General features: G+C 42.0%; 2 protein-coding genes and 2 long non-coding RNA genes across 5 annotated transcripts; 1 reads left to right on the forward strand and 3 right to left on the reverse strand.

Moving 5' to 3' along the window:
• Positions 1-27,701: 27,701 nt before the first annotated feature.
• LOC109890783 (serine/threonine-protein kinase 4) lies at positions 27,702-86,385 on the reverse strand. Of its 2 annotated transcripts, XM_031824695.1 has the most exons (12): positions 85,735-86,088; positions 73,856-73,936; positions 71,189-71,323; positions 61,086-61,214; positions 60,778-60,892; positions 60,276-60,440; positions 59,175-59,342; positions 58,830-58,967; positions 58,000-58,128; positions 51,728-51,920; positions 36,179-36,330; positions 27,702-29,434 (listed from the first exon to the last, which is right to left on the reverse strand). In XM_031824695.1, the coding sequence occupies exons 3-12, from the start codon at positions 71,191-71,193 to the stop codon at positions 29,276-29,278; spliced, it is 1,353 nt and encodes a 450-aa protein (XP_031680555.1). In that variant the 5' UTR covers positions 71,194-71,323; positions 73,856-73,936; positions 85,735-86,088; the 3' UTR covers positions 27,702-29,275. The 2 variants fall into 2 exon arrangements, with proteins under 2 accessions (XP_031680555.1, XP_020338401.1); XM_020482812.2 differs by lacking the exon at positions 71,189-71,323 and having other exon boundaries at positions 85,735-86,385.
• Positions 86,126-91,557, forward strand: LOC116374187 (uncharacterized). The gene is made up of 2 exons (XR_004209982.1): positions 86,126-86,421; positions 90,618-91,557. It is a non-coding gene; the product is annotated as an uncharacterized LOC116374187 (long non-coding RNA).
• Positions 90,996-95,170, reverse strand: LOC116374186 (uncharacterized). Its single transcript, XR_004209981.1, has 2 exons — positions 93,834-95,170; positions 90,996-92,212 (listed from the first exon to the last, which is right to left on the reverse strand). It is a non-coding gene; the product is annotated as an uncharacterized LOC116374186 (long non-coding RNA).
• Positions 95,171-122,538: 27,368 nt separating this feature from the next.
• cox6c (cytochrome c oxidase subunit 6C) lies at positions 122,539-125,829 on the reverse strand. The gene is made up of 4 exons (XM_020482813.2): positions 125,499-125,829; positions 123,330-123,444; positions 123,027-123,158; positions 122,539-122,641 (listed from the first exon to the last, which is right to left on the reverse strand). The coding sequence occupies exons 2-3, from the start codon at positions 123,432-123,434 to the stop codon at positions 123,033-123,035; spliced, it is 231 nt and encodes a 76-aa protein (XP_020338402.1). The 5' UTR covers positions 123,435-123,444; positions 125,499-125,829; the 3' UTR covers positions 122,539-122,641; positions 123,027-123,032.
• Positions 125,830-144,179: the final 18,350 nt, after the last annotated feature.

Raw genomic sequence — 144,179 nt, forward strand, 5'->3', positions numbered from 1 at the left:
CTAAATTATTACCGCCCTGTAGCACTCAAGTCGGTAGGCATGAAGTGCTTTGAAAGGCTGGTCATGGCTCACATCCACACCATCATCCTGGAAGCCCTAGGACCCACTCCAATTCATATACCGCCCCAACAGATCTGCAAGTGACGCAATCTCAATCGTAACACACACTGCCCTTTCCCATCTGGACAAAAGGAACACCTATGTGAGAATGCCATTCATTGTCTCTGTATTTAGTGTGGTATACAGCTTATCATGAGATACTCTACCTCAGGCAAGCAAAACCTCGAGAATTCCTTAGATATTGTGCACCAGCTGTTGTTTACAAATAAACATAGTCCACCACTTACCAGACTCTGCTGTTCTATCCTGCCGATACAGCGTATAACCAGCCAGCTGTATGTTGATAATGTCGTCGTTCAGTCACGACTCCGTGAAGCATAAGATATTACAGTTTTTAATGTCCCGTTGGTAGTTTAATCTTACCTCGTAGGTCGTCGATTTTTTTTGTTGCAATGATTGCATGTTAGCTAGTAGAACGGAAAGCAGTGGGGGTTTATTCGATCCCCTATGAATTCTCAGAAGGCTTCTCTTACGCAAATGACAGGGATTTGGGCCTGTTCCCGGAAAGCAGTATGGCCTTCATGTCAGGCTCGTCGGACTCGTTAAAACCTCTCTGGGATAGGCGGGACGCTTGGCCAAAAGCCAAGGAAAATGCAGAGCGCCAAATTCAAATAAATTACTATAAAAATCAAACTTTCATTAAATAACACATCCAAGACAGCAAATTAAAGCTACACTTGTTGTGAATCCAGCCAACATGTCAGATTTCAAAAAGGCTTTTCGGCAAAAGCATAAGATGCTATTATCTGATGATAGTACAACAGTAAACAATGAGAGAGTAGCATATTTCAACCCTGCAGGCGCGACACAAAACGCAGAAATAAACATAGAATTCATGCCTTACCTTTGACGAACTTCTTTTGTTGGCACTCTAATATGTCCCATAAACATCACAAATGGTCCTTTTGTTCAATTAATTCCGTCGATATATATCCAAAATGTCCATTTATTTGGCGTGTTTGATCCAAAAAACACCGCCTCCAAATTGCGCAACGTCACTACAAAATATCTCAAAAGTTACCTGAAACTTTGCCAAAACATTTCAAACTACTTTTTTAATACAACTTTAGGTATTTTTAAATGTTAATAATCGATCAAATTGAAGACGGGATGATCTGTGTTCAGTACAGGAGGAATACAAACTGACGCTACTTTTCTGGTCACGCGCCTCTATCAAAAAGTACACATGAAGTGACTCTCGTTCTGAGCTGTGCTACTTCTTCATTACACAAAGGAAAAACCTCAACCAATTTTGTACAGACTGGTGACATCCAGTGGAAGCGGTAGGAACTGCAGGAAAGTCGATTAGAAATCAGGATTCCCCATGAAAACCCATTGAAAAGAGAGTGACCTCAATAAATCTCAATAAATCTGAATGGTTTGTCATCGGGATTTCGCCTGCTAAATAAGTTTTGTTATACTCACAGACATGATTCAAACATTTTTCGAAACTTCAGAGTGTTTTCTATCCAAATCTATTAATAATATGCATATCTTCTATTCTGGGGATGAGTAGCAGGCAGTTGAATTTGGGCACACTATTCATCCAAAAATGAAAATGCTGTCCATTATCCCGAAGAAGTTAAAGGAAAAAAAAGCTTATTTCAGTTCATGGTGAGTAATCGCTGTTCTGATGTCCAGAAGTTAGTATTCGGTCATAAAAGACAGTAGCAACAACATTATGTACAGAATAAGTTAAAAAAAAATAAGTTACAAACAACGCAAATAAATAAACAAAAAAAGGAGCATGTAAAACGTCAGCCATCTTCTACGGCGCCATGATATGCCATGATGGTTCCTTCTATTATTAAGGCAAGTCGTCCAGGTCATGGGGCAGCAAAGCATCCCCAAACCATCGCACTACCACCACCATGCTTGACCATTGGTATATGAGGTTGTTTCTGTGAAATGCAGTGTTTGGTTTTTGCCAGACATAACGGGACCCTTGTCTTCCAAAAAGTTCCACGTTTGACTCATCTGTCCATAGAACATTCTTCCAAGAGCCTTGACGATCATCCAGGTGCTTCCAGGTGCTTTTTTGCAAACTTGAGTCTACTTTTTGGACGGCATGGATCTTGTTATGTCTGGTATGGCATGGGTCCCACAATGTGATAAATCTCAAATAAACATAAACAGATAAATAGAGCAGGGTTAGGTTGGGTCATATATTAAAGGTTTGAGGACTTATACATATACAGTAATTCAATCATTTGAATTAATTAAAAAACAATTGACATAGATCATTATTCCAATTATAATAATAATCTATGTAATAATACGTTTGGGCTCCCAAGTGGCGCAGCAATCTAAGGCACTGCTTCTCAGTGCAAGAGGCGTCAGTACAGTCCCTGGTCCAAATCCAGGCTGTATCACATCCGGCTGTGATTGGGAGTCCCATAGGGTGGCGCACAATTAGTTGGGGTTTGGCTGAGGTAGGCCGTCATTGTAAATATGAATTTGTTCTTAACTGACTTGTCTAGTTAAATAAAGGTCACATTTTTTGTTTAAGTTGGCAGGATAAGGCAATATTTGCTTTTTGTTGGAACAAGTAATATTTTCAGAGAACTCAATTGTGCTTTTTGGTCATCAAACTGGGTTATTTCGATGAATTTCTTAATTAATGTCCTTATATGGCGGACCATTCTTGATACACATGGGAAACTGTTGGGCATTGTCGTGTCTGGACTATCGTTAAATGTGAAGACTGTATGTTATATTATATTATATACTCTCTAGATTGAATTATTACGTGATTAAACTAATCATGTAAACATTAATTAACTAGGAAGTCGGGGCACCACGGGAAAATGCTTAGAGTTACAGTTATAATTTCTTAAATATAACTCTTCAGAAATGTTCATATCTGATCGTTTAGTCTTATATTAATGAAGTATTATTATTACCTCATCAGTTCTGATTACTGAATGTCGCAAACCCTTGCATAGCTGCACGAACCCTAGTTTACATAATGAATCAGCACTATGCAAATTGGCTTAATTATTTATTTACTAACTAACTAATCACAGAAATACATAACAAACAAACAGTAGATATTGGTTACTAACAATGAAAGAAAAGTCCCTAGTGGGCTAAGCTGATATGACGGTGGTATTTTCGTTCTAGATTTACGTAATTTCGAAATGCAGACTAGTAATTATATGTCTAAGATTTGCTCTTATTCTGTTGTGATTGATAGTCTCAGAGTTGAACTTCTCTAGGGTAGGGGGCAGCATTCGGGAATTTTGGATGAAAAGCATGCCCTATTTAAACGGCCTGCTTCTCGGGCCCAGAAGATATGATATGCATATAACTGGTAGATTTGGATAGAAAACACGCTAAAGTTTCCAAAGCTGTTAAAATAGTGTCTGAGTATAACAGAACTGATTTGGCAGGCAAAAACCTGAGAAAAATCCATTCATGAAGTATTTTGTTTTTGTAGTTTTCTATTCAATGCCATTACCGTATCCATTGACTTTGGACTCAATTTGCAGTTCCTATGCCTTCCACTAGAAGTCAACAGTCTTTAGAAATTGTTTCAGGCTTGTATTCTTATAAATGAGAGTGTTTTCTATCTAAATCTACAAATCAGGTTAGTTTACTTTGGGCACGCTTTTCATCCAGAGGTGAAATAGTGCCCCCTACCCTAGTGAGGTTAACCATTTCCAGCCGTGCAGCCAAAACTACAGCTGTATGGCCTCCGATGGCCTATAGAATTGTAACCATTCCAACGTGGAGTGAAAAAAACAGCAGCTTTGCCTGTGGCCCAGTATGTGCACACGAGTGTGTGTCTACACTGTGTGTGTATGTCACACTATATTTTTGAGAAGGGAAAGCTATTTGTCCAAAAAGACTTTGTCGCTAATCAGGCGTATCATTCTCCATCACACACACGCATGCACCCAGCAGCGTTGCAATTCTTGACACAAACCGGCGTGCCTGGCACCTACTACCAAACCCCGTTCAAAGGCACTTAAATATTTTGTCTTGCCCATTCACTCTCTGAATGGCACACATACACAATTCATGTCTCAATTGTCTCAAGGCTTAAAAATCTTTATTTAACCTGTTTCCTCACCTTCATCTACACTGATTGAAGTGGATTTAACAGGTGACATCAATAAGGGATCATAGCTTTCACTTGGGTTCCCATGGTCAGTCTATGTCATGGAAGAAGCAGGTGTTCCTAATGTTTTGTGCACTAAGTGTATATTGACCTACTGAAAGGTGAATTTGTCTACCAGTATCTGTTGGAAAGCAGAGTGAAACAGATTTTCTCTAAGACATTGCCTGTGCTTAGCTCTATTTAGTTTATTTTTTATCCCCCCCAAAAAGTCCTAGCCGATGACAAGCATACCCATAACATGAAGATAACATGAACATGCAGCCACCACCATTCTCTATGATGTGTTGTGTTGGATTTGTCCCAATCATAACGCTTTGTATTCAGGTCACAAAATGTATTTCTTTGCCACATTTTTTTGCAGTTTTACTTTAGTGCCTTATTGCAAACAGGATGCATGTACTTTAGTATTTTTACTCTGTAGAGGCTTCCTTCTTTTCACTCTGTCATTTATGTTAGTATTGTGGAGTAACTCAAATGTTGTTGATCCATTCCCATTTGTCTCCTATCACAGCCATTAAACTCTGTAACTGTTTTAAAGTCACCATTGGCATGGTGAAATCCCTGAGTGGTTTCGTTCCTCTGTATCTTTGTAATCACTGGGTGTATTGATACACCATCCAGAGTGTAATTAAGAACTTCACCATGCTCAAAGGCATATTAAATGTCTGCTTCTTTCAATTTTACCCATCTACCAATAGGTGACCTTCTTTGCGAGGCATTGGAAAACCTCCTTGGTCTCTGTGCTTGAATTTGTGCTTGAAATTCACTGGTCGACTGAGGGACCTTACAGATGATTGTATATGTGGGGTACAGATATGAGGTACCACAATGTGATAAATCTCAAATAAACATAAACAGATAAATAGAGCAGGGTTAGGTTGGGTCATATATTAAAGGTTTGAGGACTTATACATATACAGTAATTCAATCATTTGAATTAATTAAAAAACAATTGACATAGATCATTATTCCAATTATAATAATAATCTATGTAATAATACGTTTGGGCTCCCAAGTGGCGCAGCAATCTAAGGCACTGCTTCTCAGTGCAAGAGGCGTCAGTACAGTCCCTGGTCCAAATCCAGGCTGTATCACATCCGGCTGTGATTGGGAGTCCCATAGGGTGGCGCACAATTAGTTGGGGTTTGGCTGAGGTAGGCCGTCATTGTAAATATGAATTTGTTCTTAACTGACTTGTCTAGTTAAATAAAGGTCACATTTTTTGTTTAAGTTGGCAGGATAAGGCAATATTTGCTTTTTGTTGGAACAAGTAATATTTTCAGAGAACTCAATTGTGCTTTTTGGTCATCAAACTGGGTTATTTCGATGAATTTCTTAATTAATGTCCTTATATGGCGGACCATTCTTGATACACATGGGAAACTGTTGGGCATTGTCGTGTCTGGACTATCGTTAAATGTGAAGACTGTATGTTATATTATATTATATACTCTCTAGATTGAATTATTACGTGATTAAACTAATCATGTAAACATTAATTAACTAGGAAGTCGGGGCACCACGGGAAAATGCTTAGAGTTACAGTTATAATTTCTTAAATATAACTCTTCAGAAATGTTCATATCTGATCGTTTAGTCTTATATTAATGAAGTATTATTATTACCTCATCAGTTCTGATTACTGAATGTCGCAAACCCTTGCATAGCTGCACGAACCCTAGTTTACATAATGAATCAGCACTATGCAAATTGGCTTAATTATTTATTTACTAACTAACTAATCACAGAAATACATAACAAACAAACAGTAGATATTGGTTACTAACAATGAAAGAAAAGTCCCTAGTGGGCTAAGCTGATATGACGGTGGTATTTTCGTTCTAGATTTACGTAATTTCGAAATGCAGACTAGTAATTATATGTCTAAGATTTGCTCTTATTCTGTTGTGATTGATAGTCTCAGAGTTGAACTTCTCTAGGGTAGGGGGCAGCATTCGGGAATTTTGGATGAAAAGCATGCCCTATTTAAACGGCCTGCTTCTCGGGCCCAGAAGATATGATATGCATATAACTGGTAGATTTGGATAGAAAACACGCTAAAGTTTCCAAAGCTGTTAAAATAGTGTCTGAGTATAACAGAACTGATTTGGCAGGCAAAAACCTGAGAAAAATCCATTCATGAAGTATTTTGTTTTTGTAGTTTTCTATTCAATGCCATTACCGTATCCATTGACTTTGGACTCAATTTGCAGTTCCTATGCCTTCCACTAGAAGTCAACAGTCTTTAGAAATTGTTTCAGGCTTGTATTCTTATAAATGAGAGTGTTTTCTATCTAAATCTACAAATCAGGTTAGTTTACTTTGGGCACGCTTTTCATCCAGAGGTGAAATAGTGCCCCCTACCCTAGTGAGGTTAACCATTTCCAGCCGTGCAGCCAAAACTACAGCTGTATGGCCTCCGATGGCCTATAGAATTGTAACCATTCCAACGTGGAGTGAAAAAAACAGCAGCTTTGCCTGTGGCCCAGTATGTGCACACGAGTGTGTGTCTACACTGTGTGTGTATGTCACACTATATTTTTGAGAAGGGAAAGCTATTTGTCCAAAAAGACTTTGTCGCTAATCAGGCGTATCATTCTCCATCACACACACGCATGCACCCAGCAGCGTTGCAATTCTTGACACAAACCGGCGTGCCTGGCACCTACTACCAAACCCCGTTCAAAGGCACTTAAATATTTTGTCTTGCCCATTCACTCTCTGAATGGCACACATACACAATTCATGTCTCAATTGTCTCAAGGCTTAAAAATCTTTCTTTAACCTGTTTCCTCACCTTCATCTACACTGATTGAAGTGGATTTAACAGGTGACATCAATAAGGGATCATAGCTTTCACTTGGGTTCCCATGGTCAGTCTATGTCATGGAAGAAGCAGGTGTTCCTAATGTTTTGTGCACTAAGTGTATATTGACCTACTGAAAGGTGAATTTGTCTACCAGTATCTGTTGGAAAGCAGAGTGAAACAGATTTTCTCTAAGACATTGCCTGTGCTTAGCTCTATTTAGTTTATTTTTTATCCCCCCCAAAAAGTCCTAGCCGATGACAAGCATACCCATAACATGAAGATAACATGAACATGCAGCCACCACCATTCTCTATGATGTGTTGTGTTGGATTTGTCCCAATCATAACGCTTTGTATTCAGGTCACAAAATGTATTTCTTTGCCACATTTTTTTGCAGTTTTACTTTAGTGCCTTATTGCAAACAGGATGCATGTACTTTAGTATTTTTACTCTGTAGAGGCTTCCTTCTTTTCACTCTGTCATTTATGTTAGTATTGTGGAGTAACTCAAATGTTGTTGATCCATTCCCATTTGTCTCCTATCACAGCCATTAAACTCTGTAACTGTTTTAAAGTCACCATTGGCATGGTGAAATCCCTGAGTGGTTTCGTTCCTCTGTATCTTTGTAATCACTGGGTGTATTGATACACCATCCAGAGTGTAATTAAGAACTTCACCATGCTCAAAGGCATATTAAATGTCTGCTTCTTTCAATTTTACCCATCTACCAATAGGTGACCTTCTTTGCGAGGCATTGGAAAACCTCCTTGGTCTCTGTGCTTGAATTTGTGCTTGAAATTCACTGGTCGACTGAGGGACCTTACAGATGATTGTATATGTGGGGTACAGATATGAGGTACCACAATGTGATAAATCTCAAATAAACATAAACAGATAAATAGAGCAGGGTTAGGTTGGGTCATATATTAAAGGTTTGAGGACTTATACATATACAGTAATTCAATCATTTGAATTAATTAAAAAACAATTGACATAGATCATTATTCCAATTATAATAATAATCTATGTAATAATACGTTTGGGCTCCCAAGTGGCGCAGCAATCTAAGGCACTGCTTCTCAGTGCAAGAGGCGTCAGTACAGTCCCTGGTCCAAATCCAGGCTGTATCACATCCGGCTGTGATTGGGAGTCCCATAGGGTGGCGCACAATTAGTTGGGGTTTGGCTGAGGTAGGCCGTCATTGTAAATATGAATTTGTTCTTAACTGACTTGTCTAGTTAAATAAAGGTCACATTTTTTGTTTAAGTTGGCAGGATAAGGCAATATTTGCTTTTTGTTGGAACAAGTAATATTTTCAGAGAACTCAATTGTGCTTTTTGGTCATCAAACTGGGTTATTTCGATGAATTTCTTAATTAATGTCCTTATATGGCGGACCATTCTTGATACACATGGGAAACTGTTGGGCATTGTCGTGTCTGGACTATCGTTAAATGTGAAGACTGTATGTTATATTATATTATATACTCTCTAGATTGAATTATTACGTGATTAAACTAATCATGTAAACATTAATTAACTAGGAAGTCGGGGCACCACGGGAAAATGCTTAGAGTTACAGTTATAATTTCTTAAATATAACTCTTCAGAAATGTTCATATCTGATCGTTTAGTCTTATATTAATGAAGTATTATTATTACCTCATCAGTTCTGATTACTGAATGTCGCAAACCCTTGCATAGCTGCACGAACCCTAGTTTACATAATGAATCAGCACTATGCAAATTGGCTTAATTATTTATTTACTAACTAACTAATCACAGAAATACATAACAAACAAACAGTAGATATTGGTTACTAACAATGAAAGAAAAGTCCCTAGTGGGCTAAGCTGATATGACGGTGGTATTTTCGTTCTAGATTTACGTAATTTCGAAATGCAGACTAGTAATTATATGTCTAAGATTTGCTCTTATTCTGTTGTGATTGATAGTCTCAGAGTTGAACTTCTCTAGGGTAGGGGGCAGCATTCGGGAATTTTGGATGAAAAGCATGCCCTATTTAAACGGCCTGCTTCTCGGGCCCAGAAGATATGATATGCATATAACTGGTAGATTTGGATAGAAAACACGCTAAAGTTTCCAAAGCTGTTAAAATAGTGTCTGAGTATAACAGAACTGATTTGGCAGGCAAAAACCTGAGAAAAATCCATTCATGAAGTATTTTGTTTTTGTAGTTTTCTATTCAATGCCATTACCGTATCCATTGACTTTGGACTCAATTTGCAGTTCCTATGCCTTCCACTAGAAGTCAACAGTCTTTAGAAATTGTTTCAGGCTTGTATTCTTATAAATGAGAGTGTTTTCTATCTAAATCTACAAATCAGGTTAGTTTACTTTGGGCACGCTTTTCATCCAGAGGTGAAATAGTGCCCCCTACCCTAGTGAGGTTAACCATTTCCAGCCGTGCAGCCAAAACTACAGCTGTATGGCCTCCGATGGCCTATAGAATTGTAACCATTCCAACGTGGAGTGAAAAAAACAGCAGCTTTGCCTGTGGCCCAGTATGTGCACACGAGTGTGTGTCTACACTGTGTGTGTATGTCACACTATATTTTTGAGAAGGGAAAGCTATTTGTCCAAAAAGACTTTGTCGCTAATCAGGCGTATCATTCTCCATCACACACACGCATGCACCCAGCAGCGTTGCAATTCTTGACACAAACCGGCGTGCCTGGCACCTACTACCAAACCCCGTTCAAAGGCACTTAAATATTTTGTCTTGCCCATTCACTCTCTGAATGGCACACATACACAATTCATGTCTCAATTGTCTCAAGGCTTAAAAATCTTTCTTTAACCTGTTTCCTCACCTTCATCTACACTGATTGAAGTGGATTTAACAGGTGACATCAATAAGGGATCATAGCTTTCACTTGGGTTCCCATGGTCAGTCTATGTCATGGAAGAAGCAGGTGTTCCTAATGTTTTGTGCACTAAGTGTATATTGACCTACTGAAAGGTGAATTTGTCTACCAGTATCTGTTGGAAAGCAGAGTGAAACAGATTTTCTCTAAGACATTGCCTGTGCTTAGCTCTATTTAGTTTATTTTTTATCCCCCCCAAAAAGTCCTAGCCGATGACAAGCATACCCATAACATGAAGATAACATGAACATGCAGCCACCACCATTCTCTATGATGTGTTGTGTTGGATTTGTCCCAATCATAACGCTTTGTATTCAGGTCACAAAATGTATTTCTTTGCCACATTTTTTTGCAGTTTTACTTTAGTGCCTTATTGCAAACAGGATGCATGTACTTTAGTATTTTTACTCTGTAGAGGCTTCCTTCTTTTCACTCTGTCATTTATGTTAGTATTGTGGAGTAACTCAAATGTTGTTGATCCATTCCCATTTGTCTCCTATCACAGCCATTAAACTCTGTAACTGTTTTAAAGTCACCATTGGCATGGTGAAATCCCTGAGTGGTTTCGTTCCTCTGTATCTTTGTAATCACTGGGTGTATTGATACACCATCCAGAGTGTAATTAAGAACTTCACCATGCTCAAAGGCATATTAAATGTCTGCTTCTTTCAATTTTACCCATCTACCAATAGGTGACCTTCTTTGCGAGGCATTGGAAAACCTCCTTGGTCTCTGTGCTTGAATTTGTGCTTGAAATTCACTGGTCGACTGAGGGACCTTACAGATGATTGTATATGTGGGGTACAGATATGAGGTAGTCATTAAAAAATAGTGTTAAACACTATTAATCAAATCAAATTTTATTTGTCACATACACATGGTTAGCAGATGTTAATGCGAGTGTAGCGAAATGCTTGTCCTTCTAGTTCCGACAATGCAGTAATAACCAACAAGTAATCTAACTAACAATTCCAAAACTACTGTCTTATACACAGTGTAAGGGGATAAAGAATATGTACATAAGGATATATGAATGAGTGATGGTACAGAGCAGCATAGGCAAGATACAGTAGATGGTATCGAGTACAGTATATACATATGAGATGAGTATGTAAACAAAGTGGCATAGTTAAAGTGGCTAGTGATACATGTATTACATAAGGATGCAGTCGATGATATAGAGTACAGTATATACGTATGCATATGAGATGAATGATGTAGGGTAAGTAACATTATATAAGGTAGCATTGTTTAAAGTGGCTAGTGATATATTTACATCATTTCCCATCAATTCCCATTATTAAAGTGGCTGGAGTTGAGTCAGTGTCAGTGGCCTTGAGATAGAAGCTGTTTTTCAGTCTCTCGGTCCCAGCTTTGATGCACCTGTACTGACCTCGCCTTCTGGATGATAGCGGGGTGAACAGGCAGTGGCTCGGGTGGTTGATGTCCTTGATGATCTTTATGGCCTTCCTGTAACATCGGGTGGTGTAGGTGTCCTGGAGGGCAGGTAGTTTGCCCCCGGTGATGCGTTGTGCAGACCTCACTACCCTCTGGAGAGCCTTACGGTTGTGGGCGGAGCAGTTGCCGTACCAGGCGGTGATACAGCCTGCCAGGATGCTCTCGATTGTGCATCTGTAGAAGTTTGTGAGTGCTTTTGGTGACAAGCCAAATTTCTTCAGCCTCCTGAGGTTGAAGAGGCGCTGCTGCGCCTTCTTCACAATGCTGTCTGTGTGAGTGGACCAATTCAGTTTGTCTGTGATGTGTATCCCGAGGAACTTAAAACTTGCTACCCTCTCCACTACTGTTCCATCGATGTGGATAGGGGGGTGTTCCCTCTGCTGTTTCCTGAAGTCCACAATCATCTCCTTAGTTTTGTTGATGTTGAGTGTGAGGTTATTTTCCTGACACCACACTCCGAGGGCCCTCACCTCCTCCCTGTAGGCCGTCTCGTCGTTGTTGGTAATCAAGCCTACCACTGTTGTGTCGTCCGCAAACTTGATGATTTAGTTGGAGGCGTGCGTGGCCACGCAGTCGTGGGTGAACAGGGAGTACAGGAGAGGGCTCAGAACGCACCCTTGTGGGGCCCCAGTGTTGAGGATCAGTGGGGTGGAAATGTTGTTGCCTACCCTCACCACCTGGGGGCGGCCCGTCAGGAAGTCCAGTACCCAGTTGCACAGGGCGGGGTCGAGACCCAGGGTCTCGAGCTTGATGACGAGCTTGGAGGGTACTATGGTGTTGAATGCCGAGCTGTAGTCGATGAACAGCATTCTCACATAGGTATTCCTCTTGTCCAGATGGGTTAGGGCAGTGTGCACACAGTGAGTCCATGCAACTTATTATGTGACTTGTTAAGCACAATTTTACTCCTGAACTTATTTAGACTTGCCTTCGCAAAGAGGTTGAATAGTTATTGACTCAAGACATTTCAGCTATACATTTTTTATAATGTGTAAACGTTAAAAAAATAACATAATTCCACTTTGACATTATGGGATATTGTGTGTAAAACAGTGACACAAAAATCTACATTTTTATGCATTTTCAATTTAGGGTGTAATACAACAAAATGTTGAAAAAGTCAAGGGTTGTGAATACTTATAAAGGCAATGTATAACAAATAACTGTCACTTATGTATACCAAAAATGTGAATGAATGTAACAAAAATAAGTACAAGCTGCTCTATGGATGTTGACGATGAGTTAGGAACAAAAATAGAGAAGTAACTGTACAGTGAATAACAACAAACAAAGTGCACCGTAGTTTCCCTTACATTTTTCAAACATATTTTAACCGATTATGCATTGTACCATTTTGTCCATTTTCTAATATAATAATTCAGGACCAAATCCCAGATATGTGCATGCAATTTGACGTTTTGTTGAAATCAGCTAATCATGTATCTGAAGTTAGAATTTGGCACAAAAGTACATTTAACGAAGACTGAGGTACTATTTCTTTAATGACATTTTAATGAAATTAAGGTTCTACTGGGTCATATAAAATTATACAGTGTATGGTATAAAAGTGATCTCCAATTTCCAATGCCACACAGTTGTTTTAGGAGTACCAACAGTGGAAGATAATAAAATTGTACCACATGAGTGAAAAAATAGGTAGCGCTGGCAGATCTCCTTGATCTCCTGCTCCATCTGGGGGTCCAGGGAGGCCAGCTCCTCCACGCTCCATGTTCGCATAAAAGGGGTCCCCTTTATTACTGCATGCTATTTACCCTGACATTTGACACTGGTTCAAGCATAGCATGGAATGTTCACGCAAAGTCATCAATTACATTAAGTTTGTACTTGAGCTGAAAGATGTTTATGAATCCCAGGTTCAAGCCATGCACAAACACCACCAATACAATTACAAAAAAAACATTTAGATCCTTACAAAATCCTCAAATACAGGCTCTCGTTAACAATTGATAAGAGATTGACAAGATGGGTGAGCATTAAGGCTCACACACATTGCACCGAATGTGGATGTAGCGTCCGTCTGCCATCTGACTGACAATATTTTCACGATTCCACATGTAAAATCAGTGCGCACTCGCATCGCAAATTAAAGCCAGCACTCAAATCAAATCAAATGGTATTTGTCACTTACTTCGGAAAAACAACAGGTGTGGACTAACATTGAAATGCTTACTTACAGGCCCTTCCCAACAATGCAGAGAGAAAGAAAATTGAGAAAGTGGCGCTAAGTGCTCTCGGCCAGCAAATGCTATTGGTGTGTGTGAGCCTTTATAGTGGTTAGGCTATATGACAGATTAGGATCTCATGTCTGGCTATGTTTCCCCTTGGGATTCCCCCTGAGCTTTTACGAGCAATCTAAAGCTAATTATATCCCCCACCACCACCTCCACCAATCAATAGAGTAAAAATAACAGTGGTGTCTTCATCATAGGCAGAGAGCCTTGAGAAGCCGACAGACTCATTGTAGAGCACAGTGGGTAAGATAGATCAAATGGCCAGGTTATTAATTGAGATATGGACACACCTTTGGCTCATCCATACAGGCATGGACGACTGTGTGTTCAATGTGAGATACACCCAACAAAGAATGGTAAAGAACCATGGGACAATAACCCAATGGCTATGTGTAACTGATGAGGTTCATTTTTGGATTTGAGACGCCTAGAGTTTTATAAATGGGGTGGCCAGGGGGTGGCCAGGGGGCGGCCAAAACAACTTCAGGGGAGAGAGAGGAGAGAGAAAGAGAGGAGAGAGCAGCATGACAGAAAATTTGTGTGTAACCCTAACCTGGCATCTAAGGAGCATGAATGAATCCAATGATTGCTGATTAGAGGTAGAAGTGATAATTCACTTCACCCAGAGTTCTTCAATGTGGCATTGAAGAGTGTGGTCCAAAAGGGTTACTTCACTAGAATTCTTTAACATGCTATGAATAGTCAGTGTCTCTATCTCGGAACCGCAGCTCAATTTCTTTCTCTCTCTCACACACACACACACACACACACACACACACACACACACACACACACACACACTGTACTGTACTTACATACATGGAGAGTCTTGGGTCACTCTGTTTTCATGAATATATAATCTGGTCTATAAGTGTTGAACATCCAAAATATTTTCAGAAAATAAAGTACATATACATAAATTGCATTGTTTATTTACAAAAAAGTACATTTTCCAAAAAACACTGCAATTTGGCATACCAGGTATCAAGCAGAAATGGACTTGAAAAATACAAATAATTTTGGTGCCCATCAATATTACAAATTTACAGTATCATAACCTCAGCAAAAAAAGAAACATCCCCTTTTCAGGACCCTGTCTTTCAAAGATAATTCGTAAAAATCCCAAATCCATTGTAAAGGGTTTAAACACTGTTTCCCATGCTTGTTCAATGAACCATAAACAATTCATGAACATGCACCTGTGGAACGGTCATTAAGACAATAACAGCTTGCAGACGGTAGGCAATTAAGGTCACAATTATGAAAATTTAGGACACTAAAGAGGCCTTTCTGCTGACTCATCTGTGTGAACGTGCCTTAGGCATGATGCAAGGAGGCATGAGGACTGCAGATGTGGCCAGGTCAATAAATGGCAATGTCTGTACTGTGAGACGCCTAAGATAGCGCTACAGGGAGACAGGACGGACAGCTGATTGTCCTCACAGTGGCAGACCACGTGTAACAACACCTGCACAGGATCGGTACATCCGGACATCACACCTGCAGGACAGGTGCAGGATGGCAACAACAACTGCCCAAGTTACACCAGGAACGCACAATCCCTCCATCAGTGCTCAGACTGTCCGCAATAGGCTGAGAGAGAATGTACTGAGGGCTTGTAGGCCTGTTGTATCGCTGGTCCTCACCAGACATTTCCTGCAAGACCGGAATGTCAGTGTTCTGCCATGGCCAGCAAAGAAACCCGGATCTCAATCCCATTGAGCACATCTGGGACCTGTTGGATTGGAGGGTGCGGGATAGGGCCATTCCCCCCAGAAATGTCCGGGAACTTGCAGGTGCCTTGGTGGAAGATTGGGGTAACAAGAACTGGCAAATCTGGTGCAGTCCATGAGGAGGAGATGCACTGCAGTACTTAATGCAGCTGGTGGCCACACCAGATACTGACTGTTACTTTTAATTTGGACCCCCCCCCTTTGTTCAAGGACACATTATTTAATTTCTGTTAGTCACATGTCTGTGGAACTTGTTCATTTTATGTCTCAGTTGTTGAATCTTGTTTTTTAAAATTTGATTTACAATGGTTGCATCAAGATACAGTAGCTAGCTAATAGCAAGTTAGCTAGCTGATTAGATTTACTTCACTTAGCTAAACAGTGTGTAAAGTTAGCTCAGTTTATGCCTCAGTTGTTGAATCTTGTTATATTCATACAAATATTTACACATGTTAGGTTTGCTGAAAATAAATGCTGTTGACAGTGAGAGAACTTTCTTTTTTGCTGAGTTTATTTATGCTCATATATATTATGTTAACTAATAGCAAAGACGTTTTGGAATTGGCCTAATCAAGACCTAATTAAATCTGTGACATGATACCCTTTGGATTTATCATTTTAGAATGTCAGTGTACTAGCTAGTACACAGTGCAGGTTTTAATCATGATCAGAGGGACCGCCTAAGTGCCAAATTATCCTAGGTAGATTTAAAACAGCATAATTCTGCAGTTCTGGTGAGAGCTGGCAAAATGTTTCACAAACTCATCCATGTTGAGGGAGCGTGCCCTCCTTGACTCAACACTGAGAATTCCAGGGTGACTTAACCTGTCATCAACTATTGTTGTCCTAAAGGTTTTAATGCTGAGAAGCTTCTCTTCTGTAACAACAGAAATCTTACAAAGTCGAAATAGCTCATGGATGACCTCTTTATAAGGTTCTAGAAACACAACAAAGTCAAAGAGAGTGGACGGTCTGTCACTTCCACTTCCCTCTCTCCTATCAAGAAGCCACTTGGTTTAATGAACCTCATATTTGAGGTCTAAATCTGACTCAAAGTCTGAGTAAAGGCAAACAGAGGCTCCTCATTCAAAGAACTCTTTGGGTTGAGAGACTAGATCCTTTGCATTATCTCGTAATTCTTCTTTGAAAAACGTATCTGCAGTTCAGCTGTGAGATTGTCAAGCAGCTGATAAAAGACAGCTCTTTGGGAGCTCTCACCAACACTTTGGTTCCATTTTTCTGTCCTACGGTGCTCATCATAAATGAGTCGTGAAATCTTAATGTTTTAGGCTGTCTTTTACACGCTGTTTGTACACTTATTTTGCGGTGCTCTGCAATCTCTTCAACCTCTTTCCATAGTTACCCTCACTTCTGTAGTCCTGTAATGTGTCTGTAAGGGCACCTACTAAATCCACAGCCTTTGCTAGGTCAAGAGAGCTTGATTGGAGCATGTCAGAAAGACATTTGGCATCACCAAGCACGTTACAAAGGGTAACCAGAAGCCATATGAAATGTAAATCTATATGAGAAAGAAGGCCCTTTGCCTCCACTGATCTATCACCACTAATTTCAAGTGTGATATCCTGTAGCACTCTTAGAACTTAGCCCATCCCTCAGATTACGGCATGCCATGTATCTGCATGCCCACCTTACATCCGTAAGTCTTTGTAGTTCCCTGGATTGCTGCTGTGGATACAGCTCTTTCTGAACTGCAAGCCACTTGAGATGAACGTACGAGCCAGATACAAAGATATAAAGCTACTGCAGGAGAGCAAAAAAGTGAACTGCCTCAGGCACTGATTTTACAGCATCGACAAGAACCAAATTCCAAAAATGTGCATTTCAGTGCACACAAAATGCAAATCTGTTTTTAATCCGTGCAGACACACCAGAATGTTTTCCGCTATACACCGTCATAGCCTTGCCCCACAAGAGTATTTCTGTAGTCCAGACCATGTTTTGCAAGGCGATCAATTATAATTTTTGTGAGACCTGCTGCATCTAAGACTGAAAGTGTAAAAAGCTTTTGTGGATGGCCCCGTTGTAATAGTACCTCACAACTAAAGACATTTGTTCTATTTTCTTTAAATCTTTAGTTTCATCTGCAATTATACTAAAAACTTCACTTTCTTATTATTACTTCACTTTCTCTTATTATTTCACTTTGTACCATCTCAGCTAAGCCCTTTTGTACTTAGCATTGCCAAATGCATTCATCCTTTTCTCTCATGCTTTGCTATTTCTTCTAAGATTGTCAAAAAATGACCCTTGTTGTGAGAGTCATCAGACTCTTGATGAGAGTATATTATGAGTGGCAGTTAATTAATAGGAGCACATCTGCAATTGTTTTAATGTAAGTACAGTTTTCCTCCACTTTTTTTTATTCTGGTCCTCAATGAGTTGCTGTCAATAGCCCTCTTATGCTGATTCCAAGCATACATAACATTCATATGATGCTCTGCCATCGAATGAAGCTTAAACACAGAATCTTTAAATAGCGCCGTTTTCCAGCCTGACAGGCAGATTCAGGTGTATTGGGCAGAGAAAACTGCCTACAGGCGAAACAATAAGTCGAATCTTGATTTACAGAATATTCAAACCATGAATTGTCCTTATACCAGGAGCTGTTGAAAGCCACTTTCCTAGTACCATGCTGAGTTCTGGGAAATGTTTTCAAACACAGCTGTACAGGACCCTCTTCTCTGGATCTTGAAATGTCTGAAATACACATTAAATAATGTGTCATACCTCTATGGAAATGTATAATTAAGGGATCCACAAGATTAGACACTAACAGCTGCTAACTAAAATGTGTAGTTTAATGTATAGGCCTGGCCTACCATTGGGTCCTTTTGGAACAGAAGTCTGATTTCTCTCCCTTTTTTTTGACCCTATTGACCCTATGCACAAATAAGACAGTCTATGGTTACATATAAGCATCCAATTACCCACATTTTAGTTCAATCTCAATCTTAATTACAAATCCCCATTATCATAACTGTACCTTAAAATCAACTACCAGCCTAAATGACTAGTTAGATCATGGCTGGCCATACTCTGCAGTAAGTAACTTAGCTAGCTACAATTTTTTACACCTTTACGACAACAAACAGGGTATCTGAGGATTGCGCTAATCTTTTGCGTAACGTTAACAGATTGATAATAACAATTGTTCGTTTTGAGTACAAAAATCTAACTGAGTTAATGGATTTGAAATAGCTGAATGTTAACTTGCTGAACACCGACAGCTGTTGCCTTCTAGTTACCCCACATTAGCTAAACATTTGTATACTGTAATTTACGACACAGCACTGTATATGCGTGTATTACTAGCACAACTTACTTGACGTGAGCTTCAAGTTCCTTGATGTCCACATCACCAACAAACTAGAATGGTCCATGTGTCCTCAGATCCTCAAAAGGTTCTACAGCTGCAACATCGAGAGCATTGACTGATGTCAATTAGCATCAATTAGTACGGCAACTTCTCAGCCTCCAACCGCAAGGCACTACAGAGGGTAGTGCATACCGCTCAGTACATCACTGGGGCTAAGCTGCCTGACATCTAGGACCTCTACACCACGTGGTGTCAGAGGAAGGCCCTAAAAATGGTCAAAGACTCCACCCAGTCATAGACTGTTCTCTATACTATCGCATGGCAAGAAGCACCAGAGTGCCAAGTCTAGGACCAAAAGGCTTCTCAACAGCTTTTACCCCCAAGCCATAAGACTCCTGAATAGGTAATCAAATGGCTACCCGGAATATTTGCACTGCCCCCCCCCCCCCCCCCTTAACTATACATTCGTGTACATACTACCTCAATTAGCCCGACTAACCATTGCCTGTATATAGCTTCGCTACTGTTACTATTCACTGTCTTTTTACTGTTTTTTATTTTCTTACTTATTGTTCACCTAATACCTATTTTTTCTTAAAGATTGCACTGTTGGTTAGGGCCTGTAAGTAAGCATTTCACTGTAAGGTATCACACCTGTTGTATCCGGCGCACGTGACATACTCTGATTTGAGATGTAAACACAATGTTAGGCTAAATTGGGAACCGATCTCTCTTATCTGATTAACTGGCTGCTAATGGAGCCAAAGGTCTAACACAGCGACTCAATGTCATAAAAGTTGTTCCGGAAACCTAAACCGATGCTAAACCTTAAAATTTACTTCAAATATGATACTTTCGCCAGTCGCAAAAGGAGCTCATGGAGCTGTGGAAATATTCTTCTTATTCTTATACTTCTGTATCTCACAACCAACGTTAATATTCTCTCTTCCTCATCCTCGATTTGAAAAATGCGCCGCCGAACGTCAAAATAAATGCATCTTTCAACAAGGAATTAGATGTCAATTAGCATCAAACTGCCAGTAGAGAATTAAATGTCCAGTGCCACCCTGGACACCCCTCTGGCGCCGCCCCTGCTAGAACGTCCTTTAAGAGTTTGCTCCGACCCCAAAACAGACCTTCTAGTGAGTTCCAAAGTCAGGGGAAAGACATGGAGAGTGGAAGATGATGGGAACTAGCCTAACAAATGGGACGAATAGAGGCTATTCTCTATGCTATGTAGTGATAGTATATGCTATTATTTCTAAACCTAATGGCTGGGTGTGCAGCAAATCACCACTGAAAAATGCCTTCTTCCCCTGTCAATGTTAGACAGACGCTCTATATGAGAAGTTAACTACTTCTAGGTGACCAAGCAGATGTATATAATTAGACACATTCCTGCATTGTAATTTCAAATGGAATAAACATTGGCTTTCACTTTATAGTCATGCAAGTTTAAATTTGAAAAGAAAACACATTTACAGTCATCTAAAATTCACTGTTTTAAGAAACTAATAAATAAGCAAAGTAAGGTACTCGGGAAAGATTGGGAGAGGTCTTGTTCACAGATTCTCTGAGCCTAAAAGGCAATTCACACCAAGGACGATAACCATAAGGATAACTATAATGATAAAATATATGTGAGCGGACCAAGTAATTGGGCGTCACTCTAAAGCGGAAAGGTGGAATAAACGAGTCAGGAGTAGGTTTTCTTGATTGAAAACCTACTCTGGAGAGATTTTCATTGAATATGTTGGAGTGTTTGTGTTGACCAAATGCCCTCAATAGAGAACTATTGAGGGCATTTGGTCAACACAAACACTCCAACATATTCAATGAAAATCTCCCAAGGTAAAACATACATCTTCTCCAGATGAAACAGGAACACAATACGATTATCTTTAAACTACAACAAAAGTCACGAGATTGTCACCGTCTTAGTGGTTCTTCATGGATAGCTCCTCTGTCTCGGTGGCCATCTTCGAGAGATAGTTCCCCCCCCCCCCCTCTCTGCTGGTTCCATACTCTCTCTTATAGGGAAGGAGAATATGTCATTAGTAAAGTCAGCTGTGCTTAATTGCCTCTGGTTACCTTGTCTCCCATGCCTTGTTGGGCTACTATCCGTGAGCCCAGCCTGCCCTCTGGTGGTCCTTCCACAATACATAACTATAAACATTGGTGAGTATCCACACCAGCGGACCGTTTATCATTCTGTAGTACACTTGTCAATCAATGCAATGTCAATCTGATCAATGCATCCTACTGTACACTGTGTGACATACACTCTGAATTACCTAAAATGACCAATCCCTCTTTCAGAGTCTGGCCAACCCAAGCTGTCCTGTGCAAGTAGGCTAATAGTAGGCCTACCATTAAAACAGAGCGGCAGGTAGCCTAGCGGTTAGAGCATTGGTCCAATAACTGAAAGGTTGCTGGTTTGCGCCAACAAAGCGCCAACAAAGTGAAAAAGAATCTGCCAAAGTGCACTTGAGCAAACCGCTTAACCCTAATTGCTCCTATAAGTCGCTCTGGATAAGCGTGTCTGCTAAATGACTAAAACTAATAAATGTAAAAAGTTTCAGATTTTTCTAACAATTTTCAAGTTTTCACTCTCAAAGTCACACTTTAACAGAAAAACAACACAATTGTATGTTCTAAGTCCACAACAATGCTTACACCACACCAGGAGACCACTTTTGAGGTCTGGGAAAAATCTAAGAAATGTAGTGTAATTACTACCCTTTAATACAAGTGGGCAGGCACCTAGCAGTGTTGTTTAGTTAGCAGTGTTTCTGTAGCACATGAGTTTGGAAAATAAATGGCTAGGCTACTGGATTGATGCAAATAATCATGATATCGTTCTGACAGGTAGGCAATTGTCGCAAGGTCGCAATTGTAAATGAGAACTTGTTCTCAACTTGCCTACCTGGTTAAATAAAGGTAAAATAAAATAAATAAATAAATAGGCTACTTTGTAGCTAGTGTAGTTAACATTTAATAAAGAAGGTTTTTGGGGAAGCATTTACATATACCAGAAGATGGTTAGGCCTCTCATTAGCATTGCTATAGTTTTTACATTCCTTAATTGTTTGAAACCTGGACGTTTTACTTCACAACATGAGACATATCTTACCTTACTTGAAAGTAGCCTATAGCGAAATCCCAGCATAGAAACGTGGAGGCAATAAAACGTGGCGACTTACTCATATGCGTTCACCTGTTCTATTGACCTTCTTACAATTTTCTTTCAGTGCCTACCAGCCAAAGGCATTATCCTAGTCATATTAGCAAACCATGATAGTTGTTGCATATTTAAATCCCCCCTCTTTCTACATTTCTAACGGATATTTCCATCTAACGGATATGTCCATGAAAACGCTCGCATGTGAAGTGTGCATTGTTTTCCCTCATCAATCTACACACAATACCCCATAATGACAAAGCAAACACAGTTTTTTAGAAATCTTTGCAAATGTATTACATATAAAAAACCAAAATACTTATTTATATAAGTATTCAGACCCTTTGCTATGAGATTCGAAATTGAGCTCAGGTGCATCCTGCTTCCATTGATAATTTACCTGTGGTAAATTCAATTGATTGGACATGTTTTGGAAAGGCACACACCTATCTATATAAGGACCCACAGTTGACAGTGCATGTCAGAGCAAAAACCAAACCATGTGGTTGAAGGAATTGTCCGTAGAGCTCCGAGACAGGATTGTGTTGAAAAATGTCTGCATCATTGAAGGTCCCCAAGAACAGAGGAGCCTCCATCATTCTTAAATGGAAGAAGTTTGGAACCCCAAACACTCTTCCTAGAGCTGGCCACCCGACCAAACTGAGCAGTCGGGAGAGAAGGGAGGAGACCAAGAACCCGATGGTCACTCTGACAGAGCTCCAGAGTTCCTCAGTGGAGATGGGAGAACTTTTCAGAAGGACAACCATCTCTGCAGCACTCCACCAATAAGGACTTTATGGTAGAGTGAACAGACGGAAGCCACTCTTCAGTAAACAGCCCGCTTGGAGTTTGCCAAAAGGCACCTAAAGACTCTCAGACCATGAGAAACAAGATTCTCTGGTCTGATTAAACCATGATTGAACTCTTTGGCCTGAATGCCAAGCAACAATTCTGAAGGAAACATGGCACCATCCCTACGGTGTAGCTTGGTGGTGGCAGGATGATGTTGTGGGGATGTTTTCCAGCATCAGTGACTGGATGACTAGTCAAGATTAAGACAAAGATGAACGGAGTAAAGTACAGAGAGATCCTTGATGAAAACCTGCTCCAGAGCGCTCAGGACCTCAGACTGGGGAAAATGTTCACCTTCCAACAGGACAACTCTAAGCACCCAGCCAAGACAGCGCAGGAGTGGCTTCGGGACATGTCTCAATGTCCTTGAGTGGCCCAGCCAGAGCCTTGACTTGAACCCAATCGAACATCTCTGAAGAGAACTGAAAATATCTGTGCTTCAACGCTCCCCATTCAACCTGACAGAGCTGGAGAGGATCTGTGGACACGCCCCCCTCAGAGAGAGAGAGACAGATAAAGAATGCAAAAATCTAAGAAAGAAATTGAGAATCTGTCCAACCGAAAACATAGAGACCTGGAAAATCTGAGTCTTCGCCTTCACTGTGGTGAATCACTAAAACAATATAGAAATACACTACGGAAAAAGAAGGAACAGCACGTCAGAAATCAGCTCAATGTAATTGAAGAATCCATGTACTCTAACCACTTCTGGGAAAATTGGAAAAACACGAAACAGACAACAACACAAAGACTTATCTATCCAAAATGGAGATGTATGGGTAACCACTTCTCCCATATTTATGGCTCTATAACAAAGAACAAAGAGCAAAAACATATACATGATCAAATACAAATCTTAGAATCGACTATTAAAGACTACCAGAACCCACTGGATTCTCCAATTGCCTTGAATGAGCTACAGGACAAAATAAAAACCCTCCTACCCAAAAAAATCCTGTGGTGTTGATGGTATTCTCAATGAAATTATCAAATATACACACAACAAATTCCAATTGGCTATACTAAAACTCTTTAATATCATCCTTAGCTCTGGCATCTTCCCCAATATTTGGAACCAAGGACTGATCACCCCAATCAGAGACAAATTTGGAGACAAATTTGAACCCAATAACTACCGTGGGATATGCGTCAACAGCAACTTTGGGAAAACCCCTTGCATTATCATTAACAGCAAAAACAATGTACTGAGCAAATGTCAAAATGGCTTTTTACCAAATTACCGTACAACGATCTGAGAGACAAGGCAAGAAGGGCATTCTATGCCATCAAATGGAACATAAAATTCAACATACCAATTAGGATCTGGCTAAAAATACTTGAATCAGTTATAGAACCCATTGCCCTTTATGGTTGTGAGGTCTGGGTTCCGCTCACCAACCAAGAATTCACAAAATGGGACAAACACCAAATTGAGATTGTATGCAGAATTCTGCAAAAAATATTCTCTGTGTACAACGTAGAACACCAAATAATGCATGCAGAGCAGAATTAGGCCGATACCCGCTAATTATCAAAATCCAGAAAAGAGACGTTAAATTCTACAACCACCTAAAAGGAAGCGATTCCCAAACCTTCCATAACAAAGCCATCACCTACAGAGAGATGAACCTGGAAAAGAGTCCCCTACGCAAGCTGGTCCTGGGGCTGTGTTCACAAACACACCCCACAGAGCCCCAGGACAGCAACACAATTAGACCCAACCAAATCTTGAGAAAACAAAACCATAATTACTTGACACATTGGAAGGAATGAACAAAAAAACAGAGCAAACTAGAATGCTATCTGGCCCTAAACAGAGAGTACACAGTGGCAGAATACCTGACCACTGTGACTGACCCAAACTTAAGGAAAGCTTTGACTATGTACAGACTCAGTGAGCATAGCCTTTCTATTGAGAAAGGCCGCCGTAGGCAGACATGGCTCTCAAGAGAAGACAGGCTATGTGCACACTGCCCACAAAATGAGGTGGAAACTGAGCTGCACTTCCTAACCTCCTGCCCAATGTATGACCATATTAGAGACACATATTTCCCTCAGATTACACAGATCCAAAGAATTCGAAAACAAACCCGATTTTGATAAACTCCCATATCTACTGGGTGAAATACCAGTGTGCCATCACCGCAGCAAGATGTGTGACCTGTTGCCACAAGAAAAGGTCAACCAGTGATAAACAAACACCATTGTAAATACAACCCATATTTATGCTTATTTATTTTCCCTTTTGTACATGAACCATTTGAACATCGTTAAAACGTATATATACATAATGACATTTGTAATGTCTTAATTATATAGAAACTTCTATGTGTAATGCTTACTGTTAATTTTTATTGTTTATTTCACTTTTTTATATTATCTACCTCACTTGCTTTGGCAATGTTAACATATGTTTCCCATGACAATAAAGCCCCTTGAAATGACTTGACAGTGCTTAATGTAAGCTCTCACATCTTTCAACATGTTTTTTTTTTTTTACAAAAGGATAGATTTGGAGATAGATAAACGTGGATTTTTCGGCAGGTACATATACAGGTTGCTACTCTCCACAGCACGGCGTTCGCTCCAGATCAAAACTCCAAACCTACAATCTAATTTTGACCAACGTTAACTGGAGAGATTACTGCTTCCAATGTTTTATTTTTCCAAGCTATATAGAAGGTGCTCTAGCAAACAAACAGCAGAGACCTGAGGACACCATCCAACCTGGAACTGAGCTGCCAGGCCTGAAAGGACAGACCAGATACAAATTCAATTAGCACTAAGGTGTGAAGTAAAAGGGCTTTTGGCCCAACAAGTGTCAGGACTATTTGAAGTGTCCTCTGAAGCTCCCTCCTGCTGTTCAAAGACCATTCACTGGCATTTTCTACAAGTAATCTGCCTACAGAAATAAAAGCTTCGTCCAAGTGGCTATGACACTCACCTACTTCCATTGCATCCTACACTACTGCTTGGATTCCACCTGGCGATCTGCTCACCGTCTGCCCTGGCCTGTCTTCACCTGTCTGGTACAGGTACCTACACCACACACACCCCTCTCTCTCTCGCCTCCAGCACACACGCACTGTTGGGGCGAGTGACTCTGAACTTACAAAGGCTAGCCCCAAGTCGTTATATATATATTTTTTTCTTGTGCATTTTGCCTCAAGACTCTGTTGCCTCAATGATATTGTTGCCACCTGATGCACATTCAGATGTCAAATCAGCACTGCAGAGCTCTCCCTGTACTATGCCGTGCCTGGCCAATCTACTGTTGCTAGCCCCAATTCTGACTTGTGCTCTGATAACTGCTTCACTGATTTCTGCTATCGTAAAAGTCTGGGTTTTCTGTATGTTAACACTAGAAGCTTATTACATAAAATTGATCAATTGAAAAGTGTGGGTTCACAGCTCCAATCCAGATGTGTTGGTCATTACTGAGACGTGGTTAACCTTAACCTGGTTATAATTTTTCAGCAAGACAGATCTTCCAAAGGTGGGGGAGTGGCAATCTTCACCAAGGTTCACCTTCGGTGTTCGATTGCCTCCACCAAGTCTGTCCCCAAACAATTTGATTTGCTGGTAATTAAGCATTAAACTTTCCAATAGCTCTTTGTTGACTGTTGCTGGGTGCTATCGTCCTCCATCAGCACCGGCCTGTGCCCTACTTGCACTAAGCTCTCTCCTTGCCCCTTACACTAAGTCTATATTTTTCCTGCTAGGTGACCTAAACTGAGACATGCTTAAACCACCTGACAAAGTCCTAAAGCAATGGGACTCCCTAAATCTTTCTCAGATTATCACCAATCCTACAAGGTATGACTCCAAACACCCAGAAAAGGCTACTCTCCTCAATGTTACCCTGACAAATTATCCTGATAGGTATCAGTCTGGTGTCTTCTGTAATGGCCTTAGTGATCAGTTTTACAGCCTGTGTTCTGATTTGTCAGATGCTTGCTAAAAAAACTTTAATGAGCAAACCTTCCTTCATGAACTGGCCTACACCAAGTGAAATATATAGTACCAGTCAAGTTTGGACACCTACTCATTCAAGGGTTTTTCTATATGTTTACCATTTTCTACAGTGTAGAGTAATAGAGAAGACTTCATAACTATGAAATAACACATATAGAAAGTGTTAAACAAATCAAAATGTGTTATATTTGAGATTCTTCAAAGTAGCCACCCTTGGCTTTGATGACAGCTTTGCACAATCTTGGCATTCTCAATTTCACAGCGATAGACTTTGGTCCATATCTCCAAAAATCAGCAACTACCCAGCATAGATAATCTACAGCCAAGCAAGTACCCCAAAATAGTGTCCAGTGGGGAATGGGGTGCAGTGTGAAAACCCCTGACGTTGGTAATTGGCCACAGCCCTTACCTTCCTTTACTTGGTGTGTTCAGAGTAGAGGAGCTTTTGGAAACAAAAACGTGGTAATTCATAATCTCTCTCATGCATAATGCAGATAAATGCTATCCCCCAGCTGTTCTAGCACACATTCATCCAGAGTTGCAATTTAAGGTAGCAGAATGGCCACCTGTTCTACAACCATAATTTCATAAGGCAGAAAGTACTTCCATAAAGCATTCTGCCCACAGACTGTCTGTAGTGACATTTAGGTCAGTGTTTCCCAACTATTTCCTTGAAGTCCACCAACCATCAGATATTTGTTGTAGCCCTGGGCTAGCACATCAGATTCAACTAGGTAATGGCTTGATTTTCTTTTGTGTTAATAGTTGAACGAGGTGTGCTTTATCTGGGTTGCAACAAATATGTTAAAAAGCTGGTGGTTTCCGAGGAGAGGTTTGGGAAACGCTGATCTAGGCCTAGACATGTTACCTTGCCTGAAATGTCATTGCAAAGCCAAAATACTCAATGGTTCCAAAACACTTATTCCAACATCAGTAACTTCAAATGGGGAGAGAAAACATATGGTACAAATAAACACATTCCTTAAACTGGTTTTAATAGGCACGCAACAAATACACAAATCAAACACTGATATTAAACACATGCATGACTTTCATTGCATAATTTAAGGGATCAACATTTGAAAACCATTTTCTTGTAATGAATACTAAATTTAAGGACAAGTGGAGACTTGAGTACACACCAGTTCTTCATTCATATTACAGGGCTGAAATGCTTTCCAGTGATTTCTACTTCAATGAATGCCTTTCAATATAACATAAAAACATAGACCGCCTTACTCAGAAACAATGGTTGTAAGTAACAATGTGAAATCTCAAATAAATAATCAGATCAACAGAGGTTTAGATTGAGTGATATGTCAAAGGTTTGAGGAGTTATAAACCTACAGTAATTAAATAACTAATTATTTTCTTTAAAAACTAGTAAATTGACAGGTGATTATTACAATTATAAAGCAGAAAAACAAATAAGTAGGCAGTATAAGGCAATTAAATACATTCCCTTTTTTGCTTGTAACAAGTCATATTTTCAGATAACTAAATTGTGCTTATTGGTCATCAAACTGGGTTATTTAGTTTAATTTCTAAATTAATGTCCTTGTATACGAACCTGAGAATATCTGACCTGAGAGGCTAGTTTGCACACTGATGCAAATTTCTGTAGCACAACAAATACAAAATGTATCTTCCTCGTAAGGATATAACTGCCTAAACTATATATACAAAATGATTGCCCTTACGTATACCAAAAGTTTGAATGTTAAAAAAATAAGTACAAGCTGCTCTATGGAATGTTGACGATGAGTTATGAACAAAAATAGAGAAGTAACTGTACAGTGAATAACAATGAACGAAGTGCACCATGGTTCAACACAAAAAACAAGGTTCCACTTACATTTATCAAACATCTTTTAACCAAACCTCATTGTAAGATCTCTAAAATTACATAATTCAGAAACAAATTCTAAATATGTGCATGAAACTTGACGTTTTCTTGAAATCAAGCAATAACATCAGCTATGCACGTATCTGAAGTTTGAATTTGTTTTTTTATTGTGGCACATGCATTCAACTCTGGCTGAGGTACTATCTATTGAATTTAAATTCAGGTTCTCCTGGGTCATATACCCATGAAGTAAATTGAACTTCCCTTTGGCAGGATATTGTACTGTGCTGAAAAATGAATAGTATGGAGAACCTAAATACAAATTAAGGAATAAGTACCAAATTACATAAGTGGTAAAACACACAAAATGATTCAGTGTATGGTATAAAAGTATTTTCCAATTACCAACGCAACAGTTGTTTCAAGAGTACCAACACTGAAAGATACTACAATTGTACCACATGAGTGAAAAAAAAGAATACTTGAGGTTTCAAGTGCCCTAAACAAAAAAATAAAAATAACTTAAGACAAAAAAAACATGCATGCTTGACGGCATTAAGTGATTTTCCTATAAAGAAAAAGACAAGAACAGCAATGAAGGAGTCCAAAGCAATGAACAGAAGTAATCTGTCCGTGTCATTGTCCAGTGTGAATGACCAAGAGTCCACTTAAGACGTTTGAGTATGGGCATGTCAAAGTGCCTCAGAGGTTCTGCTGGCGTCGCTTCTTGGCCTCGATGGCGTCCAGGATGGGCTGGCGCTTGGCCAGGTAGCGCTGGCGGATCTCCCTGATTTCCTGCTCCATCTGGGGGTCCAGGGAGGCCAGCCGTGACCTCAGCTCCTCCACACTCCATGTTCGCATCTAAAAAGCATACATGTTCACACAAAGTCATCAATTACACCAATATACAGTGGGGCAAAAAAGTATTTAGTCAGCCACCAATTGTGCAAGTTCTCCCACTTAAAAAGATGAGGCCTGTAATTTTCATCATAGGTACACTTCAACAATGACAGACAAAATGAGGAAAAAAAATCTAGGAAATCATTGTAGGATTTTTTATGAATTTATTTGCAAATTTATGGTGGAAAATAAGTATTTGGATGTTGCATCCAAAGAACACCATACCTACTGTGAAGCATGGGGGTGGAAACATCATGATTTGGTGATGTTTTTCTGAAAAGGGACCAGGAAGACTGATCCGTGTAAAGGAAAGAATGAATGGGGCCATGTATCGTGAAATTTTGAGTGAAAAACTCCTTCCATCAGCAAGGGCATTGAAGATGAAACGTGGCTGGGTCTTTCAACATGACAATGATCCCAAACACACCGCCCAGGTAAAGAAGGATTGGCTTCGTAAGAAGCATTTCAAGGTCCTGTAGTGGCCTAGCCAGTCTCCAGATCTCAACCCCATAGAAAATCTTTGGAGGGAGTTGAAAGTCCGTGTTGCCCAGCAACAGCCCCAAAACATCACTGCTCTAGAGGAGATCTGCATGGAGGAATGGGCCAAAATACCAGCAACAGTGTGTGAAAACCTTGTGAAGACTTACAGAAAACATTTGACCTCTGTTATATACCCTTTTGTTGGCAATGACAAAGTATTGAGATAAACTTTTGTTATTGACCAAATACTTATTTTCCACCATAATTTGCAAATAAATTCATTAAAAATCCTACAATGTGATTTTCTAGATTTCTTTTTCTCATTTTGTCTGTCATAGTTGAAGTGTATCTATGATGAAAATGACAGGCCTCATCTTTTTAAGTGGGAGAACTTGCACAATTGGTGGCTGACTAAATACATTTTTGCCCCACTGTAATTACAAGAAACCTGGTCTAAACATTGCATATTAAACCATGGTGTCCTCAGAAGTACTTAGTGCTTTCAGATTGCATAATGTTGAAGTTCATCCTAAGAACTCTTTTCCAATGAATGTTAAGATCCTTACAAAATCCCAAAATACAGGCTCTCGATAATGATAGATAAGGCACATGAGCATGAACGCTTTCGCACATTGCACCGAATGTTGATCTATTGTTCTACTGCTGACATTTTCAAACGAATCTACATGTAAAATCGGTGCGCACTCAGTTCGCAAATTACGGCCGGCACTCTATTCAGAGGTGCTAAGTATTCTCGGCCAGCAAACGCTATTGGTGTGTCTGAGCCTTTGTACTGGTTAGGCTATATGCCAGATTAGGATATCATGCCTGGTTTGGGTGGCAGGTAGATTAGCAGTTAAGAGCATTGGACCAGTAACCAAAATGTTGCTGGTTTGAATCCCCGAGCTGATTTGGGGTAAGTAGGAAATTACCCCAAATAAAATACCAATGTAACCCTTTAAATATATGAATCTGGGACCGATGCCTATCGGTGAATCGTTACATCCCTAATAGCCACGTAGGCTAATGGATTCATCTCTCAGTAAATTTAGGCTAATTGTCCTACAACAGCCTACTTCGGTTGCAAAGTGATGCCATGAGCTCAATATTAAGAGGTGAAAAATCTATGATATAGAAAGTATTCAGACTTATTAATTTTCCCCACATTTTGTTATGCTACAGCCTTATTCTACAATGGATTAAATACATGTTTTCCCTCATAAATACACACACACATCGTTATTTCGGATTTTTGTGTAGCACCTGTCTGGTTGAAATCTGATTTTCATGTGTTGGTATGCTGGGCGCTGTCCTCAGATAATCGCATGGTCTGCGTTCGCCGTAAAGCCTTTTTGAAATCTGACACTGTGGCTGGATTAACAAGAAGTTCATATTTAAACTGATGTATAACACTTCTATGTTTTATGAAATCTTATGAGTATTTCTGGTTTTGAATTTGGCGCGCTGCAATTTCACTGGGTGTTGTCAAATCGCTCCCACGAAAGGGATTGGCACGCGTAGGGATCCATAAGAAGGCCTCAGCAAGCTTCAGTTCGGCTGGCGCCTAGCCGAACTCGGCTAGCTGAACGAGTGTGCTCTCATACTCCCTTAAAAGACGTTCACTTGAAAAAAAGCTGCAATTGTAGTGTTTGTCCATTTTGAGATGCCGTACCCAGTATATACACCTCGTTAAAATAGTTAGAATTTATCTAAGCTCAAGAAATCTGTCATTAATCTTGCCAAAGAGATCTTAGTCGCGCAAATTTACATTAAGAGGTTTGGTGCAATATCTTTCAATTAAAAAATTTGTATTAAAACAAGTTGCCTCTCGTTGAATGACAACAAAGACTATTGAAGAATCACTGCTGTTGACCAATCACCGACAAAGGGGCTTAAAGGCTACGTCAGCTTGCCTCCAGAAGAAATGTGTGGCCGAACAGCTGAAAAAACCCTCACCGAAGTCCAAAACTACACAAAATGTCATAATATATGCACAAACTCTACCGAACTGTTTCGGCTAGGAAGCAGGCAAAAACCTTTACACTTGTTTTGTCATGGGATGTTAATGCAATCCTTGGCCTATCCAGATAGATGGTCCATCCAAGATACTTTGGGCAACATGTTTTGTCATATTGAGATGGTAATGTAATTATTGGCCTGTCCAGACAGATCTATTCGAACAAAAGGACAGGTAGACTAATTTCCCCTCCAGGATAGTTTGGTTGACTTGGGGAAAGTGAGGGGTTTCTTTGGGGGATAGTGCTCCCTTTCATGTGTGCTCAGAGGCACCCGTTTCTAGTGTGGGGCCCGACTATATCCACTAAATCAGGGATGGGCAAAAGTGTGACACGAATCAGGACCCCGAGGACTGCAGTTGCCCATCCTTGCACTACAATAATATTATCAACTGCATCCAACCTATGTGCAATATAGCATACCAAGAAGTGTCCAATATTACATTTTTATATGCATGTCAACATCCTTTTGCTTTTCTTCTCTTTCCCCACAGACACGCCAAGATTAAACATTGTCTACCCAAAACAATCAAAACAGTGGATTGCACGGCCAATATATCAGCCCACCACTGATATAGTGGTTCATTCAGGAATGACCTAATGGAGCACAAACAAACACTGGGAGCCCAAATCCTGTTGAAAAGGCCATCCCAAAACCCATCAAGGAGGTCATTGCAGGCCATATAAGATTCAAGGACACTTGGGGGCTATTCTGACACCACCAATTCACCCAGTATTCATGGACATGGTCCTCATTGCACTACAACCTAATACAAACACACTGACAATTTGTTAGCCTTTGTTAGTCATTATCACTCTGCATCTTTAGTGTAGAAAAAAACCATTCACTGTAGGCTACTACTGTACAGTCGTGGCCAATGACACAATGTGGCAACCAAATGGAGGTTTTTGGATATAAAAAATATTCTTTATCGAACAAAAGGAATATTTATTGTGTAACTGGGAGTCTCGTGAGTGCAAACATCTGAAGATCATCAAAGGTAAGCGATTCATTTCATTGCTTTCCTGACTTTCGTGACCAATCTACTTTGCTGCTAGCAGTTTGTAATGTTTTGTCTGCTGAGAGAGATGTCCTAACAAACACTTGGCTTAGTGATAGCTTTTGCTGTAAAGCTTTTTTGAAATTGACACACCAGGTGGATTAACAACAAGCTAAACTGTGTTTTGCTATATTGCACTTGTGATTTCATGAAAATCAAATAATTTAATTTGAATTTAGCGCTCTGAAATTCAGTGGATGTTGACGAAAATGATCCCGCTAACGGGATGGGTGCGCCAAGAAATTAAACAGCTTGAAAAATTCCAGAAAATGATGCCATTGCTTTAAAAGCTTCTGAAAGGCTAAATGACATACTTTGAGTTAATTCGAGGTGTACCTGTGGATGCATTTCAAGGCCTACCTTCAAACTCAGTGCCTCTTTACTTGACATGATGGGGAAAACAAAAGAAAATCAGCCAAGACCTCAGAAAAAAGTCTGGATCAATCCCTGAACAACAGCAAAGGACCTTGTGCAGATGCTGGAGGAAACAGGTACAAAAGTATCTATATCCACAGTAAAACGAGTCCTACATCGACATAACCTGAAAGGCCGCTCAGCAAGGAAGAAGTCACTGCTCCAAAACTGCCATAAAAAAGTCAGACTACGGTTTGCAACTGCACATGTGGACAAAGATCGTACTTTTTGGAGAAATGTCCTCTGGTCTGATGAAACAAAAATAGAACTGTTGGCCATAATGACCATCGATATGTTTCGAGGGAAAAGGGGGATGCTGGCAAGCCGAAGAACATCATCCCAACCATGAAGCACGGGGGTGGCAGCATCATGTTGTGGAGGTGCTTTGCTGCAGGAGGGACTGGTGCACTTAACAAAATAGATGGCATCATGAGGTAGGAAAATTATGTGGATATATTGAAGCAACATCTCAAAACATCAAGTTAAAGCTTGGTTGCAAATGTCTTCCAAATGGACAATGACCCCAAGCATACTTCCAAAGTTGTGGCAAAATGGCTTAAGGACAACAAAGTCAAGGTTTTGGAGTCGCCATCACAAAGCTCTAACCTCAATCCTATAGAACATTTGTGGGCATAACTGAAAATGCATGTGCAAGCAAGGAGACCTACAAACCTGACTCAGTTACACCAGCTCTGTCAAGAGGAATGGGCCAGAATTCACCCAATTTATTGTGGGAAGAATGTGGAAGGCTACCCAAAACATTTGACCCAAGTTAAACAATTTAAAGGCAATGCTACCAAATACTAATTGAGTGTATGTAAACTTCTGACCCACTGGGAATGTGATGAAATAAATAAAAGCTGAAATAAATCAATCACTCTCTACCATGATTCTGACATTTCACATTCTTAAAATAAAAGTGGTGATCCTAACTGAACCAAGACAGGTACTTTTTACTAGGATTAAATATCACCACAAGTACCTGTCAAAACCTACTCATTCTGGGGATTTTCTTTATTTTTACTATATTCTACATTGTAAAATAATAGTGAAGACATCACAACTATGAAATAAAACATTTGGAATCATGCAGTAAACCAAAAATAGTGTTGAACAAATGAAAATATATTTCATATTTGAGATGCTTCAAATAGCCACCCTTTGCCTTGACAGCTTTGCACATTCTTGGCATTCTGGTTATTAGAGAATGCCAAGAATGTGCAAAGCTGTCAAGGCAAAGGGTGGCTATTTGAACCAGTTTCACCTGGAATGCAGCTAAATGTTATCCCTCAGCTGTTCTAGCACACATTCATCCATTGGTGCAACTTCAGCTAACAGCATGGCCACTCTCTGTACCAGTTCTGCTTCCTAGTGAGTTAACCACCATAATTTCATAAAGCAGACTGCCCACAGACTAAGTCTGTAGTGACATCATGGCCAGTGTTTCCCAACCATCTCCTCGAGGACAACCAGCCATCAGGTATTTGTTGTAGCCCTGATCTTCCACATCAGATTCAACTAGTTAATGGCTTGATGTCTTTGGTGGACTAGTTGAATAAAGTATATCAGGGCTGCAACAAACATTTTAAAAGGCCGGTGGTCTTGGAAGAGAAGGTTGATATAGGCCTACACATGTTACCTGCCTGAATTTTTATTGCAAAAGCCCTCTCTTGAACCACATGGTCCCTTAAAAGTAGTCTAGATATTCTGTCTCCCTCATGCAGTGTGGAAAACACCAAAGTCCACTGTGACGTCTTAACCGTCAGACATTAACGTATTGAAGCCACGCAAACAAAATCAAGGCAATACAGGCAAAAATAGTTTGTATGACAGGTCTGTATTTAGATCCAGTGCAAATTAGGCTAGCTTCATCTAGCCTATAGTAAATACCCCAGTCATCATGACACTTCAAAGAACGACCAAGCTGAACTCATCAAACCAAAATGCTGCATATCGCATCCTCATCTCCAAGTCTAATTTGCAGCTACTGACCTAATTCTGTTGAGTTTTGAAACAAATGCGATGTTTGTATTGTCCAATTGAAGATATTGCCGCTGCTCATGCTGCCAGTGTATGTGACTTCTGGAGCCACTAGACAGTTGTCTGTCAGTCTGTTTTAACATAACAAAACGAGAACAAGAAATACGTCTAGCGTGACACGGCAAGAGAGCAAAACTGCTGACTCAAGGATGCCACAACAGTCTCATCTTTTCACTGCTGAGATGTTCCATACCCCTCATCTGTGTGGCCAGCGCACTTAAACTAAAGGGATGAAGTTGTAAAAAATAAGATTTACCCTGCACTACATCCTTGGTGTAGGCTTAATCCAACTGTTGATGCTAAACATTGTACCTTATGTTTTTGTTTCAAGTCATGGGATTCAATAAGTGAACTCATTGGGCAGTTTCCCAGAATGATTAAGCCTAGTACTGGAATAAAAAGCATTTAAGGAAATTCTCAGCTGAACATGTTTTCAGTCCAGGAATAGGCTTAATCTGTGTCTGAGAAACCAGCCAATAGGGTTTATTCTAATTCTAGCTCATCAGGGGATTTAGTTCATTGGAAGAAATGTCAATAACACTTAGTTGACCGTTAAGCACGCCATGACTTGCATGACTCCATCACGTTGTAGTTAATTTTGAGGTACTGAGCCGCGTAGGTTAAAACAATTATAGTTCTATAGGAAGTAGAAGAATGGCTTACTAGAGGCATCGGCATCATGTCACTTAACTTACCACCTCTAGGTCCCCCTCCGCAGGCAGTTTGCGGTTGTCAGCGTTGTGTCCTGGGTCTTCTCCACTGTCGTCATGACAGTTGGCCTCCTTCTCTTTCTGCTCAAAGTACTCCAGGAAGGACGGCTTGGCGGGCTGCATGGTCTCATCTCTCCCTAGACATGCACCGAAACAATAAGGGTGTTGAAGAAGACCGTGCACGTTCATATTTCATACAGTTTCATAAAGGGAGAATTCTATAGATATAAAGGGCTGTTTTCATGCAACCAAACATAATATTTGCATTGAAATGGTTTGAATCCCCATGGACCTGTATTGATGAAAGGGAAGATATTGGTGATCAAAGAGACATTTTGAAGAGAGGAAAGTATTGAGTAAGATGTTGTTACTCACTCCTATAGGAATCATTGTAGTGACCATTAAAACCCCCAGGACTACAATCACACGAACCAGCGTACAGAAGAAAAATACCTTTAACTAAATGCTATGCCTAGTGTTAAGAAATGGTCTTTATCTATATGGCCATATGATGCCTGTACCCCGCTTCCACTGGCGTATCATTCATTCAGCCATTTCCCTGGTCTCTTACAATAGCAGATTTGGTCCATTTGTACAGGAAGAAGAGACAAGCTCCCCACCGTAGCGAAACGTTTTGCAACAAAAAGCTAAAACAAAGCATTTCTTATTGGACAGGTTTAAGCTGGCCAAAATAGGAAGGGACTGTTTTCTTCACACTGCGTTTTCTGCCTTTTCTTGCCTACTGAACATAACCCAGCACACTACATCCAGTTTGAATAAACTACCATTGGTAGGGTATGGATTATTTTATGACCAAACTGTGTCCCTGTGGCTCGTTTGACAGGGTTGTACTGTATACTACATTACAATTACATCCACCCCAAAATCTTTGCTATACTCTCCATGCAGGATCCCTCTCAAACCTCAGTAAAAGCTTTACGTACTCGTGTTCAGTAGGCACAAAACAGAATAACATTTGGTTTAAAAAAAATGGAGCGGAACTAGGCTACCTGGCCTAGAGCAATAAAAATGCTCATACCCTAATCATGAATACCACCCTGACGCAGCTTACTCTGGTGCTCCCTTTCCTTACAGTAACATGAAAGATGTGCCTTCCCCAACTGACACTTAAGCACATTTGAACTTTACGGAAATAACATGAAGGACACACCCGACTGTGAACCATTTTAAGACAATATGCGTAAATTTGACCCAAAAATACTATTTTCTACATTGTAAAATAATAGTGAAGACATCAAAACTATGATATTAAACATTTGGAATCATGCAGTAATCAAAAAAACAAATCAAAATATACTTTGTATTTGAGATTCTTCAAATAGCCACTCTTTGTCTTGATGACAGCTTTGCACATTCTTGGCATTCTCTCAACCAGCTTCATGATGTAGTCACCTGGAATGCATTTCAATTAACAGGTGTGCCTTGTTAAAAGTCAATTTGTGGAATCTCTTTCCTTCTTAATGCATTTGAGCCAATCAGTTGTGTTGTGACAAGGTAGGGGTGGTATACAGAAGATAGTCCTATTTGGTAAAAGACCAAGTCCATATTATGGCAAGAACAGCTCAAATAAGCAAAGAGAAATGACAGTCCATCAGTCCATCCATTACCTGAAGACATAAAGGTCAGTCAAAATGGAAAATTTCAAGAACTTCGAAAATGCAGTCGCAAAAAACATCAAGAGCTATATTGAAACTGGCTCTCATTAAGACCGCCACAGGAATGGAAGACCCCGAGTTACCTCTGCTGCAGAGGATAGGTTCAGTAACTTCTTTGAGATAGGTGGCAGCATTGTCACTTTTGGATGATTAGCGTGCCCACTAGATGTCAACCATCTTTAGAACGTTGTTTCAGGATTCTACTGTGATGTGGGATTGGATGGGAGCTCTTTGAGTCAGTGGTCTTCCTTACAGCCTCGTTTCTCAATCACACGCTTTCACTTGAGAGGTAGCTGTCGTTCCATTGCTTTTCTACAGACAATGGAATTCTCCGGTTGAAACATTATTGAACTTTTATGATAAAAACATCCTAAAGATTGATTCTATACTTAGTTTGACAAGTTTCTTCGACCTGTAATATAACTTTTTGAACGTTTCGTCCGAATGGACCAGATCGCGCATTTGGATTTGTTTACCAAACGCCCAAACAAAAGAAGCTATTGGACATAAATGTACATTATCGAACAAAACAAGCATTTATTGTGGAACTGCGATTCCTGGGAGTGCATTCTGATGAAGATCATCAAAGGTAATTGAATATTTACAATGCTATTTATGAATAATGTTGATTACCAAACATGGCAGATATTTCTCTGGCTGGTTTGGGCTCTAAGTGCCGTTCTCAGATTATGTTTTTTATTTTTATTTTTTTAAATCTGACACAGCAGTTGCATTAAGGAGAAGTATATCTAAATTTCCATGCATAACACTTGAATTTTCATCAACATTTATAATGAGTATTTCTGTGAATTCATGTGGCACTCTGCAATATCACTGCATGTTTTGGAACTACTGAACGTTACACGCAAATGTAAAATAAGATCTTTGGATATAAATATTAACTTTACCGAACAAAACATACATGTATTGTGTAACATGAAGTCCTATGAGTGTCATCTGATGAAGATCATCAAAGGGTTAGTGATTGATTTATTTGATCTCCATTTGTGCTTTTTGTGACTCCTCTCTTTGGCTGGAAAAATGTCTGGGTTTTTCTGTGAGTTGGTGGTGACCTAACATAATTGTTTGTGGAGCTTTCGCTGTAAAACATTTTTGAAATCAGACACTGTGGCAGGATTAACGAGAATTTTATCTTTAACCTGTTGAGTGTAGGGGACAGTATTTTGATGTTTGGATGAAAAACGTACCCAAATGACACTGCCCATTTCTCAGGCCCAGAATCTAAAAATATGCATTTGATTATCAGATTAGGATAGAAAACACTCCAAAGTTTCCAAAACTGTCAAAATATTGTCTGAGCATAACAGAACTGATATTGCAGGCAAAAACCTGAGGAAAATCCAACCCGGAAGCACTTTTTTTCCTGAAAGCTCTCTGTTCCATAGCCTGCCTTCGCTCCATTTAAAGGGATATCAACCAGATTCCTATGGCTTCCCCATGGTGTGAAGAGTCTTTAGACATAGTTTCAGGCTTTTATTTTGAAAAATGAGCGAGAAAGATCACATCGCGTCATTGGATGGCTGGGTGCCAGCAGTGTTGCATGCGTAACAGCTTGGAGCAGACATTTTCTCTCTCTCTCCTATTGAAGAAGTCCCGGTTTAAATATTATTGATTATATATTGTAAAAACAACCGGAGGATTGATTATAAAAAAAACATTTGACATGTTTCTACTAACTTTACGGATACTATTTGGAATTTGTCTGCCCAGTCTTGACCGCTCGAGCCTGTGGATTTCTGAACATAACGCGCCAACCAAATGGAGGTATTTTGGATTTAAAAAATAATCTTTATGGAAAAACAGGAACATTTATTGTGTAACTGGGAGTCTCGTGAGTGTAAACATCCTAAGATAAGCAATAAACTGAGTCGCTCACCATTGATTTTCTGACTTTTGTGACCAATCTACTTGGCTGTTTGTAATATTTTATCTACTGAGAGAGATGTCCTTACATAAACGCTTGGTATGCTTTCGCCGAAAAGCTTTTTTGAAATCTGACACGCCAGGTGGATTAACAAGAAGCTACGCTGTTTTGCTATATTGCACTTGTAATTTCATGAAAATTTTATATTTTTTGTAATTTAATTTGAATTTGGCACTCTGCAATTCAGCGGATGTTGACGAAAATGATTCCGGTAACGGGATGAGTGCATCAAGAAGTTAAAATGGTGCCTAATACTTGTATGTTTGAGAAATTTGATATGAGATTTCTGTTGATTTGTATTTGGCGCCCTGCAATTTCATTGGCTGTTGGTGAGGGGTTCCACCAGTCCTAGACAGGTTAAAGTTACTAGTCTCAGAAATTGCAGTCCAAATAAATGCTTCAGAGTTTAAGTAAGAGACACATCTCAACATCAACTGTTCAGAGGAGATTGTGAAATCAGGCCTTCATGGTCAAATTGCAGGAAAGAAACCACTACTAAAAGGTCACCAATAAGAAGAGACCTGCTTGGGCCAAGAAACATGAGCAATGGACATTAGACCAGTGGAAATTTCTCCTTTGGTCTGGAGTCCAAATTGAAGATTTTTGGTTTTAACCGGCATGTCTTTGTGAGACGCGGTGTGGGTGAACGGATGTTCTCTGCATGTGTATTTCCCACTGTAAAGCATGGAGGAGGTGGTGTTATGGCGTGGGAGTGCTTTGCTGGTGACACTGTCAGTGATTTATTTAGAATTCAGGCACACTTAACCAGCCTGGCTACCACTGCAGCAACACGCCATAACATCTGATTTGGGCTTATTGGGACTATCATTTGTTTTTCAACAGGACAATGACCCAACACACCTCCAGGCTGTGTAAGGGCTATTTTACCAAGAAGGAGAATGATGGAGTGTTGCATCAGATGACCTGGCCTCCATAGGCAGTCATTGAAAATAAGAATTGGTTCTTAACTGACTTGCCTAGTTAAATAAAGGTAAAATACATAAATAAATAAAGGCAAAGGTTGGCTAATTGAAGAATCTCAAATATAAAATATATTGTTATTTGTTTAACACTTTTTTGGTTACTACAAATTCTATACGTGTTATTTCATAGTTTGATGTCTTCACTATTAATTCAAAAATGTAGATAATAAGTAGGTGTTCTAAAACCTTTGACCGGAGTGTTGATACCAGGCACCACTAAAGTCCAGCAGTGGGACATCTTCACTGGGGATAATATAAATGATTTAACCCATCTTAAGATAAAACAGAGAGAACTCATCCCTGGGATTTGATTCCTGGCACACAGCATCAGAGGGTCTTCTGCTGAGCATCGTGGGGGAGAGAGGGAGAGCAGATGAGTGGTGAAAATGACAGACTGTTCAGATTCCAGCCTCTAAGCCAACATTGCTTATTGTTCCCCATGCACAGAAATTATATCCTACATGCGCACACATATCACTACTTGAGAAGAAACATACTGGAAGTGTCATTTTGGATTCATCAGTAATCATAGCCAATCTATTAAAAATGTGTGTCACTGAATAACTTTTTTTTAAAGTATTGGAAAGTTCTGAGATGAAGCAATTCGAAAGTAATTGATTTAACTCACCAAAATGTTTAAATGTAATTAATGAGTGGGAGAAAGTAGTTACTCAAACAATTACTCATATTTGACGAGTGATTTTGAATTTTGTTTGCGGCTTAATTTATAGCTTGTGAGTCTATCGCAGGACCATGACGGTGTAAAAGGAATAGCCTTCTCATTCCTACAGCCCCATTACGGAAAATCAATAGTCCTAACTTATTCTGGGCAGCTGACTCCAAGACCAAAGACTTACATGGGGTAAGAGATCCGGATTGGAGAGGGACTTCCATTTTGGTGGATAAAGGTCATTCTTACACATTCATTTGTTAATGTCGCTTTAAAAGCTCTGAGGAGAAATCTATACAAACTGGATTATTTTCCATTAGGGAAGAGAAGGAGAATGTGAGCAGGCCCAGGATTAGTGGATTGATCGCTTAGCTGAAACCAGAGATAGCAGGCTGGTACTCTAAAGGCCATCTGCACAGGGCATTAGGTCCTGATCTGTTTTTGGGGGTACGTTACAGATTCTTTGGGGGGGGGGGGGGGGGACAACACTTACCGACATTCAGTACCAGTCCAAATTTTGTACACACCTACTAATTCAAGGGTTTTTCTTTATTTTTTTTCTATTTTCTACATTGTAGAATAATAGTGAAGACATCACAACTATGAAAATCATGTAGTAACTCAAAAAAAGTGAAAATCTAAATCTAAATCTATTTTATATTTGAAATTCTTCAAAGTAGCCACCCTTTGACTTGATGACAGCTTTGCACACTCTTGGCAATCTCTTTACCAGCATCATGAGTAATGCTTTTCCAACAGTCTTGATGGAGTTCCCACATATGCTGAGCACTTGTTGACTGCTTTTCCTGCACTCTGCGGTCCAACTCATCCCTAACCATCTCAATTGTGTTGAGGTCTGGTGATTGTGGAGGCCAGGTCATCTGATGCAGCACTCCATCACTCTCCTTGGTCAAATAGCCTTACACAGGCTGGAGATGTGTTTTGGGTCATTGTCCTGTTGAAAAACAAATGATAGTGGGACTAGGCGCAAACCAGAGGGGATGGTGTATCGCTGCAGAATGCTGAGGTAGCCATCCTGGTTAAGTGTGCCTTGAATTCTAAATAAAATCACTAACAGTGCCACCAGCACAGCACCCACACACCATCACACCTCTTCCTCCATGCTTCACAGTTGGAACCACATATGCGGAGATCATCCATTCACCTACTCTGCAAAGACACGGCGGAAGGAACCAAAAATCTCAAATTTGGACTCATCAGACCAAAGGACAGATTTCCATGGTCTAATGTCCATTGCTTGTGCTTCTTGGACCAAGCATTCTTCTTATTGATGTACGGCTGGCTTATTGATGTACAGCTGGCTTTGTTTTGTTGCAGCAACTCAACCATGAAGGCCTGATTCACGCAGTCTCCTCTGAACAGTTGTTGAGATGTGTCTGTGGCTGCAACTCCCGTACGGACCCGGGAGAGTCGAAGGTCGAGAGCAATGCGTCCTCCGAAACATAACCCTGCCAAGCCGCACTGCTTCTTGACACACTGCTCGTTTAACCCGGAAGCCAGCCGCACCAATATGTCGGAGGAAACACCGTACAACTGGCGACTGTGTCAGCGTGCATGAACCCAGCACACCACAGGAGTCGCTAGAGCGCAATGGGACAAGGACATCCCGGCCAGCCAAACACTCCCCTAACCCGGACGATCTAGGCCAATTGTGCGCCGCCTCATGGATCTCCTGGTCACGGCCGGATGCGACACAGCCTGGTATCGAACCCGGGTCTGTAGTGACACCTCAAGCACTGAGATGCAGTGCCATAACCCTTGTGCCACTCGGGAGGCCCCACGATATTACTTTTTGTCCTTATGGCCCAGCTCTAGCACCTCCCCCAAAAAGTATTAATTGTAATTTAAATGCAGATTTATTGTTATCGCATTGAAATTCAATTTATCGTAATAGTGATTTTTGTCCATATCGCCCAGCCTCAGCAATTACCCAGCGTAGATATTTCAAGGCCAAGCAAAATAGGCCAACCCCAAAATAGTGTCCAGTGGAGAATAGGGAAGAGTGTGAAAACCTTTGTCATGGATTATTAGCCACGGCCCATACCTTCCTTTACTTGGTGTGTTCAGAGTAGGAGTGTTTGGAGACAAACCCGTTATCATTCGTAATCTCGTTCTCATGCATAATGCAGCTAAATGTTATCACTCAGCTGTTCTAGCACACATTCATCCATTGGTGCAACTTAAGCTAACAGCATGGCCACTCTCTGTACCTGTTCTGCTTCCTAGTGAGTTAACCACCATAATTTCATAAAGCAGACTTCCCACAGACTAAGTCTGTATCGACATCATGGCCAGTGTTTCCCAACTATCTCCTCGAGGACCACCAGCAGTCATATATTTGTTGTAGCCCTGATCTTGCACATTAGATTCAACTAGTTAATGGCTTGATTTCTTTGGTGGACTAGATGAATGAAGTATATCAGGGCTAGAGGTCGACCGATTATGATTTTTCAAAGCCGATACCGATTATTGGAGGACCAAAAACAGCCGATACCGATTAAATCGGCCGATTTTTTAAAATATTTTTTATTTGTAATATTGACAATTACAACAATACTGAATGAACACTTATTTTAACTTCATATAATACATCAATAAAATCAATTTAGCCTCAAGTAAATAATGAAACATGTTCAATTTGGTTTAAATAATGCAAAAACAAAGTGTTGGAGAAGAAAGTAAAACTGCAATATGTGCTATGTAAGAAAGCTAACGTTCTGAGCAAGGAACTGAAACATGAGAACATATGAAAGCTGGTGGTTCCTTTTAACATGAGTCTTCAATATTCCCAGGTAAGAAGTTGTAGGTTGTAGTTATTATAGGAATTATAGGACTATTTCCCTCTATACCATTTGTATTTCATTAACCTTCGACTATTAGGTGTTCTTATAGGCACTTTAGTATTGCCAGTGTAACAGTATAGCTTCCGTCCCTCTCCTCGCTCCTCCCTGGGCTCGAACCAGCAACACAACGACAACAGCCACCATCGAAGCAGCGTTACCCATGCAGAGCAAGGGGAATAACTACTAGGAGGCTCAGAGCGAGTGACGTTTGAAACGCTATTAGCACGCGCTAACTAGCTAGCCATTTCACTTCGGTTGCACTAGCCTCATCTCGGGAGTTGATAGGCTTGAAGTCAAACAGCGCCATGCTTGACGCACAACGAAGAGCTGCTGGCAAAACGCACAAAAGTGCTGTGAATGAATGTTTATGCACCTGCTTCTGCCTACCACCACTCAGTCAGATACTTGTATGCTTGTATGCTCAGTCAGATTATATGCAACACAGGACACGCTAGATGATATCTAGTAATATCATCAACCATGTGTAGTTAACTAGTGATTATGATTGATTCTTTTTTATAAGATAAGTTTAATGCCAGCAAGCAACTTACCTTGGCTTACTGCATTCGCCTAACAGGCAGTCTCCTTGTGGAGTGCAACGAGAGAGGGGCAGGTCGGTATTGCGTAGGACTAGTTAACTGTAAGGTTGCAAGATTGGATCCCCCGAGCTGACAAGGTGAAAATCTGTCGTTCTGCCCCTGAACGAGGCAGTCATTGAAAAGAAGAATTTGTTTTTAACTGACTTGCCTTGTTAAATAAAAGGTATATATATATTTTTATTTATTTATTTATTATTATTTTTTATTTTTTTATCGGCACCCAAAAATACAGATTTCCGATTGTTATGAAAACTTGAAATCGGCCCCAATTAAAATCGGCCATTCCCATTAATCGGTCGACCTCTCATCTGGGCTGCAACAAACATTTTAAAAGGCCGGTGGTCTTGGAAGAGAAGGTTGATATAGGCCTACACATGTTACCTTGCCTGAATGTTTATTGCAAAAGCCCTCTCTTGAACCACATGGTCCCTTAAAAGTAGTCTAGATATTCTGTCTCCCTCATGCAATGTGGAAAACACCAAAGTCCACTGTGACGTCTTAACCATCAGACATTAACGTATTGAAGCCACGCAAACAAAATCAAGGCAATACAGGCAAAAAATAGTTTGTATGACAGGTCTGTATTTAGATCCAGTGCAAATTAGGCTAGCTTCATCTAGCCTATAGTAAATACCCCAGTCATTATGACACTTCAAAGAACGACCAAGCTGAACTCATCAAACCAAAATGCTGCATATCGCATCCTCATCTCCAAGTCTAATTTGCAGCTACTGACCTAATTCTGTTGAGTTTTGAAACAAATGCGATGTTTGTATTGTCCAATTGAAGATATTGCCGCTGCTCATGCTGCCAGTGTATGTGACTTCTGGAGCCACTAGACAGTTGTCTGTCAGTCTGTTTTAACATAACAAAACGAGAACAAGAAATACGTCTAGCGTGACACGGCAAGAGAGCAAAACTGCTGACTCAAGGATGCCACAACAGGTCTCATCTTTTCACTGCTGAGATGTTCCATACCCCTCATCTGTGTGGCCAGCGGACTTAAACTAAACTAAACAGAATATGTAGGCAAGGGATGCAGCCAACAAGTGGTCAGCATTGATGGGAACTCCTTCAAGACTGTTGGAAAAGCCTTCCAGGTGAAGATGGTTGAGAGAATGCCAAGAGTCTGCAAAACTGTCATCAAGGCGGCAGGTAGGCTAGTGGTTAGAGTGTTAGACTAGTAAATCGAAAGGTTGCAAGATCGAATTTCCAAGCTGACAAGGTAAAAATCTGACGTTCTGCCCCTGAACAAGGCAGTTAACCCATTGTTCCTAGGCCATCATTGAAAATAAGAATTTGTTTTTAACTGACTTGCCTAGTTAAATAAAGGTAAAATACACAAGGGTGGCTATTTGAAGAATCTCAAATATAAAATATATTGTTATTTGTTTAACACTTTTTTGGTTACTACACATTCCATATGTGTTATTTCATAGTTTTGAAGTCTTCACTATTAATTCAACAATGTAGAAAATAGTAAAAACAAACAAAAAAAACACTGTTTTCTAAAACTTTTGACCGGTAGTGTTGATACCAGGCACCACTAAAGTCCAGCAGTGGGACATCTTCACTGGGGTTAAATAATTAATATTATCCCATCTTAAGATAAAACAGGGAGATGTGTCTGTTTATTTATTATATATATATTTTTCTAACCATTATTTAACCAGGTAGGCTAGTTAAAGAACATGTTCTCATTTGCAACTGCGACCTGTCCAAAATAAAGCAAAGCAGTTCGACACACACAACACAGAGTTACACATGGAATAAACAAACATACAATAAATAATACAGTAGAAAAATCTATAAACAGCATGCACAAATGAGGTAGGATAAGAGCGGTAAAGGCAATAAATAGGCCATGGTGGCGAAGTAATTACAATATAGCAATTAAACACTGGAATGGTAGGGTGTGCAAAAGATGAATGTGAAAGTCGAGATACTGGGGTGCAAAGGAGCAAGATAAATAAATAAATAAATACAGTATGGTGATGACGTAGATTGGATGGGCTATTTACAGATGAGCTATGTACAGGTGCAGTGATCTGTGAGCTGCTCTGACAGCTAGTGAGGGAGGTAAGAGTCTCCAGCTTCAGAGATTTTTGCAGTTCGTTCCAGTCATTGGCAGCAGAGAATTGGAAGGAGAGGCGGTCAAAGGAAGAATTGGCTTGGGGGTGACCAGTGAGATATCCCTGCTGGAGCGCGTGCTATGGGTGGGTGCTGCTATGGTGACCAGTGAGCTGAGATAAGGCGGGGCTTTAACTAGCAGGGACTTGTAGATGACCTGTAGCCAGTGGGTTTGGCGACGAGTATGAAGCGAGGGCCACCAACAAGATTATACAGGTCGCAGTTACTTGAACTCTGTGAAGCATTTATGAGGTGCAGTCTAATGAAATAATCCTCTGCAGCAGAGGTAACTGGGTCTTCCTTCCCTGTGGTGGTCCTCATGAGAGCCAGTTTCATCATAGCGCTTGATGTTTTTTTTAGACTGCACTTGAAGAAACTTCCAAAGTTTTTGAAATTTTCCAGATTGACTGACATTCATGTGTTAAAGTAATTATGGACTGTCGTTTGTCTTTGATAATTTGAGCTGTTCTTGCCATAATATGGACTTGGTCTTTTACCAAATAGGGCCATCTTCTGTATACCACCCCTACCTTGTCACAACACAACTGATTGGCTCAAACGCATTAAGAAGGAAATAAATTAGACAAGTTCATGAAGCTTAGACAACCTCATGAAGCTAGTTGAGAGAATGCCAAGACTGTGCAAAGCTGTCATCAAAGCAAAGGGTGGCTACTTTGAAGAATCTCAAATATAAGATATACATTTCTATTTATTTAACACTTTTTTTGGTTACTATATGATTCCATATGTATTATTTCATAGTTTTGATGTCTTCACTATTATTCTACTCTGTAGAAAATAGTAAAAATAAAGAAAAATCCTTAAATTAGTAGGTGTGTCCAAACTTTTGGCTGGTACTGTATCTGCCAATATACAGTTTTACAGCAGGGACAAAATGTACGTTTTCCACACTGAAATCTCTTGCCATCCAAAACAGGACCCAACCGTGATCTGCCCAACGATGACACTACCAGACGAACTCAATCCATTTTATGCACACTTTGAGAACATTGTGATGAGAGGATTGGGTGATCTCGCTCTCAGAACGGTAATTTTCAACGTCTCCTTGTCCCAGTCTGTAATCCCCACATGTTTTAAGATGACCACCATCATTTCTGTCCAAGTGAGTGCTACCCCCTGTAGCACTCACTTCTGCAATCGTGAAGTGCTTTGAGAGGCTGGTTATGGCACACATTAACTCCACCATCCCAGAGCCACTCCAATTTGCATACCCCCCCAACAGATCCATAGATGGTACTCTCTCACCCACCTAGACAAGATGAACACCTATGTGAGAATGCTGTTCATTGACTACAGCTCAGCGTTCAACACCATTGTCCCCTCCAAGCTAGTCACTAAGCTTAGGACTCTGGGTCTGAACACCTCCCTCTGCAATTGCATCCTGACGGGCCGACAACATCACCTCCGCCACACTGACCCTCAACACAGGGGCACCCACAGGGGTATATGCTTAGTTCCCTCCTGTACTTCCTGTTCACCCACGAATGCGTGGCCACGCACAACTCCAATACCAAGTATGCTGACGACACGATGGTGTCACCGGTGATGATGAGTCAACCTACAGGGAGGTGGTCCCTCAACGTCTGTAAGACCCAGGAGCTGATCGTGGACTACATGAAACGGGGGGGCAAGCAGTTCAACATCTTCAAGTTCCTCAGTGTACAAATCATTAGACTTAAAGTGCACTATACACACGCACACAGTCATGAAGGTGGTGCGACATCCCCTCTACCCCCCTCATGAGGTTGAAAAAGTTTGGCATAGGCCCTCAAATGCTCAAGATGTTCTACATCTGTATGGTATGGCAATAGCACCGTCATCGATCTCATGGCGCAACCGAGGGTCGTGCGGACAGCCCAGTAAATCACTGGGGTCGACCTCCCTGCCATTCAGGACATCTATATCAGGCGGTGTGGTTGGAACGCCCTGAAAATTGTTAAAGACGCCAACCACCTAAGCTATAGACAATTCCCTCTGATTCCGCACGGCAAGTGCATCAAGTCTGGCACAGACAGGCTCTTAAACAAATCTCCTATCACCAAGTAATAAGACTGACAAATAGCTTACAAAATAGCTACACAGCCTCTCTTTATTGACCTTTTATTTACCCCTATACATATCTATCTCCGTCACTCCAGTATCACTGCACATTGTAAATAGGGTATTGGAACTGACCCTGTATATAGTATGCCTACTTATTGTGATCTTCATATTCCTTGTGGATTTTTTTTCTAGTATTATATTGTTATTGATTATTGAATTGTTAGGTTTTGAGTTTGCAAGAAAGGCATTTCACTGTACTTATGCATGTGACATTAAAACTAGAAACTATAGAAAGTTACTGAGTACCACCATAATACATTGACATTTGGAAGACATAGACAAACAAATAGGCAACACCCAAAGGCAAATAGTCCCTTCCTCTCCAATACCTTTTTCTGCCTGAGCCCCATAGAAAAAGCCGGGGATTTTGGCCCCTGGTGACGGGAGCTGAGCCCCGTCTCTGCCACTTTCTTGTCTGTGCCCCTCTACTTGTGACTACTTCCCTCTCCACCTTCCCACTGCTCTTTCAATAAAAATAAAATACTTTAGTTAGAATACAACTCTGATCTCTTACACCATTAATCTGAAACATAATATAATTAACTTGTTACATGTCTGTGCATAACTACTGTGTGCAATAGAATGGAATGGCACAGTAGTGATTTAGTTATTTAAGTCCCCACACACTTCAACCAGTCTTTTTACCCAAGGGGAAAGCTGACAGGAAGGTTAAAAGATAGTCGTCTGTTAAACACATCCAAAGAGTCACATACATTATGTGTCTTTGATTGGCATCAAGAGTAGGATTGAAAAATAACAAATCACTCAGAGAACTCACCATTGTCCAATCACCAGACATCGATTTTGGACAAAAACATATTTTACATATTATAACCCATGAGATGTTTTCTTTGGGAACTCTACATTCCCATTCATTCACCCCCAACTCCACCCGCTTGGCATTCTCCAGATGAGGGTAATATGGGTCATATCTGGGTAATATGGTCATATCTCAAATTTTGTTTTTTCCTCTCTAAATAAGAGTTGTACAGTTAAAAGGTCACAAGCATTTCGCTACACTCGCAATAACATCTGCTAACAAATCAAATTGGATTTGATTTAATGAACAGTCCACAATAATTGTATTAATTCAGTGCTTACAAAATTATACGTAGGCTAAATAACCTTTCCACAACCATAACAACCACAAAAAAATGACATTTGATGAAAATAGGTTAAACTATTTTACAATAATCACTGATCTGACTTGAGTCTACAAAAATACCCCCTTTGTTACAAATATAACAAGAACCATGCACAACTGCACACCCACTAATAATTACTTCTTGTAGCAGGTGAATGCATTATAGCAAAAAAGGCTAGCTAGCGAGCAAGGTAGAACAGTTAAACTGTTATGAACACACCCTCCTGTGTCTCCACCTGTTTTAAGAGCATGTAGCCTTATTTCTCAGAATGAGAACGAGTTGCCAATTCCTTATGAATTAGTATTTGTAAATGTATTAAAAAAACAGACTAGCCACAGCTTGATATGTGCTAGCTGTCTAAAATGCTGCTAACGGTACATGGTACGGCAATGCCATGCACTGAAACTGAGGATTTGCCCAGGATTAACATTCATTGATACTACCGTTTTAGTAAGGTCTGCTGTGAGGTCAATTTTAGGTGCTTTCGTAGAAAGATTAAATTCACCTCTGTTACAGTAAAATATTGTGACGGGGAGGGCTCAGTGTGTGAGTGGGAAAGTGCTGCACAGCAGTCAGAAGGAGCGAGGGAGACGAGACAAAAAGGCAACATTAGAACAAGTAGACATAAATGCTCATAAGAAAAGAAATACTGGGATACAGGCATTTTGAATTTCGCGCACTCTTTTTTTATTTGAATGAACTCGATATATCACCCAGCTCTACAGTAAACCCTCTTTATTCTCTGGAACATCCCACCTCTGATATTAGTCTGAGCAGCCATCAGCACTATGCAGCAAGGGAAACAATCTACCCTTCAGCCCAGTGAAATATCCATGCCATCTAGTGGGCCTTGGAGAGAAATCAGCTAAAGCCGGCAGTCCTATATACCATGGGCAGCCACTCTAGGGTCACACGGTCCACTGGTTCAATGTGTGTCTCCAAGCCTAATGAAGTAACCACAATCTCACTGGTATGCATAACAGTGGTTTTAAAATGGAAGCAGTCTAGCAACAACAAAAAATTGGATGGATCACATCTGGACTTGTGTACAGCACTTTAATTATAGAGACTATAGAGACTATATAGAGACTATAGACTATAGACTATAGAGACTATAGACTATAGAGACTTAACCAGGTAACTTGACAGGGAACACTAATTTACAACATGTTGCAGGTGAGATGAAAGGGTTTGAATGAGCTAATTTGATGCTGGGGGTGATGAATGAACCACACCGTGATAGAATCATGTGACATCTTTTTGTGTAATGCTTTGACAACTCATTATCTTTTGACACCAAAAGTCTCCAGTGATCACGTAACGGCTAGAAATGACATTCACAGTAACTCCAACAGGGAATTATAAATCTACAATGATATTGCGGCGTCTGTCGCTTACGTTTCATGGTGCCGGCCTCCTCGTCCTCGTCTGAGTTGATCACCATGGTGCCCAGCTGAGACTTCATGGTGTCCATGTCGCTCTGCTCGATCATGGTCCTCGCCGTGCCCCCTAGCGAACCGGCCTCCCGGATGGTGCCCATGTCGCTAGTGCCCGCCCTCACCATCGTTCCCTGGTCTATCTCGTCCTCGTCCTGATTGAGCAAAACATAATCTCAAGTCAAGACTGTTCCTAGGCCGATATTGAAAATAAGTATTTGTTCTGCAACTGAACCACACAGTCACTCAAACAAAGTTACATGGAAATACATTTGACACAGTGATTTTGAAAAATCATGTGACATCATCCAGTTGGTAAGGTTTTTTTGTAAAGAGGCAGTTCGATGTTTCAAGTGTATAATATCAGGGCAGAGCAATAGCAGTATGCCAACGAAGCACAAGCTACAACTTTCTGGCGGTCATTTCAATCACTAGCTATGTTTCCATTAACTTGTCCAGAGATTTCTGGCTGAAATTTAGAAAGTTTGCAAAGAACATATATTTATATAAATATATTTACTAAATAAACTAAAGTAAAAAAATTTTTTTTTAAAGTAACAATAACGAGCCAATATACAGGGGGTACCGGTACAGAGTCAATGTACAGGTTAGTCGAGGTAATTTGTACATGTAGGTAGGGGTAAAGTGACTATGCATAGATAATAAACAGCGAGTAGCAGCAGTGTAAAATCAAAGGGGGCGGAGGGTGTCAATGTAAATAGTCGGGGTGGCCATTTGATCAATTGTTCAGCAGTCTTACGGATTGGGGGTAGAAGCTTTTAAGGAGCCTTTTGGACCTAGACTTGGCGCTCCGGTACCGCTTGCCGTGCGGTAGCAGAGAGAACAGTCTATGAATTGGGTGACACATTTTTGGGCCTTCCTCTGACACCGCCTAGTATATAGGTCCTGGATGGCAGGAAGCTTGGCCCCAGTGATGTACTGGGCCGTACGCACTACCCTCTGTAGCACCTTACGGTCAGATGCCGAGCAAGTTCCTTGGTGTCCACATCACCAACAAACTATCCTCCTCAACAGACATCACCGGCAACAACGTCGCCTGTGGGCACAAACCCACCGTCGATGGACCAGACAGGACTGGCATAAAGTGCTCTTCACTGACGAGTAGCGGTTTTGTCTCACCAGGGGTGATGGTCAGATTCACGTTTATTGCCGAAGGAATGAGCGTTACACCGAGGTCTGTACTCTGGAGCGGGATCGATTTGTAGGTGGAGGGTCTGTCATGGTCTGGGGTGGTGTGTCACAGCATTATCGGACTAAGCTTGTTGTCATTGCAGGCAATCTCAATGCTGTTACAGGGAAGACATCCTCCTCCCTCATGTGGTACCCTTCCTGCAGTCTCATCCTGACATGACCCTCCAGTATGACAATGCCACCAGCCATACTGCTCATTCTGTGCGTGATTTCCTGCAAGACAGGAATGTCCGTGTTCTGCCATGGCCAGCGAAGAGCCTGGATCTCAATCCCATTGAGCACATCTGGGAACTGTTGGATCAGCGGGAGGGTGAGGGCTAGGGCCAATTCTCCAAGAAATGTCCGGGAACTTGCAGGTGCCTTGGTGGAAGAGTGGGGTAACATCTCACAGCAAGATGGCAAATCAGAACTGGCAAATCTGGTCCAGTCCAAGAGGAGATGCACTGCAGTACTTAATGTAGCTGGTGGCCACACCAAAAACCGACTGTTACTTAAAAAAAACATATTTTACCCGCCTTTTCTCCTCAATTTCGTAGTATCCAATTGTTAGTAGTTCTATATTGTCGCATCGCTACAACTCCCGTACGGGCTCGGGAGAGACGAAGGTCGAAAGCCAACCAAGCCGCACTGCTTCTTAACACAGCGAGCATCCAACACGGAAGCCAGCCGCACCAATGTGTTGGAGGAAACACCGTGCACCTGGCGATTTGGTTAGCGTGCACTGCGCCCGGCCCGCCACAGGAGTGCGCGATGAGACAAGGATAACCCTACCGGCCAAACCCTCCTTAACTCGGACGATGCTAGGCCAAATGGGCCTCCTGGTCGCGGCCGGCTGCGACAGAGCCTGGGCTCGAATCCAGAGACTCTGGTGGCACAGCTAGCACTGCGATGCAGTGCCCTAGACCACTGCGCCACCCGGGAGGCCCCCGACTGTTACTTTTGACCCCCCCCTTTGTTCAGGGACACATTATTCCATTTATGTTAGTCACATGCCTGTGGAACTTGTTCAGTTTATGTCTCAGTTGTTGAATCTTGGTATGTTCATACAAATATTTACACGTTAAATAGATGCAGTTGACAGTGAGAGAATGTTTATTTGCTGAGTTTACTTTCAACATATGCTGCCAAAGTTGGTACATGACTTTATGAAGTGAAGGCTGCAGGTATTCAACAGACACCTGGACATTGCTCACAGGCATTAAATAGAAGTGCAATGAATAGAAGCGAGGCATTTCCTAACTGTAGATGTCAGAGAGGAATGTGTGTTCTGTTATATTTCAATGATCTGTATGGTTTTTTTCCCAACATATACTTATGAGCAGTACTCATAAAATTGTATCTCAATGCACTTAATAATTCAGTCAAATATTCAAACAATTTATTAAAAATGTATCTAACTTCTAAAAACATTCTGTACAGTAATTGAAGTCCTGACTGATTAATATTTACATTCTCCCTCCCTCTCTCTCAGCATGGGCGCATGAGCCCATGCTGTTGTAAGGTATGTCACAAGGGTAAAAAAAAAAAACTGACAGAGGGAAGACTGGCGTAGAATCTGGTGGCATCTTCATTGTTCAAAACACGTTCTGATTGTAATCTTTTTTGCTTCCTCTTGTACATTTCTTTTGAGCACCATCAGTGGTGTGGTGATGGCTCACCTAAAACAGAATAATGAAAGAATAAACATTTTTGAATATGCCTAACTCCAAAAAGTTGTAGTCATTCCAAATTGCAGATGAATTTAAACCTCTACGGTCTTTACTTTGTGGATCTTCCGGACTCCTCATTATCTTGGACGTAAAAATTGATAGTGCAAGTTCCTACATGTATTTCATATACATTGAATCTACAGATAGCTGCTGTACACTGTTATTTGCCAAATATTTTAATCTAAACAAACAATGAACACAACATTACACATAGTAATGGCAGTTTTCATCCTAAACCATCTTTGGTAATGGGGGTAAAATAGGTTAAGTGCTTCATATGCGAAACCCTGCTTAGTTACTACAAGTTAGTTAATCTAGCTAACTAATGTTGGATGCTAAAAACAACGTCAGCTTGTCTAGCTAAGTTATCTAGCAAGCTAGCAAACTGTATTGAATAGATTTGTCATATTTAAGATGTTGCTAATAATGCTCGTCTTTCAAGCTAGGTATATTTTAAATTAATTGTGTACTAGTGAGCTTACCTGAAATGAAGTGAGTGCTGCAGACCTGCTATGATTTTTTGACTCCCAAGCCTCCATTCAGACTGCAGTGACCCAAGCTCATCGCGATCCTCGTTTTTTGGAAATCTGAACATTTGAATCTTTGATAAGGCATTTTTGCCTGACATATCACAACACAACTAAACAGAACAGCAACTACCAAAGTTGGTCTGATTATTTTACTTGTTTGGTTGTGATGGATACTGAGTTATAAACTTGAAATATCCTTAATCAAGTCACTAAGCAAGAGGGGAGAATGCAGAACATTTACATTCTGTCAGAACATGTTATTGTTAGACATCAGGTATCCTATGGAAAGGAGAAGGGCCACAGTCTGGTACAAGTCAACAGGTCAGAAGTGAGAAAGAACAGACATCACTAAAGTCCTGTCTAGCAACAGATGTATTGTATTGGCTGTTCAGATGTGTAAGAAGGAGACTCCACATAGGAGGAAGGTTTAAATACCAGTGCTTGTGTGAATATGTTTTTGTCTCTTCAGCTGTTTGACCCATTGGGTGAATAAACTTTTTTTATTACAATAAACCTAGTTGTCCGTTTGTTTATTTAGAACCCGAGTAAAAACGAACAGTTGGAAGAGAGGCAGGCTAGTAATAAGAAAAACAACAAGTTTCCGGAGAGGAAGTCATCAGGGGTCCCACAATTATTTAGAAAGTAAGTGTGCATTCCATTATAACAGTATATAGCTGCCGTTTCCATTACACGTCGCAATGTGGTTTTTTTTGCGACATTGCGTTTGTTGAATAAACCTGAGTGAGTGGAAACCTGCCTAATGATAATTAATTGCATTTGTTATTGAATATAAGTTATACATGCCTTATGAGCTTAATCCCGAATCTAAGGCTGTGTTACTCCATTGTATGTTTTTGTTGTAATTTGTAAACAAATGTAAGGCTCCAAAATATAATGTACAGTGGGGAGAACAAGTATTTGATACACTGCCGATTTTGAGTTTTCCTACTTACAAAGCATGTAGAGATCTATAATTTTTTATCATAGGTACACTTCAACTGTGAGAGACGGAGTCTAAAGATCCAGAAAATCACATTGTATGATTTTTAAGTAATTCATTTTCATTTTATTGCATGACATAAGTATTTGATTACCTACCAACCAGTAAGAATTCCAGCTCTCACAGACCTGTTAGTTTTTCTTTAAGAAGCCCACCTGTTCTCCACTCATTACCTGTATTAACTGCACCTGTTTGAACTCGTTACCTGTACAAAAGACACCTGTCCACACACTCAATCAAACAGACTCCAACCTCTCCACAATGGCCAAGACCAGAGAGCTGTGTAAGGACATCAGGGATAAAATTGTAGACCTGCACAAGGCTGGGATGGGCTACAGGACAATAGGCAAGCAGCTTGGTGAGAAGGCAACAACTGTTGGTGCAATTATTAGAAAATGGAAGAAGTTCAAGATGACGGTCAATCACCCTCGGTCTGGGGCTCCATGCAAGATCTCACCTCGTGGGGCATCAATGATCATGAGGAAGGTCAGGGATCAGCCCAGAACTACAGGGCAGGACCTGGTCAATGACTTGAAGAGAGCTGGGACCACAGTCTCAAAGAAAACCATTAGTAACACACTACACAGTCATGGATTAAAATCCTGCAGCGCACGCAGGGTCCCCCTGCTCAAGCCAGCGCATATCCAGACCCGTCTGAAGTTTGCCAATGACCATCTGGATAATCCAGAGGAGGAATGGGAGAAGGTCATGTGGTCTGAGGAGACAGAAATAGAGCTTTTTGGTCTAAACTCCACTCGCCGTGCTTGGAGGAAGAAGAAGGATGAGTACAACCCCAAGAACCATTCCAACCATGAAGCATGGAGGTGGAAACATCATTCTTTGGGGATGCTTTTCTGCAAAGGGGACAGGACGACTGCACCGTATTGAGAGGAGGACAGATGGGGCCATGTATCGCGAGATCTTGGCCAACAACCTCCTTCCCTCAGTAAGAGCATTGAAGATGGGTTGTGACTGGGTCTTCCAGGATGAGAATGACCTGAAAACACACAGCCAGGGCAACTAAGGAGTGGCTCCGTAAGAAGCATCTCAAGGTCCTGGAGTGGCCTAGCCAGTCTCCAGACCTGAACCCAATAGAAAATCTTTGGAAGGAGCTGAAAGTCCGTATTGCCCAGCGACAGCCCCGAAACCTGAAGGATCTGGAGAAGGTCTGTATGGAGTGGGCCAAAATCCCTGCTGCAGTGTGTGCAAACCTGGTCAAGAACTACAGGAAACGTATGATCTCTGTAATTGCAAGCAAAGGTTTCTGTACCAAATATTAAGTTCTGCTTTTCTGATGTATCAAATACTTATGTCATGCAATAAAATGCAAATTAATTACGTAAAAATCATACAATGTGATTTTCTGTATTTTTATTTTAGATTCCGTCTCTCACAGTTGAAGTGTACATATGATAAAAATTACAGACCTCTACATGCTTTGTAAGTAGGAAAACCTGCAAAATCGGCAGTGTATCAAATACTTGTTCTCCCCACTGTATGTCGATCTCATTGATTTTCAGTCCTGCATCCATAGCCCCATCTATGAATAGATCTACAGTATTTGAGAGTGGTTACATTTCCCCAGCCCCATTATTCAGCTTACAAAATAGAGTGGTAGAGTAATGCTGTTCTTAGTCTGCTGTCCGTTGTGACGTAGGCATGCGTGTTGATAAAAAAAATTCAATGGGGCTCATAAATAGCTGATAAATGGGCCAGTGGACTGTCATGGCCATGCAGCCTAAGCTTTAGTGGGGCTTATGTGTGTGGTTCTGTGTGTGTGTACCGAGTTGTCTTCGTCCTCTTGGTCCTGTTCTCTCTGCTCGGCCTCCACTTTCTTCAGTTTAATTTCCATGGCATCTGTGATCAAAGCTCTGAGGATGCTGCTGGGCTTAGCAGCCTTAATGAATGGATGCTGCAGGAGGACAAACACACAATGTACAAACACACAATTGAGCCAACATCCAGTGTTTACCCCAAAAGTTGTGCATTGTCGGTAGTGCAGTGCGCAGCAACGAGTCTTTGAATTAATCTCTCCCTGAAATCAACTAGAAAAAATAAATAATAATAAATCGATACCATCCAGGTGATCTATCGTAACAAACACGTGTTTAGAAGAACAGGGGCAAGAATGTTGCTCTTGCAAAAAAAGAAAGAGTCAAACAAGCCATTACATTTTTCAAAACAGTGATTTGTTTCATTTTTTTCCCCCGATGTCCATGGAAAAGAGGCATTTATAATCTTTTTAACCCGAGTTTAAAGCAATGCAACCGCAAGTTGCAGTTTTACTCGGTAATGGCCTCAGATAATGTGCTATCCCATGTAAAATATTAATGGTTAGTGGCAAAATTTAATCCAGAGAGAAATTATGGTAGGACAAATAGGAAATTAACAGACAGAAAGTGAGGAAGAGAGAGATAGAGAAGGGAGAGACTGACGTAGTAGACTGAGTAAGGTAGTTTAGTTATGGGTGCCAGAGGGGACAGTGGCTTCGCCCCATATGGCATCCTATTCTCTACATTGTGCACTACTTTTGGCTGTCAAAAGTAGTGCACTATATAGGGAAAAGGGAGGCATTTGAGATGCAGACAGTGTCGGTGAGATGGGGTCTTCTACCTGTAGAAGCTGTGTGGCAGTGGCTCTGTTCTCTGGGTTCTTCACCAGACACTGGGAGACAAATTCTTGGAACAGCTCCGACCACAAGTCTGGGTTTCGGAACGTCGGTGGAGGATTGGTAGGAATCATAAATATGGCCTATAAATGAAGCAATGTAACAGACAGAACAGAAACAAAGTCACATACGGGGACAGTTTAACAACACAAAATCACATTTCAAGTCGTCTCTGTTTTCACCACTGTACTCAGATTGGTTTTAGAGGGGTTGAAGCCTGAGACTGAGAAGTCTTTGACAAGTTCAATCACTAACAAAATCAGATCTGTACGCATTAACAATAGACTCACCCTCATAGGGTGGATGTCTGCATAGGGAGGCTTTCCCTCTGCCATTTCTATGGCTGTGATGCCCAGGGACCAAATGTCTGCCACACAGTTATAACCAATCTCCTGGATCACCTCAGGGGCCATCCAGAATGGAGTGCCAATCACTGTGTTCCGCTTGGCCATGGTATCCTGAAAAACAGACAAGTAGTAGACATGATTTACTAATTATATATGCACATGATATACAGAGAACATTATGAAAAATATACATCTCATGGCATCCTGGTCAGTCCTGGATTGCTTGACCATGATTTTCATCTATCCACAAACAATTTAGCTATATTAACTAAAATGCAGGATGTTAAAAAGGGAGTACAGCATGGCACAGAAGACCAAAACTCCCATTTTAAAGGTACATTTAAAAAAGTTAGTTGAAGGGAAGCATCTTTTGGTTGGGCCCAGTCCAGATCAAAAAGGCTTCAACTGATGAGACTACTAGACAAGACTCGCCAGCTTTCAGCACGTTCAAGCAAGATGACGAATAAATGTAAAACTATTTCCATTGGTTGAGCAGATGCGTCTTGTTTCTGAACCTCTTCCCAAGATTTTACATAGTGAATCTTGGGAGACAAAAACAGTCAATGTTGCAGGTGTAATTTGATAGTTCAGATCAATCAAACCAAGGAATTAAATCAACATTCTACATCAGTTGTATCAAACATAATTCCTGGAGAGCCCTGGGTCTGCTGTTTTTTTTAGATTTCCTTTTAATTAACCTCCAATTAAGACCTAGACAACCAGGTGAAGGGAGTTCCTAACTAATTAATGAACTTAATTGATCAATCAAGTACAAGGGAGGAGCAAAACCCAGACACTCAGCCCTCCAGGAATTGAGTTTGACACCCCTGTCCTAGTTCAAACATTCATCTCATTAACGTATGACTCAATGGCTGCGTTTAGACATACTGACAAGTTCTGATATTTTTTCCACTAATTGGTGTTTTAACCAATCAGATCAGTTCTGAAAAAGATGTGATTGTTCAAAACACCACAGTGGAAAAAAGATTGGAATTGGGTTGCAGTCCATGATCTGCACCAGCTATCTTCTGATGAATTCCTTACGGTCAGCTGTCCCGCCACCCCAAAGTCAGCCAGCTTGGCCTGGCCCTCTGCGTTTAGCAGGATATTCCCTGCCTTGATGTCTCTGTGGATCTTCCTCATAAAGTGCAGGTACTCCAGTCCCTTCAATGTGGACTGCACTATGGTGGCGATCTCATCCTCTGTTAGCTACAACAGACATGTGAGGCAAGAGACACTATAAGACATAATTCTACTTATTTTAGGGCAACGATTTCCACTACTGATTGCATATGCCCAGCACTCAAAATAACAATTTTAAAATGTACAGCAAGCAGAAATGAATCAAAAACAATTAATACATTTTTGTAATGTTAACTTAAAATCTGTATAAATAATGTTGACATTGTTAAAATAGTTCAAATAATTGGCACCATCAATAAAGATCAGCAAAAAAGACTACACTATTTTTTGCAAAAACAGAGATATATCAACCCTTAATATTCAGTCAGATTGGACATGTTGGATGTAGCATGTAGCATGTTACCGTTTTGTTGCGCAGGCGAATGATGTCGGAGACAGAGCCAGCTCCGCAGTACTCCATTACGATCCACAGGTCACTGTTCTTAAAGTAACTTCCGTAGTACCTCACAACATGGGGACTGAGGATGCAAAAGAGCCTAATGAGTTTGCCTATTTCTGGTACCTTGTCTATATTACACTAATCATATAAACCATATGTTCCACTCTTCTTCTGTTCATAAATAATGTTACCAACACAGCAACAGATTATTCGATCTGACGACACAGAGGCAAGTCAGGCAAGCAGAGGAGGTAGAGTGGAGGGTGCCTCACCTGTTACACTGCTGCATGATGGAGATCTCTTTGATGATCTCCTGCAGGTCAGACTCCACAGGGACCTGCTTGATGGCCACAATCTCCCCAGTCTCTTTATAGTTGGCCTTAAATACACTGCCATAGGACCTGCATATAAAACAGGTGTGAAAACATGATTTAATATTTTTTATCTTGGCTACTACTGAATGAGTCAACTCGTGACATGCTCCTCAAATAGTATACCTTCAGCGAGAAGGCTGTGTGGTCATAGGGCCGACATGGTAAGTGGTTTGTTTGAGAGGTAAATAGAGGCATGAATGTGGTCTTATTCTAGCACAGTGGGTTCATTTGATAAATTCTTGAAATAGGCACATCAGTGTTGGGTTCTGAGAATATTAAATATACTTATTCATGTCACTGAGGGAGGTCTTTGGTATAGAGGGTCTTACACCATAAGTTAATGGTTATCTGTAGGAGGAAGGTATATAGTGGGTGCAATTAAGCTTGGAATGTGCTGAGCGCAGGGACGTGATCACATGCCGCAGGCATTGATAAGGGCAGAGAGCCATGGATTAGTGATGAAGGGGGTCGAGGCCGGGTCACGTTAAGGGAGAAAGAAAAGTTTATGGCCGTATTACTTAGTTTCATGCCTAGCAGTCAAGATAATGTTTGTTCAGATGGGTAGGAGGAGACTCAGCCTAGGAGAAAGGGTTAAATATCAGTGCTTGTGTGAAAATGTTTGTCTAATGCAGCTGTATTGATCATCTTGGAAGAATACACTTGGGTGAGCTTTCATAGTGTCCGTAGAGTTTTTATTCAGAAAATTAAAACCTAACAGTTGGCGCTACGAGCAGGGTTCACCACGAGTTGTTGTCAAACCAGAGAGTCCTGATCAGTGGAGCTGGCAACAAACAAGGTAGACGGTTCTTACACCGGTTTCCACTCATTTTGACATCTTGGGGAGATGAGAATCGTAGGCTGAACAATTATAGGATACGGACCTAGAAAGAGTTTATTCAGTAGGCCTATTGTGTAACGACCGGTCGTAAATATCTGGTGTGGGGTAGGTTCCATAAGGACAGGTCCATATGGAGGTTTTCCACTGCGAGAACCATGAGTGACAATACAGTATAGGGTAGGTTCTGTTTAGGATAGGTCCCTAGTGGGGGTATTACCCTGCGAGATCTGTAAGAGGGACAAAACTCCCAGCTGCAGTGACAGTGAGTTTTAGGAAGATGAGAGTTCTAGCAGCTAGTGAGTTAAAAAAAAAAGAGAAAAAAAAGAGGAAAAATAAGATACTCGAACACTGTTTGAGTTACGTGTAGTAGCAATACGGAGAGAGGTTGGTTTATGCCCTATGGGGAGGGGGAACAATGAAAGATTGTGTGGATAATAGGAAGACAAGTGTGAATCATTTTCGTAATGTGGGTTAACAACAACAGTGATATTTGAGGCGCAATACTGGAATAAGACATGAAGTAATCCGTATTCTCCAGTAATACATTTGCAGACGCTATAGTAATTGGTTCTAATACAAGGTATTAAGTGCCGTGACCAATTAATAGGCACAAATACCATAACTACTCTCCGGGGATGTGGGTAGCGCTACCTTGGAAAATAGTTCATAGAAGGTGTTTTATAGACGGGAGTGAAGAAATCTAAAACACAGTCAGGAGAGGTTTGGGAGTAATTACTATTGATATGGCGACAGACAGCCACAATTTTCCCTGTAAAGAGAGCTAGAGGATTTGAATAAAGCCATGGAGGCGCTGAAAGAAGCGCATAAGTATTCTACCAATTTGACTAAAACAAGGGAAAAATTTAGCTAACTGGATAAGATTGGTCAGCATTTCCCGACTGACAGAAAATTATTTTTGAATGTATGGTTATTTTGACCCTTGGTTATTGTTGTTACGTTGACAATTTTTATTCTCATTTTAAATTTTTATATTGTAAATATCCAAAATAATCTTTGGCAATATGTACAGTGGGGCAAAAAAGTATTTAGTCAAAATACCAGAAAAAAAAATAGCGGTATGTGGAAACCTTGTGAAGACTTACAGAAAATGTTTGACCTCTGTCATTGCCAACAAAGGGTATGTAACAAAGTATTGAGATAAACTTTAGTTATTGACCAAATACTTATTTTCCACCATAATTTGCAAATAAATAAATTAAAATCCTACAATGTGATTTTCTGGATTTTTTTCTTCTCATTTTGTCTGTCATAGTTGAAGTGTACCTATGATGAAAATTACAGGCCTCTCTCATCTTTTTAAGTGGGAGAACTTGCACAATTGATGGCTGACTAAATACTTTTTTGCCCCACTGTAAGTCCCTCGGGGAACAAAACATCAATATTTTGGGTCCATGGCCAGGAAACTCCCCAGACCTTAATCTTATTGAGAACTTGGGGCGACAGGGTAGCCTAGTGGTTAGAGCGTTGGACTAGTAACCGGAAGGTTGCAAGTTCAAATCCCTGAGCTGACAAGGTACAAATCTGTCGTTCTGCCCCTGAACAGGCAGTTAAACTCACTGTTCCTAGGCCGTCATTGAAAATAAGAATTTGTTCTTAACTGACTTGCCTAGTTAAACAAAGGTAAAATAAATAAATAAAACTTGTAGTCAATCCTCAAGAGGCCAGTGGACAAACAAAAACCCACAAATTCTGACAAACTCCAAGCATTGATTATGCAAGAATGGACTGCCATCAGAAGTTAATTGACAACATGCCAGGCCAGATTTCAGAGGTCTTGAAAAAGAAGGGTCAACACTGCAAATATTGACTTTTTGCATCAACTTCTTGTAATGGTCAATGAAAGCCTTTGACACTTATGAAATGCTTGTAATTATACTTCAGTATTCCATAGTAACATCTGACAAAAATATCTAAAGACACTGAAGCAGCAAACTTTGTGGAAATTAATATATGTGTCATTCTCAAAACTTTTGGTCACGACTATACAACTGTTGTATTCGGCGCACGTGACAACTTTGATTTGATACCTAAAATGAACTTTAAAATGTTTTTGTTCGTTCATGAACATTGTGGTGCGGTGTTTATGGAGAATAGTACATGCATAATAAAGGATACATAGACGATGGGGTGATTAAAACAAACGTTTGATGATTGGAGTAAGGAAAGTGGATTTACCGTTATCATGTTTGGTTTGTAATTAATACTTGTGGATTGCTAATTAAAATGTAGCATAGTGAATGTTAACGAAATATACACTTTCTTTTCCAGGAGAGGGGGTTTCATTATCTCTCGTTGGAATGCTCCCGGAGACTGTGGTCTAGGGGAGAGCAGTTAGTGATTTTTGGCAGTTTTAAGTATGAAAGTATCTGGATTAGACCATAAACGGAGTTCCCAGATTGGTAAAGCTTGTTCATGTGTTTTTGACCTACGGTTTACCACACAAATACAACTTACCGGTTGTGAATATGTGTTAAGTGGTGCTGATAACGTGGGATATACACTACTCAAAAAAATAAAGGGAACACTTAAACAACACAATGTAACTCCAAGTCAATCACACTTCTGTGAAATCAAACTTCTGTGAAATCAAACTGTCCACAACACTGATTGACAATGCATTTGGGTTGTGCCGTGGCGGAGATCTTTGTGGGCTATACTCAGCCTTGTCTCAGGATGGTAAGTTGGTGGTTGAAGATATCCCTCTAGTGGTGTGGGGGCTGTGCTTTGGCAAAGTGGGTGGGGTTATATCCTTCCTGTTTGGCCCTGTCCGGGGGTGTCCTCGGATGGGGCCACAGTGTCTCCTGACCCCTCCTGTCTCAGCCTCCAGTATTTATGCTGCAGTAGTTTATGTGTCGGGGGGCTGGGGTCAGTTTGTTATATCTGGAGTACTTCTCCTGTCCTATTCGGTGTCCTGTGTGAATCTAAGTGTGCGTTCTCTAATTCTCTCCTTCTCTCTTTCTTTCTCTCTCTCGGAGGACCTGAGCCCTAGGACCATGCCCCAGGACTACCTGACATGATGACTCCTTGCTGTCCCCAGTCCACCTGGCCATGCTGCTGTTCCAGTTTCAACTGACCTGAGCCCTAGGACCATGCCCCAGGACTACCTGACATGATGACTCCTTGCTGTCCCCAGTCTACCTGGCCATGCTGCTGCTCCAGTTTCAACTTCCACCTGACTGTGCTGCTGCTCTAGTTTCAACTGTTCTGCCTTATTATTATTCGACCATGCTGGTCATTTATGAACATTGAACATCTTGACCATGTTCTGTTATAATCTCCACCCGGCACAGCCAGAAGAGGACTGGCCACCCCACATAGCCTGGTTCCTCTCTAGGTTTCTTCCTAGGTATTGACCTTTCTAGGGAGTTTTTCCTAGCCACCGTGCTTCTCCACCTGCATTGCTTGCTGTTTGGGGTTTTAGGCTGGGTTTCTGTACAGCACTTTGAGATATCAGCTGATGTACGAAGGGCTATATAAAAATAAATTTGATTTGATTTGATTTGATTTCACATGCTGTTGTGCAAATGGAATAGACAACAGGTGGAAATTATAGGCAATTAGCAAGACACCCCCAATAAAGGAGTGGTTCTGCAGGTGGTGACCACAGACCACTTCTTAGTTCCTATGCTTCCTGGCTGATGCTTTGGTCACTTTTGAATGCTGGCGGTGCTTTCACTCTAGTGGTAGCATGAGACGGAGTCTACAACCCACACAAGTGGCTCAGGTAGTGCAGCTCATCCAGGATGGCACGTCAATGCGAGCTGTGGCAAGAAGGTTTGCTGTGTCTGTCAGCGTAGTATCCAGAGCATGGAGGCGCTACCAGGAGACAGGCCAGTACATCAGGAGACGTGGAGGAGGCCGTAGGAGGGCAACAACCCAGCAGCAGGACCGCTACCTCCGCCTTTGTGCAAGGAGGAGCACTGCCAGAGCCCTGCAAAATGACCTCCAGCAGGCCACAAATGTGCATGTGTCTGCTCAAACGGTCAGAAACAGACTCCATGAGGGTGGTATGAGGGCCCGACGTCCACAGGTGGGGGTTGTGCTTACAGTCCAACACCGTGCAGGACATTTGGCATTTGCCAGAGAACACCAAGATTGGCAAATTCGCCACTGGCGCCCTGTGCTCTTCACAGATGAAAGCAGGTTCACACTGAGCACGTGACAGACGTGACAGAGTCTGGAGACGCCGTGGAGAACGTTCGGCTGCCTGCAACATCCTCCAGCATGACCGGTTTGGCGGTGGGTCAGTCATGGTGTGGGGTGGCATTTCTTTGGTGGGCCGCACAGCCCTCCATGTGCTCGCCAGAGGTAGCCTGACTGCCATTAGGTACCGAGATGAGATCCTCAGACCCCTTTTGAGACCATATGCTGGTGCGGTTGGCCCTGGGTTCATCCTAATGCAAGACAATGTTAGACCTCATGTGGCTGGAGTGTGTCAGCAGTTCCTGCAAGAGGAAGGCATTGATGCTATGAACTGGCCCGCCCGTTCCCCAGACCTGAATCCAATTGAGCACATCTGGGACATCATGTCTCGCTCCATCCACCAACACCACGTTGCACCACAGACTGTCCAGGAGTTGGCAGATGCTTTAGTCCAGGTCTGGGAGGAGATCCCTCAGGAGACCATCCGCCACCTCATCAGGAGCATGCCCAGGCATTGTAGGGAGGTCATACAGGCACGTGGAGGCCACACACACTACTGAGCCTCATTTTGACTTGTTTTAAGGACATTACATCAAAGTTGGATCAGCCTGTAGTGTGGTTTTCCACTTTAATTTTGAGTGTGACTCCAAATCCAGACCTCCATGGGTTCATAAATTTGATTTCCATTGTTAATTTTTGTGTGATTTTGTTGTCAGCACATTCAACTATGTAAAGAAAAAAGTTTTTAATAAGAATATTTCATTCATTCAGATCTAGGATGTGTTATTTTAGTGTTCCCTTTATTTTTTTGAGCAGTGTATTTAGTGGGGTCTTTCCAATTTGGTTTTAAAATTGGGTATGCAGAAGGATGGAAATGTTTGAAATGTTTAAAGGGTTTCTGAAGGACAGGGAAAGAAAAGGGAGAGGAAATATTTAATGGTGTCGAATGCCCTTCATCCTGACTTTCTGGTGAGGCCTGATCAATCTCAATGGAAATTATTGAAACAGGTGGGATATAATTATAAAATGAATGAGAAACACCAGTCTCTATTCTACCATTAAGTAATGAGAGAACTCCATAAGGAAATATTTGTTTATTTTAGATTCACGATGTGAATCATGGGTTCAAAGGGGAAATTACCAGCAGCCCTGGTCCTTGGGTAAATATACAAATATATTTTGTTCAGTCTGCATATAGAAGGAAAAATATATGTTAATAAGGGATGACAGTTACTCCAAATGGATTATGATATGTGTATTGCTGATTTCATTTTTGTCTTTGTTTTCGATACAAACTTCACCAGATTGGGTCTACTGGAGTGTGTGATTCCCCGATGGGTTAGGGTGCTAACTTCCTGATCTGGTAACTCTTCCGAGAGGTCGCCAGTAAAATAAGGGAGTATGACCTAATTTTGAAAGTGGTTTCAAACAGTAACAGTATGTTATGCTCTTTGACGTTTGTCGCAAGATAATGTTATTAAGAAATTGGGAATGTAATAATTTGTCATATAGTCCATGCTTGTCTGGATTTCCTGAAACAGAAATTAATTGAACTAAAGTGTTGTTTTCATCATGGAAGGTGATGTCAGATGGTGTCAATGCATGTAGGAATAATTTGGCCACAAACAGTGTGTGTTTGTGGCCAACGGGTGACAAAGGCGTTCAATGCGACAGTGATTTTTAACACTGAGTCCGAGCCATTAACCTGGGTACCGGCAGCAGGAGTGCAGCAGTCCTGAGACCACGCATGTTGAGTGAGCGTGGAGAGAAATATCACACACATTTCTCTATTGTTCCTGGGTGCTGGTGGGAAAAATGGACCAGAGAGGATGGTGATAGCGGATGAGAGACTCGTGTACGTGGGAAAAACAGATGTATCTATTTGGATATTGAAATCGGGACAGTATCAAAGGCCATCAAATGTGACAGGCAAGAGTTACATGTTACCTTGGGAAGATGAACTGTGACGCTATCTGAGGAAAACTGGCTAGAATGATAAGCGAGGGAGAAGGGGTCTACACAGTGCGAACAATTTAGACTAAGTATGCACTGAGATACCAATCTTTTATTAACAGTGTTGGATTCGGGGTAAACTTTGAACATTGAGATATTAAAGACATGATAGATCAGACGCATAGTATATAAAGGAGTGAGAAGTTAATGAGAAGTTAATGGTTCTCTGTAGTAAGACAGAGTGGCTGTGGAATGTGCTGGGTGGACGGGAGGGAGTCATGGGAATGCGATAGGTGATACGAGAGGCCATCTGTGGATTAGGCGAAGGAGGGGTTGAGGTAAGGAGGTCAGGTCTGATCCCCTGAAGGGGGATTTATTATCCTGTTACCCTCTTCCTGTCGAACCATAAGATACAAGGTTTGGAGAGGAGGGGTGTTGAAAGTGGAGTATATATACATACTTGTGATGATGGGAACATGTCTTTGTCTGAATTACAGCTGTAAGAATTAAACTTGGTTAAGCTTCTCTAGTGTCCGTGAGTTATTTACTCTGAAAAATTTGAACCTAACTCCAGGCCACTTGCGACAGGAAAACAGGGAGAAAGGGGAGCTGTAATGAGAAGAGTTCTTACCGGGCAAAAAAAGGTTCTGCTTATAAATGTACATTCTAACAGATGATGTGTGCTAAGTTGAGGAGCTTGAAAATCGAGTCATAAAGTCAAAGTAAGCACTAAGGACTGTCATTCAGAATTTGGGTTGGATAATTTATAAAATATTTTAGTTATAATTTGGATACATCAAGAGAGTTGCTTTCAAATGGTGAGGGGTGGGGGCATTGCTCAAATTTATTAGGCCTAGGGAGGATCTAGAAACCGTATCTTTAAGTATCCTCTGGCAGGGAGGTTATTAGAGAATTGGGGGGGGGGGGGGGGGGGGGGGGATTATTAAACATACTTTTTTCCCCATCTTTCCTTTTTAAGTCAACATGTTTTTAGGTTTCGTGGAACATAAGAGTGATCATTGTTCTAGAGGGACTGATGTATATTGACTAATTATTTGAGTATGTTTTAGTATATTTATAACTTTATAAGTACATTAGGAGTAGTGACCATTGTGTTACGGGTTAGGTAGAATAGTATCTGAGGTAGAAGGCGAGGTACACATGAGGCCTGTGGTTGAGACAAAATGTTTACATAGGGCTGTTAAGTGGGATGGAATGTGTTTGTGGTGATCTGTTGGGGCTCATAAATTAAGGTTGTGGTGATAGAGGGGTATCATTCCCAGACTATGTATATTGTTACAGGAAATAGCTCATAGGAGGAAGGACAGCTAACTGTGCAATATTGGGACTATGAAGTTAAATTGAAAGTTACACATACCCAGATCATGGTGAGAGTAGAAGAGATAGTGTTGGCATTTCAGACACCATGGTAAACTTTCAAGAAACCTGTGACTCAAGAGTTGTTAGATTGGATATACTTCCAACTCATTAAAATCGCTTTCCCAATTTCGAACAGCCGGCGAACACTTGACAGATTACATGCACGGCAGTCGCTGTAGGGACAGTAATTGAAAGAGGCTATAGTCATGGGCCATGTTAGTAGTAGTAGGGGTTACTTTTGTTGGGTTCTGAGAATATGAAATACACTTATGTCACTGAGGGAGTGCTGAGGTTTAGAGGGTCTTCACCAGAAGTTAAGGGTTATAGGAGGAAGGTATATAGTGGGTGCAACTAAGCTTGGAATGTGTTGAGTGCAGGGAAGTGATTACACGTGGCAGGCATTGATAAGGGGAGAGAGCCATGGATTAGTGATGGAGGGGAGTTGAGGTCAGGTCGCCTTAAGGGAGAAATAAAAACATTTATGGTCTGTATCACTTAGTGTCCTGCCTAGCAGTAAAGAACAATGTTTGTACCGATGTGTAGGAGGAGACTCAGCCTATGAGAAATTGCTAAATATCAGTGCTTGTGTGAAAATGTCTTTGTCTGATGCAGCCGTATTGAATAAACTTGGTTAAGCTTTCATAGTGTCCGTAGAAGAACACTTTAGTAGCATTGTTGGGATATCAGTTTACGAGGACTCATGCCACATGGAATTGGTAGCTGGTAATTGGGAGACCAATGAGTGATTTGGCCATAAGGGGGGAGTCTATGTATGTTGTCAGGACGTGACCCATGCATCGCAGTGTGTATATCCTCAGGTGAAAGCAGCACATGAGAAGCAGGAGATAACCGAGGGCACGGGCTGAATTCTGGAGATTGAGTGTACATCAAGATACACCAGGTGTTGGGACAGCGTTGGTCTGGTCCACACACAGTACTCCTTATAGCACCTGCAACGGTGAAAATCGTCATGTCTCTCCTCAGTGGATGCATAGTTCTCCCGAGATGTAAGGTTCAGCTGCATAATGGGTGAGCTTGAAAACGCCATGACAGAGGAAGCGGAGCTAAAGAGAGAGAGACTAGCTACTTTAAACATCGTAGTTGGGTTAGCTGCTGTATTGGTTAATGATCACATGAAAAGGATAGATGTTGGGGTACTCTAAACAACATTTTGGAGGCATAGATGTGAAAGTCGGCAGGGTAGCCTAGTGGTTAGAGCATTGGACTAGTAACCTAAAGGTTGCAAGTTCAAATCCCAGAGCTGACAAGGTACAAATCTGTTGTTCTACCCCTGAACAGGCAGTTAACCCACTGTTCCTAGGCAGTCATTGAAAATAAGAATTTGTTCTTAACTGACTTGCCTAGTTAAATAAAGGTAAAATTTTAAAAAAGTCTATTCAGTGCCCGAGTTACCTCAAGAGGATGTAGCGTTGATTAGAGTTAAGCACTTGTCTCAGGTAAGGTGCCTTGGCTTGGGAACACCTCTTGGATCCAGTGGTCTAACGGGGAAGACTGGGCCAAAGCATAAGGCGGCTTTTTAGGGCTTTCATTTTTGCCGAACTCAGCAGAAAAGTATTCTGAAGGCATAGTCAGGTGAATAGAGAATGAGAATTGTCATGTTATTAAACTTTGGGTTTGCATGCATATATAATTATGCATAGCTTACCACATTGTTAATACCGTTATGTTTTGTGTTTCTCGTTGCGTTGCAAGTCTTGTGCTATAACTCTCTTAGGAACCAGAAGGAGAATGTTGAACTGGGAGAAGTCAACGGATCCGTGGACACATTATTATCAGTGTTCTATGAGAGATGGAAATAAGATTGTGTGATCATAGATCAGAGGCGATAAGTCTCTGAGAATGTAAACCTCACTGTGAATGTTATGTTAATTTTGTGTTCATGTTTTATTATCATTGTTTGTCCATTTACAAGTAATTTCCAAGTTTATTTACAGTTGAAGTCAGAAGTTTACATACACCTTAGCCAAATACATTTAAACTTAGCCAAATAGTTTAAATGTACGTTTTTCACAATTCCTGACATTTAAAATTTCCTGTCTTAGGCAGTTATGATCTCCACTTTATTTTAAGAATGTGAAATATCAGAATAATAGTAGAGAGAATGATTAATTTCAGCTTTTATTTATTTCACCACATTCCCTGTGGGTCAGAAGTTTACATACACTCAATTAGTATTTGGTAGCATTGCCTTTAAATTGTTTAACTTAGGTCAAACGTTTTGGGTAGCCTTCCACAAGCTTCCCACAATAAGTTGGGTGAATTTTGGCCCATTCCTCCTGACAGAGCTGGTACAACTGAGTCAGGTTTGTAGGCCTCCTTGCTCGCACAAGCTTTTTCAGTTCTGCGCACAAATGTTCTATAGGATTGAGGTCTGGGCTTTGTGATGGCCACTCCATTACCTTGACTTTGTTGTCCTTAAGCCATTTTGCCAAAACTTTGAAAGTATGCTTGGGGTCATTGTCCATTTGGAAGACCCATTCGCAACCAAGTTTTAACTTCCTGACTGTTGTCTTGAGATGTTGCTTCAGTATATCCACATAAATTTCCTCTCTCATGATGCCATCTATTTTGTGAAGTGCACCAGTCCCTCCTGAAGCAAAGCACCCCCACAACATGACGCTACCACTCCCATACTTCACGGTTGGGATGGTGTTCTTTGGCTTGCAAGCCTCCCTCTTTTTCCTCCAAACATAACAACGGTCATTATGGCCAGACAGTTCTAATTTAGTTTCATCACACCAGAGGACATTTCTCAAAAAAGTATGATCTTTGTCCCCATGTGCGGTTGCAAACCGTAGTCTGTCTTTTTTATGGCGGTTTTGGAGCAGTGGCTTCTTCCTTGCTGAGCAGCCTTTCAGGTCACGTCAATATAGGACTCGTTTTACTGTGGATATAGATACTATCGTACCCGTTTCCTCCAGCATCTTCACAAGGTTATTTTCTGTTGTTCTGGGATTGAGTTGTACTATTTGCAACAAAGAACACATCTCCTTCCTGAGCGGTATGACGGCTGTGTGGTCCCATGGTGTTTATATTTGCGTACTATTGTTTGTACAGATGAACATGGTACCTTCAGGCATTTGGAAATTGCTCCCAAGAAAGAACCAGACTTGGAGGTCTACAATGTATTTTCTGAGGTCTTGGCTGATTTCTTTTAATTTTCCAATGATGTCAAGCAAAGAGGCACTGAGTTAAGGTAGGCCTTGAAATACAGCCACAGATACACCTCCAATTGACTCACAATCATGTCAATTAGCCTTTTAGAAGCTTCTAAAGCCATGACATCATTTTATGGAATTTTCCAACCTGTTTAAAGGCACAGTCAACTTAGTGTATGTAAACTTCTGACCCACTGGAATTGTGATACAGTGAATTATAAGTGAAATAGTCTGTAAACAATTGTTTGAAAAATTACTTGTCATGCACAAATTAGATGTCCTAACAGACTTGCCAAAACTAGTTTGTTAACAAGAAATTTGTGGAGTGGTTGAAAAACGAGTTTTAATAACTCTAACCTAAGTGTATGTATACTTCCGACTTCAATGGTAAGTTGAACAGTAGGAAGGTATTGTTCAAGAGGGACTGTTGGGTTCTGAGAATATGAAATATACGTATTCATGTCACTGAGGGAGAGCTTAGGTTAGAGGGTCGACACCAGAACTTAATGGTTATCTGTAGGAGGAAGGTATATAGTGTGTGAAATTAAACTTGGAATGTGCTGAGTGCAGGGAAGCGATCACGTGGCAGGCATTAATAAGGGCAGAGAGCCATGGATTAGTGATGAAGGGGGGTCGAGGCCAGGTCACGTTAAGGGAGAAAGAAAAGTTTATGGCCGTATTACTTAGTTTCATGCCTAGCAGTAAAGATACCATGTTTGTTCAGATGGGCAGGAGGAGACTCAGCCTAGGAGAAAGGGTTAAATATCAATGTTTGTGTGAAAATGTTTGTCTAATGCAGGTGTTTTGATCCTATTGGAAGAATAAACTTGGTTGCGCTTTCATAGTGTCCGTAGAGTTTTTACTCTGAAAATTAGAACCTAACAGTGACTCGTGCAGCACAACTTACTCATACACCGATCAGCTGTCATTCATGACGCAACACAAGAGGGCATGTTAATCACAGACACTAACAAAGTTGAGTAACAGGAAACAAGGAAGCGGCTTAATGCATGAGTGACACGTATGACGTGGTGTTATGTTGCTCTTCTTCCTTGAGTCTAATGTAAGTCAGAGAGAGATTAGCGGTGCTTCTCAGAACTAAAACATGGCATTTCAGCCCCAACTGTCAATAACAAAACACGTCCAGGACTCACCCTTCGCCAAGTTTCTCTAGCACATCAAAGACTTCCTCTGGCTGCTTGGTTAAACTGTCTTCACTGAGCTTCTTTAGCTGCCTATAGGGTGGAGAAAGTTTCAAATTGTTATTAGTCATATGTACAGGATACACATGGTGTTCCAAAGAAATGCTTACTTGCAGGTTCCTCCTCGACCAAGCAACAACAAGAAATAAAAGATAAAGATACAAAGTAAATGTATAAATAGATTAAACATTTTATCATAAGTATAATACCGGAAGGAACAATTAATTTACATGCGTTTTTGGCAAGGGGGGATTGGAGGGAAAGTGTTAATTTTGCAATCATAAGATTCTGGTATCAGCAGCTGTGATGGGTGTGTTGCCTGAATGTATGTATGTGTGTGTGTGTGTGTAAACTCAGCAAAAAAAAGAAACATCCCTGTTTAGGACCCTGTCTTTCAAAGACAATTTGTAAAAATCCAAATAACTTCACAGCTCTTCATTGTAAAGGGTTTAAACACTGTTTCCCATGCTTCCTCAATGAACCATAAAACATGTATGAACATGCACCTGTGGAACGGAAGTTAAGACTAACAGCTTACCAACGGGTAGGCAATTAAGGTCACAGTTATGAAAACTTAGGACACTAAAGGAGCCTTTCTATTGACTCACCAAAAGAAAGATGCCCAGGGTCCCTGCTCCTCTGCGTGAACGTGCCTTAGGCATGCTGCAACGAGGCATGAGGACTGCAGATGTGGCCAGGGCAATAAATTGCAATGTCCATACTGTGAGATGCCTAAGACAGCACTACAAGGAGGCAAGATGGACAGCTGATCGTCCTCGCAGTGGCAGACCACGCGTAACAACACCTGCACAGGATAGGTACATCCAAACATCACACCTGTGGGACAAGTACATCATGGCAATAATAACTGCCTGAGTTACACAAAAAACACACAATCCCTCCATCAGTGCTCAGACTGTCCGCAACAGGCTGAGAGAAGCTGGACTGAGAGCTTGTAGGCCTGTTGTAAGACAGGGCCTCACCATACATCACCGGCAACAACGTCGCCTATGGGCACAATCCCACCGTCGCTGGACCAGACAGGACTGGCAAAAAGTGCTCTTCAATGACGAGTCGCAGTTTAGTCTCACCAGGGGTCGGACTCGTGTTTAATCGTCGAAGGAATGAGCGTTACACCGAGGATCGATTTGGAGCTGGAGGGTCCGTCATGGTCTGGGGTGGTGTGTCACACGCTGTGCGTTACAGGGAAGACATCCTCCTCCCTCATGTGGTACCCTTCCTGCAGGCTCTTCCTGACATGACCCTCCAGCATGACAATGCCACCAGCCATACCGCTCGTTCTGTGCGTAATTTCCTGCAAAACAAGAATGTCAGTGTTCTACCATGGCCAGCGAAGAGCCCGGATTTCAATCCCATTTAGCACGTCTGGGACCGTTTGGATCGGAGGGAGGACACACCACTGGGGGGCCCCTATGTTAAGAGTCAGTGGGGAGGAGGTGTTGTTACCAATCCTCACAGCCTGTGGTCTGCCCATCAGAAAGTCCAGGATCGTTATAGAGGGCGGTGTCCAGACCAAGGGTTCTGAGCTTGGAGGGAACAACAATGTTGAATACTGAACAGTAGTAAATGAACAGCATTCTCACATAGGTGTTCCTCATGTCCGGATGTGTTATGGCAGTGTGAACAGCGATAAAAATGGCATCTTCCATGGATCTGTTGGAGCGACAGGCAAATTATAGCAGGTCCAGTTTGCCTGGCATGCTGGACTTGATGTGGGAAATGACCAGCCTCTCAAAGCACTTCATTATGACTGGGGTGAGTGAGAAGGGGCAATGGTCATTTGGGCATGTCATCTTGTTTTTGATTCGGCAATGGGACGGTGGTGGTTTCCTTGAAGCAGGTGTGGACTACAGCCTGGGACAGGGAAAGGTTGAAGATGTCCAAGAAGACGTCAGCCAGCTGGTCAGCACACACACTGACGACGCGTCAGGGATGCCATCTGGGCCAGCGGCTTTGTGAGTATTCAATTAAACGTTTTCCGCACGTCAGCCTCGGAAAGCGAAAGCACCTGGTCTTCCGGAGCAGCGAGTCTTCCTGGATGTGCTCGGAATCGTTATGCACCTAACTGAGGAACTCAATTTAACCTTGCGCAATACCCTAGATGAAGTTGTACCCCTAAAAACAAAAAAACATTTCTCATAAGAAACTAGCTCCCTGGTAATACAGTAAATACCCGAGCTCTGAAGCAAGCTTCCAGAAACCTGGAACGAAAATGGCGCCACAACAAACTGGAAGTCTTCCAACCAGCTTGGAAAGACCGTACCGTGCAGTATTTGAAGAGCCCTCACTGCTGCTCGATCAGCCTACTGTTCAAACTTAATTGAGGAAAATAAGAACAATCCAACATTTATTTTTGATATTGTCGCAAAGCTAACTAAAAAGCAGCATTCCCCAAGAGAGGATGGCTTTCACTTCAGCAGTGATAAAATCATTAGGAAATAAAATTACGGACTCCTCTTTAAATCTGTGTATTCCTCCAAAGCTCAGTTGTCCTGAGTCTGCACAACTCTGCTAGGACCTAGGATCAAGGGATACACGCAAGTGTTTTCGTACTATATCTCTTGACACAATGAAAATAATCATGTCCTCTAAACCTTCAAGCTGTATACTGGACCCTATTCCAACTAAACTACTGAAAGAGCTGCTTCCTGTGCTTGGCCATCCTATGTTGAACATAATAAACGTCTCTATCCACCGGATGTGTACCAAACTCACTAAAAGTGGCAGTAATAAAGCCTCTCTTGAAAAAGCCAAACCTTGACCCAGAATTTTTTTTTTAAACTATCGGCCTATATCGAATCTCCATTTCCTCCCATGTTTTCGAAAAAGCTGTTGCGCAGCAACTCACTGCCTTCCTGAAGACAAACAATGTATACGTGTCCTCGTGCTCCTAGACCTTAGTGCTGCTTTTGATACCATTGATCACCACATTCTTTTGGCGAGATTGGAAACCCAAATTGGTCTACACAGACAAGTTCTGAACTGGATTAGATCTTATCTGTCGGAAAGATATCAGTTTGTCCTCTGACAAATCAACTGTAAATTCCGGTGTTCCTCAAGGTTCCGTTTTAGGACCACTATTTTATTGTATACACTGCTCAAAAAAATAAAGGGAACACTTAAACAACACAATTTAACTCCAAGTCAATCACACTTCTGTGAAATCAAACTGTCCACTTAGGAAGCAACACTGACTGACAATACATTTCACATGCTGTTGTGCAAATGGGATAGACAACAGGTGGAAATTATAGGCAATCAGCAAGACACCCTCAATAAAGGAGTGGTTCTGCAGGTGGTAACCACAGACAACTTTTCAGTTCCTATGCTTCCTGGCTGATGTTTTGGTCACTTTTGAATGCTGGCGGTGCTTTCACTCTAGTGGTAGCATGAGACGGAGTCTACAACCCACACAAGTGGCTCAGGTAGTGCAGCTCATCCAGGATGGCACATCAATGCGAGCTGTGGCAAGAAGGTTTGCTGTGTCTGCTGCGTAATGTCCAGAGCATGGAGGCACTACCAGGAGACAGGCCAGTACATCAAGAGACGTGGAGGAGGCCGTAGGAGGGCAACAACCCAGCAGCAGGACCGCTACCTCCACCTTTGTGCAAGGAGCACTGCCAGAGCCCTGCAAAATGACCTCCAGCAGGCCACAAATGTGCATGTGTCTGCTCAAATGGTTAGAAACAGACTCCATGAGGGTGGTATGAGGGCCCGACGTCCACAGGTGGGGGTTGTGCTTACAGCCCAGCACCGTGCAGGACGTTTGGCATTTGCCAGAGAACACCAATGGCAAATTCGCCACTGGCACCCTGTGCTCTTCACAGATGAAAGCAGGTTCACACTGAGCACGTGACAGACGTGACAGAGTCTGGAGACGCCGTGGAGAACGTTCTGCTGCCTGCAACATCCTCCAGCATGACCGGTTTGGCGGTGGGTCAGTCATGGTGTGGGGTGGCATTTCTTTGGGGGGCCGCACAGCCCTCCATGTGCTTGCCAGAGGTAGCCTGACTGCCATTAGGTACCGAGATGAAATCCTCAGTTGGTCCTGGGTTCCTCCTAATGCAAGACAATGCTAGACCTCATGTGGCTGGAGTGTGTCAGCACTCCAGCAGTCTGGGAGGAGATCCCTCAGGAGACCATCCACCACCTCATCAGGAGCATGCCCAGGCGGTGTAGGGAGGTCATACAGGCACGTGGAGGCCACACACACTACTGAGCCTCATTTTGACTTGTTTTAAGGACATTACATCAAAGTTGGATCAGCCTGTAGTGGTTTTCCACTTTAATATTGAGTGTGACTCCAAATCCAGACCTCCATGGGTTGATAAATTTGATTTCCATTGATAATTGTGTGATTTTGTTGTCAGCACATTCAACTATGTAAAGAAAAAAGTATTTAATAAGAATATTTTATTATTTCAGTTCAAGGATGTGTTATTTTAGTGTTCCGTTTATTTTTTTGAGCTGTGTATTTTACCTCTTGGTGATGTAATTCGGAAACATAATGTTAACTTTCACTGCTATGCGGATGACACACAGCTGTACATTTCAATGAAACACAAAATTGCCCTTGCTGGAAGCCTATGTTTCAGACATAAGGAAGTGGATGGCTGCAAATGTTCTACTTTTAAATTTGGACAAAACAGAGATGCTAGTTCTAGGTCCAAAGAAACAAATAGATAATCTGTTGAATCTGACAATTAATCTTGATAGTTGTACAGTCGTCTCAAATAAAACTGTGAAGGACCTCGGCGATCTCTCTTTTGACGAACATATCAAGACTGTTTCAAGGACAGCTTTTTCCATTGACATAACATTGCAAAAATCAGAAACTTTCTGTCCAAAAATGATGCAGAAAAATTCATCCATGCTTTTGTCACCTCTAGGTTAGACTACTGCAATGCACTACTTTCCGGCTACCCGGATAAAGCACTAAATAAACTTCAGTTAGTGCTAAACACGGCTGCTAGAATCTTGACTAGAACCAAAAATGATGATCATATTACTCCAGTGCTAGCCTCTCTACACTGACTTTCTGTTGAGGCAAGGGCTGATTTCAAGGTTTTACTGTTAACCTACAAAGCATTACATGGGCTTGCTCCTACCTATCATTCCAATTTGGTCCTGCCGTACTTACCTACACGTAAGCTACGGTCACAAGACGCAGGCCTCCTAATTGTCCCTAGAATTTCTAAGCAAACAGCTGGAGGAAGGGCTTTCTCCTATAGAGCTCCATTTTTATGGTATGTTCTGCCTACCCATGTGATAGACGCAGACTCGGTCTCAACCTTTAAATCTTTATTGAAGACTCATCTCTTCAGTAGGTCCTATGATTGAGTAGTCTGGCCCAGGAGTGTGACGGTGAATGGAAAGGCACTGGAGCAACGAACCGCCCTTGCTGTCTCTGCCTGGCTGGTTCCACTGGGATTCTCTGCCTCTAACCCTATCACAGGGGCTGAGTCACTGGCTTTACAGGTGCTCTTCCATGCCGTCCCTAGGAGGGATGCGTCACTTGATTGGGTTGAGTCACTGACGTGATCTTCCCGTCTAGGTTGGCCTCCCCTTGGGTTGTTCCGTGGCGGAGATCTTTGTGGGCTGTACTCTGCCTAGTCTCAGGATGGTAAGTTGGTCGTTGAAGATATCCCTTTAGTGGTGTGGAGGCTGTGCTTTGGCAAAGTGGGTGGGATTATATCCTGCCTGTTTGGCCCTGTCTGGGGGTATTGTCGGATGGGGCCACAGTGTCTCCCGACCCCTCCTGTCTCAGTCTCCAGTATTTATGCTGCAGTAGTTTGTGTAGGGGGCTAGGGTCAGTCTGTTATATTTGGAGTATTTCTCCTGTCTTATCCGGTGTCCTGTGTCTTTTGTGAATTTAAGTATGCTCTCGCTAATTCTCTTTCTTTCTCTTGGGGGACCATGCCTCAGGACTACCTGGCCTGATGACTCCTTGCTGTCCCTTGTCCATGCTGCAGCTCCAGTTTAAACTGTTCTGCCTGCGGCTATGGAATCCTGACGTGTTCACCGGACGTGCTGCCTGTCCCAGACTTGCTGTTTTCAACTCTCTCGAGACCGCAAGAGTGGTAGAGATACTCTGAATGATCGGCTATGAAAAGCCTACTTACATTTACTCCTGAGGTGCTGACCTGTTGCACCCTCAACAACCACTGTGATTATTATTATTTGACCCAGCTGGTCATCTATGAACATTTGAACATCTTGGCCATATTCTGTTATAATCTCCACCTGGCACAGCCAGAAGAGGACTGCCCACCCCTCATAGCCTGCTTCCTCTCTAGGTTTCTTCTTAGGTTCTGGCCTTTCTAGGGAGTTTTTCCTCGCCACTGTGCTTCTACACCTGCATTGCTTGCTGTTTGGGGTTTTAGGCTGGGTTTCTGTACAGCACTTTGAGATATCAGCTGATGTAGAAGGGCTTTATAAAAAAATGAATCTGTCTCGAATCGAGCATGGAATGTGTTGAGCTCGTCTGGGAGGGAGGCGTCGGTAGGCACCAGACAGCTGGATTTGCATTTGCCCATGATAATCTGTAGTCCTTGGCACATGCAGAGTCAGTTGTCGAACATCAACTCAAGTTTGAGTCTGAGGTCTTTTTGCATCCCTAATGGGTTTGCAGAGCTCGTTCCTGCTTGCCTTGTACACATGGTGCGCTACTGAGTCAGAGTTCTTTCTGATGACATTGAATGCTACAGTACGGGCTCTCAGCATGGTACGGATATCTCCGATCATCCCATAGACATTAAAACTAGTAGATAGTGATAGGAATACGTGGAATACCTGGTTCATCCAGGGATTTTGGTTGGGGTATGTCCAGATTGTTGTACCCACAATAACATCAACACATTTCCTAATGAAGCCTGTGACTGAAGATGTTGATGAATGAGTCCTGAGTGGATGAATCTTTGAACATATTCCAATCAGTATTTTCAAAACAATCCCACAGCACCAAGTCTGCCTCCTCTACGCAGCACCTCGCTATTCTCTGTGTTGGTTGCTCCCTCTTGAGTTGCTGCTTGTAGGGCGGGAGTAGGAACACAGACATGATCTGATTGGCCAAAGTGGGGGATGCTTTGTACGCATCACAGATGTTTGTATATACTGTACATGATCCAGCATGACGCTACCTCTTGTGGGCCAGGATACATGTTGGTAATATTTTTGGAAAAATGTGCTTTAAATGTGCTTGGTTAAAGTCATCCACGACAATAGACTGCTTCCGGGTGAGAGGATTCTTGCTGGCTAACGATCTTGTTTAGTTTGTTGAGTGCCGCCTCGGTGTTTGCTTTTGCAGGTATGTACACAGCTGTGATAACACACGTGAATGAACTCGGCATACAGTATAGTCGGGTCGGAATTTTTGCATCAGAAACTCCAGGTCAGGAGGACAAGAGCTTGAGATATTTTCAACTTTGGTACAGCAGGAATTGTTGATGAGGAAACATACTTCGACCTCCCAGTCTTACCAGAAGCCACCGTTTGATCCATACGTCAAATAAAAAAGCAGTCTGGTAGAATAGCAGAGTTGAGCGTTTCGTCCGTAAGATCTGTCTCTGTAAAAACAAAGACATGGCACCTGTTTGAACTTGTTATAAAAGAGACCTGTCCACAACCTCAAACAGTCACACTCCAAACTACACTATGGCCAAGACCAAAGAGCTGTCAAAGGACACCAGAAACAAAATCCACGCAAAATCTCACCCCGTGGGGTCAAAATGATCACAGGAACGGTGAGCAAAAAGAATTTGGAGATTTGCGTGGAGTCCCAGATCGAGGGAGATTATCAGTGGTCTTGTATGTCTTCCATTTCCTAATAATTGCTCCCACTGTTGATTTCTTCAAACCAAGCTGCTTACCTATTGCAGATTCAGTCTTCCCAGCCTGGTGCAGGTCTACATTTTTTTTCTGGTGTCCTTTGACAGCTCTTTGGTCTTGGCCATAGTGTAGTTTGGAGTGTGACTGTTTGAGGTTGTGGACAGGTCTCTTTTATACTGATATGTGATGATATGTGATGTGATTTTCTGGATTTTTTTTCTCATTTTGTCTGTCATAGTTGAAGTGTACCTATGATGAAAATTACAGGCCTTTCTCATCTTTTTAAGTGGGAGAACTTGCAGAATTGGTGGCTGACCAAATACTTTTTTGCCCCACTGTATATATAAAGTCTGATTTGATAGAGCAGTCTGACTGAGTAGCAGCAGGCCCGCAATCATCCATTCAAACAGCACTTTAGTGCGTTTTTCCAGCAGCTCTTCGCAAGCACAGCGCTGTTTATGACTTCAAGCCTATCAGCCTAACGGCTGGTGTAACCAATGGCTACCTAGTTAGCTGGGTGTGCGCTAATACTGTTTCAAACGTCACTCACGTTTAGATTTGGAGTAGTTATTCCCCTTGCGCCGCAAGGGCCGCGGCTTTTGTGGAGCGATGGGTAACGCTGCTTCGAGTGTGGCTGTTGTTGATGTGTTCCTGGTCCGAGCCCAGGTAGGGGCGAGGAGAGGGACGGAAGCTACACTGGCAATACTATAGTGCCTACAAGAACATCCAATAGTCAAAGGTATATGAAATACAAATGATAGAGAGAGAAACAGTCCTATAAATACACTGCTCAAAAAAAATAAAGGGAACACTAAAATAACACATCCTAGATCTGAATGAATGAAATATTCTTATTAAATACTTTTTTCTTTACATAGTTGAATGTGCTGACAACAAAATCACACAAAAATAATCAATGGAAATCAAATTCATCAACCCATGGAGGTCTGGATTTGGAGTGACACTCAAAATTAAAGTGGAAAACCACACTATAGGCTGATCCAACTTTGATGTAATGTCCTTAAAACAAGTCAAAATGAGGCTCAGTAGTGTGTGTGGCCTCCACGTGCCTGTATGACCTCCCTACAACGCCTAGGCATGCTCCTGATGAGGTGGCGGTTGGTCTCCTGAGGGATCTCCTTCCAGACCTGGACTAAAGCATCTGCCAACTCCTGGACAGTCGGTGGTCCAACGTTGGTGGATGGAGCGAGACATGATGTCCCAGATGTGCTCAATTGGATTCAGGTCTGGGGAACGGGCGGGCCAGTCCATAGCATCAATCCCTACCTCTTACAGGAACTGCTGACACACTCCAGCCACATGAGGTCTAGCATTGTCTTGCATTAGGAAGAACCCAGGGCCAACCGCACCAGCATATGGTCTCACAAGGGGTCTGAGGATCTCATCTCGGTACCTAATGGCAGTCAGGCTACCTCTGGTGAGCACATGGAGGGCTGTGCGGCCCCCCAAAGAAATGCCACCCGACACCATGACTGACCCACCGCCAAACCGGTCATGCTGGAGGATGTTGCAGGCAGCAGAACGTTCTCCACGGCGTCTACAGACTCTGTCACGTGCTCAGTGTGAACCTGCTTTCATCTGTGAAGAGCACAGGGCGCCAGTGACGAATTTGCCAATCTTGGTGTTCTCTGGAAAATGCCAAACGTCCTGCACGGTGTTGGGCTGTAAGCACAACCCCCACCTGTGGACGTCGGGCCCTCATACCACCCTCATGGAGTCTGTTTCTGACCGTTTGAGCAGACACATGCACATTTGTGGCCTGCTGGAGGTCATTTTGCAGGGCTCTGGCAGTGCTCCTCCTGCTCCTCCTTGCATAAAGGCGGAGGTAGCGGTCTTGCTGCTGGGTTGTTGCCCTCCTACAGCCTCCTCCACGTCTCCTGATGTACTGGCCTGTCTCCTAGTAGCGTCTCCATGCTCTGGACACTACGCTGACAGACACAGCAAACCTTCTTGCCACAGCTCGCATTGATGTGCCATCCTGGATGAGCTGCACTACCTGAGCCACTTGTGTGGGTTGTAGACTCCGTCTCATGCTACCACTAGAGTGAAAGCACCGCCAGCATTCAAAAGTAACCAAAACATCAGCCAGGAAGCATAGGAACTGAGAAGTGGTCTGTGGTTACCACCTGCAGAACCACTCCTTTATTGGGGGTATCTTGCTAATTGCCTATAATTTCCACCTGTTGTCTAATCCATTTGCAAAACAGCATGTGAAATTTATTGTCAATCAGTGTTGCTTCTTAAGTGGACAGTTTGATTTCAAGGAAGTGTGATTGACTTGGAGTTACATTGTGTTGTTTAAGTGTACTATATTAACTACAACCTAAAACCTCTTACCTTGGAATATTGAAGTCTCATGTTAAAAGGAACCACCAACTTTCGTATGTTCTCATGTTCTGAGCAAGGAACTTAAACGTTAGCTTTTTACATGGCACATATTGCAACATATTACTTTCTTCAACACTTTGTTTTTGCATTATTTCAACCAAATTGAACAGGTTTCATTATGTATTTGAGGCTAAATGTATTTTATTGATGTATTATTTTAAGTTAAAATAAGTGTTCATTCAGTACTGTTGTAATTGTCATTATTACAAATAAATAAATAAATAGGCCGATTAAATCGGTATCTGCTTTTTTGGTCCTCCAATAATCGGTATCGGAGTTGAAAAGTCGATTCCATTACCTTGCAATTCTTTGCAGGTGGAGTAATGGAGTAATGGCGCCAGAGGAGACGACTGCTGTACCGACTCAGGGGCGTGAATACATATATACATATATATTTTTTAAATTGAACTAAGCAAGTCAGTTAGAACACATTTTTAATTACAATGACGGCCTACCCCAGCCGACGCTGGGCCAATTGTGTGCAGCCCTATCCCAATCACGACCGGATGTAATACAGCCTGGATTCGAACCAGGGACTCTAGTGACACCTCTTGCACTGAGATACAGTGCCTTAGACTGCTGCGCCAACATTTGTTTTCACTTTGTCATTATTGAGTATTGTGTGTAGATGGGTGAGAGAAAAAAATCAATTTAATCCATTTTGAATTCAGGCTGAAACGCAAATTTATTTTGGAATAAGTCAGGGGGTATGAATACTTTCTGAAGCCACTGTATATCGTCAGTTATGTGTCCAATAATGTTAGCCTATGTGGTTGTGTCCCTTGTCACTCCTGCTACATTACAGCAGTGATCCACTAAATGGATAGCCAAGCTAATTTCGCCCTCATGTCGGTACTAAGCAAGCACGCTATGTAGTGTTAGGTATCAACAGTCAATCTAGTAGGTGCTTGCTGGAAACTATAGTGAGCTTCCATTGGTCAATAGCAACGCGATGTCGCGGAGAACAACTTTGGGTCCACTCTTTCGCCCATGCTTGCATCGCCCAATGGTTTCCGCCCACGTCCCTTCTTTTAATTGAAAATTAATCGGGCTCCGTTGTTTCATAGCCCCCAGCGTGCCAAATCAAATGCTAGATGCATTTCTGCTGTTAGGTTAGTCGCTTGTCAACATTGTATAGCTATTAGCTAGCTTATGTACAGTAGGTAGTTAACACCGTTTTCAGTTGACATCAGGGAAGAGCAACTGTTGACCCAGTGTCCCCCAGTCCTGTCTTACCATCTCCAACCATAGGTGCGGAATGATAGGAGTTGGCAAACCAACACAATCAGATCTGGAGCCAGGCAAAATGTTGTGCCATTTCAAACTATCTTCCTACAAATATATCTATGTGGTGCAATATCAGGTATGTTACACTAGCAGTAACAGCTAACTACCAAGCATGTAGATAGTTAGTTGATAACGTTGGAGCTTGGTAGTGTCTCTCCGCTGTAAGATGCTAGCTAGCTATGTTTCCCTTAGCTAGCTTATATTAACCCCAACACGATCAGGCTAATATTCAAACTGGAGAAACAAACTTCTGCAGCCAATTTAACTAGGTTGTACGGATTCATTACCTGCGTGGGTGTGTCCTCATTTGTACTTTGTCCTTGTTCTCCATTGTTTTCTTCAAGATAGTTCACTTCTGTAAAGCTAGCCAGCGGCTCTTGCTGCGATGATACGCTTTTCTGAATGTTTTACAGTTGTCTCTCAGCTTCTCATTCGTGTTTCATTGTGTAAAGCCAAGTTTCCAAAATCTGAAATTTTCCTTAAACTACTGGAATCTCATTCGTTGCTCCATCCTCCTCTGACTAGGCTGCTTTTGACTTTTTTGACAATTTGTAGCCAAGTGTCTTGACATTCAGTTAAAACCAGGAAGAGCGTTTTGAGACTGGGCGCGGAATGAGGGGGGCCAAAGAGAATAGCCTACCACAGCATGAATCATAATACCCATAAAACCTACCGTTCAAACACGGAAATGGTTATAATCGTTTTTCCACCATTCATTTTATCCCTGCATTGTAGATTTTAGAAACACTTCAAATAAGTGTTTCGCGTAGGCTTACGTTTTGATAACCATGTAAATGTCTATCGTTAAAGGTGACGTTTATCAATATATTCGCCTGTAGTTAGCCCCCCAAAAATGAAACGCTAATTAGCTGCTAATGTGGTTATCATACAGAACTACAAATGCCTGTCTCAAGCGTCATGTCACTCATCAGGGTCATGATAATCTGGATGTATCTGCCGAATATAGACAAAAAGTAAGACCCTCTGGATTAACTATCTAATGTTAGCTAAATTGGCAAAAGTTATTTAAATGGACAATTATGTGAATTACATTTCTTATATAAGTAGTTAACATTAGCTTTCTATTTGTCTAGCCATTTAAATTAATAAGAAATTCATAAAAACAAGTTACGTTTTATTTGGCTTTTATAAACCACCAGTTTTACTTGCTAGGTAACTAGGGCTACGTGTTCTTGATGGCTAGGTGTATTTTAGTCAGTTTTTTTTAGATTTCAGGGATTGATTTTTATTGATTTTATTTAACCTTTTATTTAACTAGGCAAGTCAGTTAAGAACACATTCTTATTTACGATAACGGTCTAACCTGAGCGACGCTGGGCCAAAAGTGCGCTGCCCTATGGGACTCCAAATTACGGCCGGTTGTGATACAGCCTGAAATCAAACCAGTGTCAGTAGTGACGCCTCTAGCACTGAGATGCAGCGCCAGACAGCTGCACCACTCGGGACAATTGATACGTTTGCTGTTACCCTCTGGACAGCAGATCATTAGCCTTCCCTTGTAACTATACTATGTAACCTGATTTAGTCCTACATGGTATGGTGGGTTGTAAATTGGTATTCACACTTGTTTTTGAGGTAGAATTACAGTTTAAAAATATATATATATTTCACCTTTATTTAACCAGGTAGGCTAGTTGAGAACAAGTTCTCATTTGCAACTGCGATCTGGCCAAGATAAAGCATAGCAGTGTGAACAGACAACACAGAGTTACACATGGAGTAAACAATTAACAAGTCAATAACACAGTAGAAAAAAAAGGGGAGTCTATATACATTGTGTGCAAAAAGGCATGAGGAGGTAGGCGAATAATTACAATTTTGCAGATTAACACTGGAGTGATAAATGATCAGATGGTCATGTACAGGTAGAGATATTGGTGTGCAAAAGAGCAGAAAAGTAAATAAATAAAAACAGTATGGGGATGAGGTAGGTGAAAATGGGTGGGTTTTTACCAATAGACTATGTACAGCTGCAGCGATCGGTTAGCTGCTCAGATAGCAGATGTTTGAAGTTGGTGAGGGAGATAAAAGTCTCCAACTTCAGCGATTTTTGCAATTCGTTCCAGTCACAGGCAGCAGAGTACTGGAACGAAAGGCGGCCAAATGAGGTGTTGGCTTTAGGGATGATCAGTGAGATACACCTGCTGGAGCGCGTGCTACGGATGGGTGTTGCCAGAATGACCAGTGAACTGAGATAAGGCGGAGCTTTACCTAGCATGGACTTGTAGATGACCTGGAGCCAGTGGGTCTGGCGACGAATATGTAGCGAGGGCCAGCCGACTAGAGCATACAAGTCACAGTGGTGGGTGGTATAAGGTGCTTTAGTGACAAAACGGATGGCACTGTGATAAACTGCATCCAGTTTGCTAAGTAGAGTGTTGGAAGCAATTTTGTAGATGACATCGCCGAAGTCGAGGATCGGTAGGATAGTCAGTTTTACTAGGGTAAGTTTGGCGGCGTGAGTGAAGGAGGCTTTGTTGCGGAATAGAAAGCCGACTCTTGATTTGATTTTTGATTGGAGATGTTTGATATGAGTCTGGAAGGAGAGTTTACAGTCTAGCCAGACACCTAGGTACTTATAGATGTCCACATATTCAAGGTCGGAACCATCCAGGGTGGTGATGCTAGTCGGGAATGCTGGTGCAGGCAGCGGTCGGTTGAAAAGCATGCATTTGGTTTTACTAGCGTTTAAGAGCAGTTGGAGGCCACGGAAGGAGTGTTGTATGGCATTGAAGCTCGTTTGGAGGTTAGATAGCACAGTGTCCAAGGACGTGCCGGAAGTATATAGAATGGTGTCGTCTGCGTAGAGGTGGATCAGGGAATCGCCCGCAGCAAAAGCAACATCATTGATATATAGAGGGAAAAGAGTCGGCCAGAGAATTGAACCCTGTGGCACCCCCATAGAGACTGCCAGAGGACCGGACAGCATGCCCTCCAATTTGACACACTGAACTCTGTCTGCAAAGTAATTGGTGACCAGGCAAGGCAGTCATCCGAAAAACCGAGGCTACTGAGTCTGCCGATAAGAATATGGTGATTGACAGAGTCGAAAGCCTTGGCAAGGTCGATGAAGACGGCTGCACAGTACTGTCTTTTATCGATGGCAGTTATGATATCGTTTAGTACCTTGAGTGTGGCTGAGGTGCACCCGTGACCGGCTCGGAAACCAGATTGCACAGCGGAGAAGGTACGGTGGGATTCGAGATGGTCAGTGACCTGTTTGTTGACTTGGCTTTCGAAGACCTTAGATAGGCAGGGCAGGATGGATATAGGTCTGTAACAGTTTGGGTCCAGGGTGTCTCCCCCTTTGAAGAGGGGGATGACTGCGGCAGCTTTCCAATCCTTGGGGATCTCAGACGATATGAAAGAGAGGTTGAACAGGCTGGTAATAGGGGTTGCGACAATGGCGGCGGATAGTTTCAGGAATAGAGGGTCCAGATTGTCAAGCCCAGCTGATTTGTACGGGTCCAGGTTTTGCAGCTCTTTCAGAACATCTGCTATCTGGATTTGGGTAAAGGAGAACCTGGAGAGGCTTGGGCGAGTAGCTGCGGGGGGGGGCAGGGCTGTTGGCCGAGGTTGGAGTAGCCAAGCGGAAGGCATGGCCAGCCGTTGAGAAATGCTTGTTGAAGTTTTCGATAATCATGGATTTATCGGTGGTGACCGTGTTACCTAGCCTCAGTGCAGTGGGCAGCTGGGAGGAGGTGCTCTTGTTCTCCATGGACTTCACAGTGTCCCAGAACTTTTTGGAGTTGGAGCTACAGGATGCAAACTTCTGCCTGAAGAAGCTGGCCTTAGCTTTCCTGACTGACTGCATGTATTGGTTCCTGACTTCCCTGAACAGTTGCATATCGCGGGGAATATTCGATGCTATTGCAGTCCGCCACAGGATGTTTTTGTGCTGGTCGAGGGCAGTCAGGTCTGGAGTGAACCAAGGGCTGTATCTGTTCTTAGTTCTGCATTTTTTGAACGGAGCATGCTTATCTAAAATGGTGAGGAAGTTACTTTTAAAGAATGACCAGGCATCCTCAACTGACGGGATGAGGTCAATGTCCTTCCAGGATACCCGGGCCAGGTCGATTAGAAAGGCCTGCTCACAGAAGTGTTTTAGGGAGCGTTTGACAGTGATGAGGGGTGGTCGTTTGACTGCGGCTCTGTAGCGGATACAGGCAATGAGGCAGTGATCGCTGAGATCCTGGTTGAAGACAGCGGAGGTGTATTTGGAGGGCCAGTTGGTCAGGATGACATCTATGAGGGTGCCCTTGTTGACAGAGTTAGGGTTGTACCTGGTGGGTTCCTTGATGATTTGTGTGAGATTGCGGGCATCTAGCTTAGATTGTAGGACTGCCGGGGTGTTAAGCATATCCCAGTTTAGGTCACCTAACAGAACAAACTCTGAAGCTAGATGGGGGGCGATCAATTTACAAATGGTGTCCAGGGCACAGCTGGGAGCTGAGGGGGGTCGGTAGCAGGCGGCAACAGTGAGAGACTTATTTCTGGAGAGAGTAATTTTCAAAATTAGTAGTTCGAACTGTTTGGGTATGGACCTGGAAAGTATGACATTACTTTGCAGGCTATCTCTGCAGTAGACTGCAACTCCTCCCCCTTTGGCAGTTCTATCTTGACGGAAGATGTTATAGTTGTCATGTTATTGATGCCTAATTGCAAACCTTATTTGCACCTTCTCTATTCCAGAACCAATCGGTGTGCCTGAGTCTTATCACCTTTCAATTAGGTTAGCTGTTTCAACCTGGAACACTATTCTCCTGCTTTGGTCAGTTGTCATTGCAGGAAGTCTTGAAGAGCAGGAGTGTGTGTTAAACGTTTTGTTCCAGCCCAGCTCTAACACCTGACTTAAACAATCAACCTGCCGAATTACGACAATAGGCTATGATTTTTATTAAGGACAAGCTTATAGACACTCATCCCAAGGGTCCCAGTATATATACACACTCAAGTCTCCAATGGTCCCCAGTACTGGTTGATGTGAAGGCCTAGGTGACCACACACAAACGGATCTACAGCTGTGATAAGATTCTTCTATCATTCACACACTGTAGACAGTGTAAAACAATGCTTAAGTTGTATTGTCTATGGCTCAATTTGTGGAAATGATGTCATAACTCATCGTCTTTAATGTTGTGATTCACAGACACGTGAGGACCTCGATTTGAACACCGCAACTGAGATGGACTGACGTTGACGGACACACGCTGAGACCACGAGTATGACTGGACATGGGATGGATATTTGTGAAGACCTAAAAGGGGTGCAAAAGCACACCAACTTATTTTTTATTCCATGGCCAACCATCTCGGGCTGAAAGCCTCAACCTAATTGGTTGATCACAGGTTAGGGTATATATATATTCAATGTCACCCTGAAGGTTGCCAGGGCAAGCTGTTTCTTGTACATACATTCAATTGTAAAATGCACAAACATTTTAGTAAAATGAGTATTCTTGAGTGAATAACATAAAATCCCACTTTTGTATGTCCAATAGGTTATGAAAAGCATCAACAATTTAACATGACCTTATGGTGAGTGACATTTAATGAAGTGAGATGACTGGATTAATATTTACATTCAAGTTCTCTCTGTACACATACAATTGCTTGAAAAATCAACCCCAATATGAATGAAGAAAAGATCCATGGAAGGGTGATCCAAAGGGGGTTGGTTGTATCTACACAGTAAAAAACATATATTTGGCTTTCTATTCGTGCATATCTATTCCGTGCTCTTAAACTGAGTTCATATCTCCCATGGTCTTAACTTAAATAGATAAAGTTTTGACCAGTTCAAATCCAGGTTGAAACTCCCCATAAAAGAGTCTTTATCAACAGGATCATATTGCCCTATCAGGTTAGAATGTTGTTTAAACAAGAGTAAAACTGGGTTAAATGAGACCTATTCTTAGTTTGAGGAACAGCACTTCATGTAAGTCCATCTCTCGTGAAGTATTAGCTGCATTATCTGCTGTATGGAAACTATTCCACAATGGGTGGTACCACATACACTGAAAAAAAATATAAACACAACATGTGTTGGTCCCATGTTTCATGAGCTGAAATAAAAGATCCCAGAAATTGTCCATGCACAGAAAGCTTATTTCTCTCAAATGTTGTGCACAGATTTGTTTACATCCCTGTTAGTGAGCATTTCTCCTTTGCCAAGATTATCTGACTGATTTCCTCACATGAACTGTAACTCAGTAAAATCTTTGAAATGGTTGCGTTTATGTTTTTGTTCAGTATAGTTCTTCAGTAGACTTGTCATGCTATAAAAACACCTGTTGCCAGTCAACATGCATGAGAACCTGTCTGCCTGTCATCTGATCATGCAGGTAACATCAGTGGCTCAGTCCTATGTTGTGAACAGGGAAGGATAATAACGATTATAAAAATCATGTACAGAAACACAGAGATGGGGGGGGGAAAGCAGAGGTACATTTTGAAAAGCATGAGTAAAAACACTTTACAAGCTCTGTCCCACTCTCAAAATAATATCACCCAGGAATGCAGTGGGTACATACAATAGCTCTCCTTTTCTTTGGAACAACAGCTCTGTGTTCTGGGCCAGACTGGGGAGTTTCTCTGGACTCCACAGGTATATCGTGGGAAAGTCATTGGTTGGCAACACCCTTTGTGTCCGGGGGAACAGATGCAGCTGGTTGCAGGTTAGCGGTGGGTACAGTTGGTCAGGGAGTCTTGATCTGATCCACACTCTGGGAGCAGCCCCCCTCAGCTGGAGGCAAACAGAGATAGGGATCAAGTCTCTTTACTAAAACTTTACTAGTTTTACTAAAACTTTACTAGTTTTAGTGAGTGAGAACTATCACAGTATTAGTAAGTGACACTTGTTTTGTTATTCTACTACAATAACAGCCGGTGTCTTCTACATGGGCCAGAGAGGGTGGTCTGGCTGAGAGGCTTGTGACATCCCCAGCTGGAGAAGCTTCGTGACGGATCACCGCTGTGGCATAAATACTTGGTGTAGGACCACATTACCATCAGAGATTTACACGTTTATAAATTATTCATTAACCATTACTAATTAACCCTTGTAAATAGACCCTTATTGTAACATGCCATTTTGCACAAAAAGCTATCAAAATATTACAGTTATAATAGTTGATAGCAGGAGAGTGCAGTAAGAGAAGTAACGGTGCGTGGGTAAAATCACAGGGAAAGTCAGGGAAAAAAATCCATATTACAACCTGTGTGTTGTGTTAATAGTGTTGTTTGCTCTATAACTTGTTAGGCCTTTATATCACGGTTGCAAGGCATATTAACTAAGGCCGAGACAAGAAAGACTGGCAGAATAAATTCAACCACACCTTTGTTTCATCACATAAGTCCACAAAGCATATTGTATGTAACAAACAGTTACATTACATTTTCGGACTAATAAACAACTACTGATTTAGAACCACAGAGAGTTTCTGCAAGTTGCAAAGAGAGTACCATTTCAACTTTAACACTTCAATATCATCAAATCACCTGCTTAGTCTAATACAATTTAGTCCAATCAACATAAGATAAATATGATGTGGCTGTTCATGGTTATGATTTCTCTCTGTGTGCGTGGCCGTGCAAGTAGAAAAAACATGTTGACTCACCTTACTTGCCATCTTCCTCTATTTCATGTTGATGAAACGGTTTATGACTATCATACAGTACACACATTCTTTGTTGTCCTAGGCTACCTGGCAAAAATGCTTGCCCGCTTGCCTAACTTCCTTTCATGGGCAACGTTAGCTAGTTAACAGCCTTCTACATCTAGCTACATATTGAACTTCCATCCTCTCAGGCCAGGGGCACAATGTATGAATTTATGGTTGGATCAGAATCGTCGTCATAATCATTGGCCAGTACGGAGAATTAAGTAAAACCACGTCCAAATCCCTGTCTCCATCCATGGCTAATTTAGGAAAGGGCCAGTTTTAGCTAGCTAGCCACTGGTGGACAACAAAACAAGGAGATGCAAGAATTCAAGTGACTACTTGACTGACTAGTCTGACTAGTCTGACTAGACTAGACTGACTAGTCTCAGTGACGTATTGCTCTTGATTTGATTGGAGTGAAGCCATATCCAAAAATGGCTTCCCTTGACACTTTTTTGTTGTTCAGCCAGGAACATTCACAGTTTAGCTCACTTAGTTTAGCGCAACGCTGATTGGCATACTTTTTTTTAATCAAGGGAGGCCAAATGCCCGCTGGCTTCGCTTGCATTCAATGCTACTGGCAGCAACAACGTCATACTCTTTTTTACCATACAGTATCAGATAGATGGCTACACATACTGAGACAGAAGTCTGGCTTCCCTTGGCAACATGAATACACGCCACTAAGGAAGAGTAACCCACCTTCCATTAGCTCTTGGTAAAGATCTTCTTGATCTGGGCACTGACAGAGTCATGGATGTTCTTATCACGGGCTGTGTCTCCAGGGCACTGTAAATCCCAGTCAGGATGGGAAGGAAGAAGATATGACCGTCTTGTGGTAGTTAGATGTGCATTCTGCCACCTACTTTGCGGGAGGATAACAAGGATCCCAAAAAGGAAAATATTTTGGTAAAAATAAATAAATATTAAATAAACAAAATCAACCTGCTTTTCTGTAAAAACCTCATTCGAATCAGGTCTCAACACAGGCTCCTGTGAGGACGGGACATTTCCTAGCAACAACAGTCCTTGTAGTGCTTCCGTCGGTTGCAGATATAATGATATCCAGCTTCTTGGACTTCTTAGACACTTGTGCTGTGCAATTAGTCACTGTGGCTATAAATGCCACAAAATCCACCTTCTTCACAATGAGTGTATCCAGGTCACCCGATTGACTTGAAACAATAGCAACTGGTTGCAATGCATCCACCGCCATATCTTCAACAATGTTGCCTCTTGCCCCTTTGACTTCACCGGCCTCCACATAGGAGATCCGCTGTGCAACCCTGACCCTTGACACCTCAACCTCCTTCGCCCTAATAGGGCACTCAAGGAAGTCCGGAGTATGATCCCCAACACAAATGCAACATTTTCCATTCACAGATTCTTCAATATCATACTTCTCCTGTCTGCAAACATTTGATACGTGACCATATCCTTTACAATTTCCACATTGTAATGGTTTGGACACAAATGCTCTGACCGCATACCTCACATATTCAGTCTCCTCAAAGAACAATAATATCAACAGGCTTTTCTCCTTCCTTCCATTCACCATATACGGGTCAAGCGAAGTGCACTGACCACTCCTGAGATTTTCTGACTAAGGTACTCATCATCTGTATCCAACGAGACTCCAGCTATAACTCCTTTGGTAGGCGCCCTGCTCCGAAGATCAAAACATGTTACCTCTGGCATGGACAATTTTGCCAGATCCAGTGCACACTTCTTCTGTTCTTCATCAACAGAATTAACTAAAAGAAGGCCGCTTCTAGTCACCTTGATTGAATCCACTTTTCCACCAGTTCCTTCACAGTCCTCGATATTACAAATGGATTTCCCAATTGAATCTCCTTGTCCAATAAGAAATACATTATTGGTCCAGTCCTTGTCTTCCACTACAATCTTTGCTCGTTTTGTTCCATTCTTTGATTACACTATTTTCCACTCATTATCACACGTCACTTGCGGCATTTTCAGATTCAAGCACAGTCACCATTTCCTTCTCGACTTCCTCATGCAAAAAAAATAAACAATCTTCTTCTTCTGTGGATTTATATGGCGGTTGGCAACCAACCTTAAGGTGTATTACCGCCACCAACTGGACTGGAGTGTGGACCAGAGACAGTGAAGGTCTAAATCCTACCCAATATTCTTATCTCCTTAATTAACAAAATACATAATTAAATACTACATCCATAAACAAATCGCTATGAGAATATAGCTACTGAGATTGGACGTCACACACACACATCCATATATGGCAAGTGTGGTGTTTTGAGAAATGTATTATGTGTTATTGAGTTTAGATGTAAAATGGTTGCAAATAGCCAATGGGATTTGTATGCAGGGGTTAAGTTATTTGAATTAACAAATGATCATGGGGTTTCCGTTCTTGCATTGAAGTGATTGGAATACAAGATGCAAGGCCGATAAAAGTTCAATGATGTATTGGAGATTCGGGCTGAAGATACTGTAGAGAGTAGTTGACTGTAATGTGTTAAGGAGAACATTAAATAAATCTGTTCTGTTTATTATTAGTACGCTTCGTAGTCTTCAGTAAAATAACCCAGCTTCTTCGGATGCAACAGCAAGAGATATTAGAAAATGGAGGAGATAGGAAACCCATTAGGCAGTGAATGGAGGAGCGGTTAGTACCAGTAAAAAATTTCGACACACTCATTCAAGTGTTTTTCTTTATTTTTACTATTTTCTACATTGTAAAAAATAGAGAATAAATCAAAACTATGAAATAACACATATGTAGTAACCAAAAAATGGTTAAACAAATCAAAACATATTTTAGATTTTAGATTCTTCAAAGTAGCCACCCTTTGCTTTGATGACAGCTTTGCACTTCCCTGGAACCGGGACCACGTTAAAAGCTCCACTCCATTGATCATGTGGGTGGAGTCTGTTTTTTTGGGGTGTGGACTCTGTTGGTTGCATTCCACCCAGAGAGGAAGTCAGTCTTGTATAGTGTATATCCACTAGAGGGCTTGGGGAGTCAGACTAGCATACCAAGCAGGAGGGGCCAAAGCACACTTTTTGACTCTAGCTAGTGACAACGTTTGAACTTCCAGATCCGGTGTCGTATGCCTGTAAGGCTAGTCTGGTCTTCTATGCTTTACGACTCTACTTTTTAGTCGCAGAAGCAAACATCTCTTTTTGAATTGCAATTGCTAGAGCTTTAACAGCAAGAGCGTGAACTGCTCTTTGTCATGTTCTGACCTTTATTTCCTTTGTTTTGTATTTATTTAGTATGGTCAGGGCGTGAGGTGGGGTGGGCAGTCTATGTTTGGGGATTTGTATGTTTCGGCCTAGTATGGTTCTCAATCAGAGGCAGGTGTCATTAGTTGTCTCTGATTGAGAATCATACTTAGGTAGGCTGGGTTTCACTGTTTGTTTGTGGGTGATTGTCTATGTTGATTGCTTGTGTCAGCACAGTTCTCATTAGCTTCACGGTCGTTATTTCGTTTATTGGTTTTGTATAGTGTGTTTCAGTGTTTTCTTTATTAAATTTCATCATGAACACATATACCACGCATTTTGGTCCTCCGATCCTTCTCGCCTCTCCTCTTCAGATGAAGAGGAGGACGCCCGTGACACTCTTATTACTCAGGAGAATAAGAAGCAGAAGAAACTGATAAAATGAAAAGTTCATCCACTGAACACTACAAGAGGGGAATATGGAGAATACACATCTCTTGTCCAACCTATGTGAAGCATTGACAAGGAAACACATTTTCAATACTTTCGGATGTCCGTTTCCAGATTTGACAACTTGCTTCAGCAGCTTGCCCCTCACATTTCGCATGAGAGAACTCACAGCTTTACAATAATTGCTGCGGGAAGGCTGTCTGTGACCATTTGGTTTTTGGCGAGTGGCAGCACACAGCAAAGTATTGCTGCGAGTTATAAGTGAGGAATCTCAACAGTTTGTGCTATCATCCCAGAAGTATGCTGGCATATCCGAAAGGGGGATTTTGTTGCTTATACCTCTGTGGAAAAATGGGCTTCACCGTGATCAACGTGGGTGCATAGTTGGGAGCAAGTTTGGCTCCCAACTCATTGCAGGCCAGCTGCCGCTACCAAGGCCAGAGTGCTTGCCGAGGGACCCAAGCACCGAGCACATTCAGTATGTCTTCGTGGGAGATTAGGCATTCCCTCTGATGCGACCATATCCAGGTAAGATACGCAAAATACATGTCATGTGAAAATTATACCAATATAGACATTATAATTTTATACCTCACATAAAAGTCTTCTGGCATCCCAGTAAGAGGATAAGGGCATATGTCCAAAGCATAGGCTACACAGTTGTTACAGTACACATTTGATCGCCTTCATGTTCCTGTTCAATAACAATGGAAACACTTATTTTATTTAAAAGGTTGTCGTGACGTGTCTATCATTAATCTGATGACTGTTATTTATTTTATCAACTAACTATGTTTAATTGTCACTCGATTTAAATTAATCGTGTAAGAATTAACTCATTAAGAATTTGGGACACAAAGTTGTTTAATGAGTTACTATCTCCTGACTTAAACTCTAAAGACATATAGATATCCTTTACATCAATAACAGTCACTTATTAATCATCATTACCTCGTATCAGTCTCAGAAGAACCCTAACCTTATTGATGAATCAGCAATAAACAAATTGGCTTAATTATGTATTTACTTACTAAGTAAATAACACAGAATACCTAAACACACACGGTATAGGTTATTGATTACTAACGTAATACAATGAAAACAGGTTCCTAGTGGACAAAAGTGTTTGGTTATAAAAGATGGAGGGATGGAAAGAGAGGGAAAGGGTGAGACAATGAGAGTCAACTATCGTTGTTACATTTGGAAGCTACGGAAATACGAATACTTAGCACCCTAACCACCGCTCATTCGGATTAGAAAGGCAAAATATATATTTAAAGCTGTCTTTCTCTGTTGAACTCGATGGGTCCTTTGGGGAAGTTGTCGAGGGATGTAATGTAAGACTCTGGTTTGTCCACCAGAGTTCACAATGTCCTTTGTAGAGCTTCTCTGGTAGTGGATTGGTTGTTAGAACATATACTTCAGATGTTCCAATGGTTGTCTGAGAGGAATCTGTTCTTCCCCCTCGTGTTTTTGGTCAAATGTCAACTTTACAACTTTACATGCCAGCTGCAGACTGGTAAATGCTACGGTCTAGTGAGTTTCTTCTTCTTGTGTAGAGATTGAGGGATTACCGTTTTCTGGTCTGTAAAGTTTAAACCATTTGTCACGTTCAGCTCGCGCTGTACGTTGGCTGGTCTCGTAGTGGTCTCAAGGTTGATTATTCAGGTTCAGGCTCCCGACCACTTTACACGCCAGTAGCATGTCACGTCCTGACCTCAGTTCCTTTTTTTATGTCTCCATTTTAGGTTGGTCAGGGCGTGAGTTGGGGTGGGCATGCTATGTTTTGTTCGATGTTTGTATTTCTATGTGTTTGGCCTGGTATGGTTCTCAATCAGAGGCAGCTGTTAATCGTTGTCTCTGATTGAGAACCATACTTAAGCAGCCTGGTTTTGCCCTTGAGTTGTGGGTAGTTGTTTTCTGTCTCTGCACCAGACAGAACTGTTTTGTGTTGGTCTATCTTTATTATTTTGGTCTTAGTGTTCTGAGTTAAAATAAATATGAACATGGACACTTACCACTCTGCATATTGGTCCGATCCTTCCTACTCCTCCTCAGACGATGAGGACAGCCGTTACACAGCAACCTGGTATGTTTTGGTCTGTAGAGGTTCAACCATTTTGTAATGTTCAGGTCACGCTGTCTGTCATGCTGGTCTAATGTACATTTCTTTACCAAGGCTTTTATCCTCAGGTAAAAAGGGGTGTTTCAACACAATGTCTGTGCTCACATGGGCGTGGTTAATGACTGGGCAAAAGTTTATATGAAAAACAATTATCTTATTTAGAAGGCTAAAATCACATTGCTATCTTCACAAAATTATTCTCATATTTAGTCATATTTTATACAATATTTAGATGTAAACTTGATACATACACTTTTAGAGTTACAGTTACTTTGTTATACCATCCTTAATGACATCACAAAAAAATAAACAATGTGACAGGATTATACTTTAGATCCCCCCCAGACCATTCCTAACATTCCTATCCTATGAATATTATTCCATTCTCCTTATTCTGGAATGCCACAGTGATCATGACGAGTTAGCTGCAATTATGTTTCTATTTCCGGCGACATTCACGTGTGCAAAATTGGTACTTTTAGTTTTACACTGACAGAACCGCAAAGAATCCTAAAAGCCTCATACTGCTTGTCATGTTGATAGATATCACAATAGTTGGATGAAGAGAGTTTTTACCACAGCAATGTTTTGAACACCAACCTCTACATCGATCTGAATGTACCTGTGGAGCCCCATACGACCTGCAGTCTTTGCAGCTATGGATCAAAGCATTGAATCTAAAGAAACCACCAAAATGTCCCTTTGTGTGCTCCTGTCACTTTGTTTCACCTTTATTTAACTAGGCAAGTCAGTTAAGAACAAATTCTTATTTTCAATCACGGCCTAGGAACAGTGGGTTAACTGCCTTGTTCAGGAGCAGAAGAACAGATTTTTACCTTTTAAGCACAGGGATTCGATCTTGCAATCTTTCGGTTACTAGCCCAACGCTCAAACCACTAGGCTACCTGCCGCCCAAAGCTGAAATGCAAATGGATTCTTTCACAAGAAGCCTACAGTGGCGCATCCTTGGCTACGATGCTCCACTCGTGAAGAAGCGTATGGTGTCAGCCAGTCATCAGTGACAGGTAAGCCAAACGCTTGAGCAGTTTGCCTGCTTTCATTTTGTCTCCCTCTTGCTCTTGTATCTAAGCACAATTTATTTCCTCTAGAACTTAATTTTAAAAAATCCCATTTTATATATACTTTATTATTATTAAATATTATTAGATGCGTCCATGCAGTATGGTGTTTTGTTGTATGGTTTTGTTATTAATTGTACATTGACTTGTATAACACTGATTTCTTAACAGATGACAAGTGTTCAAGTGTTCATCAAATTTAAAAAAAGGGATTGGCCAACACAGATAGAAGGAATGGATATGCCTTCAGAGAAGGATGCCCAAACCCAATGGGACGACCCATCTCTAAGTGATCATGACTACAGCTCAGGTGATGTAAAGCCCACTACCTGTGAGGCAGGGACACAGTGCCCCACATCACCTCTCTACAAAACCCTGCTGAGGAAGGAAGCACTCTGTCGACAACATACACGCTTGTCTCTTGCTGCCTTTTCTACCTTGGCAGAACATCTTCTACCCCTCTACAAAGGCAGCTTTCAGTTAGACCTGACAGACCAACTCCTGATGACACTGATGAAGCTGAAGCTCAACTTGCTGCATCAGTACCTAGCAGAACGTTTTGGTGTTTCCCACAGTATTGTCAGTCAAATTATTAGTTATTGGATTGACATGATGTAAGAGAATCTGAGGGAGTGCATTCCATGGCTGCCAAGGGAGACCATAAGTGCTACAATGCCACAATGTTTTAAGGACCACTACCCAAAAACAATCTGCATTATTGACTGCTCATAAACTGCTTTACAGAAGTGCAAGAATCTGGATTCAAGGGGGGAGTCATTCAGCCATTACTTCGCACAGAACACTATCAAGTACGTGGTGGCCATTGCACCTTGTGGTCTAGTGATGTTCATCTCAAATCAAAGTTTATTTGCATGTGCGCCGCATACAACACCTTATAGTGAAATGCTTACTTACAGGTTGTCACGCCCTGATCTGAGAGGCTTTTTACGTCTCTATTTTGGTTTGGTCAGAGTGTGATTTGGTTGGGCATTCTATGTTTTGTTTTCTATGTTTCTTTATTTCTATGTTTAGGCCGGGTATGGTTCTCAATCAGGGACAGCTGTCTATCGTTGTCTCTGATTGGGAATCATAATTAGGTAGCCCTTTTTCCCTCCTTCAGTCTGGGTAGTTAACTTTGTTAGTGGCATTATCGCCCAGTTAAGCTTCAGTCTTTGTTTTGTTGGCGACATTCATTCAAATAAAAGGATTATGTACGCTCACAACGCTGCACTTTGGTCCACTTTTTAAGACGCCTGTGACACAGGCCCTAACCAACAGTGCAATTTTTAAGTACAAAATAGGTATTAGGTGAACAATAGATAAGAAATAAAAAACAACAGTGAAAAATAACAGTAGCGAGGTTATATACAGTAGCGTGGCTATATACAGACACCGTTTAGTCACGCTAATTGAGGTAGTATGTAGATGTAGGTATGGTTAAAGTGACTATGCATCTATGATAAACAGAGAGTAGCAGCAGCATAAAAGAGGGGGTGGTGGGTGTCAGGACACAATGCAGATAGTCCAGGTAGCCAATGTGCGGGGTCACCGGTTAGTCGGGCTAATTGAGGTAGTATGTATATGAATGAGTTAAAGTGACTATGCATATACGATAAACAGAGAGTAGTAGCGTAAGAGAGGGGTTGGGGTTGCGAGAGAGGGGGATCCACACAATGCAAATAGTCTGGGTAGCCATTTGATTACCTGTTCAGGAGTCTTATGACTAGGGGGTAAAAGCTGTTGAGAAGCCTTTTGGTCCTAGACTTGTCGCTCCAGTACCACTTGCCATGCAGTAGTAGAGAGAACAGTCTGTGGCTGGGGTCTGTCATGACGTGGCCCTTTCTGGGTATAGAGCGTGGCATCCCCCTCTCTCTCCCTCCTACACCCAGGTTCTGTTATTTCAGGTCGTAAATTCCTGGCCATGAAGTATAGAGAGCGTTTCACCGTAGAACAAAGGAACTTCTTCTACATCACAGAACTTGAGAACTGAACAATATCCATGTTTTGGAGAATGTGTAAACAGTCAGTTGGAGAAAGCCAGCTATGACCCGGTCCATTTTGTTTCATTTTTGTGACCTCATGAAAGACAATGCAGCCACATTACCATAACTCTGTTTACACAGGTGCCCCCATTATGGGATTTGCATCTAATAATTGTATAAAATTAATGAGTAAAGATTATGTAATGATGTTATTGTGAGAGAATTGTATTCCCTTTAAAGTTTAAGTCATTGGCCCGCCCCCATGAGCACAGACCTTTTTCTGCTGTTACGAATAAAAATCCCACCTGAAGAAATCCTCTTCAGACCATGCATACCTCGGTCAGCTGAGAGGGCAAAGGTTTGAGTAGAGACCACAAGAACCTCAGTCTAAGCTAAGGTGGTAATGGTTGTTGAATTCCTAACCATACCACGTGGAGCATTGGCTACACGGCGGGGAATGGTTAAACTCTGAGACTATCGATCCCGACAGAATAAGAGCAAATCTTAGATACTAATTACTAGAAATTATGTCAACCTGAGATGCGAAGACCGACAACCGCCAAAACATCTATTCTATAAGAACATTTCTGAATGGTACTCTGAAGTATCCATTCTAACCATAAAAGACTTCAGGGAAGCAGAGAGACGGATGAACTTTCCAACAAAAAGAGACGGGCGATTCCAACAGAGATAAAGACACACTGAGCGTAAATATATATTGATTGTAATTATTCCCGAATGAGTGAGCGTTCATGTGCAAAGGATTAGCATTTCAATATATATTATTATCAATTGTGTAGTGACTTTGTCTTTCCCACCCTTCTCAGTCCACACCCACTTCCCTTTGTCCACCAAGCTGTCATATCGGTTTAGCCCACTAGGGAACCTCCCCTATCATTTCCTTGTAACCATATCTACTGTGTTTGTTTATGCATTTCTGTGATTATTTAGTTATTTAGTAAATAAATGATTAAGACAATTGATGTATGGATGATTCGTAGTAAAGGCTGGGTTCATGCAGATAACCAACAATTTACGACGTTTGGAATGAGACTAAACAATAATTCATTAATTAGAAGACTAATTGATCAGATATTAAAATATCTAAAGAATTTAATTAAGAAAATTATAACTTTGTAGAAGATTGAAGATTTTTCTTGGTGAACCAACTTCCTAATTACTTACATTCACATGATTAGTTTAATCACATATTAATAATTACAGAGAATTGATTTGATAAAATAACAGTCTTCAATTTAATGATGCCAAAGACACGACAGGTCTTTCAAAATTTTTAGGGCCTACCTCTGACACCGCCTGGTCCTGGATGGCAGGCAGCTTAGCCCAAGTGATGTACTGGGCCGTACGCACTCCCCTCTGTAGTGCCTTGCGGTCGGAGGCTGCTCCACTACAGCCCCGTCGATGAGAATGGGGGTCCTCCTTTTCCTGTAGCCCACAATCATCTCCTTAGACTTGGTTACGTTGAGAGATAGGTTGTTATTCTGACACCACCCGGTCAGGTCTCTGACCTCCTCCCTATATAGGCTGTCTCATCATTGTCAGTGATCAGGCCTACCACTGTTGTGTTATCCGCAAACTTAATGATGGTGTTGGAGTCGTGTCTGAACAGGGAGTACAGGAGGGGACTGAGCACGCACCCCTGAGGGATTCCAGTGTTGAGGATCAGCATGGCAGATGTGTTGCTACCTTCCCTCACCACCTGAGGGCGGCCCGTCAGGAACTCCATGGTCCAGTTGCAGAGGGAGGTGTTTAGTCCCAGGATCCTTAGCTTAGTGATGAACTTAGAGGGTACTATGGTGTTGAATGCTGAGCTGTAGTCAATGAATAGCATTCTCACATAGGTGTTCCTTTTGTCCAGATAGCAAAGGGCAGTGTGGAGAGCAATAGATATTGCATCATCTGTGGATCTGTTTGGGCAGTATGCAAATTGGAGTGGGTCTAGGGTTTCTGGGATAATGGTGTTGATGTGAGCCATTACCAGCCTTTCAAAGCACTTCATGGCTACGGACGTAGCCATTTAGGAAGGTTGCCTTACTGTTCTTGGGCACAGGGACTACGGTGGTCTGCATGAAACATGTTGGTATTAAAGACTCAATCAGGGACATGTTGAAAATGTCAGTGAAGACACCTGCCAGTTTGTCAGCACATGCCTTGAGCGCACGTCCTGGTAATCCATCTGGCCTTGTAAATGTTGACCTGTTGAAAGGTCTTACTCACGTCGGCTATGAATAGCGTGATCACACAGTCATCCGGAACAGCTAATGCTCTCATGCTCGCCTCAGTGTTGCTTGCCTCAAAGCGAGCATAGAAGTGATTTAGCTCGTCTGGTAGGCTCGTGTCACTGGGCAGCTCGATGCTTTGCTTCCCTTTGTAGTCTGTATTAGTTTGCAAGCCCTGCCATATAAGACGAGCGTTGGAGCCGGTGTAGTACGATTCAATCTTAGCTCTGAATTGGCGCTTTGCCTCTTTGATGGTTCGTCAGAGGGCATAGCAGGATTTCTTATAAGCTTCCGGGTTAGAGTCCCGCATCTTGAAAGCGGCAGCTCTACCCTTTCGCTCAGTGCGAATGTTGCCTGTAATCCATGGCTTCTGGTTGTGGAATGTACGTACAGTCACTGTGGGGACATCGTCCTCGATGCACTTATTGATAAAGCCAGTGACTGATTTGGTGTACTCCTCAATGCAATCGGAAGAATCCCAGAACATGTTCAAGTCTGTGATAGTCAAACTGTCCTGTAGTTTAGCATCTAGTCACTGGTGCTTCCTGCTTGAATTTTAGCTTGGAGACAGGAATCAGGAGGATAGAATTGTGGTCAGATTTACCAAATGGAGGGTGAGTTTTGTGTCGCGTACAGGTGATCTAGAATTTTTTTCCCCTCTGGTTGAGCATTTAACATGTTGATAGAGATGAGGTAAAACTGATTTTAAGTTTCCCTGCATCAAAGTCTCCGGCCACTAGGAGAGCGGTTTCCTGTTTGCTTATTTCCATATTCAGCTGACCGAGTGCAGTCTTACTGCCAGCATCCATCTGTGGTGGTAAATAAACAGCCCAAAAAAGTTGAGATAAAAACTCTTTTGGCAAATAGTGTGGTCTACAGTTTATCATAAGATCCTTCAGGCAGGCAAAATCTAGAGACTTCCTTAGATTTTGTGCACCAGCTGTTTACAGATATCATTCAGCCATGATTCCGTGATACATGTTCTAGTTTTTGATGTCCCATTGGTGGGATATTTGTGATCGTACCTCGTCTAATTTATTGTCCAATGGGGATACGTTGGCGAGTAATAATGACGGTAACCGCAGCTTTACCACTCGCCTTCTGCGGCTCATTATGAGGTACCCCGCTCTGTGTCCTCTGTACCTGTGTCTCCTTCTCTTGCCAATAACAGGGATGTGGGCCTTGTTGGGTGTTCACAGTATATCCTGTGTGTCCTGCTTGTCTAATCCGGGGTGAGTGATCGCTGTCCTGATATCCAGAAGCTCTTTTTTGGCGTAAGACACAGTGGCAGAAACATTGTACAAAATAAGTTACAAATAACGTGAAAAAAAACACACAGTTGAAGTCGGAAGTTTACATACAACTTAGCCAAATACATTTAAACTCGGTTTTTCACAATTCCTGACATTCAATCATAGTAAAAATGTTCTGTCTTAGGTCAGTTAGGATCACCAATTTATTTTAAGAATGTGAAATGTCAGAATAATAGTAGTGAGAATTATTTCATTCAGATTTGATTTCTTTCATTACATTCCCAGTGGATCAGAAGTTTACATACACCCAATTAGTATTTGGTAGCATTGCCTTTATATAGTTTAACTTGGGTCAAACGTTTCGGGTAGCCTTCCACAAGCTTCCCACAATAAGTTGGGTGAATTTTGGCCCATTCCTCCTGACAGAGCTGGTGTAACTGAGTCAGGTTTGCAGGCCTCCTTGCTCGCACACGCGTTTTCAGTTCTGACCACAAATTTTCTAAATGATTGATGTCAGGGCTTTGTGATGGCCAATCCAATACCTTGATGTCCTTTGTTGTCCTTAAACTATTTTGCCACAACTTTGGAAGTATGCTTGGGGTCATTGTCCATTTGGAAGACCCATTTGTGCACCAGTGTAGCTGTGTTTACTATACTTCCATTGCACTACTTTACAATACAGCTTGTAACTATCCCTTAATTGGAAATTGACAGCTCTATTAAACTACTGTTTTCTTCACACATTGTGTAGCTGGGTTTACTATAGTTTTTCTGTTGCACTACTTACATTAGGCTACATACAGTTAATATGCTAGTTTCCAGTGACTATCCTAGTTTTCCCTGCAAACTCGCATTACAGCTCTAAAGTGCAGCCACAACGAGAAGTGCAATGCATTTGGCCTATGCCTGTTAACTGTGCACACACTTGTAAAACAAACTGGCTATCATCACAATCATAGAGATTATCTTACTATTGCAAGCAAAAATAAATTGTAGGCCGACAATATACATGCGTCCTGCTGTGCATTGGTTATAATGTTACTGGATTAAATCAGTAAATCAGTTTCCGACGTTGTCTATCACAACGTCGGAAATGAAAGGAAAAATATCCACAGTGCAGCAACAACGAGAAGTGCATTTACCCTATGCCTGTCAACTGTGCACACATGGTGTAAAACGAGCTGGCTATCATCACAATCTTAGCAATTTTATTTATATTGCAAAAATACTTGTAGGCCGACTGGCAGACAATATGGATGCGTATTCTTGTTCCATCCAGATCCAGATCAGCGCGATTGAATTATGTTCTGATGGGGTCAAGTTGGGGGTCATGATAGGGGCTGCACCAAATGTTTGATGTATTATAATAATTGATTATGCTTATGTTGTATTAATAGAAGGGGGAGGGCTTTAAGACCCCTCCCCCGCTACATTTATAGGGTCCTAGACTACAGATTAACAATATATATGAACTATAATGTTTAATATTATTCCAGTTATTTTCTAGTCTCTGCCTCTTAAAAAGAAATGGTCTGAGAGATGTGAGTTATTGCAGTCAAAACAGGGTGTCTGTGAGAAAGAACCTCAAGGCTAAAAGAGATTCATAGACACAGAACTCTGCAGGGGAGTGAAAGAGATGAGACTAGTCAGACATACCACTATAAAGCAAATTGGGGAGTGGAAATATACTGCTGAGCCCTTAGAAAACACTGGAGCTACTCACTGGAGCTACTCACCAAGGGTTTTATAGATTATTATTTCTGCGTGTATGGACAGGCAGGCAAGGTTGCTGAGTCGAGGGTTTGCCCAGTATTTCATTCTGTATATCATGATGCATGTACTTAGCATCTCGAGTATTATCTGAGATTTTCTGTGAAACTGTTTTGTAGAATTTGCCTATGACCTGTAAAAGTTCAAGGAAGTTTCCATGGTTGACAGCCATGTCGTCTTCTATGTCTCCTCTCTGTGAAAGTCCCTGGTATGCAGCGTATAGCAATGACTCTGCAACTACTCTCATATTCTCTCTGACTATTTTCAAATGTCCATCACTTAGAGCATTGCATATTGTTGAGCCAGACTCTTTCTGAATAGTCCACTCATTCCATGCTGTCATTGCATATTTATGCTCCACACTAGCATTGTGTCTTGAACAAAGCTGTTGCCATCTTTCAGTTCTGGTAGCCATCGTGGGTAAATACCGCCTTCTCCACCATGGTTTCCTGGACGTTGAAAGTGGTGGCATGCAAAGCAGAAAGCACAGTCCTTTGAAATATAATATTCCAGCCATTTGTAATCCTCATACCATCTACGATTGAAGTAGAAATCCTGCTGTCCAATTTTTGTGGCTGGATAACGTCGAAGAAGAGGGCGCCTTGGTTCTTCAACAGGCGAATGGCTTAAATCAGAGGGACGGTGGCTGTGCTAACATTGCAGCTAACAGTGGCTGTGGAGCAGCTAGCAGCGATAAACTGCTCTGGTGCTCCCTCACGTCGTGGCTCACGAGTTTCTCCAACTCATCTTTCTTATCTCCCTCTTCTCTTCTTTGGCCCCCTCGGAGACAGGGTCTGGATTTTTTTAAATTTCTACCCGGACCCTTCTCTTGATCAGAAAATGGTTCATTGTAATGGGGCGAGATGGGCGGCTAGCTAGCTAGAAGTTAGCTCATAACGTAGCCTAACGTGCGCGAGCACACACACCCCCACCCCCCAGGGATCGGATTGGGAACAGAATGGCTTTTACATGTTTCTTTATTTTTAAAACAAATAATACTAAAATGCTTGAGGGGGCTTAACTGGGGCTACGCAGATTTGTAATGGGGCTTACAGCCCCCCTAGCCCCGGTGTAGCGCCGTGCATGTATCCTGAGGGGCTCAGACGAGCCATGTCGGCGTTAGTGCCAACAGTTACTGTCTACAGATGGTGGCTTCACTGTTGGTTCCGCTGGGCCTTCTACATCAGGCCACTCCCCCAATGGTTCAACTCCCACTGCTAAAACAAAACAGACAGTCAACTGTTGGTGATGAGTGCATGTTTGAGGCCCCTATCGAAAAAGCTGTCCCGCCCCTTCTTGTTAAAGGGTGTGAGCCTGATCAAAGTCCACCGCAGAGAGCTGCTGTGCATGGAAGCCTGTCTGAAGCCTGTTCCGTCAACTGCAAGATAAAGAATGGTTGGCTGATTTTTGCCTTCACCGTGGACATGAAGCGATGAACTGTGTGAATTGAATTCCAAACTACAAGGGAAGGGCCTTTTTGCACTTTTTGCACCACCTTGTCAAAGCCTTCAAGGGAAAATGACTCCTGACTTTTCCCTCCGTACTTTTCCCTCCGTGTAGTTCATTGCATGTTTAATAATGAAAATACCTACCAAAAGGAGAACATGGGTGTGGTTTATTTCTGTGCATGTTAAAAAAGTAAAATAAGTAGCATATCTGGATGGGATTTACAGTAGATATATCTGTCAACACAGTCGTAAACATTATGTATAATCCTGTAATATGATTCTAGCCCAAAATGTCAAAAATATATTCAAATGTGCCCCTCCATGGAAAATAATTGCCCAGGCCTGGTGTAAACTCTGCCCACCGGGGTATTGGGGGCTAGTCTCTCGAGAGCATGTCCGCTGCATTGTTCAGGACCCCGGGATATGTTCTGCTCGCAGTGATGCCAAGCGGGTCTGAGCCCACGGCAAGAGCTCCCGGGCCATTGGATCAGGAAATGCTGTCCTACCTGGTAGGGCGGGAACGGTTTAAAGAGCTAGTCGAACCACCATGAGCTCCAACACATTGATGTGACGTCGGACCCTACGGGTCTGGACGCCCTCGCTCACGATTGGCTAGCAACGACAGTCTTATACTCAGCTGGCACCTCCCTGGAATTTGTGTTAAATGCTCTACAACAAAGCTTTCTTAGTGTCCAACAAGCTTTCTCTTCCCTTAACATTGTTTTGAACACCTCCAAAACAAAGGTCATGTGGTTTGGTAAGAAGAACGCCCCTCTCCCCACATGTGATTACTGCCTCTGAGGGTTTAGAGCTTGAGGTAGTCACCTCATACAAGTACTTGGGAGTATGGCTAGACGGTACACTGTCCTTCTCTCAGCACATATCAAAGCTGCAGGCTAAAGTTAAATCTAGACTTGATTTCCTCCATCATAATCACTCCTCTTTCACCCCAACTGCCAAACTAACCCTGATTCAGATGACCATCCTACCCATGCTAGATTACGGAGACATCATTTATAGATCGGCAGGTAAGGGTGCTCTCGAACGGCTAGATGTTCTTTACTATTCGGCCATCAGATTTGCCACCAATGCTCCTCATAGGACACATCACTGCACTCTATAATCCTCTGTAAACTGGTCATCGCTGTATACCCGTCGCAAGACCCACTGCTTATTTAGAAAACTCTCTTAGGCCTCACTCTCGCCTACTGCAGCCCTCACCCTCCACATACAACACCCGTTCTGCCAGTCACATTCTGTTAAAGGTCCCCAAAGCACACGCATCCCTGGGTCGCTCGTAGTTTCAGTTCGCTGCAGCTAACGACTGGAACGAGCTGCAAACACTCAAAATGGACAGTTTTATATCAATATCTTCATTCAAAGACTCAATCATGGACACTCTTATTTACAGTTGTGGCTGCTTTGCGTGATGTATTGTTGTCTCCACCTTCTTGCCCTTTGTGCTGTTGTCTTTGCCCAATAATGTTTGTACCATGTTTTGTGCTGTTGTGTTGCTGCCTTGCTTTGTTGTCTTAGGTCTCTCTTTATGTAGTGTTGTCTCTCTTGTCGTGATGTGTGTTTTGCCCTATATTTATATATATATATGTATTTTTTAATCCCAGCCCCCGACCCCACAGGAGGCCTTTTGCCTTTTGGTAGGCCGCCATTGTAAATAATAATTTGTTATTAACTGACTTGCCTAGTTAAATAAAAACATTTTTAAAATGAAATTCCACTTCTCACCATTTTCCTCTGATCACAGCTACGCTAGACAGGGTCATCTAGACTGGCCACCAGCTGCTCTTGATTAGAGGTCGACCAACTAATCGGAATGGCCGATTTCAAGTTTTCATAACAATCGGAAATCTGTATTTTTGGACACTGATTTGGCCTATTTTTTACACCTTTATCCTAGGCAAGTCAGTTAAGAACGCATTCTTATTTTCAATAACGGCCTAGGAACGGTGTGTTAACTGCCTTTTTACCTTGATTTTTACCTTGTCAGCTCGGGGATTCAATCTTGCAACCTTACTTAACTAGTCCAACGCTCTAACCACCTGATTACATTGCACTCCACGAGGAGACTGCCTGTTACGCGAATGCAGTAAGAAGCCAAGGTAAGTTGCTAGCTAGCATTAAACTTATCTTATAAAAAAACAATCAATCAATCATCACTAGTTAACTACACATGGTTGATGATATTACTAGTTTAACAAGCGTGTCCTGCGTTGCATATAATCGATGCGGTGCGTATTCGCGAAAAAGGACTGTCTTGCTCCAATGTGTACCTAACCATAAACATCAATGCCTTTCTTAAAATCAATACACAGAAGTATACATTTTTAAACCTGCATATTTTGTGTCACTTCTCTTGCGTTCATTGCACGCAGAGTCAGTGTATATGCAACCGTTAGAACCGCCTAATTTGCCAGAATTTTACGTAATTATGACTTCACATTGAAGTTTGTGCAATGTAACAGGAATATTTAGACTTATGGATGACACCCGTTAGATAAAATACGGAACGGTTCCGTATTTCACTGAAAGAATAAACATCTTGTTTTCGAGATGATAGTTTCCGGATTCAACCATATTAATGACCTAAGGCTCATATTTCTGTGTGTTATTATGTTATAATTAAGTATATGATTTGATATTTGATAGAGCAGTCTGACTGAGCGGTGGTAGCGTTTCAATTGGTGACGTCACTCGCTGAGACCTTGAAGTAGTTGTTCCCCTTGCCCTGCAAAGGACACTGCTTTTGTGGAGCAGTGGGTAACAATGCTTCGAGGGTAGCTGTTGTCGATGTGTTCCTGGTTCGAGCCCAGGTAGGGGCGAGGAGAGGGACGGAAACTATACTGTTACACTGGCAATACTAACGTGCCTATAAGAACATCCAATATTCAAAGGTATAGGAAATAGAAATGGTATAGAGAGAAATAGTCCTATAATAACTACAACCTAAAACGTGTTACCTGGGAATATTGAAGACTCCTGTTAAAAGGAACCACCAGCTTTCATATGTTCTAAGCAAGAACTTAAACGTTAGCTTTTTTACATGGCACATAATGCACTTTTACTTTCTTCTCCAACACTTTGTTTTTGCATTATTTAAACCAAATTGAACATGTTTCAGGATAAATTGAGGATAAATTGATTTTATTTATGTATTATATTAAGTTAAAATAAGTGTTCAGTCAGCAAGCAAACAGCAAGCAATGCAGGTGTAGAAGCACGGTGGCTAGGAAAAACTCCCGAAGAAGGCCAAAACCTAGGAAGAAACCTAGAGAGGAACCAGGCAATGTGGGGTGGCCAGTCCTCTTCTGGCTGTGCCGGGTGGAGATTATAACAGAACATGGCCAAGATGTTCAAATGTTCATAAATGACCAGCATGGTCAAATAATAATAATAATAATCACAGGCAAAACAGTTGAAACTGGAGCAGCAGCACGGCCAGGTGGACTGGGGACAGCAAGGAGTCATCATGTCAGGTAGTCCTGAGGCATGGTCCTAGGGCTCAGGTCCTCCTCCGAGAGAGAGAGAGAATTAGAGAGCATACTTAAATTCACACAGGACACCGGATAGGACAGGAGAAGTACTCCAGATATAACAAACTGACCCTAGCCCCCCGACACATGAACTACTGTAGCATAAATACTGGAGGCTGAGACAGGAGGGGTCAGGAGACACTGTGGCCCCATCTGATGACATCCCCCGGACAGGGCCAAACAGGAAGGATATAATCCCACCCACTTTGCCAAAGCACAGCCCCCACACCACTAGAGGGATATCTTCAACCACCAACTTACCATCCTGAGACAAGGCCGAGTATAGCCCACAAAGATCTCCGCCACGGCACAACCCAACGGGGGGCGCCAACACCGACAGGAAGATCACATCAGTGACTCAACCCACTCAAGTGACGCACCCCTCCTAGGGACGGTATGAAAGAGCCCTAGTAAGCCAGTGACTCAGCCCCTGTAATAGGGTTAGAGGCAGAGCATCCCAGTGGAAAGAGAGGAACCGGCCAGGCAGAGACAGCAAGGGCGGTTCGTTGCTCCAGAGCCTTTCCGTTCACCTTCACACTCCTGGGCCAGACTACACTCAATCATATGACCCACTGAAGAGATGAGTCTTAAAGACTTAAAGGTTGAGACCGAGTTTGCGTCTCTCACATGGGTAGGCAGACCATTCCATAAAAATGGAGCTCTATAGGAGAAAGCCCTGCCTCCAGCTGTTTGCTTAGGAATTCTAGGGACAATTAGGAGGCCTGCGTCTTGTGACCATTGCGTACGTGTAGGTATGTACGGCAGGACCAAATCAGAGAGATAGGTAGGAGCAAGCCCATGTAATGCTTTGTAGGTTAGCAGTAAAACCTTGAAATCAGCCCTTGCCTTGACAGGAAGCCAGTGTAGGGAGGCTAGCACTGGAGTAATATGATCAAATTTTTTGGTTCTAGTCAGGATTCTAGCAGCCGTATTTAGCACTAATTTAAGTTTATTTAGTGCTTTATCCGGGTAGCCGGAAAGTAGAGCATTGCAGTAGTCTAACCTAGAAGTGACGAAAGCATGGATTAATTTTTCTGCATCATTTCTGGACAGAAAGTTTCTGATTTTTGCAATGTTACGTAGATGGAAAAAAGCTGTCCTTGAAACAGTCTTGATATGTTCTTCAAAAGAGAGATCAGGGTCCAGAGTAACGCCGAGGTCCTTCAGTTTTATTTGAGACGACTGTACAACCGTCAAGATTAATTGTCAGATTCAACAGAAGATCTCTTTGTTTCTTGGGACCTAGAACAAGCATCTCTGTTTGGTCCGAGTTTAAAAGTAGAAAGTTTGCAGCCATCCACTTCCTTATGTCTGAAACACATTCTTCTAGCGAGAGCAATTTTGGGGCTTCACCATGTTTCATTGAAATGTACAGCTGTGTGTCATCTGTTTTCGAATGACATCCCCAAGAGGTAAAATATATAGTGAAAACAATAGTGGTCCTAAAACGGAACCTTGAGGAACACCGAAATTTACAGTTGATTTGTCAGAGGACAAACCATTCACAGAGACAAACTGATATCTTTCCGACAGAAAAGATCTAAACCAGGCCAGAACTTGTCCGTGTAGACCAATTTGGGTTTCCAATCTCTCCAAAAGAATGTGGTGATTGATGGTATCAAAAGCAGCACTAAGGTCTAAGAGCACAGATGCAGAGCCTCGGTCTGATGCCATTAAAAGGTCATTTACCACCTTCACCAGTGCAGTCTCAGTGCTATGATGGGGTCTAAAACCAGACTGAAGCATTTTGTATACATTGTTTGTCTTCAGGAAGGCAGTGAGTTGCTGCGCAACAGCCTTTTCAAAAATGTTTTAGAGGAATGGAAGATTCGATATAGGCCGATATTTTTTTTTTTCTGGGTCAAGGTTTGGCTTTTTCAAGAGAGGCTTTATTACTGCCACTTTTAGTGAGTTTGGTACACATCCGGTGGATAGAGACGTTTATTATGTTCAACATAGGAGGGCCAAGCACAGGAAGCAGCTCTTTCAGTAGTTTAGTTGGAAAAGGGTCCAGTATGCAGCTTAAAGGTTTAGAGGCCATGATTATTTTCATCATTGTGTCAAGAGATATAGTACTAAAACACTTGAGCGTCTCTCTTGATCCTAGGTCCTGGCAGAGTTGTGCAGACTCAGGACAACTGAGCTTTGAAAGAATATTTCTGATTTAAAGAAGAGTCCGTAATTTGCTTTCTAATTATCATGATCTTTTCCTCAAAGAAGTTCATGAATTTATTACTGCTGAAGTGAAAACCATCCTCTCTTGGGGAATGCTGCTTTTTAGTTAGCTTTGCGACAGTATCAAAAAGGAATTTTGGATTGTTCTTATTTTCTGAAATTAAGTTGGAAAAATAGGATGATCGAGCAGCAGTAAGGGCTCTTCGATACTGCACGGTACTGTCTTTCCAAGCTAGTCGGAAGACTTCCAGTTTGGTGTGGTGCCATTTCCGTTCCAATTGTCTGGAAGCTTGCCTCAGAGCTTGGGTATTTTCTGTGTAGGGGTGCAACTGCATCTAGGGTATTGCGCAAGGTTAAATTGAGTTCCTCAGTTAGGTGGTTAACTGATTTTTGTTCTCTGGCGTCCTTGTGTAGACAGAGGGAGTCTGGAAGGACATCAAGGAATCTTTTGTGTAGTCATTGAATTTATAGCACGACTTATGATGTTCCTTGGTTGGGGTGTGAGCAGATTATTTGTTGCAATTGCAAACATAATAAAATGGTGGTCCGATAGACCAGGATTATGAGGAAAAACATTAAGATCCACAACATTTATTCCATGGGACAAAACTAGGTCCAGAGTGTGACAGTGAGTGGGTCCAGAGACATGTTGGACAAAACCCACTATGTCAATGATGGCTCCGAAAGCCTTTTGGAGTGGGTCTGTGGACTTTTCCATGTGAATATTAAAGTCAACAAAGATTAAAATATTATCTGCTATGACTACAATGTCCGATAGGAATTCAGGGAACTCAATGAGGAACGCTGTATATGGCCCAGGAGGCCTGTAAACAGTAGCTATAAAAAGTGATTGAGTAGGCTGCATAGATTTCATGACTAGAAGCTCAAAAGACTAAAACGTCATTTTTTTGGTGTAAATTTAAATTTGCTATCGTAAATGTTAGCAACACCTCCGCCTTTGCGGGATGCACAGGGGATATGGTCACTAGTGTAGCCAGGAGGTGAGGCCTCATTTAACACAGTAAGTTCATCAGGCTTAAGTCATGTTTCAGTCAGGCCAATCACATCAAGATTATGATCAGTGACTATAATTGCCTTTGAAGTAAGGGATCTATAACATTAAGTAGCCCTATTTTGAGATGTGAGGTATCATGATCTCTTTCAATAATGACAGGAATGGAGGAGGTCTTTATCCTAGTGAGATTGCTAAGGCGAACACCGCCATGTTTAGTTTTGCCCAACCTAGGTCGAGGCACAGACACGGTCTCAATGGGGATAGCTGAGCTGACTACACTGACTGTGCTAGTGGCAGACTCCACTATGCTGGCAGGCTGGCTAACAGCCTGCTGCCTGGCCTGCACCCTATTTCATTGCGGAGCTAGAGGAGTTAGAGCCCTGTCTATGTTGGTAGATAAGATGAGAGCACCCCTCCAGCTAGGATGGAGTCCGTCACTGCTCAGCAGGTCAGGCTTGGTCATGTTTGTGGGTGAGTACCAGAAAGAGGGCCAATTATCTACAAATTCTATCTTTTGGGAGGGGCAGAAAACAGTTTTCAACCAGCGATTGAGTTGTGAGACTGCTGTAGAGCTCATCACTCCCCTTAACTGGGAGGGGGCCAGAGACAATTACTTGATGCCGACACATCTTTCTAGCTGATTTACACGCTGAAGCTATGTTGGTGATCTCTGACTGTTTCATCCTAACATCGTTGGTGCCGACGTGGATAACAATATCTCTATACTCTCTACACTCGCCAGTTTTAGCTTTAGCCAGCACCATCTTCAGATTAGCCTTAACATCGGTAGCCCTGCCCCCTGGTAAACAGTGCATGATCGCTGGATGATTCGTTTTAAGTCTAATACTGCGGGTAATGGAGTCGCCAATGACTAGAGTTTTCAATTTGTCCGAGCTAATGGTGGGAAGCTTCGGCGTCTCAGACCACGTAACGAGAGGAGTAGAGACAAGAGAAGGCTCGGCCTCTGACTCCGACTCGCTGCTTAATGGGGAAAACCGGTTGAAAGTTTCTGTTGGCTGAATGAGCAACACCGGTTGAGCATTGCTACAGCATTTCTGTCCAGAAACCATGAGAAAGTTGTCCGGATGCGGGGACCGTGCGAGGGGATTTGTACTAACGTTACTATCTGTACTTGCCTAACGATTGCGTCTGAAGCTGGGCTTGTAGCACAGCTATCCTCGCCGTAAGGTTATCGTTCTCCTGTATATTATGAGTACAGCGACTGCAATTAGAAGGCATCATGTTAATGTTACTACTTAGCTTCGGCTGTTGGAGGTCCTGACAAACCATGTCCAAATAAAGCGTCCGGAGTGAAAAAGTTGAATGAAAATAAAAAGTTGAGGGAAAAACCAAAAATATAAACGGTAATTAAAAAGTAAAAACCGTAAAGTTGTCAGGTAGCAAAGTAAGGTTGGCAACAAAACGCACAGCAACACGTAAACAAGTCTGCAAGTAGCTTGTCATCAACGTATGGCGTCATTTCCATCTCACAATTTGAAGGCACAGGGTGGCATGTCGAGAACGTGGAAAATTATGTTGAGTGCGGGTGGAGAGTTGAGAGTTCAGATTAAAAATCTGGAGGGCGCAGAGGATCATGTTGAGGAGCTGAGAGAGTTAAGAGCTCAGACAAAAATGCTGCTTTCCACGAAAGTGGAATTGAGCGCAAGAAATTAAGTGCAGAACACACGTATCCCTGCACTCCATTTGTTTTTGCAAATTCATAATATATTGTACGTTTTATTATCTATAAAGATTATAAAAAGGCCATTAGGAAGCTAGATACCTAGGTTGACACTGCTGGAGAAGAGCAAGCTAACTAGATAACTTAACTCCCACCATCAGATGAGTCCATTCCCCTGACTGTTTATTGATGAATTGATAACTGAAAAAGTAGCAAAGAGGCTGTTGTTTTGGTGTAATTGAGCTAATAAAGAATAAGCTTGTACATGTATTCATTAGTTAGCTAAGTTACTGACTGAGTAGGCATATTGTTATTCCTGTTTTTGTTGTTATCATAGCAATTCAAGTGGAGAGGGAATAAGATCACTAGAAAGGAGCATGCTGACAGACCAGGAAGAAAGCAGAGGTTTTACAGTCAGTGCTTATGAATTTAATTTTGAGTGTGAATTTCCCATTTATATAATTGGCACTAACAAAAGGATTGGATTGTTCAGCAACATGATCAGTAAATGCTAACATGGCTTTGGTGATGAAAGGTATGTCACAGAGGTGACGATGTATCTATTAGAAGCTGCCCCCAGAACCTAATTCACCTGGTACAGGTTTCAATCCCACAAATAAGGTGTACACATTTTGCCCTGGTAACTCTTCTCCCTGTTAATCACAGAGTAATTAATTGATGCATCACTGACTGAGACCTGAGAGGGGCTTGCACCTGTTCTTTATTTAAGGTGAATGCCAGAAGCAGCAAGCCATCGATGTGAGCTGGGAGCAGCGAGGCTGAGGCCGAGGCTACTCAGAACACGTCAAATGGAGAGTTGAAATGGAGATAGAAGGCCTTGATGGGAATGTTTAGGGTGAACGTGTCCCCCTTCTCAAGTGTCCATATTCCATTTCATCTGCTGGCACTGCCTGCCGACCTTCTTTACTGATTTGTGTGATGTGCACCCACTGTGAACTAAAGAGGAGGCCTTGTGGGATACTGGGAGGGTGAAGCACATTCCATCCACAGTTTGGGAATTCCTTTTGATCACACTAGACAAGTTATTGTGGGTTATAGTGACTATTCTGCCTGAACACTCACATCTGAACTATTTGAGTTACTAGTGTCCCCCCACTGGCTCTTACTACAAAGACAATTGAAAACCTGAACTTTGGTGAATAGACATGATTGGCCTTTTTTGATACCAGATAAGGTTACTTGAGCCACTATGCCCTGTCTCCATTTGTTTTGGTTGAAATTACTGTTTCAAGCCTTGTTTATTTTCCCATTAAGTTTGTTTGAATTGACATATTTACTGTTTCCCCATTAACTTTAATATTATTATTCTAATTTCCTTAGTTCTATTGTGGCTTATTGTGATTTTGTTTAAACATTTTTGGAGAGGTATTGTGGAGGTGTATTGTGCTTGGCCATACAGCGTCTCAGCACAGTCTGCTGACAGAATTTTTTTATTTTTTTATATTTTACTCACAACACAACCCAGGAGAGGCCTGATGCGAACACTGGCTTGTGTCCCTCAAAGCGTGCCTGCCGTGGTGGGACCACAGAACGCTCCTCAAGGACATTTAAAATAGGACTTTTACAATTTATTAGTTTGGACTTGTCCACTTGGGACTTTAATCTATTGTTAAACAAATAGTGTAGAACAGCCTTCTGTCTGGTGTGTGTTTGGAAGGTCTACATATCTTGCAACCACTCATTCATACAAACTGATACAAATGCAATAACTGACTTGTCTATAATATCCCATTCTTCAATCTGGTCTTTGATATATATTTAAATTGATACACCTGCGTGATATGTCCGATATACAGTGCATTTGGAAAGTATTCAGACCCAATACTTTTTCCACATCGATCTACAAACAATACCCCATAGCGAAAAAGTGAAAACAGGTTTGGAAATGTTTGCACGTTTTATTAAAAATAAAAAACTGAAATATCTTATTTACATTTTTCCACAACTTGATTGGAGTCCACCTGTGGTAAATTCAATTGATTGGACATGATTTAGAAAGGCAAACACCTGTCTATACAAGGTCCCACAGTTGACAGTGTACGTCAGACCAAAAACCAAGTCATGAGGTCGAAGGAATTGTCCATAGAGCTCCATGACAGGATTATGTCGAGGCACAGATCTGGGGAAGGGTACCAAAAAATTATGCGGCATTGAAAGTCCCCAAGAACCCAGTGGCCTCCATCAATCTAAAATGGAAGAAGTTTGGAACCACCAAGGATCTTCCTAGAGCTGGCCGCCTGGCCAAACTGAGCAGTCAGGGGAGAAGGGCCTTGTTCAGGGAGGTGACCAAGAACCCGATCGTCACTCTGACAGAGCACCTCTGTGAAGATGGGAGAACCTTCCAAAAGGACAACCATCTCTGCAGTACTCCACCAATCAGGCCTTTATGGTAGAGTGGCCAGATGGAAGCCACTCCTCAGTAAAAGGCACATGACAGCCTGCTTGGAGTTTGCCAAAAGGCACCTAAAAAGGCTCTCAGACCATGAGAAACAAGATTCTCTGGTTTGATGAAACCAAGATTGAAGTCTTTGGCCTGAATGCCAAGCGTTACATATGGAGGAAACCTGGCACCATCCCTACGGTAAAGCATGTTGGTGCCAGCATCATGCTGTGCGGATGTTTTTCAGCGGCTTAAAGGCCTGATTGGTGGAGTGCTGCAGAGATAAAGATACTCTGGAGCTCTGTCAGCGTGACCATTGTATTCTTGGTCACCTCCCTGACTGAGGCCCTTCTCCCCCAATTGCTCAGTTTGGCCGGTCGGCCAACTCTTGAAAGAGTCTTGGTGGTTGTAAACTTCTTCCATTTTAGACTGATGGAGGACACTGTGTTCTTGGGGACCTTCATCTGAGCCCAATTTGGAGTTTTCTTTATTTGAATTAATTTGCAAAAATGTCTAAACCTGTTTTCGCTTTGTCATTATGGGGTATTGTGGGTAGATTGATGTATTTAATCCATTTTAGAATAAGGCTGATACGTAACAAAATGTGGAAAAAGTCAAGGGTTCCGAATACTTTCCGAATGTACTGTAAATGACCAAGAATGATAGTAAAAAGCTTTGGAGCACTTTAAATAAAATTTGGGGCAAAAAGGCAAACTCGGCTACATCATTCATTGAACCAGATGGCTCATTCATCACAAAACCCGCTTATATTGCCAACTACTTTAATTTATTTTTCCATTCGCAAGATCACCAAACTTAGGCATGACATGCCAGCAACAAATGCTGACACTACACACCCAAGTATAACTGATCAAATTATGAAAGAGAAGCTTTGTAATTTTGAATTCTGTGAAGTGAGTGTGGAAGAAGTGAAAAATGTTTGTCTATCATCAATGACAAGCATCCGGGGTCTGACAACTTGGATGGAAAATTACTGAGGATAATAGTGGACAATATTGCCACTCCTATTTGCCTTAACTTCAATCTAAGCCTACTAGAAAGTTTGCGCCCTCAGGCCTTGAGGGAAACTAAAGTAATTCTGCTACCCAAGAGTAGTAAAGCCCCCTTTACTGGCTCAAATAGCAAACCAATCAACCTGTTACCAGCACTTAGTAAACTTTTGGAAAAAATGTGTTTGACCAGATACAATGCTATTTTACAGTAAACAAATTGAGAACAGACTTCCAGCACGCTTATAGGGAAGGACATTCAACAAGCACAGCACTCACACAAATGACTGATGATTGGCTGAGAGAAAGATGATAAAAATATTCAGAGCTGTTTTGTTGGACTTCAGTGTGGCTTTTGATATTTTCGACCATAATCTGCTGATGGAAAAACATATGTTATGGATTTAGACCCCGTGCTAAATCGTGGATAAAGAGTTCTGTCTAACAGAACAAAAGGGCTTGTAAGGGCTTACTTACAAGCCCTTAACCAACAATGCAGTTCAAGAAAGAGTTAAGAAAATATTTACCAAATAAACTAAAGTAAAAAAATATTTTAATAAGTAACACACTAAAATAACAATAATGAGGCTATAATACAGGGGGTACCGTTACCGAGTCAATGTGCGGGGGTACAGGTTTAAGCACAGTTGGTTAGGAGCCTGTAAAATGGCAGCCATCCCCTTCGGCGCCAGTTAGTTTCAGAATGGGTGGCAAGGAATAAGTTAGTCCTAAATATAGTTAGTCCTGTCTCCCTGTAGCGCTGTCTTAGGCATCTCACAGTACGGGCATTACAACTTAATTCCCTGGCCACATCTGCAGTCCTCATACCTCCTTGCAGCATGCCTAAGGCACATTCACACAGATGAGCAGGGTCCCTGGGCATCTTTCTTTTGGTGTTTTTCAGTCAGCAGAAAGGCTGCTTTAGTGTCTTAAGTTTTCATAACCGTGACCTTAATTGCCTACCGTTCGTTTACATTAATTTCACCCGTCTGATAGAACATGATTCCACCATCTTTACTGTACCATACTTCCACCCAGTTCCAGCAATAAGCTGATGTAGCATGTAGCTGATGTAGTAGCAATTTAATTTAATTTACACCTAAACTAGCAATGAAACTCCCCCCCAGCAACATAATTTTTTACAGGATATGTAATGCTCCATACCAGTTACTCTTTCGCTAATGGAAAAGTTTGCAAGGAATATTTTTTTACTAACAAGTTCGTAAAACTTTCTTTCTCGATTCAGTCAAAAGAGAATCTTTTAAAACATGTCCAATTGCAGGTGGTTCTCCAAAAACCAGAGAATTTTCATCAACATATTAAATCCACGTTTTGTATTGAGAAATGCCTCAAGTGAGCAGATCTTGGTTTTGGTCGACTGATGCGCTGTCATCTACTTCCACACTTCGCAGTGTTGCATAGAAACGACTAAGTCCTGCAAAGATGTTGGGAAATGCAAGATATCTGGCAGCTAAAATGGCGAAGGAACTCATCACTTGGTACAAAATGTGGGTTTATCTTTCTGAATATTTTCTGGAGTCCATCTGCAACTGGACACAGACATTTATAAAAAATATACTTTTTGCTGAATCCAGAACAAAAGAAAGCAATGTCAAGAACAAGTTATTTGAAAAAAATCCTTGCAAGGCTTTCTATCAGCCAAGCTGCAACGGTTATGGAGCATCATATCCCATTAACAATTCTGTAGCTATGGAAGCACGGACTTTACATGTACATATTACCTCAATTAACCGGTGCCCACCCCACACTGTACTGGTATCCCCTGTATAGAGCCAAGCTATTGTTATTTTACTGCTGGATATTTTTCTTAATCGCATTGTTGGTTAAGGACTTGTAAGTATTTCACTGTAAGGTCTACACAAGTGGTATTCACCAGTTGTATAACATTTTATTTGACTTCAACTGGTAATCTATGAGAATGATAGCTATGTTGCTTTCTTGAGCAAAACTGTTTCTCGATCACAATTTTTGTGATAATTCAAAACGATGAGACAGAGGCACCCATAGAGAGAATAGTTTATTTATGAGAACATAACAGCAATGTTCGATCAGTCAATCACAGAGCAGGAACATCAGACCAGGAATGCACAATGGGATGCAACCTGTAATACAAAGGGAGACAGCATAAGATGTTGCACAGTACTGCAGTTATAACAATCAAAATTTGACAATAATTGATTACAAAGATATCCACCAAGAGGACCGCAGCATGCCTTTGTTCTCCTAACCCAGCACCAACTAATCATCTGAAGACCTTGTTTAGATGATTCAAAAGGTGTGTTCAATAGGCAACAACATTTTGAAATACTTGCACACTTATTACACATTGAAACACCTTCTAATGACTTGTGCCTACAGAACACAACCCAGGTGTGCTGCTGGCTGGGACAAAAGCCTGCACACACCCAAGACCTACAGGACAAGAAGTGAAAAACACTAACCTAATAGATAGATGAAATTATGCCTAATTGGTTGCAAAATACTCACGGGGGTTTATTCACCAGTTGGCCTGACACTTTCAAAAATACCAGCTTCCCTCATGTTGTTGAACTCCTTTGTGGCATCATAATGTTTGTAGAAATCGGCATAGGCCTGTTTCCTTGGTTCTGTTACGCCGTACTGAGAAGACAAAGTATTTACATCATGCCTGTTCCTGAAGACATCCATTCAATGTGGTAACATCAATTCCATGATGGACTTTAACTCTTTCATTTACACTTCTCTACCCAGAGCCTCAAGATATTATTATTATTTTTTTAATTGGCAAATTATTAGCATCCATCAGCTGACCTTGAAAGCTGCTGCAGCCACCACTGACAGGGCGAAGGCGATGGGCAGGTGGAACCTCAGACGCTTCCCGAGGAGTCCTCGCATTGCAGGCTTAGCCAGAGACATTGTGGAGTACCTGGAAAGTTCAGAAGAAAAATGTAACATTGTTTAATTAGGTTGCAGTAGAACAATGATGCTTTCAGAAATGTCCTTTATGTCAAGAAAATTCTTGATATGGTTGTAGTTAGACATCCTCCAGCAATGTATGAACTTTTACTGTTAAAGCCATATCCCAAGCATAAATACAGTAAAGTACACATGCAAAAAATATATAAGTTGAGCACAATAGTGTTTTCTAGACAACTGCCAACTTCGAGTAGGGTATTCAAGGAGTTTGTCTAACGGGAATCTGATGTCATTGGCCTCCCCCTTGCTTGCGGAGGAATAGAGAAAAGTGTTAAGGCCCCTGGGTTTGATACTGCATTTGCAACCATTTGACTCCTATTTTAGACAGCCAAGTTAAGTTTAGATAGCTGGCCGCTAAACTATCATGGTCGAATTACCGGCCGGGGGGCCCCCATTGATTTTGTTAGTCTCACTCAGTTACTAAAACAGCAAACATTTCTCTCCAACCCATGGCAAAATGTGTAGAATTGCAGCAAACTTGCTTTAAAAACAGCAACATTTTCTCTACACCCATTGCAAAATGTGTAGAATTGGGGGGGGGGGGGTGTATGGGGACCAATGAGCAACAGCGGCCCCTCACGAGTTCAGATTTTTTGTGGCCCCGACCCTCATGTGCCCATTCCTGCTATAGATAATGTCGGGCAGAGAGCACGCAGCTCTCAAACAGCTGGTTGTTGTGTGGAGCAAAGACCAACAGCATTGGAGGTTGGAAAGATGTTCCAAGTTATGATAGCTCTACCAGTAACTGCTAAGGCATTACTGGGTATACAAACCAGGTATTTGAACTTTTTAAACACTTGGTTGAATATATGCGGGCAAAGTTCAGTCATCACAGCTTAACTTAAATCCGACATTTCCCCTAGGCTCCTTGGTCCTTGAAAAGTCATTTAAGTTATGGTAGCCGATTTAGGAGTTCTACTGCGCAAAACAAAATGTTTTCGATACAAAGGGAACCTGGTTTTTGGTCACTTTCTCGTTTTAAAACATGATACAGTAACCCCTCAACAACTCTTCAATATATCAAACGGCAAGACTGACAAGACATGGACAGACTTCATTAGTGTGTTTGTCAGGAACATTTGGTCTATTTAGCAATGTGGACATATTTGATTACTTTCAAATAATGTGAATGTCAATGCATAATGTCAATGCATAATGTAATTCGGTAGGCCTATAAAAAAAACATTTAAAAAAGGCATTCTTAGTGGTAATGCATACTTTTTTTTGCATATATTTGGGATATTTTTTCCCCTAAGACTGTTACAATAATTAAATAAAACGTAAGTTAGGTCCTTAAATTATTACAATTGCTTGAAAAAACATATTTGACATGCCAATGTCTGTATAAAACACTATAGGCTACTTGCTCACCCCGCACATGAAAGAGAATCACATGCTCCTGAAATTATGAACGTATCATTCGCTTTCCTGTCAGATCTTGACGTGACCCAGTTATTTTTTATGTTTTCCTCATTCGGCCAGTTAGGTTTGGGCGACTGGCAAATGTACCTGAATGTAGAGCCCTGCTGTGTGCGATGATGAAGGGCTACTATGTCTAACACTTTGTGTAGCAGTTAGCGATGCTAATGACAGCCTAATCTTTTTCGGATAGATGGAAGGCAATTAATATAACTACAAAGTAGCCTATGCCTACCTGATTATTTGCATCAACACAATGGCAATTTTTTTTAAACAGTATTTCAATATTCGGGGAAAAATAAAAATAACACGTATGCTGCAATTTGGTTGCTAGCTATAGTTTTACCGGAAGAATAAATATCTACAACACCAACCACTGAAAAGTGCATTGAAAATAGAACGTCGACAGTCCGAGGCTAAAGTAGCTAGCTAGCAAACGTTGCAAACTAGAGGGCAATGTCGACAATTATAATATTACTATGCAATGGACAGAATCATAACATTTCAACATCTTGAAGTACATATTTTCTGTACTGGTTAGATGGAAAGTATTCGATTTAGCGTTCACATTTACTAAATACTTACAAGAAGAACTCACGACCTTCACCAAAATATGTTAGCGCGACACTGAGGCGTTGATCTTCCGGAAGGAATACTATTGGTCTCGCGAAGGGACAATCAGAGTAAATAAAGTGGCCAATCCGAGACACGCGAAACGTCCATCTACGGAAATGTCATGGGCACAAAAATGATCAGAGATAGCCAAGTTCAAGTGCAGGGTTCCCGACCGATTCGTGTATTGTTCTTTCAATCAATATCCGAATTTAACTAAGACGGATAATCATTTCGAATGCGTTAATTGATTTTTCATATTTCGTCCACAAGATTGAATTAATGAACAGATGGTGTTGGCGTAGAGAGGAGGGGCTCGAACAGGAAGCGTGTGCTAGCTGTCTTCAAAGTAAAAGCTGTGTGACTATCTGACCCCAGTCAACACGGTGGGTTCGAGCCTATTCAGTTTGAGACTCAGGGGGACTCAGCATCGACTCCGGCAGAATCATACTACTCTGGGTTCCGGCTAATGTTACTCGGGCGAGTCCACTAAAGCATATCTGTCCCGATTAACTTTTTCAGAAGTAGGGCAATATGAGGTTTTTATTTGGCACGTGATGGAAGAGCTAAAAACTAATAAATATAATAATTTCACCTCTAATTAGCTAGGTCATTTACATGCTAAAATTCGTCCCATTAGGCTATTAGATGGAGAAGGACCGTAGAGAATTTATGCTATAAATTAATTACATTTTACCACAGATTTTTTTTTTCTTCACCTAACTCACACTAATTCTAAAAATGTAAGTCCATCGGCCAAACCTGGCTGGTATAATGGCTGGTGGCCACGTTAATTATAAGATGACCTGGGATACATGATCCAGCACATCTCAGTGTCATAGTCTATAGCCTATTTTTCTATAGTAGGTCTATTCGCTGATACATCCTGACAAAATACACCATATGAGTGGCCTAATGTAATTTTACATCATTGCAATTTACAGCCTAGCGTAGACAATAATTGTTTTCCAACAATAATAAATTCCTCATTGTTACAGCATAGGTCTAGGAGGTATAATGTTTTTTTCTTCAAAAAATGTAGGCCTATCAATAATGGAGGAAGGAATGAATTATGGGACGTTTCAGGCCCCGAAGTGAACATAATTGTACACGCAAACTCAATCAGAAATGAGGGCTGAGGGCCTTACATTGCAAACTTCCCTTGTTTGGCTATTCGTTTGAACCGAGAGCCAAGATGGTGACAGGGATTCCCCCAAGGGCATAAGGGTAAGTGGCGGAGGGTATGTCTTTAATGATTTTGAAGCGCAACCCGAAATATACAAGCAGTGGACCCTATTTCCATGCTTTTAGGGCCCATACTGCAATTCAACAGAAAATGGGCGTGGCTTCGCAATGTTTTCAGATTGAACCTTTTTGGGATAGGGAGCAGCATTTTCACTTTTGGATGAATAGCGTGCCCAGAGTGAACTGCCTCCTACTTTGTCCCAGATGCTAATATATGCCTATTATTACTAGTATTGGATAGAAAACACTCTGACGTTTCTAAAACTGTTTGAATGATGTCTGTGAGTATAACAGAACTCATATGGCAGGCAAAAACCTGAGAAAAAAATCCAGCCAGGAAGTGGGAAATCTGAGGTTTGTACTTTTTCAACTCAGGGTGATATTAGAAGATACAGGGTGATATTAGTTATGTTTCACTTCCCATGGCTTCCACTAGATGTCAACAGTATTTAGAACCTGTTTTGAGGATTCTACTCTAAAGGAGGGGCTCATAAGGGCTCTTTGAGTGAGTGGTCTGGCAGAGTGCCACAGCCTCTGTCTGGAGCGCTCACGTGAAAGGTAGTTACGTTCCACTTCATTTGTACAGACAAAGGAATTGTCTGGTTGAAACATTAATGAAGTTTTATGTTAAAAACATCCTAAAGATTGATTCCATACTTAGTTTGGCATGCTTCTACGAGCTGTAACGGAACCTTTTGAACTTTTGGTCCGACATTCAGGTCGCGTCGAACGGGCTTTTGGTTTGTTTACCAAACGCCCTAATAAAATAAGATATTTGGACATAACTGATGGACATTATCGAACAAATTAAACATTTATGGTGGAACTGGGATTCCTGGGAGTGCATTCTGATGAAGATCATCAAAGGTAAGTGAATATTTAAAATGCTATTTCTGAGTAATGTTGACTACCCAATGTGGTGGGTATCTTTTTGGTTGCTTTGTTGTCTAAAGGCTGTACTCAGATTATTGCATGGTTGGCTTTCTTTTTTAAAAATCTGACACAGCGGTTGCATTAAGGAGAAGTTTATCTAAAGTTTAATGTATAATAGTCATATCTTTATCAATGTTTATTATGAGTATTTTTGTAAATTGATGTGGCTCTCTCTCTCATGTTTTAGAACTACTGAACGTAACGCACCAATGTAAACTCAGATTTTTTATATAAATATAAACTTTATCAAACAAAACATAAATGTATTGTGTAACATGAAGTCCTATGAGTGTCATCTGATGAAGATCATCAAATGTTAGGGATGAATTTTTATCTCTATTTCTGCTTTTTGTGACTCCTCTCTTTGGTTGGAAAAATTGCTGTGTTTTTCTCTGGCTTGGTGGTGACCTAACATAATCATTTGTGGTGCTTTCGCTGTAAATCCTTTTTGAAATCAGACACTGTGGCTGGATTAGTGAGAATTTTGTCTTTAAAATGGTGTAAAATACTTGTATGATTGAGGAATTTTAATTATGAGATTTTTGTTGTTTTGAATTTGGCGCCCTGCACTTTCACTGGCTGCTGCGGTGGGTTCAGCTAGCGGTCCTAGACAGGTTAAAGAAAATGGCAACTCCCATACGGACTCGGGAGAGGCAAAGGTCGAGAGCCATGCGAAATACAACCCAACCAAGCCACACTGCTTCTTGACACAATCCCCACCTAACCCGGAAGTCAGCCACACCAATGTGTCGGAGGATACACAGTACACCTGGCGACCGTGTCATCGTGCATGCGCCTGGCCCGCCACAGGAGTCACTAGAGCGCATTAGGACAAGGACATCCCTGCCGACCAAACCCTCCCCTAACCCGGTCAACGCTGCCTCCCCGTGGGGTCTCCCAGTCGTGGCCGGCTGCGACAGAGCCTGGACTCAAACCAGGATCTCTAGTGGCACAGCTAGCAACTGTGATGCAGTGCCTTAGATCACTGCGCCACTCGGGAGGCCACTGAACAGGTGATGTTGAGATGTGTCTGCTACTTAAGCATCAGCTGTCAGAGCAGCTTACCTATCGCTGCTGCTGTACACAGCCCATCTGTAAATAGCCCATCCAACCAACCAACTACCTACCTCATCCCCATATTTGTTTTTGTTTTTCTGCTGTTTTGCACACCAGTATTTGCACATCCTCATCTGCACATATCACTCCAGTGTAAATTGCTAAATTGTAATTACTTCGCCACTATTGGCCTATGTATTGCCTTACCTCCTTACTTGATTTGCGCACACTGTATACAGATGTTTATGTTGTGTTATTAACTGTATGATTGTTTATACCATGTGTAACTCTGTTGTTTTTGTCACACTGCTTTGCTTTGTCTTGGCCAGGTCACAGTTGTTAATGAGACCTTGTTCTCAACTGGCCTACCTGATTAAATAAAGGTGAAATATTTGTTTTATTTTTTGTACTTGAACTCTGTGATGCATTTATTTGGGCTGCAATCTGAGGTTGGTAACTCTGACTGCACTTGAAGAAAATGTTCCTCATTGACTGTCCTTCATGTCTTAAAGTAATGATGGACTGTCATTTCTCTTTGCTTATTTGAGCTGTTCTTGCCATAATATGGACTTGGTCTTTTACCAAATAGGGCTATCTTCCACCCCTACCTTGTCACAACAACTGATTGGCTCAAATGCATTAAGAAGGAAAGAAAATACACAAATTAACTTTTAATTTAAATGCATTCCAGGTGCCTACCTCATGAAGCTGGTTGAGAGAATGCAGAGTGTGAAAAGCTGTCATCAAGGAAAAGGGTGGCTACTTTGAATCATCTTTATTGGTTACTACATGATTCCATATGTGTTATTTCATAGTTTTGATGTCTTCACTATTATTCTACAATGTAGAAAATAGAAAAGAAAAACCCTGGAATGAGTAGATGTGTCCAAACTTTTTACCGGTACTGTATATATATACAGTGGGGCAAAAAAGTATTTAGTCAGCCACCAATTGTGCAAGTTCTCCCACTTAAAAAGATGAGAGAGGCCTGTAATTTTAGTCATAGGTACACTTCAACTATGACAGACAAGATGAGGAAAAAAATCCAGAAAATCACATTGTAGGATTTTTTATGAATTTATTTGCAAATTATGGTGGAAAAATAAGTATTTGGTCACCTACAAACAAGCAAGATTTCTGGCTCTCACAGACCTGTAACTTCTTCTTTAAGAGGCTCCTCTGTCCTCTACTCGTTACCTGTATTAATGGCACCTGTTTGAACTTGTTATCAGTATAAAAGACACCTGTCCACAACCTCAAACAGTCACACTCCAAACTCCACTATGGCCAAGACCAAAGAGCTGTCAAAGGACACCAGAAACAAAATTGTAGACCTGTACCAGACTGGGAAGACTACATCTGCAATAGGTAAGCAGCTTGGTTTGAAGAAATCAACTGTGGGAGCAATTATTAGGAAATGGAAGATATACAAGACCACTGATAATCTCCCTCGATCTGGGGCTCCACGCAAGATCTCACCCCGTGGGGTCAAAATGATCACAAGAACGGTGAGCAAAAATCCCATAACCACACGGGGGGACCTAGTGAATGACCTGCAGAGAGCTGGGACCAAAGTAACAAAGCCTACCATCAGTAACACACTACGCCGCCAGGGACTCAAATCCTGCAGTGCCAGACGTGTCCCCCTGCTTAAGCCAGTACATGTCCAGGCCCGTCTGAAGTTTGCTAGAGAAGATTGGGAGAATGTCATATGATCAGATGAAACCAAAATATAACTTTTTGGTAAAAACTCAACTCGTCGTGTTTGGAGGATAAAGATTGCTGAGTTGCATCCAAAGAACACCATACCTACTGTGAAGCATGGGGGTGGAAACATCATGCTTTGGGGCTGTTTTTCTGCAAAGGGACCAGGACGACTGATCCGTGTAAAGGAAAGAATGAATGGGGCCATGTATCATGAGATTTTGAGTGAAAACCATCAGCAAGGGCATTGAAGATGAAACGTGGCTGGGTCTTTCAGTATGACAATGATCCCAAACACACCGCCCGGGCAACAAAGGAGTGGCTTCGTAAGAAGCATTTCAAGGTCCTGGAGTGGCCTAGCCAGTTTGGATCTCAACCCCATAGAAAATCTTTGGAGGGAGTTGAAAGTCCGTGTTGCCCAGCAACAGCCCCAAAACATCACTGCTCTAGAGGAGATATGCATGGAGGAATGGGCCAAAATACCAGCAACAGTGTGTGAAAACCTTTTGAAGACTTACAGAAAACATTTGACCTCTGTCATTGCCAACAAAGGGTATATAACAAAGTATTGAGAAACTTTTGTTATTGACCAGATACTTATTTTCCATCATAATTTGCAAATAAATAAATTAAAAATCCTACAATGTGATTTTCTGGATTTTTTTCCCTCATTTTATCTGTCATAGTTGAAGTGTACCTACCTAATTACAGGCCTCTCATCTTTTTAAGTGGGAGAACTTGCACAATTGGTGGCTGACTAAATACTTTTTTGCCCCACTGTATATGGCCCCGGTGTTTCTGTGTATCGTTCACAAACGGAATTATTTGGACCTAGCTAGTGGTTGACAACAAAACAATAAATCGTTTTGCAAAACTATTCATGGTTGACCCTGTACAGTAAATGGGTCAATCAGCACTGTCTTCTTTCATTGAAAAGCAAATCTATAAAAACAAACTAAGTATAATGTTCAACAGAGGTTGAATGATTAGTGTTTCCAGTTGATCCCATCTCTCACTTGAACCCCATGTGTAAAGCAATGTGCTCAAATGTACTGTATGTCTTCTTGTTTGTCTTCCTTCCAGCAGGTTCTCTCTCCACCCTCTGATGGACAGTCTCCACCTTCCACCACCATTTGCCAAATACTCCGACTGTTCACAGCCTGAAATATATGTATGACAACAGTTTTCACTCATAATAACATATTATTTGTTGGTTTACAATTTTAAAAAAAAATTGCAATACTGTACCTTCCACCACTGTGTGCCAAATATTCAAAATGTGAATCTGAAGGCAGTCGCCCTGAGCCTGAGCTTGGCACTGTATACCCATTCATTCTTGAAGAAAATAATATATAAATGCTTGTTGAGCTTAGTGTAACTGTTCTTCCCATCAGAACCAATCATATGCCTTTTTAACTGAAAAAAAGACTGTATAGCCTCAAAACATGGTTAAAACTATCATTTGTATATAATGGATGGCCAGTCCTTGCACCAATTGCTCCTAAAGGTTTATGGGCAGTGCTAACTGGAATCCTTGGGACATCCCAAGTCCTTTACCTAACCATTGTAAAATGTCAACATCAATGTAGTAGGAACGTCCAAATGATCTTAAAATTGCATGCAGCATATGTTTATCATCTGAGAGCTGTATCCATGAATACTGGGCAGAGGACACACGATAAGCGAGACTGGTGTGAGAGACCTTAGATTGACCATTGAATTAGGAATTAGAATGCTATTATTAGCCTGAAAATAGAAACATTTTATTTTCCGAGGGAAATTGAGCCAAGGCCTTTGTGGCCCGCCAGTTGCCCATAACTGGCCTAGAGTCCTGAAATTCGGTGCAATGTTCCCTCTCAAATTTGCCTCAAGGACCCACAAAGTCTGCCATGAGGGATTTTTCGCATTTCGAAAAACACTTAAATGACATCTCCCGAACCACAGGTCTTGATACTGTGGGGAGAACAAGTATTTGATACTCTGCCGATTTTGCATGTTTTCCGACTTACAAAGCATGTTTCATTTGAAAACAGCATAACAGTTTGTAAAAGCAGAATATTTCAGGTCATCTGTAATTTTTTTTATCATAGGTACACTTCAACTGTGAGAGACGGAATCTAAAACAAACATCCAGAAAATCACATTGTATGATGAAGTAATTCATTTTCATTTTATTGCATGACATAAGTTCTTGATACATCAGAAAAGCATAACTTAATATTTGGTACAGAAACCTTTCCTTGCAATTACAGAGATCATACGTTTCCTGTAGTTCTTGACCAGGTTTGCACACACTGCAGCAGGGATTTTGGCCCACTCCTCCATACAGACCTTCTCCAGATCCTTCAGGTTTCGGGGCTGTCGCTGGGCAATACGGGCTTTCAGCTCCCTCCAAAGATTTTCTATTGGGTTCAGGTCTGGAGACTGGCTAGGCCACTCCAGGACCTTGAGATGCTTCTTACGGAGCCACTCCTTAGTTTCCCTGGCTGTGTGTTTCAGGTCGTTGTCATGCTGGAAGACCCAGCCACGACCCATCTTTAATGCTCTTACTGAGGGAAGGAGGTTGTTGGCCAAGATCTCGCGATACATGGCCCCATCCATCCTCCCCTCAATACGGTGCAGTCGTCCTGTCCCCTTTGCAGAAAAGCATCCCCAAAGAATGATGTTTCCACCTCCATGCTTCACGGTTGGGATGGTGTTCTTGAGGTTGTACTCATCCTTCTTCCTCCAAACACGGCGAGTGGAGTTTAGACCAAAAAGCTCTATTTTTGTCTCATCAGACCACATGACCTTCTCCCATTCCTCCTCTGGATCATCCAGATGGTCATTGGCAAACTTCAGACGGGCCTGGACATGCGCTGGCTTGAGCAAGGGGGACCTTGCGTGCGCTGCAGGATTTTAATCCATGACGGCGTGGTGTTAATGGTTTTCTTTGGGACTGTGGTCACAGCTCTCTTCATGTCATTGAACAGGTCCTGCCGTGTAGTTCTGGGCTGATCCCTCACCTTCCTCATGATCATTGATGCCCCATCAAATCATACAATGTGATTTTCTGGATTTTTGTTTTAGATTCCGTCTCTCACAGTTGAAGTACCTATGATAAGAATTACAGACCTCTACATACAAGTAGGAAAACCTGCTAAATCGGCAGTGTATCAAATACTTGTTCTCCCCACTGTATATATGGCATATATATATGGCATCTATGGACCAATGTCTTTCAACACAATATTTCCCAGACTAGTATGTCAAACAACTGACCTATAAACATTCTTGAGATAGTGAGATGGAGAAGTTTGTCATTAAGGTTGCTGCAGCTTGCACCAGACAGATACTAAGGCAGAAAGGTTAAGACCGAACACAGGAAAGGGCGGATAGATACAGAGAGACGTAAATACATTTACATACAAAACATACAGTGCATTTGGAAAGTATTCAGACCCCTTGATGTTTACCACATTCTGTTACCTTATTCTAAAATTGATTAAATATTTATTTTCCCTTCCCAATCTATACGGGATTGCTAGTCGCAAAAGGCTAGCTAAGTCAACAACGGGTAAGACAACAACAGCTAATCAGCTAAGTCAACAACAACAGGTAAAATGGCGATGAATGGGCAGGGAGGGTCAGTTAACTACACACAGGGCCTGAGTTTGGGGCTAGGGTGACAGATAAACAAAGGTAAACAAAGTGGAGTACCGTGATAAATGAACAGTCCAGCAGGCATCAGCTATGTAGCCAAGTGATCATAGGGTCCAGAGTACAGCAATAGATGAAACAGGGAAACCTCTAGGTAGTCGTTACTACGCTAGCACGCGGGAGACACAGCGTTTAAAGTTAGCAGTCCGGGGTAAGTAGAAGCGTCTGCTCCATCATTCGGCAAAGGCCGGATGAAGGCACAGCTGATGGAATTACGTCTGCCGACCAGTGGTGGTGGTACGGCGGGGCGTCGTGGCGACGAGCCAGATGGCGAAAGAGGTATTGTAGTTGTGGGAATTTCGTTTGCTAGCCGGGAGTTGCGCCTGGCTCAGGGCTAGCTTCGGGGCTGGGTCACTCAGTTGAAGATAGCCAGCTGTGATGATTAATGGTACAGGGGTTTACGGCAGGAATCTGGCGTTGTAGTGGGGAAAAACAACACACTGACTCAACTCCAGCCACTTTAATGATGGGAATTGATGTAAAATATATCACTAGCCACTTTAAACAATGCTACTTAATATAATGTTTACATACCCTACATTATTCATCTCATATGTATACGTATATACTGTACTGTATATCATCTACTGCATCTTTATGTAATACATGTATCACTAGCCACTTTAAACTATGCCACTTTGTTTACATACCCTACATTACTCATCTCATATGTATATACTGTACTCGATACCATCTCCTGCATCTTGCCTATGCCGCTCTGTACCATCACTCATTCATACATCTTTATGTACATATTCTTTATCCATTTACACTTGTGTGTATAAGGTAGTAGATTTGGAATTGTTAGTTAGATTACTCGTTGGTTATTACTGCATTGTTGGAACTAGAAGCACAAGCATTTCGCTACACACGTATTAACATCTGCTATCCATGTGTATGTGACAAATAAATTTGATTTGATTTGAAACAGTCAAAGGCTGGCAGGTATTATCCAGGCTAAAAAAACGGCTGGTGCCTGAGCAGAGGGTAAAGGCCGCTAGCAGTGGCTAACAATGACTAAATGGCTAGTAACTTAGCAAATTAGCTGGCTACCTTCTGATGAAAGTTTGGCTATAGGGTCTAAAAGAAATGGCGGATCCGTGTCACATTGAGTGAGGCGGGTTACCGGAAGGTATATTTAGTTTAAAAATAGAAAAAAAGATTGAAAAATAAATTAGAATATATACAAAGAAGAAGAAAAAATACAAAAAGTAAACGAGAGGACAACGAACCACGTCTGCACTGCTACTCCATCTTGGATATATATGAGAGTAATCAGCTCGAGGATTCGATTAGAGTAACTCAGAGGCAACTTCATAGAGTCAACAGACAATAAAGAACCCAGCAATCAACAAAGGATTTGTCACGCCCTGACCTTAGAGAGACGTTTCATTTCTCTATTTGATTAGGTAAAGGTGTGATGTGGGGTGGGCATTCTATGTTTTGTTTTCTATGTTTCTTTATTTCTATGTTTGGCCGGGTATGTTTCTCAATCAGGGACAGCTGTCTATCTTTGTCTCTGTTTAGGAATCATACTTAAGTAGCCCTTTTCCTCTCCTTTCAGTGTGGGTAGTTATCTTTGTTGGTGGAACTTAGCCCTGTAAGATTCACGGTTGTTTCTTTCGTTTGTTGTTTTGTTGGCGACATTTTAAAATAAAATGAAAATGTACGCTCACCATGCTGCACTTTGGTCCACTTCTTTTGATGGCCGTGACAGAACTACCCACCACAAAAGGACCAAGCAGCGTGGCCAGGAGAGGAAGCCCCAAAACATTTTTGGGGGGGAGGGCACACGGGACGGTCGGCAGTGCCAAGGTGTGGACCAGAGACAACCTGGGAGGAGGTAGAGAGGTGGTCGGTTGACCCAGGGAGAGTGCCAATGCCCGCCTGAGATTCAATAGAACAGTGCGAGGAGGGATACCGCAGAATGGAGTTGGCGAGGATTATGTGGCAACGTAGGCGTTTGGAGGAGCTGGTCACCAGTCCAGTGCAATCTGTGCCGGCCCCACGCACCAGGCCTCCTGTATGTCTCCCCAGCCTGGTGAGTCCTGTGCCTGCTCCCAGAACCAGGCCTCCTGTATGTCTCCCCAGCCTGGTGAGCCCTGTGGCAGCTCCATGCACCAGACTGCCCATACGTCTCCTCACTCCAGTGATGATCCATGGCACGAATCCTCCAGTGATGATCCATGGCACGAATCCTCCAGTGATGATCCATGGCACGAAGCCTCCAGTGATGATCCATGGCAAGAAGCCACCAGTGATGATCCATGGCACGAAGAGTCCAGTGATGATCCATGGCACGAAGCCTCCAGTGATGATCCATGGCATGAAGCCTCCAACGACGGCCTCCAGTCCGGAGCCTCCAGCGACGGTCTCCAGTCCGGGGCCCGCAGCGAGGGGACCCTCGCCGCCAGCCCGGACTGGGGACCCTCTCTGCGGGCCCCCACACCAGAGGCGCCACCAAAGCGGGGTGAGCCAGCGGTGGAGCGGGGTCTAGGTCCTGCACCCAGAGCCGCCACCGCGGATAGATGCCCACCCGGCACCTCCCCTATAGGTTCAGGTTTTGGGGGGGTACTGTCACGCCCTGATGTTAGAGCTGTTTTATTTCTCTATTTGGTTAGGTCAGGGTGTGATGTGGGGTGGGCATTCTATGTTTTGTTTTCTATGTTTCTTTATTTCTATGTTTTGGCCGGGTATGGTTCTCAATCAGGGACAGCTGTCTATCGTTGTCTCTGATTGGGAATCATACTTAGGTAGCCCTTTTCCCCTCCTTTCAGTGTGGGTAGTTATCTTTGTTAGTGGCACTTGGCCATGTAAGCTTCACGGTTGTTTCTTTCGTTTGTTGTTTTGTTGGCGACATTTTAAAATAAAACAAATGTACGCTCACAACGCTGCACTTTGGTCTACTTCTTTTGACGGCCGTGACAGGATTTGCAATCTGTATTCATTCCCAGATGGAGTAGTGACTGGGTCATTGAATGTATATTTGTGTGTGTATAGACAAAACAAAAAAGGCCTTCAAATGTCTGACACAGAGACACTTTGGCCAAATAACAAAAGTCCCACAAAAATCTATCCAGTTCAATCAATAATCCAAAATAATAAACAATCTCAAATGCACACTCCGTTGAACACCACTGTCAATAAGTCCTGAAAGCAATAATAGTCCAGCCGCACTGAACATACCAGTGCGTGCAGCGCAAAAAAAAGAAAGTTGAGCGAGAGGGGGCTATGGTCGTAGCTGTTAACTTTAGTCTTGCAGTTGCACTTGTCCGTCCGTCCAATAGGGGAAAGGGGGATACCTAGTCAATTGTATAACTGAAATGTGTTTTCCGCATTTAACCCAACCCTCAGAGAGGTGTGGGGGGCTGCCTTAATCGACATCCACGTCATCGGCACCCTGGGAACAGTGGGTAAACTGCCTCATTCAGAGGCAGAACGATAGATTTTTACCTTGTCAGCTCGAGGATTTGATCCAGTAACCTTTTTGCTACTGGCCCAACGCTCCTACCCCCGTTGGTTTGCCAAATCTACTCAACAATGTTACCAGGAGGGCCTCCCAGGTGGCACAGTGGTTAAGGGTGCTGTACTGCAGAGCCTGGGTTCGCGCCCAGGCTCTGTCGTAACGCACAATTGGCCTGGCGTCATCCGGGTTAGGGAGGGAAGGGAAATCCTTGTCTCATCGCACACCAGCGACTCCTGTGGAGGGCTGGGCGCAGTGCGCGCTAACCAAGGTTGCCAGGTGCACGGTGTTTCCTCCGACACATTGGTGCGGCTGGCTTCTGGGTTGGATGGCGCTGTGTTAAGAAGCAGTGCGGTTTGGTTGGGTTGTGTATCGGAGGACTTTCAACCTTTGTCTCCGTACAGGAGTTTTTTTAAAAATTTTATTTCACCTTTATTTAACCAGGTAGGCTAGTTGAGAACAAGTTCTCATTTGCAACTGCGACCTGGCCAAGATAAAGCATAGCAGTGTGAGCAGACAACAAAGAGTTACACATGGAGTAAACAATTAACAAGTCAATAACACAGTAGAAACCAAAGGGGGAGTCTATATACAATGTGTGCAAAAGGCATGAGGAGGTAGGCAAATAATTACAATTTTGCAGATTAACACTGGAGTGATGAATGATCAGATGGTCATGTACAGGTAGAGATATTGGTGTGCAAAAGAGCAGAAAAGTAAATAAATAAAAACAGTATGGGGATGAGGTAGGTGAAAAAGGGTGGGCTATTTACCAATAGACTATGTACAGCTGCAGCGATCGGTTAGCTGCTCAGATAGCTGATGTTTGAAGTTGGTGAGGGAGATAAAAGTCTCCAACTTCAGCGATTTTTGCAATTCGTTCCAGTCACAGGCAGCAGAGTACTGGAACGAAAGGCGGCCAAATGAGGTGTTGGATTTAGGGATGATCAGTGAGATACACCTGCTGGAGCGCGTGCTACGGATGGGTGTTACCATCGTGACCATTGAGCTGAGATAAGGCGGAGCTTTACCTAGCATGGACTTGTAGATGACCTGGAGCCAGTGGGTCTGGCGACGAATATGTAGCGAGGGCCAGCCGACTAGAGCATACAAGTCGCAGTGGTGGGTGGTATAAGGTGCTTTAGTGACAAAACGGATGGCACTGTGATAGACTGCATCCAGTTTGCTGAGTAGAGTGTTGGAAGCCATTTTGTAGATGACATCGCCGAAGTCGAGGATCGGTAGGATAGTCAGTTTTACTAGGGTAAGCTTGGCGGCGTGAGTGAAGGAGGCTTTGGAAGGAGTGTTGTATGGCATTGAAGCTTGTTTGGAGGTTAGATAGCACAGTGTTCAAAGACAGGCCGAAAGTATATAGAATGGTGTCGTCTGCGTAGAGGTGGATCAGGGAATCGCCCGCAGCAAGAGCAACATCATTGATATACACAGAGAAAAGAGTCGGCCCGAGAATTGAACCCTGTGGCACCCCCATAGAGACTGCCAGAGGACCAGACAGCATGCCCTCCGATTTGACGCACTGAACTCTGTCTGCAAAGTAATTGGTGAACCAGGCAAGGCAGTCACCTGAAAAACCGAGGCTCCTGAGTCTGCCGATAAGAATATGGTGATTGACAGAGTCGAAAGCCTTGGCAAGGTCGATGAAGACTGCTGCACAGTACTGTCTTTTATCGATGGCGGTTATGATATCGTTGAGTACCTTGAGTGTGGCTGAGGTGCACCCATGACCGGCTCGGAAACCAGATTGCACAGCGGAGAAGGTGCGGTGGGATTCGAGATGGTCAGTGACCTGTTTGTTGACTTGGCTTTCGAAGACCTTAGATAGGCAGGGCAGGATGGATATAGGTCTGTAACAGTTTGGGTCCAGGGTGTCTCCCCCTTTGAAGAGGGGGATGACTGCGGTAGCTTTCCAATCCTTGGGGATCTCAGACGATATGAAAGAGAGGTTGAACAGGCTGGTAATAGGGGTTGCGACAATGGTGGCAGATAGTTTCAGAAATAGAGGGTCCAGATTGTCAAGCCCAGCTGATTTGTACGGGTCCAGGTTTTGCAGCTCTTTCAGAACATCTGCTATCTGGATTTGGTTAAAGGAGAACCTGGAGAGGCTTGGGCGAGGAGCTGCGGGGGGGGTGGAGCTGTTGGCCGAGGTTGAAGTAGCCAGGCGGAAGGCATGGCCAGCCGTTGAGAAATGCTTATTGAAGTTTTCGATAATCATGGATTTATCAGTGGTGACCGTGTTATCTAGCCTCAGTGCAGTGGGCAGCTGGGAGGAGGTGCTCTTGTTCTCCATGGACTTCACGGTGTCCCAGAACTTTTTGGAGTTGGAGCTACAGGATGCAAACTTCTGCCTGAAGAAGCTGGCCTTAGCTTTCCTGACTGACTGCGTGTATTGGTTCCGGACTTCCCTGAACAGCTGCATATCACGGGGACTATTCGATGCTATATTGCAGTCCGCCACAGGATGTTTTTGTGCTGGTCGAGGGCAGTCAGGTCTGGGGTGAACCAAGGGCTGTATCTGTTCTTAGTTCTGCATTTTTTGAACGGAGCATGCTTATCTAAAATGGTGAGGAAGTTACTTTTAAAGAATGACCAGGCATCCTCAACTGACGGGATGAGGTCAATGTCCTTCCAGGATACCCGGGCCAGGTCGATTAGAAAGGCCTGCTCACAGAAGTGTTTTAGGGAGCGTTTGACAGTGATGAGGGGTGGTCGTTTGACTGCGGCTCCGTAGCGGATACAGGCAATGAGGCAGTGATCGCTGAGATCCTGGTTGAAGACAGCGGAGGTGTATTTGGAGGGCCAGTTGGTCAGGATGACGTCTATGAGGGTGCCCTTGTTTACAGAGTTAGGGTTGTACCTGGTGGGTTCCTTGATGATTTGTGTGAGATTGAGGGCATCTAGCTTAGATTGTAGGACTGGCGGGGTGTTAAGCATATCCCAGTTTAGGTCACCTAACAGAACAAACTCTGAAGCTAGATGGGGGGCGATCAATTCACAAATGGTGTCCAGGGCACAGCTGGGAGCTGAGGGGGGTCGGTAGCAGGCGGCAACCGTGAGAGACTTATTTCTGGAGAGAGTAATTTTCTAAATTAGTAGTTCGAACTGTTTGGGTATGGACCTGGAAAGTATGACATTGCTTTGCAGGCTATCTCTGCAGTAAACTGCAACTCCTCCCCCTTTGGCAGTTCTATCTTGACGGAAGATGTTATAGTTGGGTATGGAAATCTCTGAATTTTTGGTGGCCTTCCTGAGCCAGGATTCAGACACAGCAAGGACATCAGGGTTAGCAGAGTGTGCTAAAGCAGTGAGTAAAACAAACTTAGGGAGGAGGCTTCTGATGTTGACATGCATGAAACCAAGGCTTTTTCGATCACAGAAGTCAACAAATGAGGGTGCCTGGGGACATGCAGGGCCTGGGTTTACCTCCATATCACCCGCGGAACAGAGAAGGAGTAGTATGAGGGTGCGGCTAAAGGCTATCAAAACTGGTCGCCTAGAGCGTTGGGGACAGAGAATAAGAGGAGCAGGTTTCTGGGCATGGTAGAATATATTCAGGGCATAATGCGCAGACAGGGGTATGGTGGGGTGCGGGTACAGCGGAGGTAAGCCCAGGCACTGGGTGATGATGAGAGAGGTTGTATCTCTGGACATGCTGGTAGTAATGGGTGAGGTCACCGCATGTGTGGGAGGTGGGACAAAGGAGTTATCAGGGGCATGAAGAGTGGAGCTAGGGGCTCCATTGTGAACTAAAACAATGATAACTAACCTGAACAACAGTATACAAGGCATATTGATATTTGAGAGAGACATACAGCGAGGCATACAGTAATCACAGGTGTTGAATTGGGAAAGCTAGCTAAAACAGTAGGTGAGACAACAGCTAATCAGCTAGCACAACAACAGCAGGTAAAATGGCGTAGACTAGGCAACGGGGCCAACAGATAAAACAAACAAGCAGAATGGAGTACCGTGATTAATGGACAGTCCAGCGTGCATCAGCTATGTAGCCAAGAGATCAGTGTCCAGGGGGCAGCGATGGATGGGGCAGGGAAGCTGGACTGGCGAGTGTTATCCAGGTAAAAAAAAACTAACAATGACTAAATAGCTTGTAGCTAGTTAGCTGGTTAGCTTCTGGAGGTTCTTGAGTGTGTTCTAAAAATTTAAAAAATAATAGCGATTCCGTATCACATTGGGTGAGGCAGGTTTCCGGAAGGTATAAACAAATTAAAAGTCAAAAGAGATAGAAAGTAAATATGGGTCCGGTGAGCGTTTGGGACGCGGCGATTCAGGCGGTTAGCAGGCCTGTGCTAACAAGCTAACAGTTTGTAGGCCCGGGCTAGACAAGGTAGCAGTTAGCGGACCGGAGCTGGACAAGCTAGCAGTTAGCAGGCCGAATTAGCAAGCAGGGAGATAGCGAGGGCTAGAGAGTTAGCCTTTGGGGGACGTCGCGATGGGGTGAGTCTGTTTATTCCTCTTCATGCGATGACATCGGTAGACCGGTCGTGGGCCCGGGTATTGTAGCTCAGGAGTATGCTACGGTGGTAGCACAGGTGCTACGGCCGAGCTAGCTTCAAGCTAAGTGGGTGGAAACGCTAGCCAGGAGTAATCCGGGGTTGCGGTTTAGCTAGATAGCTAGTTGCTGAAAAATCCAGCTGAAAGATGTTCCGTTTGCGGTGGGAATCCGGGGATGAATCCGGGGATGAAAAATAAATAGGTCCGTTATGCTCTAGTTATAGTCGCGTTGTACGAACAGGCGAGAGCTTTCCGAACTACAGGTTAGCTGATGACTGGTTAGCTGAAGACCGCTAGCATACCCGCTGGCTAGATCCAGTTGAGGGGTCCCGAAGTAAATATAAATACTTTAGGAAAAATAGCTACATTGGGTGAGTCGGGTTGCAGGAGAGTATTTGGAAGCTTAGGGTTTAGCAAAATGTTTTCAAAGAGATATGTGGAGAAAATATGTAAAAAAACGAAAAAGAAACGATATATACAGGGACACGACAGGACAGGACGACCTACTGCTACGCCATCTTGGGCTATCAAAGTTGTAGCGATGAGACAAGATAGTAGCTACTAAAACAATTGGATACCACAAAATTGGGGCGAAAAGGGGGTAAAATTCTAAAAAATAAAGTAATCAAGGAAATGCCTGACAGTTTGAAAGATGTTTTGGACACTACAGTGAAAATGGTTAACTTTGGCCCCTGAACTGTTGTGTATTTTCTGCATTATGCAACTTTTGGGTTATTTTCACTTGTCTACCGCTTGCATGATAACGTGTTTCTCACATGACTGGCCTATCTGGGAGATGTTTTTTCTCGCATGAATGATCTGAATCTAGGATTACAGGGACTCGCCGCGACTCTCAATGTGCGGAACAAAATTGAGGCTATGATTAAGAAGTTGGGGCTCTTCTCTGTCTGCATTAACAAGGACAACACATAGGTCTTTCCTTCATTGTATGATTTTTGGTGTGAAAATGAACTCAAGCTTACAGATAATGTCATCGATTTGCAACAAGCGGTTCTGTGAAAATTTAATTTAATCAGAAGCCTCTGACAGATTTCTGGATAGGGCTGCGCTCAGAGTATCCTGCCTTGGCAAATCGTGCTGCTAAAACACTTTTATTTTTTTTATTTCACCTTTATTTAACAAGGCAAGTCAGTTAAGAACAAATTCTTATTTACAATGACGGCCTACTTCGGCCAAACACCGATGCCCTTTGCAACAACGTAACTATGTGAGAGTGGATTCTTGGCCCTCACTAGCATGAAAACTAAACACAGGCACAGACCGTGTGTGAAAAATGATTTAAGACAGACTCTCTTCAATACAACCCAAGATTGCAGAGTTATGTGCAATCTTGCATTTCAAGCACACCTTCTCATTAACCTGTGTTAAGCTGTCCACCATTTTTGATGAACAAATAAGGTTTATATGTAAGATGGCTAAATAAAGAGCAAAATGATTGATTATTATTATATTATTATTTGTGCCCTGACACTTTGTCACTTCCCACGAGCCGGGTTGTGACAAAAACTCACACTCATTCTTATGTTTAATAAATGTACCGTATAGTGTGTGTGTGGCAGCATTTGAGAGTGCGCTGACCCTGGTGCTAGAGGGGGTACGCAGCTGGAGGTTGAATGTATGAAGGGGTATGGGAGTATGAAAAGTTTGGGAACAACTGCCTTAACGGTTTTGATTGAGCTGTGTTCATTTTTTACCATGCTACTACTTACATTGAGCTACCATACCTTGAGCGTTTGGACTTCTGTTTTTAAGCAAAGAATGAGTCAATCGTATTTCACTGTTAGTTTTACACAAATAATGATTTATTTTCAGTTATAAAACTGATGATTGTTTATTTTTTCATTAAAAGTATAGATGATGGGTGTACTGTTGCTTCTAGTGTTGTATGCATGTGCTTTCTGTGACTGTCACCCTGATATTGGCTACTAGGTAGCAACTTCCTATGCCCGTTGCCTGACAGTAGTGCCACAGAGAGAACCATGAGACAGATATTTCACCGGATGTAT

This window comes from Oncorhynchus kisutch, linkage group LG5 (assembly GCF_002021735.2).
Source record: "Oncorhynchus kisutch isolate 150728-3 linkage group LG5, Okis_V2, whole genome shotgun sequence".
Lineage (NCBI taxonomy): Eukaryota > Metazoa > Chordata > Actinopteri > Salmoniformes > Salmonidae > Oncorhynchus > Oncorhynchus kisutch.

Coding starts and splice junctions, on each gene's coding strand:
- LOC109890783 (XM_020482812.2), bottom strand. CDS start 85,778: ATGGAGAACAAGGACAAAGTACAAATGAGGACACACCCACGCAG. Junction 60,893..61,085: donor ATCATGCAGCAGTGTAACAG/GTGAGGCACCCT, acceptor TTGCATCCTCAG/TCCCCATGTTGTGAGGTACT. Junction 59,343..60,275: donor GGGTGGCGGGACAGCTGACC/GTAAGGAATTCA, acceptor TCTGTTTTTCAG/GATACCATGGCCAAGCGGAA.
- cox6c (XM_020482813.2), bottom strand. CDS start 123,434: ATGTCTCTGGCTAAGCCTGCAATGCGAGGACTCCTCGGGAAGCGTCTG. Junction 123,159..123,329: donor TGGCTGCAGCAGCTTTCAAG/GTCAGCTGATGG, acceptor TTGTCTTCTCAG/TACGGCGTAACAGAACCAAG.